At 34.3% G+C, this 144179-nt stretch overlaps 3 protein-coding genes across 4 annotated transcripts in view; 2 read left to right on the forward strand and 1 right to left on the reverse strand.

Moving 5' to 3' along the window:
• Window positions 1-7663: 7663 nt before the first annotated feature.
• On the reverse strand, window positions 7664-113291 carry LOC127854674 (uncharacterized). Its single transcript, XM_052389734.1, has 4 exons — window positions 113068-113291; window positions 30484-30588; window positions 29816-29908; window positions 7664-7822 (listed from the first exon to the last, which is right to left on the reverse strand). The coding sequence occupies exons 1-4, from the start codon at window positions 113287-113289 to the stop codon at window positions 7664-7666; spliced, it is 579 nt and encodes a 192-aa protein (XP_052245694.1). The 5' UTR covers window positions 113290-113291.
• Window positions 46791-56921, forward strand: LOC127855206 (transient receptor potential cation channel subfamily M member-like 2). Its single transcript, XM_052390623.1, has 3 exons — window positions 46791-46943; window positions 52845-55114; window positions 55422-56921. The coding sequence occupies exons 2-3, from the start codon at window positions 52900-52902 to the stop codon at window positions 56009-56011; spliced, it is 2805 nt and encodes a 934-aa protein (XP_052246583.1). The 5' UTR covers window positions 46791-46943; window positions 52845-52899; the 3' UTR covers window positions 56012-56921.
• Window positions 113292-137140: 23849 nt separating the features above from the next.
• LOC127855811 (uncharacterized) overlaps window positions 137141-144179 on the forward strand; it is a 184738-nt gene continuing 177699 nt past the window's right edge. The window contains exons 1-2 of one of the 2 annotated variants that reach the window (XR_008037749.1): window positions 137141-137268; window positions 137884-141039. Coding sequence is in view for 1 of the 2 variants with exons in the window: in XM_052391628.1 (XP_052247588.1) it covers window positions 137887-139026 (1140 nt within the window). In the remaining variant the exon portion in view is untranslated. Of the gene's footprint in view, window positions 137269-137883; window positions 141885-144179 lie in introns of those variants that run through there. The other variant, XM_052391628.1, reaches the window with a different exon arrangement.

Below are 144179 nucleotides of genomic sequence, written 5' to 3' on the forward strand. Positions count from 1 at the left end.
AGCGATGCGTTCGCAGAAGAGGATTTCGTGCGAAAATGATTTATTGTAAACCAAAACGCTCCGAAAAGTTCTACCGACGTATCAGACCGTTTATTAGAGATTTCAAGTGTATATGTTGTATATAATTATAATTACTCTCCTTATTATGTTTCAATAGTTTTTTTATTATTATTGAGAAAACCCATGACATGCATTTCCTTGTCAAAATATAACGCGATACGATATAGGATGTTGTTTTACTTAAAGGGGCCTTTTCACAGATTTTGGCATTTTTTAACTTATTCATTAAATGCTTTATATCGATAAATGTAAACATTGGATCGTAAAAGCTCCAGTAAAAAATCAAGAATAAAATTAAAAAAAGGAAAAGAACATTGCCCGGACCATGTTTCGAACCAGTGACCCCTGGAGTCCTGCCAGAGTCCTGAAGTAAAAACGCTTTAGCCTACTGAGCTATTCCGTCGATTACACATATGAGACGTATTTTATACCTTATATAAGCAATCTTCGTAGTTTCACAAAATTTAACGACAAAAACAGAACTCTCCAAATTATTCAATCGTTTCGCGTTGCAACGCTTTATAATTTTTAGGTTTTAAAATCGTCAAAAGATGCATATAATGGCTATATTAGACCATGGTATATTTCAGTATTACTGTTTCCTCACAAATATCATAACTAAAACGAAAATTTGCGAATCTGAAACAACTTTTTTCAATTTTGTCAATTTACCAAAGCGTGAAAAGATCCCTTTAAGGTCTAGGACTGATACATATTGCTTTAATAGTGCTATTGTATTTACTGTATGTACACTCTTATTCATTCGTGTTTTGGCTTGAGCTAGATTAATTGATGTTTTAAAGGCCAACAATTGTCTTTTTTTCTAAACAATTAGCTTGGAAGTAGAATATGCTGCAATACAAACGTGAATAAAAAAAATCGTTTCGTAAATCGCACAATCTATAGGCACCAAAAATTAACTCTGATAGTCGCATTCAGAAGATTAGAACACATAGCTGACTGATTGTACCTCAATTGATGACCGATAATACTTCGTGCCAAACATTTTAACGTGCAAAAACATGCTTATCGCAATGTATGAACCACTTTGTTATGTTTGATTTCGCGATTTTTTTTTGACGAAACACAATAGGTGACCTAGCAAATACAAATGCCCGTCTGGTGTCTTTTAAACGTACCAAGTTTCATTTGATAAGCAGAGTTTGCCGTCTACATTGACTAGAACATCTGTATTTAATATTGAAACTAATTTGCTATAAAACATTCAATAGACCTCATCGTGTAATCTCAGCACGTATTAAGGCGCCAGTTTTACCAGAGCATTTCAAAGTCACGGTATCAATCGGATCAAGGCACTTTGATCAAGGGGTCACCATGTCGGTTTCTTAAGACAACAGCAAACTGAGCGGCATTGAGTACGATACAGCGTAGACTTAACTCCAGGAATGAGAGCGGAAGCTGCAGAAGTCGGGCGTTCAGATCAACCTCCTAAACAAGCAGCTTGAGAACATCAAGGCGCGGTACCAGAAGGCCACATGCGAAAGGTTTAACCGCTTTCGGTACACCATCCGCCTCATGCTAGCCGTCGTGGAGAGCGTCCGGAACATGTTCTTCGAGTACGCGCATGCGCAAGCCGAACAGGTGGCTCTGCTGCGTCAGCGACTCTGTGGTGAGGTGGTGACTATAGGGACAGAAAATTGAAGGCATGACGTAATCGATTGACCTTAAGACGTGTACGCGTCTCACCAGCACCAATAAGATCCAAACGACCGATCACCGAGGTGTCGTCTGCAGGGCTGACAGAAGGCCGCGCGATCCTTCTAGAGACAATGATGAAGACGAGCCACCGTCTGCGAGCTGCAGAATGGCATTGTTTTGCGCAAGCAAAGCTTTCATTTTTCGAGACATTCTCAAAGCTAACATGTTATTCGACAAATTGTTAATTGTTTCATTTTTTTTTCGTATAAAATGGCTGGCAATAAACATGTTGATATTAAAGATCTGTTTGCTGCTTCATTCTTGTTTCGCATCTTGTTTCGCACTGACATAACTAGACGAATTTCGCACTGACATAACTAGACGAATATGAATATCCACGGCATTTGTATTGTGAAAACAAATTTTAATACTTAGAAAAATGTACTGTACAAAACACACGCAGATTTCTAACGGCAAAAATATACTTTGTATATATTTATTTACAAGTGTATATCCGGCTTAGAACTAGACATAATAACCATATTATGTTTCTTTTGTTTCGTAATTTTATATACACAGATTAAAAAAAACATAAATATATTTCAAAAACTGATTAAAATGTTTGGGAGCGATGACTTGGCCTGCGTATTTGATATCGACTAATTATTTCGAAACGAATTTGGCATCAGGCATAAAACATACCAAGTATTACACGATTTGTGATTGCCTCTAACTGCATTAGTAAGAAATGTAGCTTGGGACTGAGTTAGGCACATTTTTACAAAAAAGGAACAGACTCAGAAAAAGATTGTATGCATTCCAATTAAACAAGCAAAATTACGCTCGAGACTAAGAAATTCTTAAAATACCGTTTCGTTTATGGATAATCATTGGTTTCTTTCCAGCTTAAGTTGTGTTATTACACATACATTAGAGAGCTAATTCAATCTATTCTTATATAATTGTTTGTTCATTTTATTTAAGAACCAGAAACTCTGATATATAAAGACAAAAATTGGATTTCAACATAGATTTCCAATGGTTGTTATTTTGAAACAATGTTGCAGTCGTTTTGAAAATCGACACGATCTACAGGGGCGGATCCAGGAATTCTGGTTAGGGGGGGGGGCGGGATATTGAAAGATTTGCTGGGGGTCCAGGGGGCCGCTAGGGCCCCTGGTGGGTGCAGGGCAAAGCCCTGCTAGGGGGTCCAGGAGGGCGAAGTCCCCCGTAAGCTCCACGATTTTAGTGATTTTGAAGGCTTTGACAACCACTTATAAAGCATGTCACGCCTTATATTCTTTCATCAAAGTACCTTCTTATAATGCTAAAAAAGTGCATAGTTTATCGTTTACGGGGTCCAGGGGGGGGGGCGAAGCCCCCCGGAAGCTTCACGATTTTAATGATTTTGAAGGCTTTGACAACCACCTCTTGAGCATGTCACGCCTTATATAATTTCATCAAAGTACCATTATATAATGCCAAAAAAGTGCACAGTGTATAGTTTTGGGGGTCCAGGGGGGCAAGGCTCCAGGAATCTCCACGATTTTAGTGATTTTAAGATCTAGTTAAGTGTGAAACATCAAATGTATTGACTTTACTTTGGCGATTTTAGGGGGCCGCGTCCGCCCTCCCCCCACCTGGATCCGCCTATGATCTGTGCGTATTTACGTCAAATGTTATATTTCTGTGACACCTGGTCACATGCACCACACACATCCGCAACATATGGAGATCCATTCAAGAATTTTCCAAACATACGTGCGCAGATAGATTTATACTTGCTATTATAATTAAATTCCAATAATGAAAGCTTCTTTTAACAAAACGGTTTATAGACAACATCAAACTCTAAATTACTACATCTTAATACCAAAAACAAATATCAACTTTCATCGACGCAGCTGGGTACCATTCGATATGCTAATACTTTCATATGAGCCTCGTAATGGGAAAACCGGGCTTAATGCATTTGTGTAAAGTGTCGTCCCAATTAGCCTGTGAAGTCTGCACAGACTAATAATTGACGACAATGGGGTTTCGTTAAGATAAGACTTCATATAAACGAAAAATAAAAAAAGTCGACAATGTCGTAACTAATGAGCCTGTGCGAACTGCACAGGCTTACTTAAGACGAGACTTAACGCACATGCAGTTTTCGCAGAATGCGAAACATATTATGACATAAAATTCTTAATCTTTATTGAAAAGACTTGCGGATTGAACGTTAAGATCGAACTCGTCAAATTATGAATAATACATGTACGGAATTACTTTAAAGTCAATTTCGATGTGAGCCGAGACAAAAATACATATCTCTATGGAATCTCTTTATATTTTAATCCGGCTGATTGCTATTTATATTAAAATGCGTTATATTATTTCATTGAAACATGGCATTAAAATACATTGTACAATTTAAGCACCGCTTGACTTTGGTGATGATTGTTGCTCAATTGATGACAGATTAATGTATGATACAAACACGTTAACATGTCGTAAATGGAAATCAATAGAGTGCGAAAAACATGAACAATCTTGCCAAAGTTGTCCTGTCCGAACCTGATAGCCGACAGCCATCACCATCTTAGACGCCTAAAACAAATTTAATCCCTTCGTCTAGTATTTAAACTTATGCTAGAACGGAGCATTATTTAATTGGAAAGTTATTTGATTGCCTGACTAGAAGTAGACGGGACTGCGCTATTTCATTGATTCTCAAATTACCGGGAACAATCGCAACTTCAGTTGCAGTCGAGAAAACTTGTTCATAACAAAAGTACGTTGATTTTAAGACTTCAAGTGTCGACATATCGACATAGAAGAGACGGCTTTATTTAATTGATACCCAATATACCGGGTACCATCGCAACGATAGTCTCATTCGGAAAAAATAAAAATCCATAACAATAGTACGCTGAGGGTTTTGAGCGCTTCTTCCACGCCATCGAAAGACGACCATGGACACCATGACGTCACTAGCACCATCAGACGACATTAAACTGGCGCCCACTTCCTACAAAGAAACGCTGGAGACACTTCAGGAGAGCGAGCGAAAGTTCCGTAAAGCGTGCACACAGATCCAAATCTTAAACAACCAACTAGAGGACATCAAAACGCGCTACAAGAAGGCCAAGACTGACGGCTTCCATCGCTTCCGGTACAACCTCCGTCTCAAGCTCGCAGTCGTGGAGGGCGTCCGGAACATGTACTACGAGTACGCGCATGCGAAAGCCGAACAGGTGGCGCTACTGCGTCACCGCCTCTACGGAGAGATTGTCATAGTCGACTCCGGAAACTGATGTTGGAAACTTCGGCCATAGACGATGGACTATGACGTGTATGTGACATCGCTGGTTTCGGCGGCGTTATCGACAGAATCCGTGCTACATATGTCCAGTGTGACCGATGGTAGGCGTCTTTTTTTCATCAACGCGGTCGACGGAACACTTCCGAATGAATCCTCTTGACGTTCATTCCAATTGTTGCATTTTTTCATGATGTTATTCGGTATACTGAACGATGCACGCAAGTGTTTTAACGTGTTATAGTCATGTTTGTGATTCTTGGTTAACCCGATTAATTATTTTAAGTGCTTTTTCAGTTGGGCACAGTTTTTGATCACGTTCGTGAATTTGCGTTTTACTGTTTATATTTGTTATTTGTCGATTTGGAGGTTTATCATTTATATATGTATATACATGAACGGTTATGCACGGTTATAAAAGGATGTAAATAAAAATACCAAAATGTGATTGTCTTCGTCTGTTATAGTAGTTTTGAACGCTGAGTATGCAATTATGATGTCGTCGTCGTAAACTAGTTCTTATTTCTTGATTCAAATTCCATTAAAATAACTAGCAGTAATTCTAGTAATGATTGACGTACAACTGACCGATTAGAAACGCACTTTCAATGTTTTTTTTAGCAATTTTATTTGTATCACTTCATCAAACAGAGTAGGATAAGGTTGACAGACCATTACCAGTATCAAAATAGAAAATGGTTTTAAACTACAAAATAATTATTTTAGAGCCACGGGCGGTGAAAAGGGGGTTTAATGAATGCGTGTGCAATCGACACTTTCCACCTAAACTTGATTTTTGCTAAGAGTAGACTTTCTGCAAACGAAAAATATCATAAAAGCGGAAAGAGTCGTCCCTGATTAGACTGTGTGGACGGCAAGGCTAATCTGGGGCGACACTTTACGCACATGCATTAAACCCCTCGGCTCATTTAATATGAAATTACAAAATAATAAATACTAACAGCGCTCAATCCTATTGATATAGTTATATACTAGAACACTATACTTTTGTACACTATACTTGTACTTATTTGTACTAACGCCTGAACTATCAATGGAACACGTAAGTAATATAAATGCTTAAACATATACCGACTGGCTTGTGTCACATATTTTCCCAAATATGATTTCGGGTATAAATATTTGGTATCGATTGCAGACTTTAAGAGTATGCCATTATTAAATAATATTATCTACATAGCAAGCATCAGCATGGTAATGTTCAGCGATTGTGTTTAACAAATTTATGCCTAGTGGACTCTCCCATCCTTCTTAATTGGATCAATTTATTTCCAAAATTAGGGACGTCTAGTATATTTATTTCTATATTTAGAATATTTCTTACAGAAATTCCTTTGAGCAAACAGCGCAGACCCTGATGTGACGCCGCATCATGCGGCGTCTCATCTGGGTCTACGCTGTTTGCTAAGGCCGTTTTTCTAGATGTTAGGCATAAATGGTTTAATGTTCATGTAAAATGAAATAATGCAGTTGTTCCAATGTTATTATAATTAAATAGGCGGTTAATGGTAAGGTATGTAAATTAGGGTTTCATGTCAGAGTTGTTTCCCATTAATAACAATGACTGTTTACGCGTACGTTTAGCCGATTGCTTTTATTGTGTATAATCTATAAATAAACAAAGACAAAGATTCAATTGGAATAACATTTTGTCTTTCAACATTATGTTTTGATTTCTGATACGATACGTACATGTATTTGTATTGTAATTACATTTAAATAGATTAACTTGCATACTATTTATTTCTTAAAGGAACAAGAGCTGTCTCCATAGGATTACATATGCCCCCGATGATGGAAGTTATGAGCATTTTTCGATACCTTAACGCAGATTTTGAAGGGGTCAACATTTGTGTGCGTATGGAGGGCCTTGTCCATATGCACATGCATACCAAATATGAAGGTTACATCGTAAGCGACATTGAAGTTATGAGAATTTTTTCGAAACCTAAATACAAAGTGTGACGGACAGACGGACAGACGGACAGTGTGATCACTTTATGCCCTCCTTCGTGGGCATAAAAATTCATACAGAAATGTACTTAAAAGAGTTACCTATATATCTGTTAACAAACTCATGTAAATTGCATAATACCGTGTTACTAAACACATAATATACTTCACACATAAATTCACATTTGTGAATTCGCAAAGATACAGATAAGCTTTTAGCTCAATGACGCTTTGTACAAAGGAAGACATGTTATATGATTGACTAATGAAAATAAGCGTGTTTGTGAAAATTGCGCTTATTTTGTACATAATATTAAATATTTTACTCGTTTTAATAATAATATAAAAATAGCACGAGGGACTTCGCTGCCAATGTAGTGCTTTCCAAGCATTATTGGATTCTTTGTATAGAGACGTCAAAATGGCAATATGACGTCATACTGCACATATTCTTGTTTGACGACGCTCTTAGGCATGTAATATCATCTCATAACACACGCAAAATGTAGTTTTGAACACCACAAAGCGTTTTTTTTGTTCGGTTCTACAAAACTGGAATCTATTATCTACAGACGTGTTGTTCGAATCGCAATAACGTGCATATTACAATTTATCTCCAATATTTTAGCCAAAGTGGATGTGGTTCGTAAGCACAGTGGGTCTTCATTGTGCATACACTTTGGCTTGTTTGGAAAAAAATGTGGCCAGTGAACGCGTTGTTTTTGTTTGCGTTATTTTGACGGTTTGCGACTGTCGTAGTTTAAATATCCGGGTTCTGCAAATGACGCATTTCAAGGGCAAACATCGCTGTGAAACTGCCACCTGAAAATCAGAACAGAAAGTGATAAGATGCCATTAAATATTTTTGTAAGTTGTCGTAATATCAATATCCGGTTGTTGCAGACGTCTGACCCCGACGAGCTAACAATATGCGACAATTCTTCTGCTTTGCTTTTTTGAAAGCCAATATTGCGCAGACGGAACTCATTAAGGCTGACATGTTGGCCCATAAACCATGTTTTGCACCGATCTTTTATGTCATCCGAGGTACAAATAAGTGACAGCCATTTTTATTTCTCTTATTTTTACCACATAGGGTCATTTGTTTGGCTTACAATCCATGACCTTCACCCATTTATGCCTAGTGGACTCTCCCATCCTTCTAAATTGGATCAATTTATTTCCAAAATGAGGGATTTGTAGTATATATTTATTTCTATATTCAAAATATTTCATACATAAATTCCTTTAAGCAAACAGCGAAGGCCCTGATGAGACGCCGCATCATGCGGCGTCTCATCTGGGTCTACGCTGTTTGCCAAGGCCTTTTTTCTAGACGCTAGGCATAAATGGATTAATGCTTTTGAAGGTCATTTTTATTTCAATTATGAATATAAACTACTGATAGAAAATATAGTTTGACATTTTTAACGAGAAAATATGCTGTAAATTAATTCGCCTATGTATGGTTTATGTACATTTTTGAAAAGTTAGTTTATTGACTTTAACAAAAGCAATTACAATATTAAACAGACGACAGACGAATATCAGCCACCTCTCCTCGAGGCTAAGAGGTATGAGAGTAATCAATCAGACAGAAAGGAAAACCAAGGTTGAGAGACGCTTTAAAGGGGAAAACCAAGGTTGAGAGACGCTTTAAAGGGGAAAACCAAGGTTGAGAGACGCTTTAAAGGGACCTTTTCACAGATTTTGGCATGTATTGAAGTTTGTCATAGTTTGTGATTAAATGCTTTATATTGTTAAATGTAAACATTGGATCTAAAAAGCTTCAGTAAAAAAACAAGATTAAAATTAAAGAAAGAAAATAAGTAACCCTTGACTGGACTCGAACCACTGACCCCTGGAGTAAAAGTCTAACGCTTAGACCACTCGGCAATCCGTGCTGATGCATGGAAAAATGTATTTTATACTTTATATAAGCAATCTTTGTAGTGTCACAACATATAACAACAAAAGAACTCACCAAATTATTCAATCGTTTCGCGTTGCAACGCTTTAGAATTGTCAGGTTTTTAAATCGTCAAAAGATGCATATTATGAATATTTTAAAGTATGGTTAATATTCAGTATTACTGCTTCCTAATAAATATCATAACTGCAACGAAAATTTGCGAATCTGAAACATTTTTTTTAATTTGGTCAGTTTAGCAAAACTTGAACAGGCCCCTCTAAAGCCTTGGTCGGGAAGTCTCCTCCGACTAGGAAAGGTAAGAGAAATAAACCACTGCTGAAGCCGTATGCACTGGACCAAAGTTCGCACAACGACAGTGCACCGATTTCCACTGTTATGCTAGTGATGAGCAAGAATAACAACAACAACAACAAGAAACTGAGACATTGCACTTACTTGAACAGTTTTTATGAAACATTTCCTACAGATCACTTTATGGTTGCAAGGAAACGTCTGCACAGTCGCTTTGGTGTTCATGCAAATAACGCACTGAAAAAAAAAACAAAAAATAAATACAGAATCGTGAACAGCTACACGACGTTTTTATGAGGGAAAATCCATTTAGACAAAGAATTTGTCGAAAAATTAAGTGTGTAAACAATGCAGTTAGTCTCGCGAGGATTTCCTATGCTCACGGCATGTCTAGTAATGTTTCTGGAAAGATTGTAATTGCATTATGCACTCAATTGCTACGAAGCAATTAAGCCCCATAATATTTTACCTGTATACGAAACTTACTCACTTTACTTTAATATCTGGTCATTGAGCAAATGTGTGTTTCTGTATAAAACAAACCTATGTTTGAACATAACTTCCGATATTCGATCGTCCTTGTGTTGCACCCATTTCATAATGTGATCTCTTTTGATTTAAGTATATATTACATTTGTAATGTACCATTATCTTTTAAATATAATGTGCATTCGGATATATGATCTTAAAACTATTCCCACCAAAAAAGCTTTTGAAGAAATTGAAGGTTAACTGTTATCCATTACTTGTATATGACAAAATAGTTATTAAAAAATAAAATAAACCACCTCATCGTCTTCCTCCTGGACTGTGGACGGGGAGAGCACTCTTTCGGAAGGAGGCGGTAACCCATAGTCACCATCTTTATCGTCTATCTTCGCTAGTAACCTGTCCTGAAACGTTATAGGAGACATTAATACGGCTGTAAAGAAGCTGCCTGAAAAAAGTGGTGTGTGCTCTAGTTCGCTAAACCCATTTTATTTCTTCTAAGAACTATACCATACATTATTAATTTTTACAAACATCTTGCAACTGATATTTATCATTTTATTTTTTGATTAACGTGAGTTGAACTTTGTAATTTAAGTGAATGGGAACCTTAAAAGAGTCAAATTGATAGCGCTTAAATAACAATTTAGTTTTAAGGATTTACATTATAACTACGGCGGTTTTAACGAATACCATGATGACATAAACGATATATCAGAGCAAGACATCGGACATACTGAATGTGGCTTCATTGTATCAAGTTGGCTAAAACAAGGATTTTCGGAGTATAACAAGGAAAAAACGTAACATTCAGAAAAAAAAACAAGTTGAAATCGTAAATTGCATGCTAAAATGTCCGGATTGAAACGTGTAAGTAACATAAATACTTAAAATCAACGAAAAGTTCTTGCAATATTTCGTCAAATAAAATTAACCCATTCAAAAATAACGATCCTTATGGCAATAGCCAAACTTAAAACGTTCGATGTGATACGGTAACATAGATTTAACGAGTTACAGAAAGTTTTTTTTTGTGGGAAAATGTATTACATTTTAATTTCCCGCAACGATTTCTATTCATATGACAAACGAACACTAACTTGGTACATTAACATGTCTTGAATAAATAATATAAAAATGAGAATTTTGTATCTTGTTTAATCTGTTACATCTAGCGTTTAAATTTTGGCTATTGCTTAAGGAACATAGTTGTTTAATGAGTTAACTTTTTTTTGGAAATATTTTACGAAATACTCGTTGAATTTGAGGTTTTATGGGCTTTCAAACAAAATGAAATTAATGCCAGTCATAAAATGTTAAACGTTCCAGATGCAGAAAGAAGCGTTTCCATTGATTTCTTAATTAAGACGCGTTCTGAGAAAACGCGGCTTCATGTATCTGCATAAAGTGTCGTCCGAGATTAGCCTGTGCAATCCGCACAGGCTAATCAAGGGCGACATTTTCCGCTTTGATGACATTTTTCGTTTGAATGAAGTCTCTTCTTAGCAAAAATCCAATTTAGGCGAAAGTGTCGTCCCTGATTAGCCTGTGCAGACTACACAGGCAAATCTGGGATGACACTTAACGCACATGCATAAAGCCCAGTTTTCTCAGAACGCGACTCAGTTGATCTTAATGAAGCATTGCGGAGACGGAAAAAAAAATGCAGGACCAATAAAACAAATACAGGCGCCATTTTATAGAACGATAATTCAAACGCCTTTTGATGGAAGGACAACATCGGGGCTGATTAATTGCTTGTATGTATTTGCCCAGCAAACAGGCGACGTATACTGCTCGCCAATAATTTGATTAATTCGACGCTTTGGACGTTGTTTAACAGCCAGACAGGCCTGGTTTCGTAGGTCAGTGTTTGGTTAAGGATTTTTTGTGGGCCATCATTAATCAACGTCAGCGTATTCTGGAACAGATCTTCAGATTTTACATTTACAGGCTTGAGGCAATGACAGTCACTTGAGTATCATTTATTGCAGAGTGTCCTTTAATTCCTTAATTGAACTTCACAGTATATTAACTGAATTATATTGCTTTAAATTGTTAACTTTGATTTCAATGTGTATGAGGCTTTAGGTTATAAAATTAATAATACTATCTGGCTAAACTATTTTTTTAACGAAATTATTAGAGACATTTCTTCGCGAACACACTGTTCTCTACATTGCTTTAGAAACATGGTTAAAGCGTCATGCGACGTGAGATCTTCCGACGTCAACAAGGTTACTTCGATTTTTGAAAGATGGTTAATAGTGTAGCAAACAGGCCCAGATTACTAGCTTATTTTAGGGGGTAACTGGTCTACGATTTTCAACAGCAAGTGTTATATGTCAAAATATTCGTATAGGTCTGTAGTTTTTGAAAACGACTTTCGTTTTCTCCAAATAGGTCGGAGATGGTAAAAAAACTAGATGGCGTACAACATGGCCGTCACTAATATTTAAAGGCGAAATTAATCAACCATATTAGTTTAAATAACATTTATTTTGAATAACAACACCATAATGTATTAAAAATACATATTTAATATTGTATATTTATACAATACATTATTAACAACAACTCAGTTCATAAATAAAAAATGTCAAGGTCAAAACGAAGGTCAAAGGTCAAATTAGTGTCTATTATAACACTTTTTTAACACTTAAATGCAAGAAAGTAATCAATAATACAAAAACAGTGTCATTTATTTTACCATAATCATTTATTGAGTATTATCATAGATTTTACATAACATAACAATCATGAAATATATCAGTTATGCAGTTTTGAACAAGCTTACATGTGTTTTGTGACACATATATAAAACATACTGTTAGATACAATATTATATTTAAGATGCACATGTCATGGTTATGGTGAAATGACACACACACACAATTGCTTCAAATAATATAACAAGCATTTAAACCAATAATACACTTTTTATTAACTAGATGTACAATTTAAAACCGGTGACACACTATTACAATGTTAAAGGTTACACACCACTTATATCTTGTACATGTTCTTAGGTCATTATTTTTCTATCAACTTGTAGATAAGTATTAAAGAAAATAACGATTAATACAAAAAAACTGTCATTTAGAATGACAAAACCATTCACTGACTATAATAAAGGGATGTTACATCACAAAACATTCATTTATTTCAGAAATGCCTTTTGGAACCACCTCACATGTGTTTTGTGACACATACATGTATATTAATCATACTGTTTTATACATTATTTTCAAATCAGATGAACATGTCAAAATTATTGTGCAATGACATACAATCACAGTTATGAACAATATAACAATCTTTGAACATACTTCTTAACAATGTTTTACCAACTGGATGTAAATATAAAAACCGAAAGATTGCATTCTACTAAATTGTTAAAAGTTACAAACCACTTGTGTCATTCGATTTTTTTTGTCATTTTTTAAAACTGAAATAAATCAATATTAACATAAATAATATTGATAAGTATGTAATACAGAAATACAAGCAAATCTCAATAGATACTCAATATTGCATCTCTGAAGATAATACATTATATTTCATAATCAAGTAGAGTGAAGTCAACAAGTAACATTTACTAGAGAAGTTCATCGGTTAACTTTAAGTTCAGTCTTTCTATGGAAAAAACAATATCATGTCACAGCAATACAGACAATCAAGGGATGGCATTGAGAAGTGTACATTGTACTTACAATACCGACTTTTCTAACGTGTTGACAATAATAACAAGATTTAGTGAACTGTGTTTGACCTATAAAATGACAAAAAATTGGAAAACACTTGACCATATGTTATTATTTTATTAATTGTTTGGGTTATATCAAGGTAATACATGGAAAATATGTTTTCTGATTTATTTGAAATAAGTTATTCTTATCAATTATGCTATTTTATAATTTATTTTAAATCCTAATGCAACTGTCAAACCGTCTATTTACTGCTGTTTGAACACACATCAAGCTTCAGTATCAGAAATGTCACTATCTTGATCAAACACTAATGTCAAGGTATGCAAATTGGCACAAAGCATATCTTGTGTGTGCATATTTGCAGTACACTTGCAGGCTGCTGTGCATGGCTGTTTGTTTATAAAAACAGCGACATGTAAAGTCCTCACATATTTCACAGTCACACGTCAGATCATTGAGAATCTCTGGAGCAGCAATTGGTTGATTCATCATTGTTGGAACTAAATTGTTGTTGCTATCAAAATGATAACCAAACAATGTTAGTGATGGCAAGTCATGTTTTGCAAAAAGGGAATGGCGCCATATTCAGAGCTGTAGAAGACATCTGAGACAGTGTAGATAAAAACTGTCTCTGGTTGGAGGCAAGGCTTTGGGATGTGCAGATGTTGCAGCTCGAATGCGTATGATTTCATTCAATGTGAGGTTTTCATTTCCATATAGAAGAGCAACAAACTTTTCACAGGCATCCTTTTGTAACTTCTGAAGGTTAAATTGTTCACCTATATCATGCAAATTCTGGAAAGTCTTGGCATATTTTATAAACAAATTGAATACTTCTTTCTTCCCTTTCCCATGAAACCCACTGGTTGTATCACAGCCTGTGATACAATAAACTGTCAACAGGATTTTCATATGATCTTCAGTCAGCTTGTGAACAACATCATGGATTGGAATGAAACGTTTTTTGTCTACGTGAGTAGTGTTTCTTCCTGTGAGTAAATAAATCTCTTTGGCCCCAATTGCTTTGTAATGATGTGTCACTTGCAATAGCAAGACATTTTGCATTTAGTATGTGCTCTGTATCACCAGCTTCTTGAAATGCATTTTCAATTGTCAACCAATACACAGCTTGAAGAAGAAGTGGATCAAGAAAGTCTTTCTGAGCATTTAGTGTCATTTCATCAGGAGAATAATATTGATTTTCAAGCTTTTTAACAGATGATGTTTTCTCAATATTCCTATAGCTCTATGTACAATTGAGCTGTCGGTTTCATCTTCGATATCATATGATACCTTATTGTCAGCCTGGGCTAGTTCTTCAAAGTGGTTTGCGTCCCTAATTGCATCCTGGAGTGTTTTTGTTGAATCACACACAAGATCTGTGTTTCCCCTCTTATGAATAAACGATATTTCGGGCCAAATTTCACTCAGAAGTTTTTAAAGGTAAGATGTTTTGTAATTTTCAGCTTCATGGCATCCCTTATCAATACAGAGCTGTATAAATTGTTGTCGTAATATGGTTAATTTAACAACTTATTTTTCAACAATGACTGTGTGTTCAAATTCTACTTTCAAAGTTTTGGCAGCTTTCTTGTAAGTGATATTGTATTTGTCACCCTTTTCAATGTTAAAATCAGCAGTATTGTAATAACTTGCAAGACAACCCTTTTTTCGGTGGTATTTAGCCTTAACAGCAACAAGATCACCATTTGGAAGACTTAAAGACAATTATTTACACGCTCATCATGACGTTTATATGCAAAATCTAAGACCTTTGAGTATATTGTTTTAGGATCTATTGAATTAGATTGTTCAACAAATGAACAACTTCTAGAATAACTTTTTGAATTACTGTCCCTTTTTGGATCACATTTTTCTCCACATTGCAGTTCTTAGTTGAAATTTTCTGAAGAAGACCTTGTTCTTAAAAGAGTTGTTTGATTATTGGGATCCTCCATTCTGCCATCAGTGATTTACCCGGACTGGTCTGCTGTTGCACCCGTCACAGCTGGAAGATTAAGGTTTAACCCATTTATGCCTAGTGGAGTCTCACATCCTTCAAAATTGGATCAATTTATTTCCAAAATTAGGGATGTCTAGTATATTTATTTCTATATTTAGAATATTTCTTGCGGAAATTCCTTTAAGCAAACAGCGTAGACCCTGATGAGACGCCGCATCATGCGGCGTCTCATCAGGTCATGCGGCGTCTCATCAGGGTCTACGCTGTTTGTCAAGGCCTTTTTTCTTGACACTAGGCATAAATGGGTTAAGAATGTTTTTTCTAGGAAAGTGTGTTGCATTGGTTTCGTTCATGATCATCATGATCATGATCATCACCACCATCATCATCATCATCATCATCATCATCATCATCATCATCATCATCATCATCATCATCATCATCATCATCATCATCATCATCACCACCACCACCACCATCATCATAATCATCACCATCATCATCATCATCATCATCATCATAAAATTGTATCACCATCATATGCATCATCATCATCAATCAACATCCTCCATTGTCACCATCCATCCTCCTCCATCTCTTTTCATTATCATCAATACTTTGTGTAGTGTGATCCCCTAAACATATTGTTATAAATTGTACTTAACAGTGAACTATGTTGAGCTTACTCAGTATTATTTTATTACTGCCAGGATTGGTCCTTCTTCCCATGGTAAGCAGTAATCAAATACAACTTATGTATGCACACAAATATAAGATGTAATTATTTAAGTCTTAATCTTGTTGGTAAAATTGCCCTTAACTGGTATACCTCTACACAAGTTCCACTGCCTGCATACAGTTCTCTAGTTGCATCACTTCGAAGTATGATTAAACGCTTTGTGTTGATATGATCGTTAAACAAATTTTCACACTTAAACATGCAGCAAACAAAATGTTAAATCATAAGGTTAAAATTTAACAAATTATGTTAATTTCATCTTTTACACATCTTATGTTTGTAAAAAGTGTATTATTATGAAAGTCAATTTTGAGAAAATGTGCATGCATTGTAAACAATAATTTGTTATTAACTAATGTCAAACATTTACATTATGTGGAATGATATCTTAGAGACAATAACTTTACTTTTAAATAGCCCAAACATACCTTTTGTCAACATCTAAAAAGCTATAGATTCATCTTTAGATGTGTTTCTCAAAATGTGAACTGAAAAACAGAAAAATTATAATATATCAAAATTAAACTTTAATAACGTTTTGTTTACTAATATTCGGTTATTTGTATCAATCCGGATACTACTCAAGTTTAAAAAAAACAACAGAGATAGGGTGCACTATAAGCTAATTATTAAATAATTTCCCATGCATACACATTGAAAAACACAATAACTTTCATATTTAATTACTTTTATAAACAAAAAGATAACATTAATAGCCTGTTTATGCCTTGAAATAGATTGGGGGCTCTGACCCTAAAACATTAAGCCTTTAACTTAGTTTAAGCCTAGGTTTTTATTCTTAATTCCAAGTAGACTCTAAATTTCTTTCTTTAAAAGTGTTGCATATATATGTATTATGCTAAGCACTATACAAATAAACAAACTATATACATGCCTTTTGTATGTCATGTTTGCCAAAATTTGTTTTTGTTTCATCTTCTGCAGACAGAACATCAAGGTCATGTCTTAATAATAACAAAGGGAAGCAATCACACACTTACAGTCTGAGGTGAAAAACAGCTATGTTTGAACTTAGTCCACGCAAACAAAATAGTTTGCAATTGTGCTTTTTTTAATTTAAAGACTTCTCATCATTTATTAAGATTTCAACATTAATTACATAAAATTTAAACAAAGTAAAGCAAAAAAATGCCTGTGTTAACTAGACTTTTATGACTTATTCAATACATGTTAATCTCTAGACTAACAGAGCTTCCTGGTAAAAGGTACTATTTAAAAGTTAATTTTAGAAACTGAAACCTTATTATATCTACAATTTTAATATTATTACATATATTTCTCAATACCGTTATTATATATCAAAGTAATTTATTCCATTGTCTCGCTTGCGTGACCTTTGTCAATTATTTGACAAATTAGGGGCGGAACATGGAGTTGAACAAGATCCTGATGTTAATTCATACTTTACATTTTTTTAAAGGATTATTTGAAAATTAAGTAAAATAATTGAACCAATCATAATTTAAACTGTGTTTTTCTCAATATTTTTTATTATATATCAAGATATTATTTAAAACAGCATCCGCATGAGTGTTTTTTATTCATTTTATTTCAAATAAATGGTTTACAAATATGAATTACAAGAATTTTACTGCTATTTTCACTGAAAACGTCTATTTTAATGTATAACGTTATGTATTATAGAATGAGATATAGAAATTGTCATGAAAGAATGCTTAATATGGACAACTATTCAACTTAAGGTGTGTTTTTGTTTTTGGCGGCCATCTTTGACGCCATTTTGTTTCCATGGCAACTCCAACACTTACGGAAAAAATAATACCCATTACAATAACATTCAGACTTAGACCTACATTTTGATATATAAAACTTGCTGTTGGCTTTCATAGACTACTCTGGTCCCATATTTAGGGTCTCATTCGCTACACTATAAAGTGTCATGCGACGTGAGATCTTCCGACGTAAACAAGCAAGGTTACTTCAATTTTAGAAAGAATTTAAGATGGTTAAAGCGTCATGCGACGTGAGATCTTCCGACGTCAACAAGGTTACTTCGATTTTAGAAAGATGGTTAAAAGCGTCATGCGACGTGAGATCTTTCGACGTCAACAAGATGACTTCTATTTCCAGAACATATTGTAGTGACGTCAAATTTATTGTTCGTGTTATACTAATTGACTTGCTCATTGATGTTTGTATCAACAACATGTAAAATGTGTCATGTTTGGCGTTCTTAAAAGATGGCGCGGAGTTGCTATCTGAAATAATTAATAAATGCAATTGATCTAATTGTTGTAATAGTCTCACAGTCGTTCAGTTTTTAATAGTTTTTATATTTGTATAAACAACATTTAAATTTGCAATACATACATATCATAGTTAATATAACTAACAATGGAACGATGTAATTTCATCAAAGATCTTATAAATTTTATAAATTAAATGTTTTTTTTTTGCATATATGTTTGCTATATACTTTGTAACACATGTTCATCTGAAACAAACACAGATGCAATTAAAGCATACATACTATGAAAACGTTCAACAGGTCTTTGAATCGCGAAAGGTTTTGTTAATAAAACCGATGGTCTTCACCGGTAACTCTCTTGCTGGTTATAAAACATTCAAAGGTTCTTTAACGAAACAGCTTTTATCACGAAACAAAGTCGTAAATTTATGTAGAGCATCCTCTCTCATGCCATGAACATGTAAATAGTAAATGTAAACATTGCGTCATTAGACCTTTTGTATATTGGACACGCTTTTTCTCTGAAATATAAACAATAATCTGAATTGAACTAATATTTTAGATATATTCGATCGATTATCTTTTTATACACACTGTCTTACGAGTAAAAATTTTGTGGCGTAAAGGATTCCGAAAGAATGCTCCCACTACAAAGACAGGCAATAAAATATTATGCACATTTACAAATTATATTAAGTTCAAGCGTAAGTTTTTCGCCATTTATGTGTTTAGGCCATGTAAATGTAACGACTGAAACGTATACATAGAAGAACATTCAAGACAACAAAAGGTACGATGATGTTTAAAATACAAGAAGCTACAGTATATACAGTTGTATGTATTAGGTATCAAAATATTAAAGAACAATGTTTATAAAAGCAACAAGAACGTGCTACAAATTATTAAAACACATTTGCTTGTCATGATTTCTGCGTTTACTAGAATAATATATTTACTCAGTACGAAACGTAGTTTTAATATTCAACTAACCAATTAGTACTAGATTAACAAGTCACATGGTTTGTATTGTGTATTAACTGCTAAATACAGTTACATAAACCAGAACAATTTTTGTATTTACACTTGTATGCTTGACGTTGTTTTATTAACTTGATTGCTAAAATGCTGTTGTAGTTGTTGTTGATGTTGCTGTTTTTTATTGCGCAAATGAGCCAAATTTTATTTTTCAAAATTAGTTTTTTATATTTAAGAAACAATAACGTAATTTATTAGAGCTAAATTTATTATTAAGAGATAATTTACATATATTTTTGACCAGTTTTTTGCCAGTATATAATGATTAAGTATCTTCATAAATCAAAGAAAAAATATTATGGCCAATTGATTTTGGGCCATCGGTCAATTAATATACGTTTAAGAACCTCATTACAGTATTGTGCCTTGCTGGCGCAACGTTGTCAGCACACTTCTTTTTTTAACAATTTTATGTTTCAATTAAATATTTAAAAAAAACACACTTATCATTAAAGCAAAAATAATTGCTTGACCATTTCCCACAGCGTTACAATCACGACCATCATAAAAGGTTAAAACGGTAGTTTCAAAATTAAACATTAGATTATCACTAGATGTTATATTGATATTTCATCGGCGGTAATTCCCTTTAGCAACCCGCCAGGTTCGTATTTATGGCACCACCTTTTGCGGCATGCATATCTTTAAAGTAATGTATTGTATAACTATTGCTATACTTATGATGCAAACACAAATGTACATATGAGATAATCTTCAGTTTGTATTGGCCAAACATAGTTTCTTCGACTGCAAACGAACATACGAGGGTTTCATATGGTTGCTGAAAACCATACAGTAAATATATTTGCTAATCAAATCTAACAAATACAGTAAAAATCAAATAAAAATAATTTCCAAATCGTTGCTATTACGATCCACATCAAACGGAAAAACAGTAACCACATCAACATATAATTACATATTGGGTTAACTTTATATTAAATGCGGTAAAATTAATCAAATATTGCGTCTAAAACGGCCCTCCTGCGGGTGAAAATCGGATTTTTTTTAGCAATTACACATTTTTATTTATCTGAAACACGATTGCTTTTGTTGCATGACCGAGACGATCGGAGAGATTTCAAATGAATTATATGTCAACAGCGCCCACCATAAAGATATTTATGAAATCATGATCATCTGATGTCCCTGCATTGTATTCCTATACATTTTGATTTCGCAAACGTTTTTTTTTATTGTGTTTGCTTTGAACTATGGCATTGTTTTTAAATAAACAGTTAGGATTTGGTCTTACATCAGGAACACGTATACTAAATAACTTCATAAACGATCGGCACAATAATTTACTGCATGCCTATGATATTCCGTATCAAAACCCACGAAACAACCCATACGGTAATGGAACTTCTATGCTCAATGTATTAAAAGACCGTCCCATGGGGGCGGGGGGATCAATTTGCAAGTCTTGAAATATTGCTTGACGGAACTGGATTAATTTGCTCGCGGTCGTCCCACGGGACACTGTGTCATTTAGGTAAATGGGTAAATGTGTAAAAGGCAAAGATTTATGGTATTACTGGAAACACATAGGCTAAATGTTCTTGCAAAGGCAATTCATGTGGCTGTTGTTGAGGCGGTAAAGGAAGGCGGTAGTTCGGTAGTTGTCATGAAAACGCAGTGGGCTCCATGTCACAACAATTATTACAAAGTTCAGCTAAAATCTAAACAATAGGTTGTCCAAATGAAAACTGTATCGTTTTGTTAATTGCTGTGAAGAATGGAATGTTCTGTAGTTCACATTAATTTTGCCACGTCCTCAAATATAAGCCGTGTTGAATGGCACAATTAATATATCTCTATCCGACAATGGCTCGTGAGTTTCATTATTCCCGGACTTACAGGGATGAATACTTGCCGATACCAACGGTTTATGATACTTGTGGCGTTCATGAAAAAGAAGACATTTTCCCTGTCCCTTATGATGCAATTTTGAGAACATGTGATGATGTGCGGTCAAATAAAAATATTCTAATTGCGACATCAATTTTCAACAGGGACGAAAAGTACACAATTTTCTTTTAACACTTAAAAAGTAGCCTCGCTATGGGAAAACGGGGTTTAATGCATGTGCGTGGGTTGTCGTCCCAGATAATATGCAGTCCGCATAGGCTAAAAAAGTACGACACTTCCCGTTTTTATTGTATTTTTCGCTTAAAGGAAATCTCTTCTCATCAAAAAGCGGAAAGTGTCGCCGATGATAAGACTGTGCGGACTGCACAGGCTTATAAGGGCGACGCTTTACGCACATGCAAGTTGCAACACAGTTTTTTCAGAGCGAGGCTCATGTTTAACCCTTTGCATGCTGGGAAATTTGTCGTCTGCTAAAATGTTGTCTGCTGAATTTCTAAAATAAGCATTTTCTTCGAATTTTTTTCAGTTTTTAATCCCTGAGTGTACTGAGACTTGTTCAGTGTAGCATTGGTTCAATGTCTTGTTATCTTGGTGGCATTTTACGTACATATAAACGAAGCAACAAATAATATAATGCAAATCCCAGTTGTCGATAAGGCGGATGTGCGTGCGTTTCACCAAAGTGTCTTATAATCCCTTCAAGAACGCCGTGGCAATAAGTTGTGACTATGTGAGGATTTGACGCAGAAAAGCAATTAAAAGAGACTCTGCAAGCTAATGGAGACATTGTATTGCCATTAATTTCAATGGACAGTGGCATAATCTCTGCAGCAATTGCAACAGAGAAATGCTTTGTCGAATCGGTTATTTGTCATAAATTAAGTACCGCCTACAAATGCTAGTGCAATTTAATTTGACTTTATTTATACTAAAACTAGTTATGCATGAATGAAATCCTAAACAATATAGTCATAATCTAAACTAGAAATGGCGCTGCAGAGGCCGACGAGTATCCCCACGCCACATGTTTGACCCAGGGGCGCCCCAGGGTTGGTAATGGGGCCATACATAGTTGAGATTGACCGTATTGTAATAAGAGAAGTTCAGTTTCAATTAGAAGTGAATCGGTGTAGAAATGAAGAAGTTAAATAAAAGGCAATTTTGGGTGGGTGTGGCCTATGTGGGCGGGGCGCCCCAAGGTTGGTTATGGGGCTAAGCATAGTTGAGATTGACCGTATTGTCATAAGAATAGTTCAGTATCAATAAGAAGTGAATCGGTGTAGAAATGAAGAAATTATAGTAAAAGACAATTTTGTGTGGGCGTGGCCTATTTGGGAGCGGCGCCCCAGGGTTGGTACTTGGGGGCCATGCATAGTTGAGATTGACCATATTGTCATAAGAGAAGTTCAGTATCAATTAGAAGTGATTCGGTGTAGAAATGAAGAAATTATAGTAAAAGGCAATTTTGGGTGGGTGTGGTCTATGTGTGCGGGGCGCCCCAGGGTTGGTAATGGGGCCATTCAAAGTTAAGATTGACCGTATTGTCATAAGAGAGGTTCAGTATCAATTTGAAGTAAATCGGTGCAGAAATGAAGAAGTTAATGTAAAATAACATAAAAAATGAGTGAAAATCACTGACCCGGCCCCGCCCCAACCCCCATAGCTTTTGACCCAGGGGTCAGATCAAAATTCCAAATAGTGCAGGGTCGCACATATGCTCATAGCTGCCACGTGTGTAAGTTTCAAGGTTCTAGTGCTTAAAGTGTAGGGGGAGATAGTGGCCAGGACGGAGAGACAGACGGACAGACAGACGGACGGACGGCGGAGATAACCATAATAACCCCACGCTTTTCAAAAAGCGTGGGGATAATGATTTCCAACCCTTTCCCAAAACCGTTGCATAACCATCGACATGGTACAACGATAACTGCAACAACGTTAAATAAAAGATGTGTCAGCGTCGTGATAAATGCCATATAATAAATCACACTTTGCATCTAAACACGCCTCCTATGGAAATCTTAGGTTATTAGGTAAATATTTAAATGGCAAGGATTAATGGCGTCCATAGAGCTGCACATATAAAACGTTCTCTCGGAAAGCAATTAGTGGCGTTAAGTAGTTGACGCAGTAAGTATTTCTGATTTGAGTGAGCGGCTCTGAAGCCGATAGTTGCTCTCCTGTTTTATATTTATGTAATGATAGACATTGTGAGTGTATAACCGAAATGATGACAGTCGGTATAAAATCTTATTCACAGACATGTTTGAATGCATTTTTTGGCAATAAAGGACCATATGTTATAATATGGTTTCTCTCATGACTGTGTTAGTGTGTGTATATTTGTAGAAATTTATATTTAAGCACATTGGCGCTCTGCGATCTCTTAAAGGCGTGTAAAGAAAAGAAAGAAAACATTCCATGAGTCTGAAATTATTAAATGTTGTGAAAATGTATTGGTAAGTGAACCAAAAATGTCTATTCGCTGTTGTGCGACGCAGCAAATTCATTGACATCAACAGGGAGCGAAACTACAAGAGCTGTAACAATTCACCAATCATTCGATTCGATTCGATTTCGATACTTATTGGTCCGATTCGATTATTTTCGATTCGATTAAAAAAAACTATTTGCTGCTTATTTTGCAAACTATTTCATGTTTGGTTTGTCTAGAGCATGACTTAATATATTTGGTATTTGTTATTAACTTATTATGTTGTACATTTAAAGTGTTTAATTTTTTTAAATAAAATTTAAAAACGCAACAGTGTTTTATAACTAGCAAATTTATTGAACAAAACGTCCTGTTGAGTTATTCTTAAATAACATCAAGTACACAATGTATCACATGTGTTTAACAGAAAAAACAATAAAAACATGCAAGCATATAAACAACTTCCAGTTTACTTCTTAACAGAATGCACACAGTTTAGTAAACAAACCATATGGGTAACTTACGTCAACAAAACACGTTTTGCAAGTTGCCTTTGCTTCAGAACCGTCGCGAAACCCGAAATGTTCCAATACTTTTGATTATAATTTTGACGGTGCGTCTTTCGGCGTGGTTGGAGAAGCCATTTTACCGGCTGATGTAATGCTCAGCATGTTATTCATTCATTCATCGGATGCCATATTGGCTAGTGACCAATCACAAGACGTATTACAAATGACAAGAACGTTTAGACGACAGATTTGAAAGTAAGGTTTACAAGAGCTTGTCACAGTAATGCCAAATCCCCGCCGAAATGTGTTTGCTTGTATGACAACATTTGTTTTAGAGAGTAGAATAATATTTGTAAACACAAATAAAGGGAGATAATTCATTATGCTCCGGACAAAAATTTACTTTGAAATTAAATAAAGGGAGATAATTCAAATACTAAGGTAAATAGAGTTATGGTTGTTAGTCACTGCACTTCTCCTACTTGCCATCTGCTTATATTTCAAGTTTAAAGTAAATCCCTTCAATAGATTTAGAGTTATGCTCCGGACAAAATTTTACTTTAAAATTATATAAAAGGGGAGATAATTCAAAAACTAAGGTAGATAGAGTTATGGTTCTTGGTCACTGCACTTCTCCTAGTTGCCATCTGTTTATATTTCAAGTAAATCCCTTTAGTATATTTAGAGTTATGCTCCGGACAAAAAATTACTTTAAAGTTATATAAAAGGGGAGATAATTCAAAAACTAAGGTAGATAGAGTTATGGTTCTTGGTCACTGCACTTCTCCTAGTTGCCATCTGTTTATATTCTAAGTTTAAAGTAAATCCATTGAATAGATTTGGAGTTATGCTCCGGACAAAGTTTCGGCCGGACGGACGGACGGACGGACAGATGGACAGACGGACAGGACCAATTACTATATCCCCTCCGAATTTTTTTTCGGCCGGGATAAAAAAATGCGGATCAATCGACATTGCATTGAATCGAATCGAAATTGGCCGTATTGGTATCGGTACCGGGTACCATCGCAACGATAGTCCCATTCGGAAAAAATAAAAATCCATAACAATAGTACGCTGAGGGTTTTGAGCGCTTCTTCCACGCCATCGAGAGACGACCATGGACACCATGGCTTCACTAGCACCATCAGACGACATTAAACTGGCGCCCACTTCCTACAAAGAAACGCTGGAGACACTTCAGGAGAGCGAGCGAGCGAAAGTTTCGTAAAGCGTGCACACAGATCCAAATCTTTAACAACCAACTAGAGGACATCAAAACGCGCTACAAGAAGGCCAAGACTGACGGCTTCCATCGCTTCCGGTACAACCTCCGTCTCAAGCTCGCAGTCGTGGAGGGCGTCCGGAACATGTACTACGAGTACGCGCATGCGAAAGCCGAACAGGTGGCGCTACTGCGTCACCGCCTCTACGGAGTGATTGTCATAGTCGACTCCGGAAACTGATGTTGGAAACTTCGGCCATAGACGATGGACTATGACGTGTATGTGACACCGCTGGTTTCGGCGGCGTTATCGACAGAATCCGTGCTACATATGTCCAGGGTGGCCGATGGTAGGCGTCTTTTTTTCATCAACGCGGTCGACGGAACACTTCCGAATGAATCCTCTTGACGTTCATTCCAATTGTTGCATTTTTCATGATGTAATTCGGTATACTGAACGATGCACACACGTGTTTTAACGTGTTATAGTCATGTTTGTGATTCTTGGTTAACCCGATTAATTATTTTAAGTGCTTTTTCAGTTGGGCACAGTTTTTGATCACGTTCGTGAATTTGTGTTTTACTGTTTATATTTGTTATTTGTCGATTTGGAGGTTTATCATTTATATATGTATATACATGAACGGTTATGCACGGTTATAAAAAGATGTAAATAAAATTCCAAAATGTGATTGTCTTCGTCTGTTGTAGTAGTTTTGAACGCTGAAGTATGCAATTATGATGGAGTCGTCGTAAACTATTTCTTATTTCTTGATTCAAATTCCATTAAAATAACTAGCAGTAATTCTAGTAATGATTGACGTACACCTGACCGATTAGAAACGCACTTTCAATGTTGTTTAGCAATTTTATTTGTATCACTTCATCAAACAGAGTAGGATAAGGTTGACAGACCATTACCAGTATCAAAATAGAAAATGGTTTTAATCTACAAAATAATTATTTTGGAGCCACGGTCTGTGAAAAGGGGGTTTAATGAAAGCGTGTGCAATCCGTACAGGCTAATCAGGGACGACACTTTCCACCTAAACTTGATTCTTGCTAAGAGGAGACTTTCTGCAAACGAAAAATATCATACAAGCGGAAAGTGTCGTCCCTAATTAGCCTGTGTGGACTGCAAGACTAATCTGGGGCGACACCTTACGCACATGCATTTAACCCCTTTTCACAGAGCAAGACTCAATTAATTTGAAACTACAAAATAATTAACCCATTTATGCCTAGCGTCTAGAAAAAAAAGGCCTTGGCAAACAGCCTAGACTCAGATGAAACGCCGCATGATGCGGCGTCTCATCAGGGTCTGCGCTGTTTGCCTACAGGAATTTCTGTAAGGAATTTTCTAAATATAGAAATAAATATACTAGACATCCCTGATTTTGGAAATACATTGATCCAATTTAAAAGGATGTGAGAGTCCACTAGGCATAAATGGGTTAATACTAATAGCGCTCAATCCGATTGATATTGTTATATATTAAAACACTATACTTGTATACACTATACTTGTACCTACTTGTACTAACGCCCGAACTATCAATGGAACACGTAAGTGCATGTAATATAAATGCTTAAAAATATACCGACTGGCTTGTGTCACATATTTTCCCGAAAATGATTTCGGGTGTAAATATTTTTTATTTATTGCAGTCTTAAGAGTATGCCATTATTAATTAAAAATTATCTACAGAGCAAGCATCAGCATGGTCAAGTCCAGCGATTGTGTTTAACCAATTTATGCCTAGTGGTGGACTCTCCCATCCTTCTAAATTGGATCAATTTATTTCCAAAATTAGGGATGTCTAGTATATTAATTTCTATATTTAGAATATTTCTTTCAGAAATTCCTGTAAGCAAAAAGAGCAGACCCTGACGAGACACCGCATCATGCAGCGTCTCATCAGGGTCTACGCTGTTTGCCAAGGTTCTTTTTTCTAGACGCTATGCATAAATGGGTTAATGTAAATGTACAATGAAATAATCCAGTTGTTTCTATGTAATCATAATTAAATAGGCGGTTAATGGTAAGGTATGTAAATTTCAACATGAATTTCGGTTTCATGTCAGAGTTGTTTCCCCATTAATAAAAATGACTGTTTACACGTACGTTTAGCCAATTGCTTTTATTGAGTATAATCTAGATATTAACAAAGACGATGATACAACTGGAATAACATTTTGTCTTTCAACATTACGTTTTGATTTCTGCGACAATGCGTACATGTATTTGTATTGAAATAACATTTAAATAGATTAACTTGCATACCATTAATTTCTTAAAGGAACAATAGCTGTCTCCATAGGATGACATATGCCCCCAAAAAACGCTCTGATAGAGTTATGAGCATTTTTCGAAACCTAAACGCAGATTTCGAAACCTAAACGCGGTCCCTAAGTTCAAGGTCAAGGTCAAATGGGTCAACATTTGTTTGCGTATGGAAAGGCCTTGTCCATATACACATGCATACCAAATATGAAGGTTACATCTGAAGCGATATAGAAGTTATGAGCATTTTTTTCGGAACCTAAATGCAAAGTGTGACGGACAGACGGACGGACGGACAGACGGACAGTGCGATCACTATATGCCCTCCTTCGGGGGCATAAAAATGTATTAAACGGACGTTCATATAGAAATGTACTTAAAAGAGTTACTTATATATCTGTTAACAAACTCATGTAAATTGCATAATACCGTGTTACTAAACACATAATATACTTCACACATAAATTCACATTTGTGAATTCGCAAAGATACAGATAAGCTTTCAGCTCAATGACGCTTTGTACAAAGGAAGACATTTTATATGATTGACTTATGAAAATAAGCGTGTTTGTCAAAATTGCGCTCATTTGTTTAACATAATTGTCCATGAATTACTCGTTTTAATAATAACATAAAAATAGCACGAGGGACTTCGCTGCCAATGTAATACTTTCCAAGCAATATTGGACATTCTGTATAGAGACGTCAAAATGGCAATATGACGTCATACTGCACATAACCTTGTTTGACGACGCTCTAAGGCATGTAATAGCATCTCATAACACACGCAAAATGTAGTTTTGAACACCTTAAAGCCTTTTTATTGTTTTGGTTCTACACAACTGGAATCTATTATCTACAGACGTGTTGTTCAAATCGCAATTACGTGCGTGTTACAATTTATCTCCACTATTTTAGCCAAAGTGTATGTGGTTCCTAAGCACATTGGGTCTTCATTTCGCATACACTTTTGCTTGTTTGGAAAAAAATGAGGCCCGTGAACGCGTTGTTTTTGTTGGCGTTATTTTGACGCTTTGCGACTGTCGTAGTTTCAATATCCGGGTTCTGCAAATGACGCATTTCAAGGGCAAACATCGCTGTGAAACTGCCACCTGAAAATCAGAACAGAAAGTGGTAAGATGCCATTAAATATGTTTGTAAGTTGTCGTAATATTAATATCCGGTTGCTGCAGACGATGTACCCCGACGAGCGAACAGAATGCGACAATTCTTCTGCTTTGCTTTTCTGAAAGCCAATATTGCGCAGACGGAACTCATTAAGGCTGACATGTTTGCCCATAAACCAGGTTTTGCACTGATCTTTTATGTCATCCGAGGTACAAATAAGTGACAGCCATTTTTATTTCTCTTATTTTTACCACATAGGATCATTTGTTTGGCTGACAATCCATGATCTGAACCCATTTATTCCTAGTGGACTATCACATCCTTCTAAATTGGATCAATTTATTTCCAAAATGAGGGATGTCTAGTATATATTTATTTCTATATTTAGAATATTTCTTCAGAAATTCCTTTAAGCAAACAGCGCAGACCCTGATGAGACGCCGCATCATGCGGCGTTTCATCTGGGTCTACGCTGTTTGCCAAGGCCCTTTTTTCTAGACGCTAGGCATAAATGGGTTAACTAACTTGGTACATGAACATGTCTTGAATATATAATATAAAAAAGAATCTTGTATCTTGTTTAATCTCTTAAATCTAGCGTTTAAATGTTGGCTATATTTTAAAGTATGGTTAATGTTCAGTATAACTGCTTCCTCATAAATATCATAACTACAAAAATTTGCAAATCTGAAACAATGTTGTTTAATTTGGTCAATTTACCAAAATGTGAAAAGGCCCCTTTAAAGCCTTGGTCGGGAAGTCTCCTCCGACATCGAAAGGTTAAAGAAATAAACCACTGCTGAAGACGGATGCACCGGGTCAAAGTTCGCATTACGACTGTGAACCGATTTCCACTGTAATGCTAGTGATCAGCAAGAAGAAGAAGAAAAAGATGATGATGAAGAAGAAGAAGAAGAAGACGAAGAAGAAGAAGAAGACGACGAAGAAGAAGATACTGAGACATTGCACTTACTTGAATAGTTTTTATGAAACATTTCCTACATATCACTTTATGGTTGCATGGAAAGGTCTGCACGGTCGCTTTGGTGTTCATGCAAATTACGCACTGAAAAAAAACACAAATAAATACAGAATCGTGAAAAGCTAAACGAAGATTTTATGAGGGAAAATCCATTTAGACAAAGATTTTGTCGGCAAATTAAGTATGTAAACAATGCAGTTAGTCTCACGAGAATTCCCTATGCTCAAGGCATGTCTAGTAATGTTTCTGGAAAAATTGTAATAGCATTACCCACTCGATTGCTACGAAGCAATTAAGTCCCATACTGTTTTTCCTGTATACGAGACTTACTTACTTTACTTAAATATCAGGTCATTGAGCGAATGTGTGTTTCTGTATAAAACAAACCTGTGCATGAACATAACCTCCGATATTCGATCGTCCTGGTGTTGCACCCATTTCATAATGTGATTTTCTTGATTTAAGTATATTTTACATTTTTAATGTGCCATTATCTTTTAAATATCAGTCAGACTATACCTGTACATTTGGATATATGATCTTAAAACTATTTCCACCCCAAAAAGCTTTTGAAGAACTTGAAGGTTAAGTAAACTGATCTCCATTACTAGTATATGACTAAAAAGTTATAAAAACAAAACAAACAAACAATAAACCACCTCATCGTCTTCCTCCTGGACTGTGGACGGGGAGAGCACTCTTTCGGAAGGAGGCGGTAACCCATAGTCACCATCTTTATCGTCTATCTTCGCTAGTAACCTGTCCTGAAATGTTATAGGTAGACATTAATACGGTTGTCAAGAAGCTACCTGAAAAAGTGTTGTGTGCACTAGTTCGCTAAATCCATTTTATTTCTTCTAAGAACTATGCCATACATTGTTAATTTTTACAAACATCTTGCAACTGATATTTATTATTTCATTTTTTGATTTACGTGAGTTGAATATTGTAATTACAGAGAATGGGAACCTAAAAAGAGTCAAATTGATAGCGCTTAAATAACAATAAAGTTTTAAGATTTACATTATAACTACGGCGGTTTTTTTCTGCGAATACCATGACATAAACGATATATCAGAGCAAGACATCGGACATACTGAATATGGCTTCATTGTATCAAGTGGGCTAAAACAAGAATTTTCGGTGAATACCAAGGAACAAAACGTTACATTCAGGAACAAAAAAACAAGTTGAAATCGTAAACTGCATGGAAAAATGTCCGGAGTGCAACGTGTAAGTAACATCAATACTTAAAATAAACGAATAGTTCTTGCAATATTTCGTCAAATAAAGTTTACCCATAAAAAAATAATGTTCCTTATGGCAATAGCTAAAATTTAAACGCTCGATGTGGTATCGTGACATAGATTTAACGACATGCAAAAAGTGTTTTTATTTTTTTTGTGGCAAAATGTATTCCATGTTAATTTCCCGCAACGATGTCTATTTATACGACACACAAACACTAACTCGGTACATGAACAAATCTGAAATATATAATATAAAAAAGAGAATTTTGTATCTTGTTTAATCTGTTACATCTAGCGTTTAAATTTTGGCTATTGCTCTAAGGAACGTTGATTTTTATGTGTTAACTTTTTTTTCGAAATATTGTACGAAATATTCGTTGATTTTGATGATTTATAGGTTTTTAAACAAAGTGAAATTAATGCCAGTCATAAAATGCTAAACGTGACAGATGCAAAAAGAAGCGTTTCTCTTGGTTTTTTAATTGGGCGTTTTCTGAGAAAACTGGGCTTAATGCATGTGCGTAGTGTCATCCCAGATTAACCCTTGCAGTCCGCACAGGCTAATCAGGGACGAAACTTTCCGCTTTTATGGTAATTTTCGTTTAAAGGAAGTCTCTTCTACACGAAAATCCAGTGAAGGCGGAAAGTGTAGTCCCTGATTAGCCTGTGCGGACTACACAGGCTAATCTGGAACGACACTGTACGCACATGCATTAAGCCCAGTTTTCTCAGAACAAGACTCAATTGATCTTAATGACGCATTGCGGAGATGGAAATAAAAAAAATGCAAGACAAATAAAACAAATACAGGCGCCATTTTATAGAACGATAATTCAAACGCCGTTTGATGGAAGGACAACATCGGGGCTGATTAATTACTTGTACGTATTTGCCAAGCAAACAGGCGACGTATACTGCTCGCGAATAATTTGATTAATTCGACGCTTTGGACGTTGTTTAACAGCCAGACAGGCCTGGTTTCGTAGGTCAGTGTTTGGTTAAGGATTTTTTTGTGGGCCATCATTAATCAACGTCAGCGAATTTTGGAACAGATCTTCAGATCTTACATTTACAGGCTTGAGGCAATGACAGTCACTTGAGTATCGTTTATTGCAGAGTGTCCTTTAATTCCTTAATTGAACTTCACAGTATATTAAATGAATTATATTGCTTTAAATTATTTACTTTGATTTCACTGTGTATGAGGCTTTAGGTTATAAAATTAATAATGATATCTGGCTTAACTATTTTTTCAACGAAATTATTAGAGACATTTCTTCTCGAACACTCTGTTCTCTACATTGCTTTAGAAACATGGTTAAAGGGGCCTTTTCACAGATTTTTGGCATATTTTGAAGTTTGTCATTAAATGCTTTATATTGATAAATGTAAACATTGGATCTTAAAAGCTCCAATAAAAAATCAAGAATAAAATTAAAACAAGGGAAAATAAGTAGCCGGTACCAGGGCTCGAACCAGTGACCCCAGGAGTCATGGAGTTAGTCTGAAGTACAAACGCATTAACCCTCTCGGCTATTCCGCCGAGTACACACAGAATTAGTATTTATTACCTTATAAAAGCAATCTTCGTGGTTTCGTTAATTTAAACGAAAACAACAGAACTCTACAAATTATTCAATCGTTTCGCGTTGCAACGCTTTATAATTTTTAGGTTTTTAAATCGATAAAAGATACATATAATGGCTATATTGGACAATGGTAAATGTTCAGTAATACTGTTTCCTCACAAATATCATAACTAAATCGAAAATTTGTGAATCTGAAACAACTTTTTTCAATTTTGTCAATTTACCAAACCGTGAAAAGATCCCTTTAAAGCGTCATACGACGTGAGATCTTCCGACGTCAACAAGGTGACTTCGATTTTAGAAAGATGGTTAAAGTGTCAAGCGACGTGAGCTCTTCCGACGTAAACAAGGTGACTTCGATTTTAGAAAGATGGTTTTAAAAAGCGTCATGCGACGTGAGATCTTCCGACATTAACAAGGTGACTTCGATTTCCAGACCATGTTGTTGTCACGTCAGATTAATTGTTCGTGTTATACAAATGGCCTTGCTCTTTGATGTTTGTATCAACAACACGTGACATTTGTTATATTTCGCGTTCTAAAAATATTGCGCGGAGTTGCTATCTGAAATAATTAATAAATGCAATTGATCTAATTGTTGTCATAGTCTCATAGTCGTTCAGTTTTTAATAGTTTTTATATTTGCATGAACAACATTTAGATGTGTCATACATATCATAGTTAATATAACTAACAATGGAATAATGGAGTTTCAGCAAAGATTTTATAAATTAAATGTGTTTTTTTGCATATGTTTTCTATATAAGTTGTAACACACGTTCTTCTGAAACAAACACAGATAGAATTACAGCATAAATACAATAATTACGTTCAACAGGTCTTTGAATCGCGAAAGGTTTTGTTAATAAAACCGATGGCCTTCACCGATAACTTTCTTGCTGGTTATAAAACATTCAAAGGTTCTTTAACGAAACAGCTTTCATCACGAAACAAAGTCGTAAATTTATGTAGAGCACCCTCCCGCATGCCATGAACATGTAAATAGTAAATGTAAACATTGAGTCATTAGATCTAAGGTATATTGGACACTCTTTTTCTCTGAAATATAAACAATAATCTGAATTGAACTAATAATTTAGTTATCTTCGATCGATTATCAGTTTATACACACCGTCTTACGGTTACTTATGTAATAATTTTGTGGCGTAAAGGATTCCGAAAAAAGCTCCTACTACAAAGACACGCAATAAAATATTATGCACATTTTATAATAATATTAAGTTCAAGCGTAAAATTTCCACCATTTATGTGTTTTATGCCATTTTAATGTTACGACTGAAACAAATACATAGAAAAACATTCAGGAAAACAAAAGGTACGATGATGTTTAAATTACAAGAAGCTACATTATATACAGTTGTATGTATTCGGTATCAAAATAAAGTATAGTGTATATAACAGAATCAAGAACTTGCTATAAATTATAAAAACACATTTGTTTAATATAATTTATGCGGTTACTAGGATTGCATATTTACTAAGTGCTAAATGTAGTTTAAATATTCAACTTTACAATTTGTATAGAGTTAATTAGTCACGCGGTTTTTATTGTGTATTAACTGTTAAGTACAGTTACATGAATCAGAACTATTTTCGCGTTTACACTTGTTATCTATAATTTGTTTTTTATTAGCGTGATTACCGAAATGTATGTTGAAATGCTGCTGTAGTTGTTGTTGATGTTGCTGTTTTGTATTGCGCAAATGAGCCACATTATTTGTGTCTTGTTCTGAGAAAATTGGGCTTAATGCATGTGCGTGAAGTGTCGTCCCAGATTAGCCTGTGCAGTCCGCACAGGCTAATCAGGGACGACACTTTCCGCTTTTATGGTATTTTTAGTTTCAAGGAAGTCCGTCCTTGCCGAAAATGAAGTTTAGGCGGAAAGTGTCGTCCCTGATTAGCCTGTGCGGACTGCAAAGGCTAATCTGGGACGACACTTTACGCACATGCATTAAGCCCAATTTTCTCAGAACAAGACACATTTGTTTGTTAAAATTAACTTTTTTATATTTAAGAAACAAAAAAGTAATTTATAAGAGCTAACATTATTATTTAGAGATAAATTTAATATATTTTTGACTAGTTTTTGCCAGTATATAATGATTAAAGTAACATTACTACTCAAAATCAACGAATATTTCGCACAATATTTCGTAAAATAAACTTAACCAAATAAAATTCAGTGTTCCTAATGGCAATGGCCGAAATTTCAACGCCAGATGTGGTCTGGTAGAATAGATGTATGTAGATACAAAATGCTCGTTGTTTTTGCCATTTTAATTTCCCGTAACGATATATATTCATACGACACATGAACACTAACATGGTGTTCGTGTGTCGTATGAATAGATATATGCGCGGGAAATTAAAATGGAATTAATTGTGGTCACAAATAAATAAAAACGAGCATTTTGTATCTACAAAAATCTATGTCATCATACAACATCTAGCGTTGAAATTGTGGCTATTGCTATAAGGAACACTGATTATTTAGGTGTTAACTTTAATTTACGAAATACTTTACGAAATTTTTGTTGATTTTGAACGTTATAGAGACTTTAAGTATATTTATAAATCAAAGGAAAATATTATTGCCAATTGTTCAGTTGTTGGGCCATCGGTCAATTGATATACGTTTATAAGAACCTCATTACAGTCTTGTGTCCGTTGCTGGTGCAATTGTATGCACATTTTTGTTTTTAACAAATACTTTAAATTTGTATGTACCAATACAATATTAAAAAAACACTTATCATAAAAGCAAAATTGATTGCCAACCATTTCCAAAAGCGATGCAATCACAACCAGTGAAAGTGCTCATTGAAATATGTATTATTATCAAAGTTTACATCCAAATGGTGCGTCTCCAGTGTGGGGATATCAAAATTGTTTCTCAATTAAACATTAGATTATCACTAGATGTTATATTGATATTACAGAGGCGGTAATTCTAGCGTCCCACAAGTTGCGTATTTATGGCACCATCATTATCGGCATGCATACCTTGATAGCAATGTATTGTATAACAATTGTTGTACCAATTGTGCTAACACAAATGTACATATGAGATACTCTTGAGTTTGTATTGGCCAAACATAGTGTCTTCGACTGCAAACGAACATATGAGGGTTTCATTTCGTTGTTGAAAACAATACAGTAAATATATTTGCTAATCAAATCTAACAAATACAGTAAAAATCAAATAAAATATATTTCCAAATCGTCGCTTTTACTTTTTCTACATCAAACGGAGAAACAGTAAACACATCAAAGTATAATAACATAATGGGTTAAAGTTATATTAAATGCGGTATAATCAATCAAATATTGCGTCTAAAACGGCCCTCCTGTGGGTGAAAATATGATTTTTTTTAGCAATTACACATTTTATTTATCTTAAACATAATTGCTTTTGTCGCATGACAGAGATGATCGGAGAGATTACAAATGAATTATATATCTGCAGCGCCCACCATACAGATATATATGAAATCATGATCATCGGCATTTACTGATGTCCCCGCATTTTATTCCTATATCTTTTGATTTCGCAAATGTTGTTTCATTGTGTTTGAATTAAACTATGGCATTTCTTTAAATAAACAGTCAGGATTTGGTCTTATAACATGAACACGTTACAGTAATCGCAATAGTACAATTGAAAAGGACTAACAAAGGCCGTATTTTTCTTTTCAATTATTTGTTGCTTTTAAAATGTATTTTATTATTTGGATTTATTTCAGAAACCTTTATTTGTGCATTTTATTAACTTGAGCTCGGTCACATTGAATCACGTGACTAGGTAACTTTTTTGTGAGCACCCACCTTTAAGGAGGCGCTTAAACATAGGTTGCCGTGGCGTAGAGGATATTGTGTTCGCCAAGCGATCGAAGTTCATGGATTTGATCACCACTGTGAGAGCGTTCTTTCTCCCCAAAAGACACAAAGTACTGGTTCTTCCCAGGAAACATACTCGAGAGCAATTCAATACGCCTAAGGCTTTCGATGCAATCGAGCTAAACTAAAGGCGGTGATAATTTTCAGGCACCGTTTGCTTGTGTTTCATTTCTGGGAATAGTCGCTTTTCTCATTAACTGGATAAGAATGTAATCTTTCTTGTATACTCGCCATATTCCCGAGTGGTTTCTGTGAAGCGAGTGGTTTCAATACTTATTTTGAACTCATGAATTCCTTTCATCTAGGGTGTCACGCATTACGAGTCAGTAATAAATATCATTCTAACTCCAGATATATTTTTTCTATTTTCTTCATATCTTCATACATAGTGTAATGATGGCAATGCGGGCTTGGGGCGTTTAATAATACCTTCGAAGTGGTTTTCCTTTCATCAATCGTTAAACTGGTAAACATTCAATATATACAAACGGCCGTTGTCATCACTCTACCATGGAGAACAGGATCATCGAAATACAGCTCGAGAGACATGAAATTAATTAATTAATTTATATTTATTTATATATCAGAATATATATATATTTTTAAATATCAAATCCTATATAAGGTTACTCAATGCGATACGAACATTTTGAATCTATAGACCACACGATCAATAAGAAAACAGATGGCTTATATTTCAGATCCTTTCACAAAATTAGGAAAGACAAATTCAGTTACTATGTACTCAATACTTACAAACTCACAATTCATACAAAGTTACAAACCAACAAGTATATTACACCACATGTGCTTTATGTGTGGCTATGATATTAATTAATAAATTTAAAAAAACAACAACATTATTTTGAATTAAAAATATTTAAATATATATTTGATAGTGATTTTTTTTCAGAGAAGTTGGATTTTCGTTATAATTTGATTGAACAATTCATTCAAAATGATGTTTTTACTAATTTATATCATCGCCACACGCCAACCACCTGTATATTATACCAAACCATACCACAAATGTGATTACACACGAACAAATGAGAATTTAAATTATATTTTGCCAAAAATAATGGTATTCTGAATAACTTCATAAACGAAACCTTACATCGGCACACTCATTTACGGCATGCCTATGATATTCCGTATCAAAACCCACGAAACAACCTATACGGTAATGGGACTTCTATGCTCAATGTATTTACAGACCGTCCCAATGGGGCGGGGGATCAATTTGCAAGTCTTGAAATATTGCTTGACGGAACTGGATTAATTTGCTCGCGGCCGTCCCACGGGACGCTGTGTCATTTAGGTAAATGGGTAAATGTGTAAAAGGCAAAGATTTATGGTATTACTGGAAACAAATAGGCTAAATGTTCTTGCCAAAGGCAATCTATGTGGCCTAGAGAACAATCTCTTGTTGAGGCGGTTAAGGAAGGCGGTAGTTCGTTAGTGGTCATGTAAACGCATTGGGGTCCATGTCACAACAATTGTAAGTTCAACTAAAATCTAAACAATAGGTTTTCCAAATTAAAAATGTACTATTTTGTTAATTGGTGTGAAACACATGATTTTTGCCACGTCCTCAAATATAAGACGTGTTGATTGACACAGTTAATATTTCTCTCTCCGACAATGTCTCGTGAGTTTCATTATTCCCGGACTTACAGAGATGCATCCTTGACGATACCAATGGTTTATGATACTTGACATAAACGCAATTATGCAATTTTGAGAACATGTGATGATGTGCGGTCAAATAAAAAGAATCTAATTGCGACATCAATTTTCAACAGGGAAGAAAAGTACACGTTTTTTTCAACACTTAAAAAATAGCCAAGCTCTGGGAAAACGTTGTTAAATGCATGTTAAATCTTGAATGCATGTTTAATGTTTAATGCATGTTTAATGTTATATTTTTTTAAATGTTTAATGCATATTTAATGTTTATGGCATGTTTAATGCATGTTTAATGTTTAATAAATGCATGTTAAATGTTTAATGAATGTTTAATGCATGTGCGTGGGGTGTCATTCCAGATAATACTTTGGCTAGGCATAGGCTAAACAGGTACGACACTTCCCATTTTATTGTATTTTTGTTGTATATTTTGTATCAATTGTATATTTTATATTGTACTTAAAGAAATATCTTCTAAGGGACATCAAAAAGCGGAACGTGTCGCCCATGATAAGACGGTGCGGACTGAGCAGGCTAATAAGGGACGACACTTTACGCACATTCATTAACTCTTTCAGTGCGGGAACCGAATTTTGAAGGCCTTTGCAAACAGTTTGGATCCTGATGAGACGCCACAGAACGTGGCGTCTCATCAGGATCCAAACTGTTTGCTATTCTGATAATATTATTTGAAAAAAATCGAAGAAAATGCTAATTTTAGAAATTCAGCAGACAACATTTTAGCAGACGACAAATTTCCCAGCATGCAAAGGGTTAAAACAGTTTTCCCAGAGCGAGGCTATTATTTAATAGAAAATTGCCTAAAGAAACTTTCCATGAAGATGCCACTGCGTTAATTAAAATTGCAAATCAAATGGCATTCCAAGAGCGATTCATGCTACTTATAAATCAAGCACACTCATTCCCGAGAATTCCTGCAAAATTTTCCCAAATAAAAAATATAAAAAGGTACAGAAAAAATAGATGGCAAAGTTAACAAATACAAACACTTGTTCAGTTTTGAATCCCTGAGTGAACTGAGACTTGTTCAGTGTAGCAATGATTCAATGTCTTATTATCCTTGTGGCATGTTACGTACATATAAACGAAGCAACAAATAATATAATGCAAATCCCAGATACTTTGCACGCACATCCGCCTTATCACCCAAGTGTCTCATAATCCCTTCAAGAACGCCGTGGCAATAAGTTGTGACTCTGTGAGGATTTGACGAAGAAAAGCAATTGAAAGAGACTCTGCAAGCTAATGCAGACATTGTATTGCCATTTATATAAATGGACAGTGGCATTATCTCTGCAGCGATTTCAACAGAGGAATGCTTTTTCGAATTGTTTAGCAGTTGGTTATTTGTCATAAATTAAGTACCGCCTACAAATGCTAGTGCACTTTAATTTGACTTTGTTTATACTAAAACTATTAATGCATGAATGAAATCCTAAACAATACAGTCATAATCTAAATGATTCACAAAACCGTTGCATTCATTACCGTCATCGACATGGTAAAGCGATAACTGATGAGTGAAACAACGTTAAATAAAATATTGTGTTAGCGTCGTGGTAAATGCCATACAATAAATCACACTTTGCATCTAAATGCTCCTACTTTGGGAAACTTATGTCATTTAGATCAATATTTAAATGACAAGGATTAATGGCGTCCATAGAGCTGCACACATAAAACATTCTCTCGAAAAGTAATTTGTGGCGATAAGTTGTTGAAGCAGTAAGTATTTCTGATTCGAGTGAGCGGCTGTTAAGCCGATAGTTGCTCTCCTGTTTTATATTTATGTAATGATATACATTGTGAGTGTATAACCGAAATGATGACAGTCGGTTTAAAATCTTATCCTTAAACATATTTGAATGCATTGTTTGGCAATAAAGGACCATATGTTATAATATGGTTTCTCACATAATTGTGCAACTGTGTGTATATTTGTAGAAATTTATATTTAAGGACATTGGCGGTCTGCGATTTCCTCAAGGCGTGTAAAGAAAAGAAATAACACATTCCATGAGTCTGAAATTATCAAAGGTTGTGAAAATGTATTGGTAAGTGAGCCAAAAATGTTTAGTCGCTATTAAGCGACGCAGCAAATTCATTGACATCAACAGGGAGCGAAAATGCATGTGTTTTTCTCCTGTCACATTCGCCATAGACATCCGATCTGTACATGGTAACATTGAAAAAGAGATCAGCTTGAAGAATCGGGCTGGTTATAACGTTTGGATACTGACGCTTTCTCTTGATTGCACTCAACATGGAAATCCCGCTGGGGTCATAAAGGTTAGATAACATTAACAAGCCTAGCAAGTTTGAAATTAGTGTGTTGTTCTTAGAAAAATGGGCTTAGTGAATGTGCGTAAAGTTTCGTCCCAGATTATCATATGCAGTCCGCACAGGCTAATCAGGGACGACACTTTCCGCTTTTATGGTTTTTTTCGTTTAAAGTCCCTTAAATCTTGTTTAGGCGGAAATTGTCGTCCCTGATTAACCTGTGTGGACTGCACAGGCTAATCTGGGACGACACTTTACGCACAAATATTAAGCCAAGTTTTCTCAGAACGCGGCTCAAATTTATGTCACGTCGAGTTTGGTTGTCCCGGGTAATGACGTTGTGCAAAATTTTATTTTCAGCTCGTTGTCATGGACTGACGAACAAATTACTTGGCAAAAATATTATGATGGATGTTTGTTCCCTTGAGGGATATCAATTATTGAAAGAGAAACGTGTTGTTTGTGAATTAAGGGAAGTTGGAAACTCGGTAAACTACTTTTATTCTCAATGTGACCTCACGACAACATTGAGCGAGCTTAACGAACTGCTTTTAGCCTGCGTGTGACCACAATACGAAGTCAGCGAAACAGCAATGCACTTTTAGCCTGTGTGTGATCAAATGGCAAGGTTGAGAAACAAGCAAATTTCTGTAATTTTGATTGAGATCAAACGGCAACAATCAGCACAATATTAACTCATTTATGCCTAGCGTTTAGAAAAAATGCCTTGGTAAACAGCGAAGACCCAGATGAGACGCCGCATGATGCGGCGTCTCATCTGGCTCTGCGCTGTTTGCTTTAAGGAATTTCTGTATGAAATATTCTAAATATAGACATAAATATACTAGACATCCCTAATTTTGGAAATAAATTGATCCAATTTAGAAGGATGGGAGAGTCCACTAGGCATAAATGGGTTAAACTACTTATAGCGTGCGTGTGATCAGACGACTACGACGATCCCCTGCCAGCAAACTACTATTAGCACGTGTGTGACCGTAGGGCAACATTGAGGAAAACATCAAGTTACTTTCACTATACGGCAAAATTGAGCGAAACAGATAAGTTCTTGTAGCTAAGACTTTATGTGACCAAATGACAACGCTGAGAGAACATCAAAGCGCTGAAGGCACTGAAGTTGTTCGCTATTGCATAATCTTAGACGCAATTCAGTTTTCAAAATTAGGTTATAGCTTTTTATATCGCAAGTTTAAAATGAACACAACCCATTCAAATTTATAAAGAAAGTGTCTTAAAGCACAGGTCGAGATGTGTGTGCACTGTTTATCCTCATATTTATGTTATAGGGATAACTTAGACAAAATAACAACAATATGTCTCTTTTTTCGAAATTGGTTGCTGCACTGGCAACCATCTTTAGAATTTTGGTTGCCTTGCTAAAAAATAACAAGCCTAGAATCATGTACATGTTGTGTTATGTGTATCTAATACTTTATTTATTTTCTTTTAATTATTGAGCAACAATTTTGCGACATGACAAACTTTTAATGCATCATGTCTTGTTGTGAGCCGGAATAGAATCATTTCCTATGCCTAATTGATCCACAGTCGCCAATTTGTATTCTATGTTTAATTGGATTGAGTTGCCCAGCTTTTTAACCCAACTGTAACCAACTTTTGAAATTGAGTTTCCTGGGCCTAAATCTACTGGCCCCAGGCTAACAGACAACCACTAAACCTGTAAGTTATTCATGATGTAAGATCTGACAGTGTAGTGTACTCATTCAATTTGCAAGTCTGAAGACATTGAATGGACCTTTTCACGTTTTGGTAAATTAAAAAAAATATAACGATTTATTAATTTAGAGAGTTCTGTTGTTGTCGTTATATTTTTTCATACTACGATGATTGCTTATACATATAAAGTATAAAAATACATCCCTCATTGTATGAGCAAGGATGGCCGAGTGGTCTTAACGATAGACTTTAATTTATTCCAGGGATCAGTGGTTCGAGCCCAGTTGAGGGTAACTTTTGTTTCTTTAATTTTATTCTTGTTTTTTTAATGGAGCTTTTAAGATCCAATGTTTACATTTATCAATATTAAGCATTTAATGACAAACTGTGAAAAGGTCCCTTTTAGATGTTTACTAAAAATGCCACAAGGTAAAAATTTAGAACTCATTGGTTGTTTATTTGATTTTGAAGTGATTTTGTTTATTGGCCTTGTCAGCGAAGTTACTTTGAAGTTATTATCACTTTTATCTTCTTTTTCAAATCATTTATAAAAAAGATAATGTAATCTTCATTTTCGGAAAACAGGGCTTAATGCAGATGCATTTATTGTCATCCCAGTAACAGAGACTCTTTAAACGAAAAACACCATAAAATCAGAAAGTGTCGTCCTTGATTAGATTGTGCGCATTGCACAGGCTAATCAGTGTGCACATGCTAATCTTATTTGACATGCATTAAGCCCCATTTTCCCTGAAAACAGCCAATATGTACAGATTTCAATTATAAACTGGCCAATATCGTCGCACAAGCTGTTAAACACTAGACTGGCCAATGTCGTCGCACAGGCTGTTAAACACTATTGATTACATACACACACACGCTGTCTGCAGTGTACCAGTGGTGAGTGGTGAAGTATAAACAGGCAGATGCGGTGGTTATCGTTCCTAGCGTTGTTAAGAGCCGACTGACTTGCAAAACTCCCTCTACATTAGTTGCCCGCTAGCGCGAACAACTAAAAACCGTACGTTCCAATGTCCCTCAAACGGGCAATCACTAGCTGTAAATCATCTGGTAATTTTAATGAATGAATGATTGAATGAATGAATGAATAGATGGATGGATGGATTGGGTGGGTGTGTTGGACGGATGGACGGACGGAATGAACGGACGGACGGACGGACGGACGGACGGACGGACGGACGGACGGACGGACAGACAGACAGACAGACAGACAGACAGACAGACAGACAGACAGACAGACAGACAGACAGACAGACAGACAGACAGACAGACAGACAGACAGACAGACAGACAGACAGACAGACAGACAGACAGACAGACAGACAGACAGACAGACAGACAGACAGACAGACAGACAGACAGACAGACAGACAGACAGACAGACAGATATATAGATTTACATGTATTCAATGTGAATATACCTGAATAGTATCACACTTTTTGACAAAGAAACGCGTTAAATAGAGCATGTTTTACAATGAGTTATTTATCTTAAATATATTTATTACCATGCATGAACATGCACAATATAATTCGCAAGTATAAGCAAAGATTAGGAGAGCTGTTATGCGTACAACACCACATTCGTAAACTACCTTTGTTTTGTTACGTTTTTTAAACTTAATAAACCATAATTAAAACGATAGCAGAAAATACAGCATAATGATTATAATGTAACGTATACGTTATCTAACTACAAGTTCATGCAGATCAGGCTTTTTGTTTACAAATATAGCATATAAAGTAAAGGGTTAAAGGGGCCTTTTCACAGATTTTGGCATTTTTTAACTTATTCATTAAATGCTTTATATCGATAAATGTAAACATTGGATCGTAAAAGCTCCAGTAAAAAATCAAGAATAAAATTAAAAAAAGGAAAAGAACATTGCCCGGATCAGGTTTCGAACCAGTGACCCCTGGAGTCCTGCCAGAGTCCTGAAGTAAAAACGCTTTAGCCTACTGAGCTATTCCGCCAAGTATACATACTTGACGTATTTTATACCTTATATAAGCAATCTTCGTAGTTTCACAAAATTGAACGACAAAAACAGAACTCTCCAAATTATTCAATCGTTTCGCGTTGCAACGCTTTATAATTTTTAGGTTTTAAAATCGTCAAAAGATGCATATAATGGTTATATTAGACCATGGTAAATGTTCAGTATAACTGTTTCCTCACAAATATCATAACTAAAACGAAAATTTGCGAATCTGAAACAACTTTTTTCAATTTTGTCAATTTACCAAAGCGTGAAAAGATCCCTTTAAAATATTGCTGTAACAAGACAAACGAAAATCCAAATGACGTTGAAATCAACCGGTTTCAAACCTAAGATCCCCGCGTAAGTCGCACTGCTAGTCGTGTTTAAAAAACAACAACGAATACAACAGTAATTACTCTTTGAATTTCTAACCCTTAAAAACGCTTACTTTGTTTATTCGATAATGGTAAATAAATAAAAAAAAACGTCAGTTATATCTTTAAAAATGTATTATACGTGATATTATATACGACAACCCTTTGGCAACAGAGCAGTTTCTCTCAACAGTGTTAAAGATTCAAAACCGCGTACATAACATACGTTTCATTAAAATGTTTGGTTGATCACCTTTAGTTAAGTTAAAGGTTCGAACCAAATGTCGGTATATCAGCACAAAACTAATGATCGTTTGTGTCACATGTGGTTAGCGTGTGGCTATGATATTGATTAGTGAAATTAACATTTTGAACGATAAATAATCATATTATAACGAAAAATCAGCTTTTCTGAAAAAAAATATTTCAGTATCAAATATATATATAACAAGGTATCCATCTCAAAATCACCCGAAAACGGGGTGCATCGCTTTGAACAGCCATAACTTCATCAATTGTGCAGCGATTTTCACGATCTCGGTCTTATTCAACGCAGAACTGAATTTCCTTTCTAGAAATGTACATGTCTTGCAATATTTTTACAAATGCTGGGTCAACTTTTAAGAAATAACACGATACACAACTCGCGTGACCTAATTAACATCGATCAGACAGGATAAATGAATGAAATCTTCACGGAGTAAAGGGCGTTTTCCCTGCAAAGTTCACGGACCTAGATAACATAATTCAATAAAACGTATGAAAAAACATTCTAACCGTGCTTGACGTTGCATTATGCATCAAAACTAACTGTCCAGCACCGTTTGAAACCTTTGTTTACATACATTTCAACTAACCGACATTTTAAACACACGAGTGATTTCATTGGTCCAATGCGAAGGTGTGTCTTTACAACTGAACATTTCATTCATTAATTCTGTCTAATCAATAAAGTAGATTTCGCGAGTTGTGTTTCGTGTTATTTCTTAAAATTTGACCCGGCATTTGTAGTAATATAACAAGATATATACATTTCTAGAAAGGAAATTCATTTCTGCGTTGAATAAGACCAAGATCGTGAAAATCGCTGCACCCTATGATGAAGTTATGGCTGTTCAAAGCGATGCAGCCGTTTTCGGGGGATTTTGAGTTGGATACCTTGTTATATATATATTTGATAGTGATTTTTTTTTTCCAGAAAAGTTGATTGTGCGTTATAATATGATTATTTATCATTCTAAATGATGTTTTCACTAATTAATATCATAGCCACACGCTAATCACATGTGGTTTGTGTCTGAAAACTACACAATGTTTGTCTTTCTTTAATTCGCCCTTGTGAGTAAAATGTTGTTGTTTTCTGAATACGTGTTTACAATTTGCAAGTGATGGATTGTCTATGACACCTTTAATCTGACATGGTACTTCAAAGCAAATATCTATCAAACAATCTTAATCTCGTATTGAATACAATTTTCAAACTGTATGAAGGCTACAAGATACTACATTGCCATTGGTGAAGTACAAAACCTCAATTGCACACGCTTCTATTATGTTCACACTGTATATACACTCCTCATTAAAGGGGCCTTTTCACAGATTTTGTCTTTTTTTGAAGTTTGTCATTAAATGCTTTATATTGATAAATGTAAACATTGGATTTAAAAAGCTCCAGTAAAAAATCAAGAATAAAATTTAAAAAGAAAAGAAAAAAAGGTAACCCTGGGCAGGACTCGAACCACTGACGCCCTGGAATCCTAGAGTAAAATGGTTACGCATTTTACCACTCGCCCATCCTTCCTTGTTCCACGCCAAATATATTTTATACTTCATGTAAGCGATCCTCGTAGTTTCACAAAATATAACGACAACAACAGAACTCTCCAAATTATTCAATCGTTTCGCGTTGCAACGCTTTATAATTCAAAAGATGCATATAAAGGCTATTTAAGAGCATGGTAAATGTTCAGTATTACGGTTTTCTCACAATTATCATAACTACAACGAAAATTTGCGAATATGAAACAACTTTTTTCAATTTTGTCAATTTACCAAAACGTGAAAAGGCCCCTTTAAGTACATAATAAACACCAAAGTTAGCTTGGTCTAGCAAATGATAGCTTTGCCGAGGATTCAGTGTACAGAGTAACAGCTTTAACGATATAAAACACAATGCAATTAATTATGCTGTAAAATAAACGATATCATTTTACCGTCTTCTGTTTGACAGTTTGCGCGTGAACGTGTGATACCAAAAGAATGGAGTCTCTTTTAGATGGAGTTTAAATGATATTCAGGTATGTACAAATAAAACAGGTGTAAAATTAATCATACATCGATTTAAATAATATGGAGGATACGATCGGTTTAACAACACCGTATACTAAGTGTATTTATTATTTTAATACCTAAGACAAAAACATATGTTTGCAAAATCAGTAGTGTCAGTGTACACAAGATTAAATTAACACAAACGCGTCCGCTTACAATACAAATCAATAATTTATACATTGTATTCACGTGTTAATAATTGTTCACTCGACATCTGCAGATATGCCATTTGAAAGACGATCTTAACACATTTATGCCTAGTGGACTCTCCCATCCTTCTAAATTGGATCAATTTATTTCCAAAATGAGGGATGTCTAGTATATATTTGCCAGGGCCTTTTTTCTAGACGCTAGGCATAAATGGGTTAATTGAATAGGTATGTTTTTATCATATGATATCTAAATATAAAACGATTTTTTAATAACAAATCTTTGTTTTTGCGTTGGTAATTAAATCTTAAATGAATTAATAATAATTTAATATACAGCTTAGATTTGAACATAGTTTGTACATCTTTTTCATTTGGTGAAAGTATGAGAAATTCTTATTAAAAAAACAACACTATTTTGTTGTTATCGTTGAACAGATTTTCAGATAAATCAAGATGGTATTTACATACACACATTTTCGTTGGCATCTAAGCGGATTAAAAGTACATTGGAATTTTTGATATTATATACTCGAAAAAACAGTATGTAACAGATTAATTTAAGTACATGTACATGACATTTTGTTGGAAGCGTATTTTTATGAAAAACTTAAGCAAATATGATGTTTGTCTGATATGTAAATATATCGACAAACGTCTTTCAATGAAAGAAAAAAACAACAACATAAATGAATACTTATAAAACTATAATTATATTTTACTAAATCAAAACGTAAATAGATCTTTGATTATTTATTTAGAAACTTACAAAAAGGGTCAATATTCTAGGAAAACATATTAATTATTTCATTCGATAAAGTTAATAAGAAAATAAGTCGAACAATCCTTCATTATGGAAGTTGTCAACTTTTGTTTATAGCACACCATAAAAGATCCTCGTTTGTATATTGAAGTCGTTCATGCACATCCGATTTACAAGTACATAAAAGCTTAACAAAACACTCAGGCGAGAATGTGTATCTATCAAAAACCTCTAAAATCAAAGCGCTGAAGGCACTGAAGTTCTTCGCTATTGCATATATCTTAGACGCAACTCAGTTTTCAAAATTATGTTATAGCTTTTTATATCGCAAGTTTTACATGAACACAACCAATTCAAATTTATGAAGAGTGTATCTTAAAGCACAGGTCGAGATGTGTGTGCACTGATAATCCTCATATTTATGTTATAAAGATAACTTAGACAAAATAACAACAATATGTCTCTTTTTTTCGCAATTGGTTGCTGCAATGGCAACCATCTTTAGAATTTTGGTTGCCTTGCTAAAGAATAACAAGCCTAGAATCATGAACATGTTGAGTTATGTGTATCTAATGCTTTATTTATTTTCTTATTATTTTATTATTGAGCAACAATTTTGCCGACATGACAGACTTTTAATGCATCATGTATTGTTGTGAGCCGGAATTGAATCATTTTCTAGGCCTAATTCATCCACAGTCGCCAATTTGTATTCTATGCTTAATTTGATTGAGTTGTTTCAAACTTTGAAAAAGCTAGTTACCCTGCTTTTTGGCCCAACTGTAACCAACTTTTGAAATTGAGCTTCTTAGGCTGAAATCTCCTGGCACCAGGCTAACAGGCAACCTCTAAACCTGTAAGTTATTCATGATGTAAGATCTTACAGTGTATTGAACTCATTAAATTTGCAAGTCTGAAGACATTAAAGGGACCTTTACGTTTTGGTAAATTGACAAAATTAAACGATTTAATAATTTGGAGCGTTCTGTTGTTGTAATATTTTTTCATACTACGAGGATTGCTTATATAAAGTATAAAATACATCTCTCATTGTATGAGCACGGATGGCCAAGTGGTCTAAACGATAGACTTTTATTCCAGGGGTCAGTGGTTCGAGCCTAGTTGAGGGTACCTTTTTTATTTCTTTAATTTTATTCTTGTTTGTTTTTTCAATGAAGCTTTTAAGAATCATTGTTTACATTTATCAATATTAAGCATTTAATGACGAACTGTGAAAAGGTCCCTTTTAGATGTTTACTAAAAATGCCACAAGGTAAAAATTTAGAACTCATTGGTTGTTTATTTAATTTTAAAGTTATTTTGTTAATTGGCCTTGTCAGCGAAGTTACTTCTAGCCAATGTCGTCACGAAGAATTATTTCCCTTTCTCTTTTTTTTCTTTATAGAATTCATTAATGTTTGTCCACTTTATTTACTGGTTGGCTCTTGCTCAGACTTGTTCAGTTGAATGATCTAAAATTGTGGATGATCGTAAAGAAACTAGTTTTGGTAGAAATATAGCTTTTGTCCGTTTTTTTCCACTATGTAATATATAGTCGCAACATGTTTTGTTCTTTTCAACTTAATTTTAACGGCTATGCGAAACTTTCATAGTATTATGACCATCATGTGTAGATGATCACTAAAAAGGAATTTCGGTATATTTCCCTTTCTGTATATTTTTAAATAAAGGGTGTGTTTTGATAAAATAAATACCACTTGTTCATACATTTTCTGAATAAAATATTAATCGTTAAGAATGTTAATATTTAAACAACATAATGCACATTGCACACGTGCACCGAAGTAATTCTCAGAGTGGGCGAGACTTAACAAAGAAGAGACAAATATGAAGGATTATATCAAATGTGGGAGGCTTGAAAATGTAATAAATAGGCAGAGTTGACAAGTGTTGCCGGATTTGGGGTATGATAAGAGTTAAAACTATCGGGTCAGAGTATCTAATGTGATTGTGCACTAACGGCATAATAAAAGAAGAGTTTTTCCCACGTCATGTTGGAGACCTGTGTACTTTCCCTCAACCGGACTTTGTGCCACACCGTCTAAATTCTATTATCGCACGTGACATGGAAAAAGGGGGCGATACAACGCGTTAAAAGAATTATTTCGGTGGGTTGTTAGGTTCCCATTTCTTGAAAATAACTCTATATGAAACCCAATGAGATATTATGTAACCACCGTATTTGTTGCGTTTCAAAAAATAGCTATGTTGTGTATTCCTAATTTGTTCGTGACATTTTACGTCTGACATTTAAGCTATCTAATTGTCACTAAAACCTTTGTTCTTAGTATGGAATGTTTAACTATACTTCTATGTACTGTGGATAATTTTGTTTTCTACTCTAACTGCAACGGTAGTATTGTTAAATACAATAGTATTAACCGATATCGACTTTAAAACAATTTCAATGGAAGTAAATTGCAGCTTTCAATGCCATATAGAAATAGAACATATGGCTCTGAATCAGAAGACCCTATGATCAGTGATGATTTTTTCTCCTTAAAAACCAATCATAGCTTTCATCAGAATGTTATGAGATTGTTTTAATTAAATGTTACTTTATGCAGCATCTTATATGAACATCAAATTAAACCTACAGGTATGTGTACAATCTTACAATATCGCCATGGGTTGTACGGAAATGTTATATCTTTCAGACTAGGTAAAATTCAGCAATGCTAATTGAATGCTTTTTGTTGCAAAAAATTGAATATTTGTATTTAGGTTTTTATATTCCTTGTGTGTTACTTTATCGTGACTATATCGTGTAAATTGTATTTCCATTTTTATAAGATGTTTATCGAAAGTCGCTTTTAAAAATGTAATGAAAAAAAAATCAAAGTTTGTCTTAACGCCGTAAACGTATCGAGTTGATATTGAAAAGCTTTAAAGTGCATGTTCATAGATAGGATACCGCAAACATTCGCTTTGATTTAAACTACCTCAAATCTTGGTTAGTAAATGTTTGTGGCTTTTTGTTTTGTGTATTATTCATATGACTGAGGGCGTGTGTGCATGTTTATCTATTATATGTATCATGTATGAATGAACTAGAAGGATTTTATTTACGTAGTAGTTGTATATTTTATTAAAGTGACGCATAGTACATAGACAATCATTGGTATTTACAGCAATAATACGATCAAACTTATTATAAACACATATAGTTACTAAACATTTTACTACACAGCCATATAAATGGCTTACGAGTCACTTAGTTTACATGTTATGGTAGTAGTCATAAAATCACATAAATAAAGTGCTGGGGTGGTATTCAAGAAACATTTTAAGTCATTTCTTACTAATTTCCCTTAAGGTCAAAATTACAATTTTTTTGTATTTCTTTACTAGATAAGGAATCACATGTTTGTTTTGGTATTCCCAAAATAATATTGATACAATGATGTTATTTTGATGTAATTCTTGATGCCAAACTATCGCAATAGGAAATGAAACACTTAAGAAAATTTCCCAATTTAAGAATTAGAATAAAATTTAACTTAAAATGCTTCTGGAATACGACCCCAGAAAAGATCGCGATAATAAAAAGCGTGAAATTGTTTAAAGTATGAACATGAATAGTTTAGATCAATAACTTCTGTTAATTATTAACAAGTGGACTTACAAGCATAGTATTGCAAGTTCATTTACAAATAAGTAATTCTATTTACATAGGTAGTATAATTTACAGATATTACTTAGTATTTAATGTAGGTGGCGGATATACGTAGGTGGCGAGGCGTGGGTTGTGATTCACATGATCCTTTTCAGTGTTATATCCACAATTGCAACATGCTAGGTAGTGCAAAATAACTTCCTTAAAGTTTGCACCCATAATGAGGAGACCCAATCCTGTATTAAGTCACACATATTGTTATGGGAAACTGGGTAGGGTTACTGATTCCTGGTGAAGAAGTATGAACTGGATTTCTGTTCTTCGCGGTAAGTCTCGATCATTGTGGAGTCACTGTTCAGGGGGGTTGTCATACTTATAATTTTAAACTGATATGCTTAAGCTATGTAAATATGGTCTTTGTTAATAGTATCTTTTAGTTTTAATGTAAGCGTGGGTAACCATTGCTAATGAGTTAATGTCCGACCTGGTAAGAGATGATAATTGATATCTTCAACAATTTTATACACGTTAGTGCCTCTTTTCGCAGTGTCATTATTTTACGTCAATTTATCTGATGTCAGTGTCTAATAATGGATTAGCAATGGCAACCTAACTTTTAACAACTTTTTAACGTAAATATGTATATAGAGAACAAGTATGTGGAAAATACGCAATATTAACACTTCATAGTCTCTTATAATTCTTATATAGAATGGCCATTTTCATGTTTTTATGTGTGTTTTAATGCCATGTAATAATGATGAACATGCAATGGATGAGACTTAAATAAAACATTGAATTGAATTGAATTATACACGTAATTCTCGTCGATTGGCGGTAGGATATTGTTTCAAAACAGTACTTTCACGTCCGGTTAATTAAATGCTATTTATTATAATGTCGCTTTCGCTAAAACATTCACGCCTACATTCACTTATTGCCATATGTGTTGTCCAAAACTGCAAACCGTTAATAATTCCCTTCGGTAGACACTTTACGTTTTTGAATAGACTTGTCTCAAAAGTTATATGGAGGCATCAATACGTACATTCGGGTTTTTTCATAAATCGTCGAATGCATTATAAGATTAAACCCAATCTATGCTTAAAATATTATATAAAATATATAAATACTTCACAGCAAACAGTGTATTGCTTAGTCATTTTCAATATTATTTCAAGACACATTCATTGGTGGTTTTAAAGTTTCTGAATTTTTATGGAAACTGTATAATTTCCGTACATTCACATTAAGGACGTGGCTTTAAATATACTTTGTATTTTGCTTTCACTATATCCTAACGTATACATTTCTTCAGATGTCATCGGGTCGTTTGCTGATGTAATTTATATGAGACAATTTTCACCTCACCAATGGCAACAGACGACAAAGCAAGTGTGCCATTGCTACAAAGAAAGAATTTCCGAAAGAACGAAGATTCAAGTAAACAACACGAATACGGGTCATTTGAAGACTTTGTTGGTGCAAATAAAGCATGGTGCAAGCTTGGAAAAGTTGGTAGCGTTAAGGACATAATTGAACACTGGGGCTTAGGCGAGACCAGACTTTTAATTTCGTATACAGGAAGTGGTTTCGACGATGTGGATGATTACAATCGTACTGTGAAACCGGCTTTGGTTAAAATCATTAGATCTTCAGCAGCATGGGTTCTCACAAACGCTACTGGATTAGCATCAGACTTATTACACGCTGCGGTCCATGACATTGAAGCAGCTTCGGATTATTTGCCTATTGCAATAGGAATCTTTTCTTTATCACAGAAAGAAGCGATAGAGACGAACTGTAAGCTTAAAAGCTGCTGTGACAATCACCAATCGTATGCATATTTGTCGCACTTCATATTTTACGACGATGAAACAGACTCTGGCAAAATACATGTTGAGATCGCCGAACAAATAAGTAAGAACTTCAAGGCGCCTGTAGTGGCACTCGTCAATGTAACGATTAAAAATCACGTTAAATTCATTCAAATGTCAATTGACAGCAAGCATCCGGTAATGACCATCACTCGGAATAAAGATCCATATGAGGCGAAATTCCATTTTGAAACAAACGCAGACTTAATTGGAAACGAGACCCTCAAAACAACACAAGAACCAGAGCAGCTGTATGATGCAATAATTAAAGCAATTTTAAGAGGAAAAGATGAACATGTTGATTATCTTAAAATTGCCGTTGTACTAAATGCCTCCGAATCAACAGTTTCTTCAATGATTTCAAGCAGCTCAAAATGGAAGTCCGAGGAAGAGATAAGTTATAGACAGAAGATGTTGTCATCCGCATTGGCATTTGATTATGGCGAAACCGCGTTGATTCTTTTGAGATCGCTCAACGAAATTGATTTAAGAGCTTTAGAATTTGGGCAAAAGTCCAACAAATCGATGTCTCGTGTTGAAAAGTACATACAGGCCACAGTCGGTGTCAATATGAAACTACCCAAAGGAAAATCAGATGCTAACGATTGTGCTTTCGTGTGGGTGTTTATTTGGGCGATTTGCAACGAAAAGTTTAATGTGGCGAACGCTCTGTGGACTTTAGTTGATTCGAAAATGGCAGCGGCTTTGTTAGCTTCCCGATGCCTTTCTTCGATGCGAAAGAAAAACGTAGACGGAAATCAACGAGACAAATTGAATCAAAATTGGTCGCTGTACACAGAAAGAACAAACGAAGTCTTGGACAACTGTTACAGCGCAAAGAGAAACCAAACTAAAGTAATGCTCGTCAAATCCAGGGAAACATTTGGGGGTTTGTCTGCATTGATAATCGGAAAAACAAACAAGAAGTTTATTGAACATAGATCATGTCAAGCAAAAATAAATGACATATGGATGGGATCGTTGAAATCCGACCAAAACGCAAACCAGAGTTGGAAGATCGCAATATGCCTTGCACTTCCGATACTATCTTCCATTCTGCTTCAGTTCAAAGAAGACCAAGATCAAAACAAGTGCTGCTTCGTGCTCCCCACTTTCACACTCGGTGGTAAAATGTGTCTATTCATGAACAGTCCGATCGTCAAGTTTATGTATCGCACCGTATCCTATGTGGTTTTTCTTATGTTTCTATCGCACGAAATCATGTTCAAAGTCTACGAATACCCAACCGTAATTGAGTACATACTAATGGCGTGGGTCTTAGCGTTTCTTACTGAAGAAATTAAGCAGTTTATTGAAGAAGACTCCTATTTCCGAGACGCATGGAACTGGTTGGATCTGACTGCAATAGCCTTATTTTTGAGCGGCATATGCCTTCGATTTTTAACATGCTGTCTTGACGTTGGAAGGGTGTTGCTGGCAATGTCATTCATGTTCTTTTCTCTGAGACTTTTGCATGCTTTCTCGTCGCTGAAAGTTATCGGGCCCCTTTTGGTTATGATTGGAAGGATGCTCAAAGACTTGGTGAAGTTCTTACTGATACTGGCCGTGGTTTATATTTCATTTGCCGTCACGATACAAGCGATCCTGTACCCCATGTCTTCATTTGACTTTCAAACTATGCACGGCGTATTAAAGCGGCCATACTGGAATATTTTTGGAGAATTAGAAGACACGCTAAACGAATTCAAAGGTATTCAATGTTTTAACTTCTATTTCATATATTATTTTATTTTGCACTTGTCTTTTTCAAAAACATATTGAATACGTATTTGAATACACATTTAAACTGTACATATGTAGAGAGTTTAATTCAACTAACGTTTCCCTAAAAGAAAGGAATAAGCTAAGCCAGAGGTATGCACGTATTAAATATCTCCCTCGGAAAACGCTATGATTAATTCGTTGGAAAAAGAGGTAAATTTGTAAAAAATATTTTTTTTTCTGAAAATGTATTACTCTTTCGCGTCTTTAGTAGCGCTATATAACTTTTATTTCAGGAGAAAATTGCGACGAAAAATCTACGAACAATAGCAGTGATTCGAAGCTACAAAGGTGTCCTACCACTCTTGGAACCTACATAGCACCCGTAATGTTTGCCATATATATGATGATTGTCCAGATCCTATTGTTGAACCTCCTCATCGCCATGTTCAGCTATTCCTTTACGAAAATCCACAACGACACGGATAGGCACTGGTGCTACCTGAGGTTTAGATTGATACACGCGTATTACCACTTGCCTAGCCTACCACCTCCGTTCTCCGTGTTTTACAACGTCTACGCCATTGTGAAGCTTGTTTTCCGGCGTTGCAAACCCGATGCCTCAATCGGAACGAATGCTTTCTGCGTGAAGCTGAACAAACGCGAAAACGAAAAGTTACAACGATGGGAGACCATTCATTCTTACGAAGAAACACCGTGGAATCCCAAAACTGAGTTACACGAAGAACCAACAGTTCCAAGCACAGGATCGAAAACTAATCAATTTGATACCGGTGGTAGGAAAGTGTTTTCTAAACACTTCAAAAGCAAAATTCTGCGTAATCAAATTGCAAGTCTTTACGCGATTCATGATGATGAAGTGTGAAGATTAATTGGAAAACTGAATATATAAACACTTGGTAATTGGCACACAAAGATATGTTAGTTTAAACATATTTATTTTAGCTTGATTGCATCAAACGCCTTAGGCTTATTTAAAACTCTATCGAATCCGTTTCCTGGGACTTGAACCAGTACTTGATGTCTAAAGAATGCTCCCACATTGGGGATCGAATCATGGACCTCCCGGTCGCCTTGCGGACACCACATCTACTACACCACGCAAAGGATATGTTTATTCAGCTGGGCGTAGAAAGCCTAACAAACGAGCGTTTTTAGAGCACATTAACACATTTGATAGAAGTATTCAGTGAGTAAATGCATGTATAAGGAATTATTTAGTAAACATGAACTCGAGTGGATGCATCATATAAAATACTGACATCATAAATATAGAGTTGCAGACATTAAAATGGTTGTTTCACCCATTTTTATAAACAGACTGCTACATTAATATATAAAATTCATGCCTTCTATTTGTATGAATTAGTGTTTACCGTATAAAAACTCTCCCAATTACCATACAGTACATGGTAAGATACTTACAGTCTTTAAAAATTGAGCTCATGATTTTTTTACTACTAGGGGTAAGGAGCCTGGTACTTTATATCTAAGCGAATTAAGTTGCTTTAAGGGAAATCGAGTTTGTTTGGCCAAAAAGGGAAACTAGAGTTTTATAGGTAAATATGTATGCGAAAGAAGACACGGACAAAGAACAAAACTTGAAACAGGTTTTATTTATTACAATGTTTGAAATTTGTTAATAGGACATATTTCTCTGCTTTGCATCCTTAAAATCAAAGAAAGAGATGATACAAAACACACATTTTCCGAGCACCAAATACACTCTAAACGAGAATTTATCATGTGTTAATTTCATGCCTTTTCATTATAGTCACGGGTCAAAAGTTAATTTAATTTTATTGTTTTTTCAAGTGTTAATTGATAGTGTTCGAATTAGCCACGGAGGTGGGGGGGGGGGGGGGGGGGGGGGTAAGCTTGGTAACTTGGTAAGCCGCCGCGTGTTATATAAAGTTAAACACCCTTGTTTTTAAATTAGCAATCGTTTACATCTGAATTAGTGAGCCTTCAAGAAATAAGGCATTCGTCCTTCAAGAAACCAAATGTCGAAATTTGGTCACACACATGTGCCGCATGGATTTCGAACGAGGCATTATACTCATACTCTTGAACACAAAAACATGAATAAGAGCGTTTATAAGGCAAATTGAGAAATCCAAAACAATCGTTAACACAATAACTTATGTTTTTATACGCATATTTACTTATGAATGGACTCATCGCATGCGATTAAGTTGGAAAAATTTAGGTATTTCAAAATTCAAAGAAAGTACGAAATGCTTTATAGACGGTCTCATAACTACCGTTTTAGCTAAAAAAGTAAAATCTTCATGAAAAGCACTAGTGTACACCACACCACTCATATATGAAACGCCAGGGTTTATAAATAATTTGACTTGGAGGAAAATGCCTTCCTTAAAAATGTGTCTACACAATAAAATAATTTCAACTGACCGAGGATAATTTACTATAAAACGTTAATAATACAATTTAACACGACATTTAAATGTTGATGATAATTGTTTATTTTATTTTTACCTATATTGGGACTTTAAGGTTTTGGTTCTCGGATTATAACGTGTGTATTTGTATTCAAATAAAAGTATGTTATTTATGTTAATATATTAGCGAAAAGTATGTAACAGTATCAGTATACACCAATGATGTATATTATATTCTTTTATTGGCATTTTACCATAGCAATTAAATGTATTACGTTAAGATCTTTATGTATTTATACATTTTGTATCTTAATATATTATCCACTGTCATTTATTTCATTCTAGTTTACATTTTGTCATCAAATCATGTTTTTTTATTATTATTTTAATAACATATTTTGTTTATAATGAAACAAGAGCTTGTCGCAGGGAAAACGCAGCATGTTTTATTACGTAGCAATTTTAAATTCCCCATATACACACATTGTTTAGTTGCCTTGTGTACATATTAGTAGCAAAATTGTTGCTAGTCGTTTTGTGGCATCTGATCAGGATCTAAACTGTTTGCAAATGCCTTTAAAATTCGGTTCCAGCACTGAAAGAGTTAAAACGCTAACTGAGAACATTTTTAATAATAACTTGTTTAGGTGTACATTGCCGTACATATAATTATCAAATTTTGCATCAAAATGATGCGTCTGCAATGGAAGGATATAAAGATCGTTATGCAATTTAACATTACATTATTACAAAATGTAATATTGATATTGCCTTAGCGTTAATTCTCTATAGAGTCCGCCACGTGCGTATTTATGGAACCGCCATTATCATTATTTATATATTGATATCAACGTATTGTATATCTATTGCTTTACTTATTGTTCCAACATAAATGTACATGTGAGCTACTCTTGTGTTTGTATTGGCTAAACGTAGTTTTATCTCTTCAATCGAACACATGCGGGTTTCATATTGTTATTGAAATCCAAACAGTAAATATATTTGCTTACACATGTTAACAAATACAGATATAATCAAATAAAACATGACTGCAGAACATTTTCTCAAAACGCTGCTTTCACAATCTAAATCAAACAGTGACACTTTAACCCATTTATGCCTAGTGGACTCTCCCATCCTTCTAAATTGGATCAATTTATTTTCAAAATTAGGGATGTCTAATATATTTATTTCTATATTTAGAATATTTCTTACAGAATTTTCTTTAAGTAAATAGCGCAGACCCAGATGAGACGCCGCAGCATGCGCATCTGGGTCTTTGCTGTTTGCCAAGGCCTTTTTTATCTAGACGCTAGGCATAAATGGGTTAAACACAGCAGTGTGTAATTACAATTGGTAAACCGTATAATAAATGTGATATTACCAATCAATTATGCATTTCAAATGGGCCTCCTGTGGACGAAAATCGAAATTGTTTCGCAATTATACATTTAATTATCGTTAAAGCGGGTATATACGATCTTGTCAAATATTTATTGATTAATATAAAATGTGTAAAAAACTTATTATACATATATTTCAATATAAACTAAAATAAAAGTTAAGAAGAACATGTGTCGAAAAATGCTAAATAAGCCAGATATTTAATTCTGAAATCGAAAAAGGCTGTACAGCCGAATTCACCAGCATGTATATCATGCATGTACGATGTGAATCTAAATTTAGTTTAACGGTTCATTTGAAATTCCTGCAGCGATATCGATTCATACGACACATGAACACTTACTAAAAAGACGAATGCATCGGTTATTGTAGGAAAATAATTACGAATTACCTTCGTCACAATCGGCTCGGGGCGCTATTTTGTATTTGCTGTATTTTATAAAATTCGTCTTAAATGTATCATTTTTCTTGCATATTGTGTGTTATTATAACATATTTGTATCAATATTTTACAATTCAGCACATATAAAAATCGTATATACCCGCTTTAATGCCATTGTTTTTGTCTCATGAATTATGGACAATACACAAGCGTTCTCTGCAGCTTCAATTCACTTTATGGAATCCCGATCATCGGCATTCACTACAGTACTGCCAATGCAGTGTCTTCCTTTGAATTGTGGTTTCACAAATGATAATGGACTTATGGTATAATTTGTGTATATTTATATACGTATAGGAATAATGCATCTCCAGAAGCGTTATCAGTAGAGAAATTCTCGCTAACATCTGGTGGTCTTTTATGTTAGACCACAAACCATAAAATACAGGGAAATATATACAACATGATGTGGCGTTCAAAACATAAGAAGTGCGTTTAGTTAGAATCAACAGTGTCAATATATTTCACTGAAATGAAATAAAGTTCGTCCACAAGTCACGTTGAAAACGCACCGACGCCGAATGTCGTAGTCTGTGGCAAATTGTGGGTCGTGGCCAATTAAGAACAAAGTGGACTGGTTTTATAACACTTTGTTGAAGACAACTAATGCATTCAGTGGCCCTTTTTTTACCACAGTAGCTTGGATTAATCAAAGTACTGACAGTACTGGTGTGACGATGCTTTTGAAGAGGATTGATATAAAAGCATCTATTTAAGTTTATCTACATCACCACAATTGTGTATGTGAGTACGAACATTTTGGGAAGGAAAAAAATGACGAAAATTGTGGGTACAAAAATTATGCCCCCCCCCAAAAAAAATTGGGTACGAAAAAAGATTTGGTTACGAAAAAAAATTAGGGTTAGGAAAAAAAATTGAGTAGGAAAAAAAAATTTGTACGAGCAAAAATTTGGGTACACAAAAAAATGGGTACGAAAAAAATTGGGTACAAAAAATGTAGGGTACGAAAAAATTAGGGGTACGGGGAAGTAGTACCCGTGGGGAACTTGATCCATTCAGCGAAACTGGGAGGCGGGTTACATTCTCGATCAAATATAACAAGAAATATCTTTAAAAAGATATTCGACGTGTATTTTCTGTACCACTTATCTTAAAAAAAACGTTCTGTTACAGTAAAACGTTTGTGGGTTATAACATTACGTTTCAGCATATAAATTCAAAACTTGACATGCTCTTTAATTACACTATGCTCTTTAATTTCACATGCATATCATACCAAACTTTATATTTCGTTGTTTCCTTTCCTAAGTTAATGATGCTATGTGTATGACGTGATTTCACATGCCCATGTGCTTGAACATATAATTGTTCTCTTTTGATTATTGTTTTTCTCTCTAATTCAATAAGCTTAGGCATGTTTGTTCGTTAAGTACGGCAATAATTTCATGATGATTCCCGAAAGTAGGTATGAGCACATAGTCGTAAGAGCACTTGAATACGTGAGTTCGCCCTTGAACACATGATAGGGGTAACTAAATCACCGCGAAATGACCTAATATGTGTTTAAAACAGCAAACAATATCTAACAAACGAATGAATTATCAAACATAGTATGTGCACTGATGTGGCTCTGTAATTTCTGTTTGAAAAGTTTATTAAATATGCAAAATGAGTAAGCACGCATAAGAGCGAGTTTCACAGATGTCATACGGCTATTATGCTGTTTATATACCATAGTCGCTACAACGTTTACAAATGGCAGGTTCAAAATGATTCGTTTTTTTTACACTCATGATCGCGTTGAACGTTAATTATACACGTTTTAATTCGCAATTTATTTACTGAATCACGACAAATGTCAAATATAATACAGAAAATGCATAGTTGTTTCATTGATCTATAAACATAAAATGGATTGAATATAACTGATTTTAAATTAACGTTTTCAAACTATTATTAAATCTTTTTCCCAGAATATGCTGTCCTATTTATAGCTGAGCTTCCTATACCTTTATCAATGATAATCAGCGAGGTATGCCGATTAGAAAAATCGAGCCATCTCAATCGGACTGGCTCGGTCTTTTACATAGGCCGCCATTGTGAAGAATTTTTTCATGGTATGATAATTTAGACGAGCTGCTTCGCAGCATCGTCAAAAACCCTTTGTCGAAGACACTTATACACTCTAATAAAACAAATATAACGTTGTGGATTGATGCAAAACATTTTTTAAAATTTATTTATAGTATATAAAAATCATGTGACCCGTTGGTCGCGGACAGTTTTGACCTTAAAGGCATTATTTGAAGAAATTGTGGTCAAAACCTTAACGTTATCCATCAAGTATTAAATATCTGGCACCGAAGATTGTTTTAACCCATTTATGCCTAGCGTTTAGAAAAAGGCCTTGGCAAACAGCGCAGATCCAGATGAGACGCCGCATTATGTGGCGTCTTATCAGGGTCTGCGCTGTTGGCTTAAAGGAATTTCTGTAAGAAATATTCTAAATATAGAAATAAATATACTAGACATCCTAATTTAGGAAATAAATTGATCCAATTTAGAAGGATGGGAGAGTCCACTAGGCATAAATGGGTTATTGATGGTACCATAACATTCCTTATTGAACTTATGGTGCCAGAACGTGTTACGATTATACACAAGCGCCATAATTTGAGAAAGTTTTGGAAAGGATTAGTAACAAATTTGTAAATCAAATATAACATCTCCGCACCTCAACAACTATGTTCCTAAATATATAAATATAAAGTTAGAATTGTGATAACATAATTATATGCCTAGGCAAAACTTATATCATTTTAATGAAGGATGTGCACATTCATAATGTCATGTTATAGGGGCAATACCTGTATATTTAAATACGTCGACGTTGAAAGTGTAGTAGAACGATTTTGGACATGTGTATGTCCTCGGACAGACAGACGGACAGACATCTCATGACGATTCCAGTGTATGTCCTCGAACGGGGTTTACTAACAGAGATTACATAATGATCATTAACACCAAAATTAAATACTCTATTCCAATAACTAGGTTAGTATATCACAATAACCAATCAATTACTTATGATTTAAAAGAATATCTTTTATAATAAAGAACATCGTTTTGTAATGCTGCCTCTCCACAAACGTGTCAAGATTTATCAATAATTACTTCTGCGTTTACCAAAAGTACAAATACTGTATTCTTGCGTTTGTAGTGACGTAGTTTCTGCGGTAACATAGCAACCGTCTGAAGTGCGTTCTGATGGAATTCTTAGAATAAATATATTTAAAAAATACATGGCGGAAGTTAAGGTATAATAAATCCCGGTACTAGACATAACGTGGGCAGTATATATATATTACATCTATAGCAATTTCTAGAGATTAGATAAGAGATAAATTAACTGAACAATACTTATGAGTGAAAAACCCGCAAAAAGATATTAAGATTTATTTCTTAGGTCCTAAGAAATAAAGGTCGCAGTACATCAAAGTAGCGAATCATGATAAAAAAAGATTACTGAATGCCCGTTACAGAAACAAGGTCGCGGTTTATCCTGCGATAAGCAGTGTGGGTCTTTTTTTTAAATTCATTCAGGTTTTATGACTTATAACATAAACACGTTCAAGAAAACCCGCATCAGTACGTTTGAGAAATGTTAATTAACACATTTTTTTTTCTTTTTAAAATAATTTGCTGCGTGTGAAAAGTGTTTTATTTATTTTATCTAAAAAAAAAATCTACTTGTTTTTTTTTTCATTTGATTTACTAGAGCTAGGTCACATTTCAGCCCGTGTCTAAGCAACTCGCTTGTGAAGAACCCATCATAATGTGGTGAAAATTTACAGAGCCCTGTCTGAATGAAAAACTTTCACTTTTTCCATTTTTAGGAATATTAACCCATTTATGCCTAGCGTCTAGAAAAAAGGCCTTTGCAAACAGCGAAGACCATCATGCGGCGTCTCATCAGGATCTGCGCTGTTTGCTTAAAGAAATTTCTGTAAAAAATATTCTAAATATAGAAATAAATATACTAGACATCCCTAATTTTGAAAGTAAATTGATCCAATTTAGAAGGTTGGGAGAGTCCACTAGGCATAACTGGGTTAAGGAATATTAATGTTTCTCGTAAAGTGGATAATAAGGTTCCCTTTCTTGTGTACTCACCATATTCCTGAGGGTATTCTTTGAAGCGATAATATACCATTCTAACCGATACCCAATACTAGTTTTGAACTCATAAATTTCTTTCATCTATGGCGTCACGCATTTCGGGTAAGTTAAAAATGTCCTTCTATTTCCATATAATTATTATTTATTATTATTATTTTATTATATTAGTTCCTTTATTTTCTTCATTTCATATCTTCATTCCTAAATTGAAGATGATAAAGACGGCCATAAGCGCATAATATTACCTTCGCTGTCGTTTTCCTTTTATCGGTGGTTGAAAGGGCACACAGTAATGTCAGACTAACAGCCTAGGTTCACATACTGTCAAATGTGCTTTAATTATCGGACGCCCCATCAGATTTTGATGACCTTGAGAAATTGCGACATGCACTTATTAAATAACATAACCTTGGAGAAACGCATGATCGCCATTGCAGCTGATCGACATTGACCTGTGATGATATTTAACGCATCCCAATATATCTATATAATTATTCTGACTTAAAATTTACTCAATGAGATAAGAACATGTTTAATATATAGACCACTTTAACACACGTTCAATCAGTAAACATATGTAATAGAACAATTATGAACCTTTCATGGACAAAGGAAATATAATTGCAGGCATTATTTACGGTTATTTTATAAATATATAAAAGAAAATCACTAAGTTCAAATATGCGAACGCCAGTAAGTAAGTAGTAACTTAGTTCATATAAACCAACAAGTATATGATAAAATATATTCCACAAATTTCATTACCCACGAAAAAATGACGTAATAAAATTTAATGGTTAAAACATGGCATTCTGAATTACTTCACAAAACGATTACCAACAGCGGTCACAGTTCACGTCATATGTCACTAATTGCTTGCCTGTGGCACTCCGGATCAAAACACACGGAACAACCAATAGCTGTTTCGCGGTAATGGAACTTGTATGCTCATGGTATTAAGAGAACCTCCCAAGGGGGCGTGGGATCAATTGGCACGCCTCGAAATGTTGCTTGACGGAACTGGATTAATGTGTTAGCGGCGGTCCCATTACTCGTTGTTTCATTTTGCTAAATGGCAAAACCTCAAAAGATTTATGTTACTCATGGTACTACAAAAAAAATGTTCTATCAAAAGCAATGAATGTGGATAAAAGAACAACCGGTTTTTGAGGCAGAAAAGAATAAGAGATAGCAGCTAAGAGGACGGTTGTTTGTCAACTTTCATGAAAAAGCAGTGTGGTCAATACCACAATAAAAAGTTAAAGTAAAGTCAAAAATAATTTTTGTCCAAATGAAAACTTTATCATTTTATTCATTGATAAGTAGGATAAAGTGTTATGTATTTAACAGGAAAATTGCCACGTAAATCTAAAACGTGTTGAAGACATTTTATTTTTTTCTCCAACAACGTCTCTCGAGTTTCATTATTCCCTCACTTGAACAGATGAAACCTTTACGTTATTAGCGGTTTACGGTCGTTGTGGCGTTCATGGTAAAGCAGACTCTGTGTCCGCAATTATGAATTTTTGAGAATTTGTGATGATATGTGATCAAATAAAATTATTCTTATCGCGACATCAATCCTAAACAGGGAGGGCAATTCATTCTAAAATGAAATGTGCCCGAAGAAACTGGTCATGGCTGTGTTAATTAATTATGTCGATCATATGGCATTCAACATGCGCTTCATGCTACTTTCATGCATTTAAAAAGCACTCATTCCTGAGGTGCAAAATGTTACAATCCTTCCCCACAACAAATAAATAAATGAATAAATAAAAGGTAAAGAAAACATGGTTGTAACGTTAACAAAAAACAAACATTTCTCTAATTTTCAATCCCTTAGTGTCCTGAGATTTTCAGTGTTGCAGTTTTTCAGTGTCTTGCATTATGTGACAGTTTAAGAACAAACAAAAGAAGCAACTACCAATCTTATGGCAATCCAAGTTGCCGATAGGGCAGATGGGCGTGATTGTCACTAGATGTTCTCAAAATTACCACACGAACTCCATGGCACAAAGTTGTGCTAATTTGAGACTGCGGGAAGATTTGATACAGCAAAATGACACGGTATAGACACTGCAAAATATGTGTTTTCGCTAATGGCACGTTTGGCACTAGTATTAAGAGCGGTGGATTGACAGAATTATCACTGAAGCGATTAAAACAAAGCTGTGATGTGTAGAATTGTTGGGAAGTCGGTCGTTTGTCATACATCAAGTACCACCTACAAATGCTGATGCATGAGTTTCACTTTGTTTATCCTCATCTATATTATTCACTTATGAAATCCTAAACCAGTCAGTCATAATAAACGACAAATGATTTCAAACCATTTCTAAAATCCGTTGCAATCATGGCAACCATCGAAATTGAAAAGGATACATGAAACAACGTTAAATAAATAAATCACACTTTACAACTAAATTCGCCTCCCATGGGAAGCTTAAGTCATTTAGGTAAATAGTTAAATGGTAATGATTTATGACTTCAATAGAGCTAATCATTCAAAATCTCAAAAAAAGCAATTTGTGGCGATGAAGGGGCGTGCATTAGTTGACGCAGTAAGTATTTCTGATTGGAGTGAGTGGCAATAAATCCGAAAGTCAATCATTGTGTTCATGTTTATAAAATGATAGAAGGGGTTAGTGGGAGGGGATTTCACATAAATAGAAATTATCACAGTATGTATACAATAATTTTCAATTTATTGTTGTTCAATTGCACCGTTTGGTAATAAAGGACCACATTTACTATAAGGTTTTTATTTCTGCTGTTGGAAGGAGGCGTATAAAAAAGAAAACATTTTATATGTCTGAAATTATTAAATGTTGTGAAAGTACAAAAATGTATAAATTGCTATTCGTTGACATGAACAGGAAGGAAAATAAATGTTTGCCTTTTGTCTATCAACTTCGCCACAGACATCCAATCTTAACAAGATATCATTTAAAACAGAAATCTGCTTAAATAATCAAGTTGCGGTGATTACAATAAGTTAATACTACTTTCCGTTGATTGCATTCAACATTCAATAATGTCAATACAATTGTGTATGAAATGCCAGCATTACACAGTATTTCGTTTTAATTCTATGCGCAAGTTTTTAATGTACGAAAGCAAAACCGAGAACTCCATCACCAGCGAGTAATGGGTTCGAGGTTGTTCCTGAACCAGAACCTATCCGTAACAGTTGGCCCACTGAAACAACAGAAAGCGGAGCCGAATCAGATGTCGATACCTGACCAAAGAAGGCAAAACTAGTGTCCACTCTAACACCAGTAGAGGAACAGACTATGGTTGAGTGGCTGGAGGCACACCCGATACTTTATAATAAGAAGCTGACTTCTTACAAAGAAACTGCTAAGAAAGAGTTAATGTGGAAAGAGAAAGCTACTGAGATGGGTAAGTCCGTTCCCGTTCGTAAGACCTGGTACTCTAGCCTCATAAGTAGATCCAACAGGCTAAAGAAGAACAAATCTGGCACTGAGGATACCGAGCTGACAGAGAGAGAGACGAGTGGGTTGTAAGACACTTCGCTTTCCTGCATTCTTATATCATAGAGGTACAGAAGAGGACAATTGTCAGCGTAAGTTGAAGTTAAAAATACATTAAAACTAAACTATTTTGGCTAAATATTTATAGCAAATTGATGAATTGATAGACCCGATAGTTTATGGCATTCATCAATCCACTTACAATGTACACCTATATCACAATCATTACTTGTTATCACTTTTTTCATCATTTATCTCATCCTTTTCATAGTTATGCGTTACTACGCACAAGTATTACAGATATGAACTTGCAGATCGAACATAAAAGTAAATGCATTTTATTGTGTCGCTATTACCTTTCATATTGTGTTTACAGCTGAAGCAGAAGTTATCAACTACCTGTACCGACTATGACTTTGCTGAAATGGTTGGTGAAAACCAAGAACAGTCTCTCAAACCGCCCGTAACTACCATTCGGGCAGTTCCGCTAGTTGCATCCTCTTCACCAAGGCCCCGAAACAAGAAGCAAAGTTCAGAGCCAGAAGATGCTTGAAGTCTTGAAGAGCGTGGCAATCAAATGTTGAACCTACAGCAGCAAGTATTGGATCGGATAAGGCCAATCGCAGAAAGAGAGAGGGAAGCATTAGTAGACTGGGCTCGGTCTGCAATTCTTGAATTTGATCATAGTCTTTGGAGACGCTGTCAACAAGAAATTAGCACCACAATTTACAGATACATTGGAGAGAACGATCTGCTGAAGCGACAGCAACCGCAAGAACCGTCACAGTATAGACAATCATTCCAGCCTCGTCAGGATTCATGTCATGCGTGTGTCACCACGTGGCAGCCACCGCCTTCCCAATGGCCTTCCCAGCCTACATCTGGTGTCTCAGTATGGCACTCCCAGGATGCCAAATGGTTGGCACAGAAAGTTCCTCGGCAGTATCCGTAGCAGCAACAACGCACATTAAGACAACTACAACCCGCTCAATCCGGATGTACTGTTCCTGGGATTCTTCCAGTACCAATGATGACATGGGATGGCGTTTCGAATAGACAAATGGCAGCACCAGTTTCACCTTTCACACAGGGGGATAATTCCTTGACAAGTCCGTCTTCGCTTCATTTAAGTGACTTAATTAATGACAATGATCCAAGTGCTAATGACTACCAAAAGTGACTTTTGCATTGTACCTGTGTCAATATATATATATATATATATATATATATATATATATATATATATATATATATATATATATATATATATATATATATATATATATATATTTGTTTAACCCTTGATGTACCATATGATTGGTGCTGACGCTTTGTAATGATAAAAAGACGGTTCATATTATTATTCTGATTACTGGCCTTATCCGTCATTCTGTTTACTGAAGAAAGCAAATGATGTTTTAGTTGTAGTTACTTCTGTTAATGTATTTCTTTAGTTTTCATATTTTGTTCGTAAACAACGGCCAGTGGACCGTGAATGCCATTTAGTTTTAATAATGTGCAACTGTTTCACGTGGAATTTTCATTATGATTTGCTTCATGTCATTAAATAAATGATGTTTTGAAAGATATCAAGTTGTTCCGAGTTTGTGTTTAGGTAACAAAGAGCTTCATGAGAAAAAATGTTAAAATTACATCTGCATAAACTTCCGTCCCGGATCATCATGTGCATTCCGGATAGGTTAATCCATGATCCCACTTTCCGTATTTCCTGTTTCAGGAAGGACTATCCTCAACGAAAATCACTGAAAGAGGAAAGATAAGTTCCGGATTAGCCTGTGCGAATTGCACAGGCTGATCCGAGACGGCATTTTACGTAGGTATCACTATAACAGCTTTTCTCATGGAACGACCCAATTTCAGGAATAAACAAAGATATTGTGATCCTAGCAACTATAAAGGCGTAATGCAGGGACAGGTACTTGTCGCCAGATGCCAAGTGTCGTAACGTAATCGCAAGTTGTAGACCTAGATCCAGCGCTTTTCTGCAGGGGGTGTCTGACTTCTGACATCTTGGACCAAATCGGTTGAGAAGCTCATCACACATTTTAGGAGGCATTCTAAGAACATTGAAAAATAACTGCTGATCTTCCTTTCTAAATTCTGCCATAAGTCTGTCATAATGGCCGAAATGCGGCCTTCTTTCTGCTGACAGCAAAGGCCGCACCCAGCAAGACCTGGGCTGTCTTTTATTTCTTCTCCGCCTTCTTCTTCTCACAAGCAATAGTGCGACCTATCCATCGAGAAGAGCCTGTTGTCCAGCCAATACAGCAACATGCTTGTGAAGTTCTTGATTGTCCATTCTATATTGAAATGGAAGGTAAAGGGAAATGAATCCAGTTTTTATACTCGACAGCAGAACGTGGCATGGTCGTGGCTAGAGCCTGCTGCAAACGTACCTTAGATGTGATAAAGCACCGGTAGAAGTACTAAGAACCTAATGTGGTCTTTTGAAACGTAGTAGGGACGTATCATTGTCGCAACACTAGCGTGGAAGGGTCTTAGTGAGAACCCGATGGACGTAGCAAGAACGTAGTAACAATCTAGAGACTACGTGATGCGAACGTCACACAACACACTCGTCCACGTCTGCACTACACCTGTGTTGCGTCAATGAGGTTCTTACAAGGTTTTAGCTACGTCATTACTACGACCTTACCAAGTTCTTACCACGTCCTGATTTGACCACGTCCTCGCAACGTAAGTTTTGAACATGTTCAAAGTTCACCCACGTCCTTCACGTCCATGAAGACCGTACCACGCGCAAAGCCGTGTCTACTGCGTCCTCGCTACGTTGTACACGTTCGCACTGCGTCCTGGCATATTTTTGGGGATGTAGTGGGAACGTGTCCTAGTGTGACGGGGGTATAAGCCTGAGTGGGAACACACGGTAACCAAAAGCAAAACAGAAACCTGCCTTTAACGTGTGTGTGGCGCACTGCAAGATTAAACCAAATAGCAAACCACTTTCAACCTACAGGTTACCATGTGTGTCCATATTGCATGTATAATGAATTCTTTTTATAATATATTTTTACTACCTCAGATATTGCTTCGAATGTTAGCAATGTCTACCAAGGAACCTTTATCAAGTACTGAGAATAATTTCTTATATTGATCAACAACGTATAAAGCTATGACTTATAGCGATATTTTTGGAGAAGACATTTGTAAATCAGGCTCGATTCTGTAGTTCCATCTTCAATGAAAAAATAATCATGACATTTGGTACAAACATTCAAATAAAGTTTTGACAGAAAATTTATAACGGTCATTTACCACATACACATATCAACGTGGTACATATGCAGCCATTGCAAAAATTATTATATATGTAACAGCATACGATTGAAGCAACTTTTTATGTTCAGTTGTTCCCAATTCAATAAGTTTGTGCATGTAATGGAAGGAAAGCAGTCAGTTGCATTTTAATGAACGATACACGTTTAACGAGACTATGCGTTCCAATAAAATAAACAGAAGATCAATTATAAACATGTCAAGCACTTTGCTTTAGGCAAATGGAGAAAAGCTGTTCGGAAGTTAAAGAATTGCAAATGACGATGACTAATCGTTTTACGTGTATATATTTAAAAGAAGCAACAAATAATCTTATGCAAATATCAGTTGCATATATGCGCGATTTTCACTCTTTTTTTCTATAATCCCTTCAGGAACACCAATGGATTATATTTGCATTAAGTTTAGATTATTAGGAGATTTAAAGAACTGAAAAGGGGAGCAATCCGCAAACTTAACTGTCGCTTCTGGCTGTTACTGCATTGTTATTAATCGAGGAATAAAATAGCCACGTAATTAAACTTGTTAAAGTGTTGGTTGTTAGGCCATTTGACATAAATTAAGTACTAACTACAAGTGCTGGTACAACGCAATTTCACTTTGTTCCTAATCAACTATTTTATGCACGAATTAAGTCCTAAACCATACATTCATAATCAAATATTGCCAATCATATCTCTTTGGCGTTTCAACCACTGTCATCAAAATTGTAAAATTGTAACTCAGAAAACATTTAATTACACATTGTGTTAGCGTTCTGATAAATGCGATATCACCAATCAAATCTTTTATCAAAATGTGCCGCCCGTGGGCGAAAATCGGAATTATTTCGCAATAAAACATTACATCATCGCTTACTGTCATTACTTTTGTCGCATAACAGACTTTGATTTGAGAGATCCATCCAATATTTATGGAAAAACGAAAATCCTCGGCAATACCAGCAAAGCATCGCATTCCTTTAAATATCGCTTTTACAAAAATTGAATGTTGCATTCTTGGAAATAAGAAATATATGAAGCGCTTTTTTGTGTTATCCGCACAGTAAATATATTCCAACAAAATGAATGACAGGAATCGGGAAATAATGAATTCTCAAAATCTCGATGCCACAAACCATGAACATAAAATATAACTAATTAATACCTATGATTTCAAGAGGATAAATTTTTATAAAAATAACGATATTTATAATTGCAGACTCCGCACAAAATATCAAGATGTGTCAACAGAATAACAATTTTTAGAATGTATTAACGTCAACAAAGTCGCATAGACCCAATGCATGGAAGTACATAGTCTGATGAAGATTGATTTGAAGAGAATGCAGAACTTAAACTTATGGTTTATCCTACAAAGCACGGCACGCCATATAGGCTTTCATTTTAGCACATTATAGATTAAGGACTTACTACACCGACGCGTTCTAGAAATAGCGCAAGGGAAATGCTGACAAGCCAATCTTAACCCATTAATCCTAGTGGACTCTCCCATCCTTCTAAATGGGTTCAATTCATTCCCAAAATTAGGGATGTCTAGTAGATTTATTTCTATATTTTGAATATTTCTTACAGAAATTTCTTTAAGCAAACAGCGCAGACCCAGATGAGACGCCGCATCATGCGGCATGTGGCGTCTCATCTGGGTCTGCGCTGTTTGCCAAGGCCTTTTTTCTAGACGCTAGGCACAAATGGGTTAAGTATTTTAGTTTTTCTTAAATAAGTAGATGCTTGTTACAATATTTTTTATGGGATTCAGTCAGCAAAATTATCTTTAACTTTTTATCGCAGTTTGGCAACCAAATTTGGGTTAAATTCACGTGACTGGGTACATCCACGTGTTGGCGCCTTATTCATTGAAACTGAACAGGCACTTTTGCTGCTGTGGGAGAGGCTTTTTCGCGCGTTTCCTTGGTTTCCTCTTAGTCTTAAGGAACCACTCAGTTATAATCGCCGTATTGATGCCGAGTTTCCGCGAGGCGAGTCGTTTACATACCAGGTTTGGATCATACATTTCTTCAACCTGCCGTGTCGCTCATTACGAGTCAGTAATAAATGGCCTTCGATTTCCATGTGCATCATCATTTCTATTTTCATTCACACATTGGCTATTAACATATCAAAACAGAATATTTATTAAACTTAAGCATTACCAGCGTATCGTGATAAAACTATAAAATAAAAGATACATGAAATGAGAACTTTAAAATTTCAACAAGCAGACATGACTGCTATGAATATATTTATAAAAAAAAATATATTCATTTTTCATAAGAAATAGAGTGGTTACTGTAAAGCAATATGAAGCGGACTGCACAGGCTAATCTGGACGACACTTTACGCACAAGCATTACCGGTAAGGCTAGTTGTCGCAGAGCGCTGCTCAAATGTGTCTTGTTCTGAGAAAGCTGGTCATAATGCATGTGCGTAAAGTGTCGTCCCAGATTAGCCTGTGCAGTCCGCACAGGCTAATCAGGGACGACACTTTCCGCTTAAACTAGATTTTTGGTAAAAAGGGACTTCCTTTAAACGGAAAATACCATTTAGGCGGAAAGTGTCGTCCCTGATTAGCCTGTGCGGACTGAACAGGCTAATCTGGGACGACACTTTACGCACATGCATTATGACCAGCTTTCACAGAACAAGACTTAAATGTTCTCAGCAAAAGAAAAGTGTGATGATACATGGATAATTGATAAGTAAATCATCGAAGCGAGGAGTCTGACCTGATGGCCGTGTCTATTTTTTCGTATTTATGAAAATGACGGAGGATCATGCTCACAACAATTTTAAATCACATAAAAAGCATGTAATCCAAATTACAAGTATTTAGAGCTTGAAGAAATGAATGAGATAGACGTTAAATAATTAATCCGAACTTACATTTGCTGAATTTTTATCCACATTGACGGTTTGCGCTTATGTGGGTGTCTGAATAATTTTGTTTCAAATTATGAAATGATGCAAATATGCGAAGATATATGATCCAAACAGGGACACTTATATTCGTTGTAGTGCATCTTTTTTAAGTTGAACATAGTGGATCTGAATCACATAGACGGCGACATAAAAGTACTATAATACATTTATTCATCTTTATTCGACTAACATACAAAACGTAATGTTGTATACAAAATAAGTGCCACAATTTTTTTAGGTGCACTATTTCATTTATGAACAGTTCATATCTTTCTACCAAAACAATAAAATAGATTAGCTGTTCGGACTACTGCTTTACGAACGATATATTTTTACTTCTAATCAACCCTTCAGGACATTGTAGTCAACGTTCTAGTGCGGGAAAAACAAGAATTATTTTATAGTGCATATGTGTCCCATTTGCTGCGGTCGAAATGGTTCGAGATGAGTTTAAATTATATCGTGGGGATTGATTTGTTCACTAAGCGTATCTTCTTTGGCTAAACAATTTTCGTATGTGTAGCTTTAATGCTTTTCCTGCTGACTTGTACGCATGAATAGGCAATCCACAAAATGTGGATGTTTATATGGATGTTCGTTCCCAAGAGAGATAAAAACGATTGTCATGATGCTCCGCGTGAAGCAAAATACGGCGGCAGAGAAATGAAGCAAAACACAAATTGGCTTCCTTTAGCCTAATTCAATGTTGAGCGAACTTTAAGAAGCTTACTCAACGCTAAATTTGCGCGAAATGTAAAGCATATAACAAGTGTTTACGATCAACCACCTTTGCAGAAGTTAACTGTCTGTTGAAAATCATCATAAGGGCCAACCATTCAAAATACGATAATTTTAACCATATCCCGCCTCAAAGCTTTCGCAACAATCTATGTAAACGTGTGTTTCCTGTCCGATTGCAAACCTCAACAATTCGAAAATCCGGTTTATCAGAAGCGAAGCATTCTTCTGCCTCTCGAATGCGACATATTTACCAATAGTTCTTACGTAGTAACTACAAAATTGTTGTGCATATGTCAGGCCATATTACATATGTAAAGTTTGTAAACGTCTTGGTTTATTTGCAACACAAAACACAATGAAGTGAATAAGTTAAGACACTCTTAAAATTATTATCTGGAGAGAAAACATTTTTGTCTATACATTTGCGAGTCTTTTTTAAGAGACCAACTGCGCATGAAATAGAACAATATTCCAAACACAGTATTAAGATAGAAATAATTATATGTGGGGTCATGAATCAACTGTGAAATAAACTGAACATTTTTCGTGTTTTGTTTTAGTAAATAACCTTAGTTTAATGTGTGAATACTGTTCTTGCATACATGGTAATTGTAGTTTTATGTCTGTCATTTGTTCTTTATTATGATATATATCATTATACGTGTGCATGCATACATGATTTTTTATGTTTTGTTCTTATTCCTTAAGATGAAATACGATGTATTTGTTGTAAATTGTATTATGTTAGAAGACCTTGTTGAAAATAAGAACTGTATTATATAAATTGCATATCATGCAATTTCATCTGATGTATTTCTTAACAAGTATATCTTCTTTAAATAAAGATTTTATTATTATTATTATTATTATTATTATTATTATTATTATTATTATTATTATTATTATTATTATTATTATTATTATTATTATAATCAAATAGAAACAAAATTTAAACATGCTTTTCGGTAATCCGAGCCTACCTCGCCGAAAATCGAGCAACAATTGTTTATCAAAAATCCGTTTGCATGACATTTGGTGGTGTTATTTATTTTGGCGTGTTTATTTTACAAACCCCTTATTTCCGACCATATCAACTTATCAAGCCTGACGAGGCCGTTACCGTTGCTCAAGCGTTGTTAACTTGGAAGCAAATTAAATAGCATCGAATAAAAAACGAGTGGGGGCTTTGATGGCAAACGAAAACTATCGTGCTGTTTCGCTTTTATACCGTGTTTATTCGGCTTATTACTCGAAGATAAACAACCCTTATCAACCTTAAGATTGGAAACAGTTATTACGCGCTCAAGATGGGGTTGCAATGTCATGAACATAACAGAGAAACATAAACAGGCCACTAGAAGAAGATACTAAAATCATAAACATTTGTAAAGCGGTCATATCGAGTAGGAACAGGTTCATCAACAGTAAACCAATTATTAACAAAAGTCGGCACCAGTATGCTAAGATGGTTAATATTGATAAAATAAAAACTATGAATAAACCAATAGGAGTACACAAGAAGTAAAGCAATTATAAACATATCAAGAAACTATATTTAATTCGTATGAGAACCACCTTTTCAGAATGTAGAAAGCTGCGTAGTATGCTGACACATTTGATTGCAGACTTGCTTATATTGCAAGAACATATACACGAAGGAACATTTAATCTTATGCAACTCTTGTACATATCCCAGTTGCCGACAGGACGTATGTGCGTGATTTTCAGCAGTTTGTCTCAAGATCACTTCAAGATCACCATGTAAACAAATTTTTGCCTACATAAGCATACTCACCAACACAGAATGTTGATTGCACTGTAAAATCGACATTTGTTATTGACCTTTTGCCACTTGTGTCATTGAAAGCAACACAAAGGTGGTATGAATAGGACAGCTTCTGCTGAGTGTTCTCTTGGATTAGTTGGATAAGGTACCAGAGGGTTCGCATCAGTAAATTGATGTATCACACACAGCACTTGTGCAACATTAATTGGAATTTATTTTACTTATAGATAGAAGAGATTTCGATACATCGACTTCTAGTTACGCGTCCTTCTCATACTGTGCTTGGGTACGGCCTACTATGTGGCAAATACAAAGCGTCATTTATGCACGTTCAAAGATAGAGTTCGTTATTTATAACATTACTTCATGGCCTTTATAAGAATCAGAAACCAACTGGGGATAATGATGATGATGATGATGATGATGATAATGATGATGATGATGATGATGATGATGATAAAAATGATGATGATGATGATGATGATGATGATGATGATGATGATGATGATGATGATGATGATGATGATGATGATGATGATGATGATGATGATGATGATGATGATGATGATGATGATGATGATGATGATGATGATGATGATGATGATGATGATGATGATTATTAAATATCTGCGTCCGCGACGGTTGTAAACAGGACACAAACCAAATACATGTATTCAAACAGATGCAGTGAATTTTAGATTGCTTTATTGCATGCGAGCACGTCTCATTTATATCGCAAACTAATTTACCAATTATTGATTGGGCAAAGATGATGAACTTTTGTTTTACAAATTCATTACTGACTTTGGTTCAGCATCGTGAGCACAATACTCAATTGACGTTCGTAGAAGGCATGATTTTGCGGATGCAATACAACGAAGCAATGTTAATGTGAGTGGAAACGCTTGTTCAGAAGACCAATTGTAATTGAGAAAGGTCAAATAACAGACATTGGATATGATATAATTAGTTTTAAGCGAGCTTATACGATTTTTTTTATGGTTTAAATTGTAATATTGATAAAATATGTTACAATGACACAAAATAGGCAAGAAAAAATATACATTAAATACGAATTTCATAATACACTTCAACACCGTTATTTCGAAGTCGTCGGGACCGTTAAAAAAACTTCGGATTAACGATAATTCGAAATAAACATTTTACAGAAGACTTCTTTGATTCTGTAAAAATAAAACATTATGGAATTCGCATGGTTCGGTTACACGATTACTTAAAAGCGTAAACTAGTCAGATAACAATAGATTTCACTTGTAACAAACGGAGGAATAAAACGAATCTTTTTCTTGTTTTAATTTTGTCTAATTACAGAACATATAAAATATAACGAATAGAACAAATTATCAGACATACATATATATGAATACATTTTCGGAAATGAATTAATATTTTTTTTAACTAATACGCGATGTCTCTCTTAACTCCGGCGTTCGCACAGACGACAAAGGTGTAATTATCGGCTTTTGACGCACCACGACAAAGGTGTGAAAATACACTCAGTAGTTTGCAGTTTTGACTTCGGATTAAAGATTGAAAATTTGGTGCGAATTATAGTGTTGGGACCGACTGAATCACTTCGAAATAAAGATTTCTTCGGTTTAACGAAGTTCGGATTAACAATGAAATTTTACATTAAACAAAGAAGACCCAAAATCGGGACCCAAAAAATACTTCGAAATAACGGTGACTTCGGATTATCGGTGTTCGAAATAACGGTGTTGAAGTGTATGCAGCAAAGACAAATAAGCGCCCCGAGCCGATTGTGGCGAACATATTTTCTTACAATAACCGAAGCATTCGTCTTTTTATTTGGACCAGAGTTAGTGTTCGTGTATCGTATGAATATATATCGTTGCAGGAATTTAAAATAACCGGTAAACTAATTTTAGATTCACATCGTATATGCATGATATACATGCTGGCGAAATCGACTGTACAGCCGTTTTCGATTTCAGAATTAAATGTCTGGCTTATTTCGCATTTTTCGACACATGTTCTTCTGAACTTTTATTTTATTTTGTATTGAAGTATATATATTTAATATTTTTACACATGTTATATAAATTCACTAATATTTGACAAAATCGCATATACCCGCTTTAAATCGGCTGCAAAAAAAACATTAAATTACAAAGCAAAACATTTTACCACCCTTCAAGTACATGTACATTAACTACTCTGTATACAACACGCATGCATGTAATATTCTGTGGTGAAAATAAAATTTTCAAAAATAAAATGAAAAAAGAATATACATCAGTGATTTGGAACACCACTTGCCACATCTCCCAATTATAAACCTTTTCAACTTCGTGCTTTGGATCATTGCCAATATATAGGCGTGTGTTTAATTAATTTGCTACGTTTTTGATGCAATATTTTTGCATATGTCATACCGCAAACAAATAAGTGGAAGAACGAATTAAAAAATCTACAATTAGAAATTATCTTATGAAGTTATGAAAAGTATACCGTTTATGTTATATTAATACTTATCAGCATAATTTGAGCACACTAATTGAATATAGAACAGACAAACATTAACAACGTTTTGTGCTTTTTTTCGAAATGTATAATATATCTAACCTCAAGTGCCTGGCAGAATGCATGGCATTAAGAAAACGATATGACCGTATGCAATTTTGTTATGATATGCATGTTTTGGTAACTTATAATATCTTTCAAGTTGAAGAACTTTTGACCACCTTAACATGGTCGATTTGATGAAATGGTTTCTCAAGTTGGTGAATACAGCATTATTTTATCATAGACATGACTTGGCTACAGTGCCCCAATTATTTACCAAGCAAATTCATACATTTGTCTTACACGGACAAATGTTTTAATTCAGTAATATTTTTGCAAAAGTCCTGCCACAAAATCTGAGATCTTTCGGATTATCCAAGCAGAAGTTACATAACGTACCCGTTTAAAATTTCAATTGTTTATTCATTTTGAGGGTATTTGGTCAATCGTGAGTAACTATTACATAGAACTACTAGCATGCTTCGATTTTACGTTTGTAAATAAAAATTGCAATATCAATAACAGTAGTTTGTTATGGCGTTTTAATTTTCAGTTACATTGCATGGTAAAACACATACGCAATTGTCTTTCGTGTCCAAGATTGGTTTTCTTAAATGGTGTTTCAGTTTGTTTGTACTAATACTTTTAGAATTTGCCTTCTTTGTATTTACTTCTTCCCTGTTTATTATATTAAAATAATCGATAACACCATGTTCCTACAATTATACAAAACTTTGTATAATCGATGTTCAATTCAATTTTCAAACTGTAACACACAATTATATGTGTGTAGATTCCTTAGGTATTGTATTGCAAACGAAGGTGAACTGAACTTGAGACCTAAAACAAAAGGAAACATTACAACAGAGATGTGCACCATACTAAATGTCCCTCGGTCTATACTGGGGGACAAATTGTTTTTAACCTGTCTGTTTGTTGGTCTGTTTGTTGGTTTGTTTGCGTCAAACTTTTACAATGGCCATAACTTTATTAAAGAAAGCAACTTGATATTTGGCATGCATGTGTATCTCATGAGCTGCACATTTTGAGTAGCGAAAGGTCAAGGTCATCCTTCAAGGTCAATGGTAAAATATATGGGGGGGGGGGACAAAGTGTTTCACAAACACATATTGTTTAATAATATTTTTACATTTCCATCACTTTGATTTTGTTGTTTTGCAAAATAAAGAAACACATAAATATTGATTTTTTAGTTGATTAGATAAACGCGTTTATGGTTTCTCAAACAACATTCTCAACGTGTGATTTGTGTTTCCAAATTAACAATTTAACAGGAAAGAACAACGATGATCTATTCACATTCGCCGATCTGAAACAATTCGCCAAATTAAGTGCGCCTATATTTCTAAAATGCTGTACTGTTTGACATTAGCTCGCCGTTAAATGAATAAAAATAGCCTATGTTTAGCCATGAGATAACCAACAATTGTTTTCACAGGAAGGTTCATCTTATTTATCGTTCTGTTGATAAATAGGCAACGTGTCGTCTGTGTTTATTTACAAAAACATAATCAACGTATATTTTGAGAGTACTGCAATATTTGGTAGTTTAGTGGTAACTGGCTTTGTTTAACTTGAACGGAGACGATGTTTTGGAATATTATTTTAGTACGATGACAGAAATATACGCTTTTAGTTGCCGATATATCACTCGAAATACATATATAACGACCAATTCTTAAGCAAACACACTGTTCGGTATCTCCAAAGATGTACCAAATGTTAGACCACTATATTCGGGATAATTGTGTTTGGCATTTTGTGAACCAATTTCTCCTTTTTCGGTTTTATATAATTTATCTAACTTTGGTTTGATGCTATCTCTTTCACATTCTTACTCTGCACATAATGTCGAAAATAACTACGATATAGTTGTAGGCCCTTCTTTACGAATCGTCGTTCGACTGTGTGAATTATTAAAACAATTCAACAGTTAATTTATTATAATCGATTGAAAATTATATTCAACTACAGCGCATGTTCTCGTGTTACCTATAACTGTTTTCAATATATGACAACTATAGAAGCAAAAACAATTGTTTCTCGGATGCAAATTGGAAAGCGAACTGCAAAAAATATTATTGAAAGATCTCATGGAATTTAATTGTGCAACATATTTAACGAAAATGTTGGGGGTTCTCGGAAAGAAAATTGCATTAACATTTAGCTGCAGTTACCTTGCATGTGACGAACGTCTCAGGTTACGCGATTGGTTAATGTATGGTGAATGTAAACACGTATGATCCAACGTGTGTATATACTTCGCTCGTCGTAATGAAATATGTAACTAAATCTGAGTTATATATTTATTTTGTATTTATGAACGTATGTCATTCAGAAATTTCTTTAATGACGTAATTTATTTGCGACTTCATGTAATGTATGACTGTTGCAACAGAATGTTAAATATGCGATGTTTAAAAATATACGTTTATGTATTTAAAATTGGAGGTAACTCACACATTTGCTTATGTACATGGTGTTCATGCGATAACATGTAATCTATGACTACACAATTTGTTGACGTTCTGGCTGACAACATTTTCTCCTGAAGCGTAGCTTATACCTTATACATTTAGCTTGGTGGAAATAGAAGAACTATGTCTAAGGCGAATGCTATGGTCACGAATATACGACTTATATGTTATAGCTCTGTGCACCCCCCCCCCCACCAAATATTATTCGTAATGTAAATGTGTCTCATTGAAAACATAACGACATATGGTGTTATGCTTTTCCCATGTTAATAACGAGTACTTGACACATATCATATGCCACAAATCGCATACGTGTTTAGCATAATTATATTTTCAATTGTTCATTATTAAATACATGTGTGCATGTTCAGTGAGCAGGTACATCTTCATACACGATAAACTTGAAACCAGTCCCTTATTGTAGGCGCTCAAAATTAAATAAACATAAAATCAACAATGAACATGTCGAGAATTTTGTTAAAGGTATATCGGGAAAAGCTGTTAAGAAGTTGCAAACTCAGACGTCACAACTGGCAGGTACTGCATCGGAATAATTCGAGGTAGAAAAATGACGACGCGATTTACCTTTTCGAATTATTGGGCAATGTGTCATATGCCATGAATTAAGTACCACTTACAAGTGCTGGTGTAACTGAAATTAATTATGTGTATAATCAACTATTTTATGAAATCCTAAACCATCCAGTCATATCAAAGACAAAATGATTGCCGACCATTTCCCAGTAGAGTTGCAATTACTGCCATCGAAAGGTTAAATCGGTAACTGAAACAACGCGTAATTACAAAGTGTGTTAGCGTTCTGATAAATGCGATATCATTTATTAAATTTTGCAACTAAATGTGCCGCCCTTGGTAGAAAATCGGAATTTTTTCGCAATTAAACATTAGATTATCACTGGCTGTCATTACTTTTGTCGCATAACATAGTTTGATCTAGGAGATTACAGAGGCGTTTATTCTCCGTAGAGTCCTGCAACATGAATATTTATAGAACTAGGACCATCGGTTGGTAATTCTAGCAACACATTGTATAGCTTCAATTATTGCATTTACAAACAATTTCAATATTTTATTATTGGTTTCGTAGTTAGCTGATGTTGTTTCTGCGCTAACATAATATATAAAGTGCTGTTGGGTGCAATCTACACAATACATATATTTCAACAAAACGAATGAAAGGTATTGCGTATAAATAAATTCCCAAAGACTCGATCATAAAACAAGGTACATATACAATAACTCATCAATTATAAGTTATTTCACTGGATAGATTTTGACAAAAATGATTATATTTATTATTGCAATCCGCACACAAAGTCAAGATGTATCAATAAATATGAACTATGTCATAATAAATAACCGACATCGAGGGCCACTATGCCACACTGCATGAAAGTCGGAGGAGGATTAATATGAAAATAATGCAGTACGTAAACTATATCAACGTTTATCCCCGAAAGCACGGCACGTTGTAAGGGCCTTTTTAACGCATTCTAGATTAAGGACTTCCTACAAGACGCTTTCAAGAAAAACCACCATAGAACATTAAAGGCAGCTCCATCTAAATAGTAACTTAGTTTCGTTTAGAATAATGGTTGCTTGTAATACAATATTATTTAGAATTAAATAAGAAATATCTATTTTTTGTAGTTAAGCAAGCAATGGTTGGTCGAATTTCGTCGCGTGCCTTAGTAACTCCACTTGTTGACGCTTTATTCATAGAGATGATAACTAACGGACGCCTTTGCTGTTTAAACAGTCTATTTCGCGTGTTTCCTTGTTTGTGTCGAAGTCCGGAAAATATTACCATTTCTTTATACTCGCCTTATACCTGCGGGGTTTCCGTAAGGAAAGCCGTTTGCATACCAAGTTTAGACGGCATCATACATTTATTTAACCTACTACGTCTCTCATTACGAGTCAGTAATAACTTTCCATCAATTTCCATTGTTTTTCTGATTAATATATAGTTAAAGTATAATTTTTGTTACCGACTGCTTCGTAATTGCTTTAGAAAGTAAACACAGAAATATATCAGGCAACCATTCAAATGAATTTGACATGCCATATTACATATGCAATGTTTATATATGTCTTATTTTATTTGCAATGTATCGTTGTGACCAAGAAATGCCATGGCAGTATTAGCCAGTAATAAAATGAATTATAATGGCGGTTTTAATTTGAATTTAACAGTACAAGTTAATTATTTGAAATCTGTGATGACATTGCGAAAATGTAAAAATATTTTACGTTAAAAACTAATATGTAGTTACGAGCTTTTTACAACATGAACATGTATTACAAAGGCCGCTTCTTCAAAAATTCAAACGACTTATTAAAAGCGTTTTCATGAAGAAGTAATAATTAAACATGCAATGTTCAAATCACCAACTTGAGAGTCATGTAATAATATCGATCATATTTGGATGCTCCAAAGTTCTTCACCATGCAGGCTTTGTAATGGTAATAGAGCATACACATCATAACGAAGTTTCAGATGTCATACTGTTTCTTTCATGCCATGATTACTGCAAGAGGCTTGTGATTGGAGATACAATACAATTAGCAAAAAGCACAACGATTTCAATGCATATTTGATCTGTATTGTAATCAGTTTGTTCTCACCATGCTAATAAGAAGTAATGCAACATAGACGGACTGTTCGTATTTTTCCTAGTGGTTGTAAAATGTGCTTATATGCTGATATGCTTACACCTTGGTGTTTATCCGAAGCATGAAGGTTTACAAAAAGGTTTATCATTGACAGATGTGACAAGTCATGCTTCCGCTAACTGTAATGTAATTTGTTTTTTGAAAATATATTATTTTCACCATCTAAACATACGCCCATGTTTTACTTAGCAGTTAATGAACATGTATTAGAAAGATGTATTTAAATATAGTTGCACACATACAGTGGAATACTTATTTGTTTATCATTGCAAATCCTTTAGCGAAAGCTTCATTGTGTTGATGTTATTTTTACCGCACATTTTAATGGATTATGCCTGTACTAATTAGAGCCCAAATTACTTACACCTTACCAGGCCTTTCTCAATTACATGTTACATTCTGCGCTTTGCGTTTCAATTAACAATTACATTGCTTTGTGTAATTGCATCCGCAAATTCACGCCTACTGCGGACGTCAAATGAATATTGTGCTCGCGTTTCTGTGTCCAGTTAATGGAATTGTAAAACAAATGTACCATCTTTACCGAACCCAATAATTGATTGGTAAGTTAGTTTGCGCTACAAATGAGACGTGTTCGCATGTAATTAGGCAATCTGAAAATTCTTAACAGATGTTTGAATATTTGTTTTGTATCATGTTAAAACCAGTCTCCATCTCTGTCATTGCAGTTTCATCACGAGTTTGTTTACGATGGTTAGCACGGCCAGAAACTATTGTTACATATAACATATATTTGAATGCGTATTAATAATGATTTTGATTGCAACAGATTAGTCTGTATCCTAGCATAGCATGGAAAAACAAGAAGTCAATGAAGTGAATTCTCTCTTTCCTCTTAATGAAATTCAAATTAACGTGGTACACGTGCTGTATGTAACATATCAATTTACTAAGACATAGCCACTGGTGCGTTATCTATCTAATCCAAGAGAATAAACTCCGCATTAACTTTCCGATATATACCACAACAGCGTGGCTTTTAATCACACCAGCGGCAAAGTTCAATAACAGATGTTTATTTTACAGTGCAATCAACGTTCTGTGGCGATGAGCATGTTTATGGAAGATCTATAATTAAGAATCGATTTTCCGTCATGTTCGTGACCTTTATATCGTGTTTTTTGCTTTCGGAGGGTTGGTGAGCTCGCAATTGCCGCACACTTTTAGTTTATCTGATATTGCATGTAAAAGAACGTCATCAGCAGGACACAAACGCTCCAAGTGAACCTTTGTTATGAAAAGATGACCGCAACATCTTACAACATGAAACGGTTATAAAACAAGCGCATGTAAAATCTCTTTTAAACAAAGGTCGCATATCCCAAGTGTTCATAAAAGGCGTCCGAGGTTTAAACCGATTTATTGGCCTGGTTTGTCCATCTCCGTGATCAGCGAATTCACTGCATAAAACGATGAGTTAAAATTAATATTTGCAGAAGATAAGTATTGGAATCAACGTCCGGGAAAATATTTAAATGTTAATTTCAGCCTTTGCAAGTATTTTCGAGTGAAAACTGACAATTACAATCGCCTCATAATTAAGTTGAAGTGAACCAATGATCTATTTGCTAATTTTATTTTCATTCGTGACACGTTTGCCTGAAACATTATGTTAAGCTCGAAATATACTATGATTTTGGTCGACAAGATTTGGTCATGTCAAACTTCTCAAATTACTTATCTCATATATAAAGTGGTTTTTACTACAAATTAAACATTATTCGTTTTACATTTTCAGTTTTCGTAACAACACTAAAATGTGATTGTGTGTATTGTAGCCTTCTGGCAATCGGTAAATGTGACGTTTTCTGAACACAGCTTGAAAGCATTTAATTTTTATTTCATTTTAACTTTGAACAGAGCAAGGTTCTTAACATGTATTTTACGTTTCCGTATTAAACTCATATCAGGGATTTACAATACTCTTACCAATATAAAGAAGTGAAACTCCAGCTGCTGGAGCAAGACAATAAATACCAATTGCAATACCTGTCATTAGCGACAACTGAGTGTGCGGATTCTATTCCGTTTCGGCGTCAAATCACCTCAATGTCTTCTCAAGGCACAACTTGGTAACCATGGTGATATTGCAGTGATTTTGAGACAAAATACGCACATCCGCCATGTCGGCAACTTGGATTTGCATAAGATTATGTGTTGCTTCGTTTATATGAACATGAAATATCAGCAAGACTGCAAACAAATGTGTCACGTAATTAGAGTTAGAACTTTCTAAGTTCTGGACAGCTGATTCTAATCCGCCTAAAATATAGTTGTGCTTTACACAGACAAGTTTTTTTATCCGATCAGAAATTTATAAACCGGATCTGCATAAACATGTTTTCTTCCTTTTTTATGGTTCACAGAACTTGTTCTAGCTCATGAAAATAGTTTTTTCTGGAAGCAAAATATGCATGCATGTTTGTTTTTAATTGTTTGTTTATGAATTGAACACTCATCATGTGTAATATAACACGTTATCCCATGCATCCATAAGTGATTGATGTTTGCCCATTATCAAAGTTGACCACTTCAATAGCGGCCCATGCTATTGGAAACCTCCGTTTCAGTAAGCGCACAAAACAAATATTTGTCAGAAACAAAGCACATTTACTTTTCAAATACCGTCGTATTGTTCCCAATATTGAGGCCGATTATTGTTTCAAACTCGATTGTCTACAGCGCAGCCACTGATGTAAAAAAGCAAACAATTAAAATGATAATACAAATGTTCTGCCGTTAAAGTAACACACATTGTGTAACCTTTCTGAACCAAAACAAAAGCACACCAATAACTTAAAAAAAACGCTAACATGTATCAAACGATTCGGCCGAAATACAAAAATATATTTTTTTCTGATAAATATTTATTTTAAGTGTAATTGTTTTTACCGACTGCATCGTAATTGCTTTAGGAAGTACAAACAGCAATATATCAGACACGTATGTTCATGGCGTTCTCACACTCACCCAATTGTGATCAATTAACAGTGCCAATCTGGTACAATCCGCTTAAGATTTCCTTAGTGCCTTATCAAATATATTCCTGTTTGGCCTGTTTTCAAAGTAAAATAAAATAAGATGTGTCGGTTTTGTCACGAGTTGACCAACAATTATTTTCCCAGAAAGGGTTATCTTATTTATTGTTATGTTGATAAAAAGGCATCGTGTCTGTGCTTATTTACAGAAACATACTTACAGCTCATGACGTATATTTGGAGAATACAACATAATGTGGTAGTTCAGAGGTAACTTGTTCTGTTTTACTTAAACGGAGACAATGTTTTGGAACTTCCTACTTAGTATAATGTCATTCGTGTACAGATGTATTTTGCCAATATATCACTTGAGATATGCAACAACTTATTCGTAAAAAAAACTTGTTCGGTATCTCCAAAATATTCATTTATCTGCGACATAATGTACTTGTATGACTGTTCCTACAGTATGTTAAATATACGATGTTCAAAATATATTTCTTATGTATTTGAAATTGGGCAAAAATCACAAATATGTTTATTTACATGGTATACATGCGATGACATTTAATCTATGACTGCAGAAGTTTTTTGACATAAGGGCCGACAACATATTCTCCTTAAGTGCAGCTTATACATGTAGCATGATGAAAATAGACGAACTAAGTCGAAGGGGAATGCTATGGTTACGAATATAAGACGTATATTGTATAGCTTTGTGCCAAAACATGTGTTTTATACTTACTGTAAATGTGTCTCATTAAAAACATTAAAAAACATACAGTGTTATGCTTTTCATATGTTAATTACGTAATTTACAGGTATCATTTGCAGCAAACCGCATACGTTTTTAGCATAATTGTATTTTGAGTTGTTCATTATTCGATACATGTGCGCATATTAAGTGAGAAGGTACATCTTCATAAACGATTAACTTGAAACCAGCCAATAACAGGAGGCTCTCAAGTAAAATAAACCTAAGATAAATATGTGGAGCATTTCGTTTAAGGTATATGGAGAAAATCTGTTTGGAAGATAGAAAGCCTGTTATGGCGATTACACTTCATCTTGAAATCGTGCAGCATTTAACGTATATATTAAAGAAGTAACAACTAGTCTTATGCAAATCCTTGTTTCCGACAGGGCGGATGTACGCGATGCTTACTCTATGTTATCAAATCTTCAGAAACGTCATGGTAAATAATTGTATTGAGTTTAGATTATAAGACGATTTAACCCTTTCAGTGCGGGAACCGAATTTTGAAGGCCTTTACAAACAGTTTGGATCCAGATGAGACGCCACAGAACGTGGCGTCTCATCAGGATCCAAACTGTTTGCTATTCTGATAGTATTCTTTGAAAAAAAATCCAAGAAAATGCTAATTTTAGAAATTCAGCAGACGACATTTTAGCAGAAGACAAATTACCCAGCATGCAAAGGGTTAAAGAACGGAAACGGAGAACACTCTGCAAACTCAGATGTCACTACTTGAAGGTACTGCACTGGAATAAATCACGGTAGAAAAATGACGACGCGATTTTATTTAGCAGTGTGGCATATGCTATTGATAAAGTACCACCTACAAGTTCTGCTGAAATTGAAATTCACTTTGTTTCTAATCAACTATTGTATGCACGTATGAAATCCTAAAAAAAATAATATCATAATCATAGACCAAATTATTACCAACCTTTTCCCACTATCGTTGCAATTACTGCCATCGAAAGGTTAAAACGGTAACTGAAACAACATTTAATCCCATTTTCTGTTAGCGTTCTGATTGATGAGATATCGTCAATCAAATTTTGCATCTAAATGTGCCGCCTGTCGGCGAAAATCGGAATTATTTCGCAATTAAATATTAGATTATCACTGGTTGTCATTACTTTTGTCGCATAAGTGAGTCTGATCTGAGAGCGTTTATTCTCCGTAGCGTCATGCCACATGAATTTTTGTAGAGCTACGACCATCGGCTGGTAACTTAAGCAATGCTTCTTATATCTTTAATTATTGCATTTACAAACAAGGTTTCAGTGTTGTATTCTTGCGTTCGTAGTTACCTGAAGTAGTATCTGCGCTTACATAAGAAATATTTAAAGTGCTTTTTTGCAATCCACACAATTAATATATTTCAACAAAACGAATGAAAGGTATTGCGTAATAATAAATTCCCAAAGACTTAATGCCAATAACTATGAACCTAAACAAAAACTCGTCAATCATAAGTGATTTCACAGGGTAGATTTTAATAAAAATGATAATATTTATTATTGCAATCCGCACAAAATGTCAAGATGTATCAATAAAGATTACTTTTTCATAATAAATAACCGAAATCAAGGGCCACTATGCCACACTGCATGAAAGTCTGAGGAGGATTAATATGAAAATAGTGCAGTACGTAAACTATATCACCGTTTATCCCCGAAAGCACGGCACGCAATATGGGTCTTTTTAACGCATTCTAGATTAAGGACTTCCTACAAGACGCGTTCAAGAAAAACCACCATAGAACATAGTAGACAGCTCAATCTAAACAGTAACTTAATTTCGTATAGATTAATGGTTGTTTGTAAAACTATATTATATGGAATTTAATAAGAAAGTATCTAATTTGTGTGTAGTTAAAGTGATATGATGCGCATCTAACGGTATATGCTACTAGTATGTTAATAGGTGTCTATCGCAACCGTTGTTTATTTTTGGCGTTTTCACTTCATATACACTTATATTTGTTAAAGAAGCATGAACATGCTAAAACAATATTCCGGAAAGAGAAAAATAATGCATTTGAATATCAACCGTACTTTCGTTTTGACAACTGACGACAATAATAATTCGATGTACGATGTGAATCTAAATTTAGTTTTAGTGCAGATTCGTTCATACAACACACGAACTCTAACTCCGATCCTAATGAAAAGACAGTTCCGCTCGGCCTAGAGGACTTACAGTCATGTAAAATATCGAATATAATATATATTTTGTATAAACAACTGGTAGCAAGATGAGATGCAGATAATTGATCAGTTACCACATTTTAAATAACTCTTTTGACCTGTCAATTCTTTTCAGCTCAATTCAAAAAGTAAAAATGCGCAAAATATCACCTTAAGCAACCAATGGTGGGTCGCATTTCTTCGCGTACATTTGATAACTCCACTTGTTGACGTTTTGTTCATTGAACTGAATGGACGCCTTTGCTGTTCTAGCTGAGGGTATTTCGTGTGTTTCCTTGTTGTTCTCGAAGTCCGGAAAAGATTGCCATATGATTCCTTTATACTGGCCATATTCCTGTGAGGCAAGGCGCTTGCATACCAAGTTTAGACGGCATAATATATTTATTGTCCCCTACCGGTTTCACCGGAGGGGACTTATGGTTTGCGCTCTGTCTGTCTGTCAGTCTCTCAGTCTGTCAGTCCGTCAGTCAGTCACACTTTTCTGGATCCTGCGATAACTTTAAACGTTCTTTATATTTTTTCATGAAACTTGAAACATGGATAGATGGCAATATGGGCATTATGCACGTCATTTCATTTTGTTTCTACGTTAAAAATTCTGGTTGCTATGGCAACAAATAGACTAAAAATACTGCTGAAAAAGGTGGTTTTCTGGATCTTGCGATAACTTTAAAAGTTCTTAATATTTTTTCATGAAACTTGAAACATGGATAGATGGCAATATGAACATTATGTAGACATTACGCACGTCATTTCATTTTGTTCCAACGTCAAAAATTCTGGTTGCTATGGCAACGAAAATAAATAAATTCCGACAATGGTGGAATTTCTGACAATGGTGGAGCCGGAAGGGGACAATATTGCTTTGCAATAGTCTTGTTTAACCTACCACGTTGCTCATTACGAGTCAGTAATAACTGTTAATCGATTTCCATATATCTTCATTTCCACAAACATACATAAATTGACTATACACAGACAGAACAGAACATAATATTTATTAAACTAAAGCATTATAGGCTAATCGTGTGTAACTATAGACGAAAAGATTCACGACATGAGATATGCTAGATTTCAACAAGTATATATTACTACTATGAATATGTTAATACACTTTCATAGTTTCATAGAAGTGAGATTGTTAACTGTAAATGAAAGTATGCAGTTTTTATATTTTAGTCGTTTCAAATATCTTGACATGAATAAGGACAAGATTTGCTTAAGTGTGGATAAAAAACGGCAATACTGTATAAGTGCATAATTGTTTTTGAATGTATGAATGTATAAATGTAACGTTTTAGTAACTGTTATTAAAATATGTTTCTATCAATATATAACATAGATAAACGACATATTAAGAACACGTTTAGTAAGATTACATTATATTTTATATCTAATAAACATTTGCTATTTATTAATAAGAAACCTGGGCGCGCGCGAGCGACGCGAGAGAGGAGGAGAGCGAGGAGAGCGAGCGAGAGAGAGAGCGAGGAGAGCGAGAGAGAGAGAGGAGCTGAGCGCTCTATCCGCTCGTCTAGGCTCTCTCTCGCTAGCTATGCTCGATCTCTGCTTCTCTCTCTCTCTCGTACAGCTCTCTCTCTCTCTCTCTTCTCTCTCTCCGCTCTCTCTCTCTCTCTCTCTCTCTCTCTCTCTCTCTATATATATATATATATATATATATATATATATATATATATACATGTATACATGAAGTTCAAAAAATGGTAACAGTGGACACACACACTTTATTTTTAAACTTTAAAACAGATAACCATACGTAAACTTCAGTTGTTTTTGTTTATAAAAAGACTGCAAATATAATAGAACGAATACCACAACAAAAGAGCATGTTGGGAACTAATAATGTTCCTTACTCGTATGTCAGTAATTAATAAAATGGAGAATAGGTTGTGTGAACTTACAACAAATAATAATCAGAAAAATATCGTTAAAATATTGTCATTAACGCATGAACATTTCATAATCAGCAAACAAAATGCGACTCATTTGTCTATGTTGCCTAATGTAAAAGCATAATAGATTACATTATGAACGGTATCCCACAGCGGTCACATCAAATAGTCGTCAAATATTGTTACTATGTAATGAAACTTCTGTGCTCATTATTTTAGCAGATCCTCCCTCGGGGGGCGGGGGGGGGGGACAAATGTGCACGTCGGGAAATATTGCATGACGGAACTGGATTAATTTCGATCGCTGCGATCCCAAAGGACGCTTCGGCATTTAGGTCATTGGGTAAATGTTTAGGATTTATAGCGTCCATAGAGCTACATAGACATAATGTTCTCAGCAAAATCAATGTGCTACTATAGAGGGACAATCGGTAACTAAATGATCTGATCAAGGAAACTAAGTCGATCGCCGTGTAATTGTTTTCATATTTTTGAAAATGACAGCGAGATCATGTTCATAGCAATTTTAAACCACACTAAATAATATGTTTTCAATTAACAACTATTAAGAGCTTGACAATATGAATGAGATACACATTAAGTATTTACTAGGATCTTGCAATAATTGAATATTTAACAACACTGGCGGTTTTCGCTTAGATGGGAGTTTGAATACGTTTTGTTTGAAATTACGAAATTATGTAAATATGCGAAGATATATGATTCCAACGAGAAAAAGAATATTTTTAATTGTGTATCATTGACATGCTTACGGATTGAAAAACTATTAGTTTTTCATTCAACATCAATATATACGGATAGGGTCTTTCCAAGCCGACATAGTTAATTTAAAATTTAGCCGAACATGACCAAATAGTGAAAAGGGAATATATACAATATATTCAAATACTTGTTTATGAATATTGTGGAAGGTTTACGTCTAAAATAATACATAATATGAATCACCTACACATAGACATGTTTTCCATATATTTTATTTTTACATGTTAACCAAATTAAAATACCAACCATAATGTTGTATTAAATATAAGTGTTCGGACTACTTCTATATATGTACGATATACCCGCAGATTTAATTACTCTTTTAGAAAATTGCACTTATTTTTTTAATTCATAAAATGTAACAAATACTTCCATCGTGTTGTGCATGTGTCCCATTTGCTGCGGTCGAAGAGGTTCGAGAGGAGTCTAAGTCCTATCTTTGTGATTGATATGTTCGGAAAGCGTATCTTCCATGGCAGCACGATGGGTTTTGTGAAACGTTAATGCTTTTTCCACCGTCTTAAAATGACGTATGTCTGACTAGGCAATATACAACATGTAGATGATTATGGATGTTTGTTCCCAAGAGTGATAAAACAATTGCCAATATGTTACGCGTGTATAAAAATAAGGCGGCAGGCAAATGCAAATGCATCAATTTGCTACAAGCTTGTGTGTAATCCCAAGTCAATTTTGAGCGAATGAAGTGTAGCCTAAGTAAAGTCAATGCTACATTTGTGCGAAATATAAAACATATGACAAGTGTTATTTTAATCAACAGAGCGTTTTAAGGTTGACGACCTCTGAAAAAATTAAATATCCGTTGTCATCAATAAACAAGGCAAACCAGTAAAAACACGATAACATTATAAGCAGAAAAAAACTGCATGCAGTCATATTCAAAATAAAATGAATCTTCGAGCATTGAATAAAGTATCAGTGAAGTCGAATCACATCGTTTCGATTTATTTAAGACTGACAGACGATGAGATACCATATGGTTATGCCCTCCCCTTGATAACCATGTTTATTATAAAAAGGTTTCGGAACATGTGTTTCACTTTGTGCTCGTCCTGTCCGATTCGAATCTTTTACAACACTCAATTCTGGTGTCGTTTATCAAAGGCGACTTATTCGACTGTCGCTCAAAGCCTGCATATTTCCCAATCGTTCTAACGAAGTAACTACACAATTTATGTTAATAAGTCAGACAGCTTGAATATGCAATAATTATTTGCGTCTAAGTTTATTTTGCCACATATAAGATATTGTAGAGACTAAGCAATGAATACTCAAGGTACTATTAGACAGAATTTAGAATGAAATATTTACATTCAAAATTTGCATACAACTAAATGGTTTCTAATATGCGATGAAATGGCGCGAATGTAATGATATTATACACTGAATATTAAAATATAGTAACTAGTTTTTATAACATGACACTTTACTAACAAATGCTTTTTATACAGAAATGCAAATAACTGTTTTCATACGTTTGCATGGAATATGTGTTTAATAAAAAGATACAAACACAAATATCAATTTATCGACGTAGATACATAGTACCATATGGAACGCAGAAACACTTTTAGTTGTGAATCCCTGATGGAAGTGAAATTTAGTTACTATATATTTCAAACACAATTCTATATTCTGTTGTTATTACCGGTAGACATGAGTCATAAAAGTGGTTCAAAAATAAAAGACTTAAATATACAAAATATAGTTCACCTCGTAGACAAGCAGACCAGCACACACATGAAATGATGAAGCAGTGATATAGTTCTAATGATTGTAAAGTACCATTTTATAACATTAACAAAAAAATAATCAAACTCTAGACACACTATCAGGAAGGAAAACACTTTTAACTGTACATTCACAAGCATTTAAATCAACGTACCAACTGCCAATACATTACAACAATACATACAACACAATATTCACCAATAATGGTTAAAGCTGGGGTAATTATGTACTTGAACCAAAAGATAAACAAGCTTTTTTGTGCACAGATAAGAGATTGAGATGATTTGAAGCCGCAACTGGAAACAAAATGGACTCCGCAAACTCAGCTGTCGCTAATTACAGGTATTGACATTCGTACTGATTGTCTTGGTAAGAGTAATATTTTTAAATATAACACGGAAATATAAAATACGGAATGAGAATCTTAAAATTTTCAAGGTTACATTGCAACAATTAATAAATGTGTCCAAACTGTTTTTAGAAAACGCAACACTTAACCAGAGGGTTATGGTACAAACAACTGCTTCACAATCCGTGTTATTACGAAAATTGAAAGACAAATAATTATAAATCGGTAGTAAACCAAACGAATAAGTCAGTAAACGTATAAAATTAACCATTAAAAACAGCTTTTCGTCCAAACTGACTGTGTCAGTTACGATTTTACATAACGCGTTACATGTGTGCAAACTTTTCACGAATGTGAAATAACATTGGAACATTATACGTTCACCTGTATAGTCAGAACAACTAAAAGTGTATGACTTGAATGAAGCTCACTTACCGACCTCTTCAAAAACGCGAGTTAACATTACGATTATTTAAAAACATGACGACAAATCGATTCTTAATTATAGATCATTCTACTCCTATGCACTTAACTTGCTCAGCAAAACATAGTGTTGACTGCACTTTTAAATCAACCTCTGTTATTGACCTTTTACCACTGGTGTTATTAAAGGATATAATGTGGTGGTATGAATCGGACAGTTACTGCTGAGGTTTTTCTTGGAATAGTTAGTAAAGGCAGCATAGGCCTCGCCTCAATAAATTGATATGTCACACACAGCGCTCGTTCCACAATAATTGGAATTTATATAATTTAGAAGATCATAATTCACTACATGGACTGCATGTTGCATGTCTTTTGTCCATGCTGTGCTAGGATACGGACTGATCTGCTGCATAGCAAATTGTTATTTATACACGTATGGAGATGATATGTATAACCTTATTTCATGGCCATTATAAGAATCAGAATCAAACAGGCGAAGATGAACCATATAAATCTAAAAATGGTTTAAAGAGTACAAAATCAATTATTCAAACAGATCCTTAGAATTTTAGATTGCCTTATTACATGTGAACCCTCATTAATTTTATACCACAAACAAACTTTCGTATCACTGATGGGGCAAAGATGGTACACTTGTTTTACCATTTCATTCCCGCAATTTTCAGAGCATCATGAACACACTATGTATCACATATGACATTCGCAGTGGGCATGATTTGGTCGGATGCAATTAAACGAAGCCATGTTATGTTAAGTTGAAACGCAATGTGCGCAGGAGGTTAATTGTAATTGAGAAAGGCAAACTAATGTGATCGTAATTTTGGCTCTTATTGGTACTAACAGTATTAATTTACAAACAAATAATGACCAAACTCACTGTTTTATTCAAGTTTATGAAAAATGCGTTTGTGCAAACATTTCGCGAAAGAAAAATAAAATTAGGAAATAAGTGATATGTTTAACATATTAGAGCATTTGATTTATTGAAGTGATTTTCGCAAACTTAACTTTGAGGCAACGCTATTTTTCTGTTTTCGTACATTTCATAATAAGAAACCAATCTTGCGGAATACAAGATGCCTTTGAATCGGTTTACACCACTAAGGCTTTGTATGACCATTTAGTTCGTGCGACTATAGTTTAAATGAGGTTTCAGTGGTGCTTGCTTTTGCAATTTTGTTGTAAGATGTGTGCGGTCATCTGATTATAAGAGAGGCAAACTTTAAGGTGAATAAAGCGTTACCTCCTGCTGATGCTGTTGACGTTCTTTTATGTCATTCATCAGCAAACGTATTTAATAACATTAACACAATTGGTGTCACCGCCTTTGAACGGTCAACCCAAAAGCACGATGGGTTTAAACCGGTTTTAACAGGCTCCAAACTTCACATATGGCCACGCAATATTCATTTACAATGACATCTCACAATCTGCGGAGTTATTCATGATCTTGCTCTTTTATACAATTGCTTCACGAAACACAATACCAGACCGTTAATCAAACGTTGCCGATACAATTAGTCGTGTTCTGCTTAAAGCGGACATTTTGAGTTTAATGAGTATAAGTAAACATAAGTAAATCAGAATTCCACAACTTAAAGCAAGATAATAGGAGTATGATAAGCAGGTTCACACTATAAACTTTAGACAAGCAAATAAGTGTATTTGTTCAATTAGATAAACCGACTATAAGCTATATACCTGTCGAGAACTTTAGACATATGGTGACAATATTTTCGGAAGTTAGAACGCCTTCTAATACGAAGACACTTCTGATTGCATTCTTCGCGACATTGCAAGTACTTAAAAATCAACACATAATCTAGTGCAAATCTCATTTATCAACAGGGCGGATGTGCGTGAATTTCACGCTATTTTATCAAATCCCTTCAGGAACACAATGTCAATCATTAGATATTATGTTGATATTTTGAGAACATTTAAGATCGAAAATGAAAACTCCGCAAAATTGATTGTTTCTATTGGCTCTCGAATTAACAGCGTTGGAAAAAATGACATAATTCCCAAAAGATATTTCATCGACATATGTGTCGATTTGTTGGGCTGTTGGTTATTTGTCATTAATTAACCCATTTATGCCTAGTGGACACGCCCATCCTTCCAAATTGGATCAATGAATTTCAAAAAATTAGGGATTTCTAGTATATGTATTTCTATATTTAGAATATTTCTTACTGAAATTCCTTTAAGCAAACAGCGCAAACCCTGATGAGACTGGGGTCTACGCTGTTTGCAAAAGCCTTTTTTTCTAGACGCAAGGCATAAATGGGTTAAGTACCACCTACACATGCTGGTGCAACTGTAGTGTCTCTTTGGTTACAATCAATTATTTTATGGACGTATGACGTTCTTAAAATACGGTTATAATCGGAGCAAACATGATTGTCAACCAATTCCCTAAAGCGTTGCAATCTCTGCCATTGAAATATTTAATTACGCATTTTGTTAACGTTCTGATAAATGCAATATCATCAATCACATTTTGCATATCAATGCGCCGCCCGTGGGCGAAAATCTTAATTATTTGCAAATAAATATTACATTATCCCTGGCTGTCATTACTTTCATCGCATAACCTAGTTGGATCTGAAAGATTACCCCGGCGTTTTTTTCTCCGTAGCACGAAATTTTATAGAACCACGACCATCAGCCTGTAATTCTAGAAAACGCATTTAATTGCTATAACTACTGCATTTACAACAATGTTGTATTCTTGCGTTTGTAGGTTCATGACGCTGCAAAACAAACAAAAATAGTAAGTGATTTTTAGTTCAATCCGCAAAATAAATATATCTCAACAAAACGAATGACAGAAAGTACGTAATAATAAATTCACAAAGACTCGATGCATCAAACAAGGAACATTGATAATAACCCATCAATCATTTCGGATTTAACAGGATAAATTTAATAAATAATAACAATATTTATTATTTAACCCCCCCCCCCCTACAAAATACATAGAAAGATCAATAAATTATATCAGAATTAATAACCGAAAACACGGGCGCCTATGCCACATTGTAGCGAAAAAACAGAATCTGGATGAGGATTGATTTGAAAAGAATGGAGCGAGTTAACTAGATCACAGGTTACCCCTGCAAGCACGACACGCAATACGGAATCTTGATTTTGGGCTTAATACACACACGCTCTCAAAAAACACCACACAAGTATCAAAACAATAACTTAGTTAATTGTAAATAAGTAGATGCTTGCAATTCAATTTAACACTTGATTCAATACGAACTTACTTACAATTTTAAATTGAAGTTCAGCAACCATAGCTCAGTAAAATTCAATCACGTTACTTGCTTGGTACATCCTCGTGGTGGCGCTTAATTCATTGTGGAGGAAAGTAACATACACTTTCACTGTTGTAAGTTGGGGCTATTTCTTGTTTTTCCTTGTTTGTCTCGATATCCGGATAAGATACCATTATTAACCCATTTATGCCTAGAGTCTAGAAAAAAGGCCTCGGCAAACAGCATAGACCCAGATGAGACGCCGCATGATGCGGCGTCTCACCTGGGTCTGCGCTGTTTGCTTAAAGGAATTTCTGTAAGAAACATTTTAAATATAGAAATAAATATACTAGACAAACCTAATTTTGGAAATAAATTGATCCAATTTAGAAGGATGGGAGAGTCCACTAGGCATAAATGGGTTAAAGGCTAATCTTATTCCTATGGGGTTTCTGTGAGGCGAGTCATTTGCATAACAGGTTTGGACTTCATCATACATTTCTTTAACCAGACGAGTCGCTCACGTCGAGTCAGTAATAAATGCCCATTGATTTCCATACATTTATTGAACATGACAGAATACAAACGAATATTTATTAAAATTAAAGTAACATAATTACTACAAATCAAAGAATATTTCGCAAACTATTTCGTAAAATAAAGTTAAGCCATACAAAATAAGTGTTCCTTATAGCAATAGCCAAAATGTCAACGCAAGATGTGGTATGGTAACATATATTTTATCAAAATATAGTACGAAATATTCGTTGACTTTGAGTGTTTATGGTCTTTTAAGCTTGACATGCTTATCGTTATATCAATATATATGAACAGATACGTGCAACGAAAAATCTTAGATTTCTACAATTATACATTACGACTAAGAATATAATATATTATGTGTCTTGTTCTGATAAAACTGGGCATAATACATGTGCGTAAAGTGTCGTCCCAGATTAGCATGTGCTGTCCGCACAGGCTAATCAGGGACGACACTTTCCGCCTAAACTTGATTTTCGATAAGGAGGGACTTCCTTGAAACTAAAAATACCATAAAAGCGGAAATTTTCGTCCCTGATTAGCCTGTGCGGACTGCACAGGCTAATCTGGGACGACACTTTACGCACATGAATTAAGCCCAGTTTTCTCAGAACAAGACACATTTTAATACAACGTCATAAGGATGAGGATGTCAACTTTACGACAAAATATACAGTTACTCACATTTTATCCGTTTCAAATACTTCAACATAAATGAAGATTGTTTATAGTTTGTGCAATGTTCAATTTTCAGAAAATATCATCACAATATGCTACTTATATGGAAAAATGGAACAATAATTTTTATATATATATAGAACAAGAGATGTGCATTCATATCGTTGGAAATTCAGTGCCGATTATCACTAACGCAACTTTTCTACAAGGATATGTAAAAGGCATCCCAATACGTATTATTGCCTTTATGAGAATTATTTTGAAGAAATAAAGCTTCTGTTTATGTGGTGAAATGCGTACATAACGTTTTAAATGTACAAAACACGTCAATACGACAGGGTTAAAAAGTAAACAGGTGTTATAAAAGTACTTGAGAACCTTTGACGAGATAAAGAAAGAGAATTTCCTTTACTACGTAGACCCTTCTATAATACCAAAAGTATATATTGCACTGATAAAAAATCGAACCAATTAAATTGACGAGTAAACGATACTATGGCGAAGTGTCAATTTTAAAACCAGCGAATGACATGCGAATTATTCGTTTATTTTGCCTAATGTAATGGTTTTATGGATGGCATTATGAAAAACAACCCAAGGCGGTCCCATTTCAAGTTTCATTCATTTACTGTTTACAGATACTTTCGATTAAAGCCCATGAAACAGTCTCCGAATTATGGTACTCGGTAATGAAACTTCTATGCTTGTTGTTTCAGCCGACTCTCCCTTTGGGGCTTAGGGACCAATTTGTGAGTCAGGAAATATTGTATGACGGACCTTGATTAATTTTGTTCGCAGCGATCCCACAGAGAAGGAATGCTTTGGCATTTATGTCATTTGGGTAAATGGTAAGGATTTATAGCGTCCATAGAGCTACATAGACACATTGTTCTCATATAAAGAAATGTCTGTTGATACAGGGACAATCGGTAAGTAAAGATCAATTATCACATTTTTAGGCGCACTTTCTACTTTTTGAACAATATACATGTTTAAGATATTTTAGATATTCCGACCACTGTCATGTGTACACTATATCTACACATATAATCAATCTTTTAGAACATTTCATTCAATTTTCTAGTACAGAAGAAATAAGACATACAAGTCAATCGTGTAGTGCTTATGTTTCCCATTTGGTGCATTCATATAGACTAGTTTAAATTTTATCGTGGTGATTGATGTGTTCAGATAGCGTATATCTCTGGCTGCACAATCGTTTATGAGTAATGTTAATGCTTTTTCCCGCTGTCTTGAAATGACGTACGTATGACATTGCAAATTACAATATGTAGATGTTTATGGATATTTGTTCCCAAGAGAGATCAAATAATTACCAAAGATAGATGTTATGCGTGTTTTAGGATAAGGCGGAAGGAAAAGGCAGCAAGTTACCCCACGGTAAAGTTGAGCGAACCCATAGAAGCCAGTGTTAACTCAACGCTTAACGTATGACCATATACATATGTAACACGTGTTATTTAAGAAGACGTACATGTTTTACATCAACGACCTTTGCAAAATGTTCATTTCAAATCAAACAAATCAAAAGGGCCGATCATTTAAAACAAGATAATTTTATAAGCTAAATAAGATAGCATGCATTTATTATCTGCAAAAAATCATTTCATGTAGCATCAGTTTAATCAGTCCACCATTGCTCGAGTTATGTAAGACGGTCGGATTATGAGATACCATATGGTCACGACTCCATCCCTTTAATAACAACGTCCAGTCTTTAAGTTTTTCGGAATTACTTATTCAAGTTTGTGCTATTTCTCTCCAATTCAAAACTTCAACAAAACAAAAGTTTGGTGTTAATTAGAGGCTTGTTCGTCTGTTTTTCAAAGCCGACATATTTTCCAATAGTGCTAACGTAGTAACTAAAATAATACAATTAAAACAAGATGTGTTTGTGAAACACTATGTCCCCATATATTTGACCTTTGACCTTGAAGGATTAGATTGACCTTGACCTTTCACCAATCAAAATATGCAGCTCCATGAGATACACATGCATGCCAAATATCAAGTTGCTATCTTCAATATTGCAAAAGTTATGGCAACTGTTAAAGTTTGACCAAACAAACAAAGCAACAAAGCATCAAACCAACAGACAGGGCAAAAACAATATGTCCCCCACTATAGTGGTGGGGGACATAAAAAATATGCGCATACGTCACTCAATATTGAACATGTAAGTATTTTGCTACATAAATGCAAATGACTTATTAAATATGTTTCCATGAAATAACTCATATATACAAACATACAAAAATGCATATATCGATTAATCGACGTAGATTCTAATACAAATATCGATTATAGATATAGATAGATTGATAGGAACTTGTGGTTCATTAACTAGAGAAGAATAGTCAACAACAAAAACACACACACTTTTAGCTGTACATCCCTGCATAAAGTTAAACGTTGGAAAGAATATTTCAGACAAAAAACCTCTAATTATGTGGTAATTGGACAGTAGTGCACGTGTTGGTTAAAATTGAGAGACTCAAATATGCAATTATTGCTTCATCGCTTAGAACAAGTAGAGAAGACCAAACTCGACGAGATGAAAAATGACAGACGTGATATATTAATAATGATCACATTGTGCAAATTAATTGAAGATTCATCAGGAAAATGTCAATTTCCAGAAATATAATCGAGACAGAAAAAAACCTTTTAACAATACATTCGCAAGTCTTGTTTAAGGCAAATGACCAACTGTCATTACAATCCAAATATACTTAGAACATAACAAATGATTACACATGGGGTCATAGGAAACATGCAGGTTACCCGATCCTATTTGCCAAACCCAGCGACAATAGTTAATCAAAAATGTATATGCATAAAATAAGTGTAATTTATTTCAGCGTTTTCTTTTACAAATCTATCATTTTCGATCATATCAAAATCTAGAATGTTTTAAAACTGTTTCCGCAACTCAGCCATTGTTGACTTGCAAGTCATTTGAATATGAGAAAACGAACGTGGGCTTTGATTGCAAAATAAACCTATGGTTTTGTGTAACTAAATACAGTGTTTATTTCGGCTTGTCAATTCGGTCTCCGTTCTCTATGTAAAGTTTAAACCAAATTGTAATACCGAAAGCATATCTTGCAAATCTACTAGACGTTGCTAATAATAATGGGCTAAATGAAACTGAATGTGATATTCATATTGCATCACTGTAGAGAAACGATTAACAATCTAAAGACGTAATACAACCATTTACAAGCACAGGATGAGAATGAAAACTCAAGATAATAAAAAATAGAGAAACGTATAAAGCTATTACGATAAGAGGCGTAAACATAAATAAAGCAGTTAAAATAATAAGAACAGGTACACCAACCGGAAAACACAAGTCGATACAAGTAGGTAACCGGGTTATGTTACTAAAATAAAAATAAAACTGTAAATAAGCTAATATAAATGTAGGCTTCAAGACAAAAACTGTGAAGCACCTATTAACACATATAGAAACTATATTTAAGGCGTATGATGAGCAGTTGTCCAGAATTTAGAAAGCTACAAATTACTTGATTTGCTTGCAGTCTTGCAGTCTTGCTGATAGCTCACGTACATATAAACGAGTGAACAACTAATCGTATGCAAATCCTATGCTTATTCCCAGTTGCCGACAGGACGGATTTGGGTGTTTTTCCGTATTTTGTCTCAAAATAACTTCAATATCACCATGGTTACCCAGTTGTGTCAAAAGGAGTCATTGAGTTGACACCGCAAACGGAAATTGAATATATTCCGTAAACTCAGTTGTCGCTAATGACAGGTATTGACATGGGTATAAATTGTTTTGGTAAGAATAATGTCAATCCCTGCAATGATTTTTAACACGGAGAGTTAAAGTAGTAAACGTTTGTTTTCAATTCTAGAACGCTATAAAAAATGTTTTCAAACTGATTTTAGAAAACCCCACACTTAACCAGAGGGTTATAGTACAAAATACTGCTTCACAATCCGTGTTCTTGCGAATAGTTTAATACGAAAACACATATTTCACTTAAATTATAAAATTAGTCATTTGAAAAGTTTGACATTACGAAAGCTTTCCGACCAAAATTATTATTTATCATACAAAACTAGTATGTATTATTCAAGCTTATAATACATATTATGTAACGAAAGTGTGCTTACGATTAACGAATGCAAAATAAAATAAGGAAATAAGTGTTCAGTTTGAAATAGTATGCCCCGTAATGTTTTGTCGTGATGTAGCCAGCTAAACGTTAAGGCAACGCTAATTTTCGGTTTTCGTTCTAATTTTATTTTTATGTGAAACAAATCCGACATAATATAACCAACGGTTAAGGTTAAGATATTTTGTTTAAGTTCCACAGACGTTTATTCAGATATTTAACTTCCAAATTATTTATAAGTAAGTGTCTTCTTATTATTTAATCCCAATTTTATTTAAATTATATATAACAAAGTATTTACATATACTTGATATGATTTTGGTCTTACAATTTGATGTGATGAGCAAAGTGTTTGCCCTAATTTCTCACGAATCATTCCATTTCTTGCGTGAAAAATTATCAATCATGAAATTGCATATTTCCGTAAATGGTCTGAAAAAGCCCTGTTATTTGCAAAACATTCGATATTTAGATAACGCTTGCTTCAAAACATGACGTCAAAACGTTTCCGCATTATAGATCGTTTAACTCAGAGGCCAGCATAAAATGTTGATTGCATTGTAAAATCTACATCTGTTATTGACCTTTGGCTGTGGCTACGTTAGAGTTAATTGACATGTCACACACAGCACTTGTTCTGCATTAATTGTCATTTACCTAATTTGGAGGAAGGGGATAATTCTATACATTGACTTTTTGTTTCACGTTTTTTTCCTAACTTGGCTAAGATAGAGACAAGTCTGTTGCCATAAAAATAGTGTTTAATACTCATTCAAATATGAAGTACGTTTTTATTACAAAACTTCATGGCCGTTCTAGGAATCAGTAATACACTGATAAAGATGCAATATCAGCGTCGGAGACTAGTTTAAAAGATTCCACAAACAATTTATTCAAACAGATGCTTAGAATTTTGTATTGCCTTATTACATGCGAAGTCATCTCATTTCTTCTGCAAACAAACTTATCAATTACTTGTTGGGCATATATGGTACGCTTGTTTTACAATTGCATTACCGTAATTGACTCAGCATCTTGAGCACAATATTCATTTGGCGTCCCCAGTAGGCGTGATTTGGTCGGATGAAATTAAATGAAGCAATGTTATTTTTAGTGGAAACGTATGTCTGAAGAAGGTTAATGGTAATTGAGAGAGGCCAACTAATGTGTACCTAATTTGTGCTATCATAGGTTCTCGCAGTGTCAATTTAAATGCGCAGTAAAATAACAACAAGATAAGTATTGATGCAAAGCATCAAAGGGCGTCGGGAATTTCAGTGTAAAAGGCACGCAATTAAGTTACATGGAACGATTTGTTTTCTACTAGTAAATATAAATATACTGGCCGATTATTTTAAACAAAATAGAAAAAGATACTGGTATAACCATTATCTATGATTTTGTGTTATAACCCCCAAATAACCATTACTTATGATGTTGTGTTATAACTCCCAAATAACCATTATCTATGATTTTGTGTTGTAACCCCCAAATATTTCATAGTTCATTTTATTTACATTGGTTTCCTTTTTTTACAGGTATCCGTGCGCAGTTTTCATTAATGGAACAGAACAGTGAAGGTTTTAAAAAATCTGCTTCATCTTGAAAGCGTAATTTCATATTTTTCTAAACTTCAAGGGGAGATGATTCTGAACTTATTCTTACGTTGCTCATTTACGATAGAGGTTGAGTTCTCATTGATAGGAAAACACTGTAAAAGTTTGAAACAAAATTGAATGAAAACTGTTAATTGTATAAAGAAGCTAAATTTCACAATACTTTGAAATTCAGTTAAAGATCATTATAGATGTATTGCTCCGATATTCATCATTTTCAATAGGGTTCGAGTAATACTGATATAAAAACACTTAACAAGTTTGGAAAGATTCAGACGAAAGTTGTGAAATCTTTTAAACAAGTGGAAATTGTTTATTTTGTCAAATTTAATAGAAAAAATTCTGGACTTATTGTCCCGATGTTTCTCATTTTAAATGAGGTAAAAATGCTCATTGATATGAAGACAATGTTAGTTTGGAAAGAATCTGATGAAAAATGATGACATAATCACCTAACCAAGCAGTGTTTCACTTTTATTTTTAAATTCAAACAAACATAATTCTGGACTTATGGTCCGATGTTGCTCATATAGAGTTTGGGTTGGGTCCTCATTGATAAAAAAAAATGCGAAAGTTTGGGAACAATCGGATGAAAATCTTGGACTTCGAACAAGGATTTTAAAATTTCTCAAATTCTAAGAAAGATAACTATGGACGTAATGGTCGAATAATGCTAAAGGGCCCATACCACCTGGGTAGTAATACGTGTCGCGCTTCGCGCTCTGTATGTGGTTCTTAAAAAAACTCCGAGGAGTGCTTGACTCTAGGGAAACGGGTTGCTGGGACACAGCTCCTCCTTGATAAGCGGCTGCTTCCTTTATCGCAACTCATTGTTACAATCAATAATACGTGTCGAGCTTCACGCTCTGTATGTGGTAGGGATAGGCCTATGATAGACAACCATAAATACACATGGATAATATATGTGTTGTTTGCATTTATTTGTTTATATAAAAACACTTTTTTAAAGGATATTTAAGTGATGTAAGAAATTTTAATTAACGCTGTCACCACGCGACATCCATTAATTTTAATAAAAATGTCCAATTTTAGTAAAATGGATTTTTAAATGTATATATTAAATAAAGCTTTATTATATTTATTAACCTGACTGAAAAAAAGGTCAGCCGCCGAACTGTTCCGTTCGTAAACTTGCTTGCGCGATAGGTCGTCAAATATCGTACTACATTGATTCTCCACTAAATAAGCAAATTAGAAAAAACACAAAATAAATATATTTTGATTATGTTTTGTTTTTAAACAAAACATCATTTGTTTTTATACAAAACCAGAAAGTTTCCGTATTTGCCCAGTCCCTGTGATATTTCCCCTGTGATCAGTTGTGGATCAGTTATTAATTAAAACAATAAGCTTTGCATGATTGGCAATAAATGTTGTAATAAATGCAATAGGCACAAATGCAGTACTTTCTTACACTAATTTACACAAAAAATCAACACTATGCAAGATTTTCTAAAAACAAAAATATATTATATTGATCCGTAAAATAACTTTTCCTCCCATAAGCGAAAAAACAAATGCATTACATACTAGTCGCCGCCCTCCAGGACGACGCAAATAACACAATTACGCCGTTGCAAAGCCAAATATTTTGCCGCATAAAGAAGTTGGAATGATACACAATTAAATACTCCAGTGTATGATTACAAACACAATTAAATACTCCAGTGTATGATTACTCTGTATATAACATGCATGCTTATAATACTCTATGGTGAAAATAAAATTGAAAATTAATAATTACAAAAATAGTCAATTTATTTGAAACACGACTCGCCACATCTCTTAACTCTATTTGTTTTGTCAGTTGGGTGATTCGGATAATTAACAATACATATGCATGTTTTATTTGCACATTTCAACCACTAGATAACAGCTATTTATGTGATGCAATGTGTGTGCATTTGACATCCCGTAAGTAAATAAAGATACAGACGAATCCAATCGTTATAAACTTACGAATGAAGTTATTACAAATATAAACGCTGCTTAAATTTAAATCAAATACACAATTAAAGCGTTGGTGCCTTTTGCTCGCTAAATTGTAATTCAAACCACAAAGAATTTGCGGTATGCATTTCATGAATGAAACAATATGACCGTCTATAATTTAGTAACTATATGCATGTTCTGTAAGCCTTACAATACATTTTACTTTGAAGAACGGTCGACCATTTTTATTAAATCGTTATGATTTCTCAAGTTTGTGATTTGCAATCAGAGAAATGGATGTGATACAATGCCCGAATTATTTACCAAACAAATGTATTCATTCGCCGCACATTGACATTGTTTATGCAATCATATACTGGCCAGTTTACTGCTATACAAGAATACCCAGTATATTCAAGCAAACATTTACAAACCGGACCCATACAGACTAGTGTTTTGTTCTGCATCTACATGTTTACATGGCTGTTTGTAGTTAAACGTTTTATTCCATGCCCTTTGAAATGGAAAAAACCTTTTCTAGCTGCAAAATATGCAAAATGTTGCTATATTTATGATTGTTGCTATTATTTTGAAATGAAATGGAATTAAAAAACATTATGTGTAAGAATACATATTATTATATACATGCATAAAGGATTGATGTTTGCCCATTAACAATAGTTTTTTTGATTTTTTATTCAATATAATACATACAATGTATACATGTATATGGTCATAAAACAAAGTGGATGCACGTAGCAGCAATAATGTTCAAACATGTTATACAAGATATGCTAATATATACTTTTTTGACCTTGTGGTTTCATTTTGATTACAAAAAAGGTTTCTATGTTTTGTTTTCTTTGGTCGTTTGTGATTTTGGAGAAAGAAATAAACAATAGTTGACCACATCAATAGCTCTCCATTCTATTGGAAACCTCCGTTTCGGTTCGCGCACAAACAAATATCTGTAAGAAAAAATGTGCATGCATGATTGTTGCTTTATTATTTCGGAATGACTTGAACACAAAAACTGTGTAATATGAACATATTATTTCATGAATTCATAAAGGAATAGTTGACCACATGAATAGCTTTCCATTCTATTGGAGACTTCCGCTTCGGTAAGCGCACACATATTTGTCAGGACAAAATACTTTTACCTTTTAAACTACTAGATTATTGTTTGAAAATCGACCGTCCAAAATACAGCACAGCCACTGATGCAAAAAGCCAACAATCAAAATGATAATACAACTATTCTGCCGTAAAAGTAACCGAAATAAAAGCAAAACAAATAAATAAAAAAACCGAGAATATTTATCAAAATAAAAAGTATGTACATTTTTACAGGTAAATATTTATTTAAAGTGTTAGTGTTATTAACGATATGTATAATGTTTATTAAGTTTTGGAATATTTAACAAATCGTGAATTACTAGCATTAATTAGAGTAAACTACATGCATGCTTTATTTTATCTTTAGAAAATAAAAACAGCAATATATTAATCAAGTGTAGATTGTTACGGCGCTTTCATACTCAAACAAATTTGATCAAACAACACAAATGCACAGGCATATTGTGTTCAAGATTGGTTTTGTTAAAGGTTGTTGCGCTTGTTTGTGCTTCATACTTTGAATATTTATCTTCTTGGTAGTAATATCTTCCCTGCCTATTTTATTTAAAGTTGATATTACCATTGCTTACAATAAAATAGAACCTTTTTAATCAATGTTCGATGTAATGTTTAAAGTGTAAAACGAAATCATATACCTCTAGATCCTTTAGACATTGCCTTGTAAATGAAGTTTAACTGAAATTGAGACCAAAAACAAACGGAAATGGAGAGTAAGAGATATATTAATGTATTATTCTATTAAATATATATTGTTTACATAAGATGTCCATCATTTGTTGTTTGTTTCAGCAAATCACTGAAACGATTATAGATTGAATTTTTATATGGATAGGTTAACGCCTTTATGGTATCTCAAAAATATTCTCGCGTCTTGATTTGCGTTTCAAAATAAACCATTTAACATGAAAAAACAACATGATATATTTATATTCGCCAATATGAAATAATTCGCCTAAGAAGGCGCGCTTATATTTCTCAAATGCTTAACTGGATGACCTCTGTTTGCCATTGAATTAATACAAACGCGTCTGTTCCGTCACAAGATGACCACTCATTGTTTTACCAGGATTCATCTTTTTATCGTTCTGTTTTTAAGTAGGCAACGTGTCCGTGTTTCTTATAGAAACATAATTAACATGGTTGACATTTATTTGGAGAGTACTGCAATATATGGTTGTTATGAGGTAACTGTTTTTGTTTTACTTAAACGGAGACGATGTTTTGGAACATTCTTCTTGTAGGATATTGACATTAATATCTACAGGTAGTTTTCCTATATATAATTCTACATACATATATATTATAACCCATTCTTAAAACACAACTGTTGGGCATATACAAAGATTTTCTAAATAATTGGTCATTTTTTAGAGTTCGTGTTTGAAATGTGGTTAACCAATTTCTCCATTTTTTTTATACAGTTTTTCAACCTTTTGGGTTATACAATCACATCCACATATGTACGATGCACATAATGTCGGAAAAAAATCCGATGTTGATATGGCCATTTCTACAGGAATCGTCATGTGACTCTGTAAATTATTAAAGCAATTTAAACGTTTTTGTATTCCCGTAATCGATCGAACATTTGACTTAATGACGTTCTCTCGTGTTACTAATCATTGTTTTAAATATATTAATCATATTACCCAGCAACAATTGTTTACCGGACTCAAATTTGCAAAGGCGACTGCAGAACTATCCATTGAAAGATCTTCTCGCTATGAATAGTGTATCATATTTAACGAGCCACATGGGAGTTCGCGAAACAAATCATGCATGAACATTGAATTGGCCTCAGTTACCTTGCTTGTTTCGTGAATCTCAGGTTACGCGTATGGTTGTTGTATAGTGGATGTAAACACGTATGATCCAACATCTTCATATCAAATGCCTGTTATAATCAAATGTGAAATCAAATGTGTAATCATATATACCACAGTCAATCAAAAGTACTAGTTTATCATTACAGTCTGTGAACTTAGTATATTACTTTTTTTCGAAAATCTTATTTTTTCTCTGCCATTACTTTGTTTTGAAATTTCATTTAGTTGAATATTCATATATTTATATTATATTATTGATTTGATTACAATTAATATAGTATTATGACACGTGACATATGATACGATGTTCATATATATAAGTCTCAATAAACTGTATGTTCTGTTCTTCTGTTATGTAATCAAATGTGTAACTAAACTGAAGTTTTAAGATTTAAAATGTTTACTTAAAATGTAAACTATACCAGTCACTCAGTTGTTTATTTACGCGAATTTTATGCGATTAAATGTGATGAATTACTAGTATAGTATGTTCAATATGCGTTGTTAAAAACATAATTCATTTGTATTGAAATTTGAGGTTACTAACAAGTCTGCGACTGAAGTATTTGTTGACATGTGGACGGACAAATTATGCGTCTTACAGCAGTTACATTTAGCTTGATGGAAATAGACGAAGTATTTCTAAGCGGAATCCTATTGTTGCGAATACCAAACGCATATTAAAATGCACTGTACAAACATTTGTGCATTATTCTTAGTTTGAACGTGGCTCATTGAGATATATGCTATACTTAAAGTTATTTCGAGTTTTCTGGTATGTAATTTACAGATGCCATATACCGCAAAAAGGTAAGCTACCACCACTATTAATATAGATGTCTTTAGAAGTAGACGGTTTAATTTGTTTAAAACTGTATGTTCAAAACACGGTTGCAGCCTTAATGAAAGGAAACGTTGACATGTCAGGATTACCACCATACAAAGTGTTAAATTAATAAATCTGGTATGAATCAGAATATAATATCGTACTTAACGCAAAAAAAGCAAAAATAAGCTTTGTCATATAAGTTTATTGAAGATCAACGTACTGAATGGTATTTAAGAGATAATGAAACAGTGTGGTTATTTCAACCGGCTAAACTTTGTTTCTGATAAGCTTTTCATGTACAATATTTTTATTAAACCCACCAACATAATTGCACTCTGTCCAAACATGCCTAAGTAAGTCGCGGTAACACCATGAAATGTTTCAGGCATCGTTTGCATACAGTGCATTAAACTGTCCAATTTACTTGAGACAAAGTCCTGATTAAAGCCAGATTGAAATCCCAAGTGCGCATCAATAATTAAGAGATCCGCACTTTTACGAACATGATCAGTCGTAATCAGGAGGATAAACACGGCTTCAGGTGAACAGAAATATAAACAAAGCATGGGAAAACAGGTCAATACAAGACAATTGCTATATCAAGCTACCTTTCGAACGGCTATTCACACGACAATGCTCAACGTTTGACATGACCGTTTCACAACAATAATAATGCTGTGAACGTTAAATTCTGCCTTATTGCTAGTCGTAACTGTTTGTAAAACGTATAAAAAACAGCAGATCATGTTTAACTGTCATACACATGAAATACGTAATAATTGACCGATGTATGTGTTACTGACAGAATTGTCATCTTCAAAATGCAAGTGTTTGTAACTGGTATTTTGATTAGCTTATCTGGTTTTCTTTAGAGAACAACAATTGAATTGTGTGTGCCTACGCACGAAGCAATGAATATTTAACGAGCGTTTGTGTGAGACATTGAGTTACTTAAGATATTATTATGTAAACAGTTCGTGCTGGTTTTTAAAATATGTGTTATAAATAAATTAATTGTAACATGATTTTATTTTGCAAGCAGGGTAATCTGTGATGTTATGATTGACAGATAACTTGAAACATTGATCCACAATTCAGGATGCTTAATTAAAAACACATTTAATAACTGGTGAAAAAAATTCCAGGTTATATTTGAATTTAATATTTTCAATGACAACATATAAAAAAATAAACCATCAAGCTATTGTTCTTAGATAATAATATAATACGACATTGTTGAATTGAAAAAATCTAGGAAATTCGGCATAAATATTAAATTATATTTTTTAAGGTAAAAGGATGGTAACCACCTTCCATGCAATACAATAATTTTTTTCAGAAACGTGTTTTGTTGGTGTTATCGTTAACTCTTTCAGTGCTGGAACCGAATTTTGAAGGCCTTTGCAAACAGTTTGGATCCAGACGAGATGCCACAGAACGTGGCGTCTCATCAGGATCCAAACTGTTTGCTATTCTGATAGTATTCTTTGAACAAAAATCGAAGAAAATGCTAATTTTATAAATTCAGCAGACGACATTTTACCAGACTACAAATTTCCCAGCATGCAAAGGGTTAACGTTTAGTTGTTCAGTTTACCAGTTTTCTCAAAGAAACGAAAAACAAAGCACCGAATGCATGGAATATAATCGTTCCAAGTTTTTTTGTGTGCCTCAGAAACGCAACGAACGAGATGTCATTCAATGATATCTCTCGAGTGTAAACGTCTTCTCCATGGAAATTCGCAACATGCGCAATAAAGATTTTATGTTGCAGTAACATAATGATCGTCTTCGGAAAGTTTCTTCAAATTCCAGAGAATTGTCGGTGTGTTTTTGGTTGCTTTTCTGATGAAGATTTATGTACTTGGCAATTTCAATGCTTTTATGTTGGACATATTATTTTATAAGAATATTCTGATTTTAATTATAGTTGGGGAATAGTTTTCATAGTTGGATCAATGTAACCATATGTATAATCAAGAATATTTATATGATGCTTGTTGATATATTTTTCATAACAATACAACATTAGTCCATTACAGTTTACCATCGCATTGCAGGTTTCGCAAATATTAAATGAGATGGGAAATCGGTAGTTTATGTCATTATAAAACTATATTCTTTATCCAAGATAAAAATAACCTATAATATTTCAATTAAAAAATGAAACAGTCGAGGAACCTTGTTGTTAATGAATAAATGTTCATTTTGTTTTATGAAAATGTTTATCGAAATAAAATCAGGATGTTATGTTTTAATAGTGTGGACTGAAAACACAAACTTAATTCGAAAATTCAACTTTTTACTCACGATTTTGTGATTTAAATGATCCAATTCCCTCTCTGTAACTTTTTTTCTACTAATTTCTTGCTGATGTCTTTTAAATTCATTGTATTTGCAAAACAAATACATTCCAGGCACAGCTAAAGCACTAAGAGATTTGCTTAGTGGCGAACTCGACTCTTGCCCTTCTGGCATCTTCGCAGATGAACGTCGTTTTAAAAACTGCAGCATTTTATCCATTCGCCGCATATAAGCACATGCTTCGCTAGTAACCGTGGAAAACCCCGTATCCCGCGTTAGCCGTTATTAATCACGCATGACGTCACAAAATCTGCGTCACGTGTTCGCTATCCGCGAATAATACCAGTCAATTACCGCACTAAGAACTATACACTATACTCGTGACAAATTACCGGTTATTACACTATCAATGATTCATTCAAGTGATTTCAAACGTGTTAAAAAGTCCTGGGTTCTTGACTCAAGCATATCCTTATCTAGCAGAGCCTTCGTTTCACAGAGCGCTTGAGAATATCAATAATTGGTCCCCGTCTTACGGCATTCGCCTATTGGTAAATAGTTTTCCCATAAATGCAGGAGATGGGCATGTGCTTGATCAATATGAGTCTGGGATATTGTCAAGAAACGTCGAGGATCTCAGCAAATGATCGCAAATACAACTTTGAAGTTCACGCGATGAGATAACCTTGTACATCAAAGACGTGAACATGGTTACGTTGGATTAAATATTAACGAAGAAAATATCGTATAAAAATTGCATCGAATGAATAAAAAAGCATACGAACCAAGTTTATATTTACTTTGAAGATAACCATACCAGGCCGTTGTTCATCAATGTTTCCTGAAATAGTAAGTTGATGTCTGTTTTAAGAAACATACCACCCATGGGAATTAACTGTATCTTACCAGATAGCCAATATAAAGGTGCCAACTTTATAACGGCCTTAAAGAAAACCATACCAGGAAGATGTACATTCAATGGTTCCTGAAAAAGTAAGTTGATGTCTGTTTTAAGAACAAACCACCCATGCGAATGACCTGTATCTTAACAGTTAATTAATATTAAAAGGCAAAAGGTTACACACATGACTTCCAATTTCAGACAGGAGCATGCGTAGGAGACACACTATAGGGAACAGCCATGTCTTTTTATTAATTTGTTAGTGTTTTATTAGTAATTACCTCGGTATATAGTTATTTGAAGAAACGGTTTCGTTGTCCACACACTCCGAAAACATTCCTGAACACAAATGATTGATTAATTATGGAATGCACGTTCACAATTTAATGCAAAAAACAACAACATGCATTCAACATCAAGAATGTATTACCTACAATTTGCAGCAAATCGGCACCTGCACAATGCAGTTTAAAGCAATTTTCTAACACAACGATGCCTAATGAATGCAATAACTTCTCGTTGAATATCAGAATACATTTATACCGCGCCTTTATGATATTAAAACCATCAATCAGTACTGCGTACACCGCGATAATAATAAGACAAATAAAATATCTTTCTCGATAAAAAAGAAGCTTACCAGTCCATTAACTGTAAGATTGCTGTAACACAAACTTCTCAATTGTGTACATTAAAGGGGCTTGGTCACGCACAGGTTTCCCCATGCAGAATTTTTTTGAAAACAATATATAGATACATCACATTCAATTATAAGTATTTTGCCTTCTATATTACGTATTTAAGGCTGCTAAAAGTTGCGTATTCAAAATAAAAAATAAAAGTTTGTTTATGTTTCTATAATTGTGCCCATTCATAGTCGACACGACCATGAAAAAAGTCATGTTCACATTTAAATTTCCCGGGCACATAGCAAACACTCCCGAGACGAAAAGCGGAGACCCCCAAACCAACCGATGGAATTTCTCGAGCTGCGCGTTTTGTATCGAAAATTCGGAGTTTGTTGCATACATCGAGTGGTATGACTATACAATACTTTTGCCGATATTCAATCCGGCATATTAAATTCATAAGCAACACCGAGCAATATCGTCGACGAAATCATGTAAGAATAGCCGGTGTTCCAGAAGACCAGGACCGTCAATCATCGGTGTCGGTGACAAATAGAATCAACACACTTGTAAATACACATATGGGTATCGCTATTGAGCCCACTGACGTGCATCACATACTTTGACAATTTAAAGCAAATAAAAATCGGACTGTAATCAGGAGATTCGTCTGACGACAAACCATTAAAACATTTTCCGTAAAGCAAAATTATTCAAAGTGTCTGGCATCTTTGCGAACGAGGATCTTAAACAACTAAATGCAGATAATCTAGTTTGTAGCAACTGTGTATAGAGAAACTTTTATTTCGATTTCACTTATGTATTAACTATGCTAATGTATGTAAAATATCCCTGCATGGTGTTGGCTCCCAAATGCCTTAATTGACATCTATGTAAGCAAAATAAAACTAAATTGAACACAAATATAACAAACGAGTACGTGAATGGATAAAAAACACTTTCTCTATCAAGTATCATAAATTACCTGGCTATGCCCATGTGTTTTAGATGTTCTTTGAAAACAGCAACGTCCCTTGTAAACCAAACTGTCACTATTTGTAATGTAATCACGTCTCCAAGTATAATATACATTCTAAGGCAGCTTTTCGGCGGAAGATGTTTTACATACAGAGGTTTGCGCTTTTCATTTTCACTTTATGTTAGATATGACTTTTGCTTATTGGCTCAATGGCATTATAACCCATCGCAATAACTTGCCTTAATTCACCATGTCAAAGCAATAAAACATACAACTTTACTTATTAAACATAAAAAAATTGTATTCAAAATTGTTACAATATATAGAGAACAAAATTAGATTGATTACTCATATTTGTTTCCAGGTTTACCTTAATAATGAGTAAAGTGAGTTGTTATATAAGACAAATATGTTTTTATGAAACTACAAAATTAGTTGATTCTCATTTATTGGTTATATTATGGTCAGAAAAAAACTTACAGACTGTATATATTTTATTCAGTGTTGTTTTAATGGCCTGTTTGTTTATCATTTTATGATTTGTGTTCTTGAATACCCTTTACTATCCTTTATGCATATGAAATATTTTTGCTTTAATTCTGTTTAATGGTTATGCAGTAGACATTGGGTATGAAGTCTCAGTGTGAATATGCACATAAGTTTAATGATCTGATGTTCATGTAAACAGTCTGAAGTTCGAGTTCATAGTCTCTATAATGCTTGTAATACGACATAACTGTTGACGCTCTTTTTTTTCTTAAACACAAATAAATGTTATCTGCTATCCTCCTATTTATGTCTTTGGTTGTGGATATTTGAATTATACTGTTTTACTCGCCATTTAAGCAGATAAAATGTATACAGTCCAACCTGCCCGAGCGACCGCATGTTAATAGCGACCAACAGTCAATAACGACCACACCGATTTCCTCCCGAACGATTTCACTATATATTGAACCTGCGAATAAAGCCCACCTGTGAACAAAGACCAACGACCACCCTTTTACATTCCCAAATCTCCATTTTGATAGCTTACAACGACCACTGCAATCATAAAAATCAACGATTTTGCAACTTTCAAAAAACAAAATGGCTGCCAGGACGCTGCGTAGTCACGTGATACACATCTTACCAGTGGACTCGTCGGTCGCTATGGAGATATTGGCAAGTGACAGTTTATTGCACTCGATAGCAGTTGTTTGTTTATTTAACATACATTGCTAATTGGTAGTCGCCTGCTTCTTTTATGCATTTGACAGTTTGTCAAAAGTGTAAAAATTTGCCTTTGTATTTAAGTGACTCGCGATTAATGTACTAATTGCCGAAAATATCAAAGAAAAATTCGGGGCTTTCATAAACTCATTAAGGAAATTAACGGTTTCATATCATTTACGATGCCTATTAAAGACAAACATTTTGTTAGTCATTCTATTCTTAAATTTCTCCGTAATAAGACGTTCATAGATAATAGAAAAGTAAATTGTCAGTTCAAGTTAACCATAATGGCTTCCAAGCGTAAGTTCTTGCCGTTGGAAGAACGAGTTAAGGTCATTAGTTTGTTAGGTAAAGGACACAGTTGTAGACGAGTGGCTAGTGCTCTTGGTGTAGGAAAAACTCAAATTCAGAGCATTTTAAAGCGTAAACATGAGATTATGGACGAATTCGAGGAGAACGTAAACTGTGAAAGTAATGGAATCTTATTATTTGATGTTTTCAGTCTTTTATAAATATCAGATGTCATTTATTGTCCATTATTGTCAACTTTACTGGTTGTGTAGTAGTGATTCATGTATTTCATGTATAAATGTTTGCTATGTTATGTGTATTTTGTACTTTGTTCTTTGTAGAATTACATGTACATGTACGTATACATGTATGTCAATAGTTATTTATAAAGTATATGATAAATTAAATAAATAATAAAAACATAAGGGAATAGAAATACAACATGTAATTTATATACAAATGTTAAACAAAACTGTGTTTTCAATCCTTTATTTCATTATACATGCATAAGTATTCAAACATTTAAACAATAGAGCACATACATAGATAAGGTACCTGTTAAAAAACTACTAGCATATTTTGCAAAGTTTCGATTGACCCTGCAAATAAAGACCACCTGTGAACAAAGACCACAACGACCAAATCCCTTGAGTGGTCTTTATTGACAGGTTGGACTGTACTTATAAGACAATATTTTTACGATTCAACACAATTTTTGTCTAACATAAAAATGGCCCTTCTTACTTACTTTCTGTTTGTGTCTATGCCTTTGCATGCTGTGTTGTGTACTTTAATATGCACGTACACTAGTTAATCTTGTTTTGCAGTTTAGCACTTATTATTTGCACGTAAACTGTACCTCTTAAGCATGTTTTTTTTTCACATATCAGTCATATTCTTTCTGTGTTTGTTAGTTTCATATTCAGATGCGTTTTTTTTCGTGTGCATGTACTCCAACATGTACTTTCAAGTCCAAATTTTTTAAGCTGAAAAGGTCATTTAACGCCGCCTTCCGGTCATATGCCCACTAAAACAAAGATATTCACGTATTTAATAACTCTAATTTTCTGGAAAAAAAGGAGCAAAACATGGTCACGAAAAAAACGAAACACATGTTCAAAATTCGCTCAAGCTATGATGAGGATCAGCATAAAATTTGAAAAATATAGGACAACTTCTGTATTTGATCGTAAGCGTGATTTAGGTTCATGACCATATTTTTGAGGGTAATAAATAAACATAAGAAATACGTGAACGAATAAACAATCGACAGAAGAACTTCTTTTGAACCCAATTTCTGATCAATTGTTTCTTATATCAACTGCAGTAAAAGAAATGATTATCAACACAGTTCAACATATCAAGGAGAATGTTATTATCGTCTGAAGATGTCAATTCCGATTTCAGTCAATACAAGGATTGCTTTTGCTCCATTTGATTTTGAACCAGCTTTCTTCATAAGTGCCATACAGTATTCCAAGTTATACTCCCGACCCCATCATATAATCAATTTGGTAAATGGCAATCACATTCTGTATATAATGACAATCACATTTTGTACATAATTTAATTCAAAATCTGTTCCTTGTAAGCATAGTACAAAAGGCGAATTCTGTTATTTAAGACACTGTTGTCTTTGCCGTTACTTAGTTCACTTAGTGGGAAATAATCCGATTTATATCATTAATCAAAGCTTCTATCGGCATACCATTGGTTAGAAATAAAGTGGATCATACATGACGAAATTTTCAATATTAACACACGACGTCGTAATGTAAAACTTATATTGTTACGTTTAGATGAATATCTCAGATAACATATTAACCACAAATACTAATTTACTTTTCATTGGACGAAATCATCACCTTTAAATCATGTGTGGCTAAATCCATTTTAAACAAAATCAGAAGCACACATTGTCAATTCACGTCTTATTACATGTTTGAAGAAACACGATGCAAAATATTTCGAAACATTGATATGGGAAATGTTTAAGCTCCGTTTCGATATTTGCACCGTTTTTGTTCGCATATGTTAAGTGGCAATATTATGTCAAACAGTCCGCCTTCATGCTTGCAGCCAGAAAACGAACCAATTTAGATTTATGATTAGGATAAAAACATGACATGCAAAGTCACATTTACATTGATTTCTTTATTTCAGATTCAAGTTTGACTGGAACATTTGCCCATAATATTTTTCTTTTTGTATATGTATTGTGTCCATGATATTCGTTGTTATAAGTATAAAGCTTAACAATAACACATAAACAGGCATCCAAATTTTGGTAGTTTTAATAAAAAGTTTCCTATATTCTCAAATATCAGTCTTAGATAAGCGCTTATTTATTTATTAAGTAAAAAACAAATGATAGATGCATTTAAAGTTTTTTTTTATTAATTAAATACGGAACGTTATGTGGTTCACTGATATTAGTTTCGGTCACGATACATAAATACGAATAAACATCAAATTATTAAATCATGTATAATTTAATCCGCACTCTCTGCCTTTTTTGTTTCAGAGATATGAGTATAAATCAGCTCCTGTTGCTTTCCATTATTTGTTATTTAGTAATTTCTCATACTAATAAAACAATCTCTATAAAAACCTTCCATGTTTGCAATTCAAGCTTTTAAACAATTCGGCCACGTAAAAAACATTTCCATTGTTATATTCACCATTTTATGCGTTCTCTACATTACGTCTGATATGTGGATATGATCATGCGAGAGGCAATTTTTACCACAGATTGGATGATTTTCTTAACTGTAAGCGTATGTTATAAAACAAGAGGGCCAAGGTGACCCTTGTTCGCTAACCTTTTTGAACTCAACCAACATATCATTAAGACAAATATTTTACAAAGTTACAGGAAGATTGGGCATGAAATGTGACTTCTACAGTGTTTACAAGTTGTTTTCTTTACCTGGTGACCTAGTTTTTGATCCAGCATGACCAAGTTTCGAACTCGATCGAGGTTTCATTGGGACAAATCTTCTGACCAAGTTTCATGAAGATCGGACAAGAAATGTTGCCTGTAGAGTGAATACAAGGTTTCTCTATAGCCAAATAAGGAAAACTGCCCCGCCCACAGGCGGCCATGTTTTTCAACGGACCAGAACCACTTTTGAACTCTACCAACATATCATTAAGACAAACATTTTGAAAAAGTGACATGAAGATTGGGCATGAAATGTGACTTCTACAGTGTTTACAAGGATTTTTTTGTGACCTAGTGACTTAGTTTTTGACCCAGCATGAGACAGTTTCAAACTTGATTTAGGTATCATTGAGACCAATCTTCTGACCAAGTTTCGTGAAGATCGGACAAGAAATGTGGCCTCTAGAGTGTTTACAAGGTTTCTCTATAGCCAAATAAGGAAAACTGCCCCGCCCACTGGCGGCTATGTTTTTCAACGGACCGGAACCACTTTTGAACTCAACCAACATATCATTAAGACAAACATTTTGACAAAGTTACACGTAGATTGGGCATGAAATGTGACTTCTACAGTGTTCACAAGGTTTTTCTTTTTTTGACCTTGTGATCAAGTTTTTGATCCAGCATACCCAGTTTCGAACTCGATTGAGATATCATTGGGACAAATCTTCTGACCAAGTTTCATGAAGATCAGACAAGAAATGTGGCCTCTAGAGTGTCAACAAACCAAATGTGGACGACGGACGGACGGACATACTACGGACAAAGACCGATCACAAAAGCTCACCTGAGCAATCAGGTGAGCTAAAAAGAAAAGAAATACCCTTATCTACAATACATGTCAAAACTGTTCAGAATAATAATCAGTTATTAAACTGGTGTCCTACATGTTTGCAGAATCTTGTCAATCGACATTAGACGCACACACATGGAATGAATAAAAAGCCCGTTTTCACACACCAGAAATTTTAAAAATGTATGTTCTCTTATTTACACTAAACATTTTTGTTTGTCAACGTTTGTAAACTTAACAAGCACCCATTGACGTTCAGAAAATTTAACAACGATCATATGATAAACATTCGCAATATTAGCCGGCGATTTTTTTTCATGCATCCAGTAGCTGTGGTTGTACAACGTACAAACACAAATGTAAAATGAATGACCAAAAATCGATTCGGTCGCCAAGGAAACAGAGAACGCTCAGTTCTATTATTACGCTTCAATTACTTTTAAAAGTGGTCTTTTTGATTTCCTGCGATATTAGTATATAATTATTATGATTGTCTAATGTTTACAATAGTATTTTATCATACGAATCAATACATAAGATGATAATATAACATCACCGCATAAGTACTACTATAAACCTAGCTGCGTCAATACGTACGATAATTATTATTAGCACATCAATGTCCATGATGGCATATATATATATATATATCTTTGAAAGAGAAAGACAAACAAACGATCAAGTTAAAGAGCAAATTTCTTCTGCATCCGGTCATGATTTTCATCCTTTTCCGGTAATAATTTCCGAATGTCAGTTCCGTCAAACGACAAACGTCATGTTCCAATAGTTTCATTGGTTTTATATGAACCCCGTTATGTATTATTTATTCAGTTGATTGCGTCACAACTATAACCAAAAAGTACATTATCTATATGTGTACATAACCTGTCGACATTGTCGGTAAGCGTTATTAAAACTTTTTATAGGCAGATTTTTATGCATATTATTTAAAATATCATTTCAAAATTTTAGTTGACGAAGTTAAGTGTTTCCAGTACAGGTAATAAGCACATGCGATTAGAAAGAACTGTTTTAATAAAACCGGTATCGCTTGAATAACGCTTTGAAATAGTAATTTCCAACAATTCCCAGTGTATTGACTAAAATGTGTGAATTTTGGTAAATGATATTAAAGATAGATTTAGAAATGACCTAACACTTTAATACATTACAAATATCTCATAATAAAAAATAAAAAACATTAATGACCTTTTAAAGAAACTTCGCTAAACGACGTAAACAAATTTCGAAATAGTTTTTTTAACAAATTTAATAAATACGATTTAATGTGATTTGGTTATATAAGTTGTTTTTGCTAGTAAAGAAAAACTTTAAAAGTAAAACGTTTTCTCTTGTTTTCATTTAACATTGAGTTTTTTTTAACAACAAATGCTTACCTCTCTGAACAAGAACAAATATTTCTTTGCAACACACTTTTCTTAATGCATATCAGTGATTTGGAAAGGACAAAGCTCTTTATTGCTAGTTCAGTTTGTTTGGTTAAACCAATGCTCTGGCTCTATTTTAAAATATATAGTGTATATACTAAAATATAAATAATGGTAGATCGCAGTGGTACCTATTGATGAATAAATTAAACCATCGTCAGTAACATCAAATGATACTTCGCATGGTTAAAGGGGCCTTTTCACGCTTTGGAAAATTGACACAATTAAAAAAATGTTTCAGATTCGCAAATTCTCGTTGTAGTTAATATATTTCTGAGAAAACGGTAATACTGAACATTTACCATGCTCTAAAATATCGATTATATGCATCTTTTGCCGATTTAAAAACCTTAAAATTATAAAACGTTGCAATCCGAAACGATTGAATAATTTGGAGTGTGATGTCGTTGTATTGTGTTACACTACGATGCGTGCTTATATAAAGTATAAAATACATCATTCATTGTATTAATGGTCTAAAGGCTAGATTTTTACTCCAGGGGTCGGTGGTTAGAGCTCAGTTAAGTTGTTGTTTTTCTCTTTCTTTAGTTTTGTTCTTGTTTTTTTTTATTGGATCTTTGTAGATCAATGTTTACATTTATCAATATAAAGCATTTAATGACAAACTTCAATATCTGCCAAAATCTGTGAGAAGGCCCTTTTATTAACAATCTGGAAAGGGACCAGTGATAGAAGAATTTATAGGACGGTCCGGTGATTAGTTGATAATTAATTATTTATTATTATCTGATGATCGATGAAAGTTTTTCATTTTTGGAATGCATCTGTTTTTGCAACTAGTTACATAAAGATTTCCGATTCTTCCAAAATATGTTTTGCATGAGTATGTGATATGCATACCATTTACTTTATACATTTAAAATAGTTTACTTAATTGACGTTTCTATTTCGGATGGCATAGTCCCTTTAAATAACATTGTTATAAAATCTACAAGTCTATCAAAAGGCAATACAAAAATATATACCTAGAACCTGACTGGCCGGTAAGCGCAGTGCTTCGTACACTCACTTTTCACCTTGGTCACCACGGCTTATTATCTGTTCCCGGAAGCAAATGAGTTTGGTTGATTCTCACCATAAAGAACATGTTGTTATTAAACATATGTATTTTAGTTCGATTGCATCGAAAGCATAATCATTATTTGAAATGCTTTCGAGGCCGTTTTCTGGGACTAGCACCAGTACTAAGTGTCTTTGATGGAGATCTGAAGAACGCTTCCTGTCGGGATTTGAATCCATGACCTTCTGATCGCTGGGCGGACACCATATCCACTACGCCAACGCGAATAAGTGCTTTACTGCGGTCACTCCGGCTTCCCCAACAAAATATTACATAAAATTTGAAAAACATATGTGAGTCTAGAAAGTTAATCGGGGGCAGATGGACCTGATAAACTTCAAAATACACACACGCACACGCACCCCCCCCCCACACACACACACACATACACACGTATGGAGAGCAATTAAATTTGCCATTCAAAAATGTCGTACCATATTAAGTTATCGAGATGTCGTATGTTTGGAAAATAGATACTATTCAGTATCATATGTATTTAGACATTTTACATTATAATATAAATGATTGATGATCTACCCATTAGAAGACACGTCGAAGGCAAGATAATGCCGCTTAAGTAAAATGACTCAATAAACACATACCAAGAAAACATGTTATGTAGTGGAATTGAAGTAAACAAAATAGAGTTAATTATTGCACGTTTAGATAATTTAACAAACGTCGGTTAACCGTGATTGCAAACCTCATTCAAAATGATCAGTTTATCAATGGTTAAACTAAGTTCAGGCTTAAGAAATAACATGCGCTGAAAAGGGAGCACAATGGCCGATTTCCACGTCCTACACATTAATTTAAATTAAAAGGAAATTGAATTTGTCTAGCTTCGGGCTATAATTTCCGCTTCAACCAAAGGTCAACATGAAGTGGCAATGTTATTTATCCCCAAATGACGATCTGCGTTTTCAAAAATAGATTTTGTAGCCAAAGAAACGGAGAACGCTTAGTACTATTTTTTACAATTACAATTACTTTTAAAAGGGGTCTTTTTTCATTTTCTGCGATATTAGTATATGAGTATAATGATTTTAAATTTTTTACAGTAGTTTTATAAAATACGAATTAATATATTAAATGATTTTATAACAACACAGCATAATTACAAATATAAACCCAGCTGCGTCTATACATACGATAACTATTATTAGCACGCAATGTCCATGATGGCATATGCATATTATCAGTAAGTACTTAAGGTAATTAAAACATGGTTTATGTTTTACATAAACTTGGCAAGGCGCTTTATTTCAATACGGTCAGGCATACAACCGCTTGTTTGCATATTGCAAATTCAAACGCTCTTGGCAAGCGCACAAAAAACAATAGATCAATTTAAAAGAACAAATTTCCTCTGCATCCGGACATGATTTTCATCCTTTTCCGGTAATAATTTCCGAAAGTCAGTTCCATCAAACGACAAACGTCATGTTCCAATAGTTTCATTGGTTTCATATGAACCACGTTATGTATTATTTATTCAGTTGATTGCGTCACAAGTATAATCAAACAGTACATTATATATTTGTGTACATAACCTGTCGACATTGTTTTATAGCAAGCTTATTATGCATATTATATAAAATATCATTTCAAAATTTGTTTTACTGAAACCGGTATCGCTTTAGTAACTCTTTAAATTTGTAATAACCAGCAATTCCCAGTGTATTGGCTTAAATGTGTGAATTTAGGTAGAGTTAATTTATGTCAATCTCAATTACCGTTAAATATTATTAGAGTACTGTACTCATGCAATAGTTTTGTTCAATATAAAATAAACACAGCGAAGAAATATGTTTATAAGATAAAAACTGCTTTTTGAAACTAGCTTAAAGTTTTATTTTTTTGCAAGACATTATTCGATTACATGCATCTAACATGCATATTGTATATTCAAGTAAGGTCCGTGTACTTCAAAATGCAGTATCATAAAAGCATAATCTAAAAACGTATTACAGAAAAGGATACAAGGCGATCAATCCATACATAAAATATGATCGCCCAGCGAAATATTATTTCTCTTTAGGAAATAAAAACAAGTCTGCAAAACTGAGTATTTTCCCAATGAAAATCAGCAACCGTTAATAGCAGTTTGACGTTCGCTTGTCATGACGCAAATCCCGGCTGCGACATATGCCTTTGATAAACAAACCCATTAACATTCGTTGAAAACAATCCATTTGCTAGAAACATCAATGCATTAGATCATATAAATACTGCATTTTGTCATAGGGGATAAGTTTCAGCAATGCGAAGTAAGGTATAGTGACTGATTACTTCTGCTATACGGTGATTAGTTTGACATAAGACGGGATCCGGAGGTCATTTTATATAGTCACGGTAGTTTTATTCATGGCTGGTCGTAGTATAGTTGTCGGATGTAAGGTCTCAATATATGGTTAATAATGTATGACGTATTATTAAATTTAAAAATAGTATTGAGGTTTTAAATGGAAACATTTTTTTTAATTAAAATACGACTGGGCAACGTTGTTATCTTGTTTTAAACATGACCTTTGTGCTTATGAAACTATATCTGCGTTCTCAGTTAATTTGGAACTGACCAACATGTGATAATTGGAATAAAAGCGTTTCTTAATAGAATGCTAGTTTTGATTAGTAAACTAAAATATGTTTTTGTTTTCAAGTTTTTCAGCGGTTACAATAGTTGTGCCGCCGCCTTTCGGTCATCGGCCTATGCTACCAATGATAGGCGCTAATTTAATAGCCCTTTTTTCAAATTTGCCCAAGCTTTATAAATAATCAGCTTTCAATCTGGGACGTAATGGATGACTTATGTATTTGTACGTAGCCTTGACTTGGTAAATGACTGTAGTTTAATATGAAATAAATAAACACGAGCAATAAATAAATAAATGGACACTCGACATATGCACTTCTGTTGAAAACACTTTCTGATAACGTGTATCGCATTTCAAATGCCGCGAAAGTACTTTTAATCAACATAGTTTAATATATCAAGGAGCATGTTATTATCATCTGTTTAGGTAAATTCCGATTTAAATCAATACAGGTTTTGCTATTGATCCACTGGCGTTGGAATTAGCTATATCATCAAGAGTGATATACTAGTGTTGTCCCAGTTATAATACCGTCCACTTCAAGTCAGCAATTTGTTTAATGAGAATCACATTTTGTAAATAATCTAAGCTTCAAATCCATTCTGGTAATCACAGTTCAAAAGTTGACACGCCATACGTTCTAAACCACTGGGCAGTTTCGTACGATGAATATCCTTGCTATAACCCACTATCTATCTCGTCATAGGTAAGTGGATCATACATCATAATATGGTTATTATTAATTTATACACGATATCGTTACATTTAACGCGTTTTAATTATGAATGGTAACGATTATCCGGATATCCGAATACTGGTCAAGTATCCGAATTAAACGATATTACCCCTATTGTTATGCACACTATGCTCCTTTACGTATATTTCGACGTTAATCTGTATACCAGACATCGTTGACAGACTGACATAAATCAGTTAATTGGTTGTTGCTTAGCGAGTGCCCCTGCCAGTTCTCGATCACCTTGATGATACTGGCCGAGTTGCATAATTGTACTCCAACCCAGAAGGTTTATGTATTATTGGTCCAATTGTCTTTTCAATGAGTTTCTTCATCCAGTTTTATTTATATTTTCTATGTTACACATAACTTTATCATGTGTTTATCTATAAAAATTACATCTCGTTATGTTACGAATCGCAACAGAAAAAGGTCATTAGGTTAAAATAACAATTTGGCGAAATTTCCTGTGAATTTAAGGTGCGTCCGGAAATAATTCCCTAAATAGAGTCCCGTCATGCGACAAATTCCTGTTCTCGCGGCTTGCTGATAATTCGTTATTGACTTACATTTTTCATGATAACAGTAAGTTATTGTTTATTCAATCAACAACCAATTAGGTAAGTCAGAAATAAAAATAAGCTGAATTCAAGCATCAAAGAAGGCGATGGTGAGATAATGAATCTATTTACGCACATTTTATGGGTGTTTTTTTTAACATAGCAGCATATTAATTGGAACTGCAAAACTGTTCTTTCATATGTTTGATCAATGGGCAATGAGCAATGTGTTCACTTCCGTAAATAACTTGACAACACATTGATTTAATATTGCACTGAAATAGGTAACGCTAATTTAGTTGTCTATGGTAAAACTATGTCTATGACCTATGTTTGTGTGCGTGTCGCGGGACAGGGGTGTTACGTCTTATTTTCTAATTAGTATTATACCATTGACGGACTTAATAGATCAAATAGATCATACACGCGTGATATGGCATTATTAACAGCAATAAACATAACAATTAAAAGGTTGGTTAATTCAATCCGCCATGCGTTGTTGATAAGACATCAGAAGGTATTTTGTTTGAACGAGACAACTTGAAAATGCTTGGTCATCACATCGGATAAAACTGATGGCACTTATGAAAGAAATTTACATAGTTTGTAAATTCATTTTGTAATCACCAAAAAGTGCATTTGATACTTAAGACATGCTAGTATCAGATTGGAATAAATAACTATACGATTTGTTCAATCATATAATAAACCATTGATAAAATGTGCTGGGATTGAACGTTTTTCGACAATCCCTTTTCATTATAATTCTTTGATTTTCAAGTAGCATTCAAGAAAAACAAACACTTAATTTTCAGATGTATGACCTTTGGTTACAGCTCGAAATTCCACCATTAATCATCCTGTCACTAAGTGGTTTGGGGTAGTTAGCCTCCATTTTTATACCGTAAGAATATAAAAGTATAATACAGAAAGGTCATGTAATGAGCACGCAGAAGACAAACGTTACCCCTTATATAGAATTGGTATTAGAATCAAATACATTTGCAAATACAATTAAAAACATTAAAAAAAAATAATTGGAAGGCGAATACAGTCATTAAATAATTATAAGCAATAGCACTTTAATGTACAATCATCTTTTTCAAATCCAGATGATGAATGCTTGAATAAAAAAGCCGTGTATCTTACTTACAAATTTACATCAAATGCTCACCTCAATATACTTAAGATTTAAACTCTTTTAAAATATTTAAATTTCCTAAGTATTCCTGTAGGCATTATTAACAAAGTGTTGTCTTAAGAACTAATTAAGAGATGGGGACAACAAACTTGCTTGTATCATGTATACATGTTGAATTGATTTATGGCTGTCATCAGAGAAAACATCAGCAATATAAATGGATAGTGATTAACCATGAAATGTTCGGGGAAAACAGTTAAGCTCTTATGTGTGCATTTTCAAGAGGAATTATTTAATATGCAAACATTTTTATTAACATTTGTTTCCATACTCAAAATATTCGATAACGCATAATGATTACCGACTTAGCACTATGGACACGAATTAAAAAAAAAATCAGCCAAGAAATAAATTTTGTTCTGTTTATATTTATTGTCAACGTCTAAGACTTTGTTCCAGACGTTAATTTACGTAAATGTTGGTTGTTCATTGCGTGGAAACCATTGCCTCAGACGACTCAAACACTTTAATTAAACCTAAATACGTAGCAATAAAAAACAAGATAAGTATTGATGCAAAGCATCAAAGGGCGTCGGGAAATTCAGTGTAAAAGGCACTCAATGAAGTTACATGGAACGATATTTTTTCTGCTGTAAATATTAATATATTAACCGATTATTTTAAACAAAATAGAAAAAGATACTGATATAACCATTATCTATGATTTTGTGTTATAACCCCCAAATAACCATTATTTATGATGTTGTGTTATAACCCCCTAATAACCATTATCTATGATTTTGTGTTGAAACCCCCCAAATATTTCATAGTTCATTTTATTTACGTTGGTTCCTTTTTTTACTGGTATCCGTGTGCAGTTTTCATTAATGGAACAGAACTGTGTACGTTTTAACAAATCTGCTTCATTTTGTAAGCGTAACTTCATATTTTTCTCAACTTCAAGGGGAGATGATTCTGAACTTATTCTTACGTTGCTCATTTACGAAAGGGGTTGAGTACTCATTGATATAAAAACACTGTTAAAGTTTGAAAAAAATGAATGAAAACTGTAAATTGCATAAAGAAGCTACATTTCACAATACTTTGAAATTCAGTAAAAGATCAAAATAGATTTATTGCTCCGATATTCATCATTTTCAATAGGGTTCGAGTAATACTGATATAAAAACACTTAACAAGTTTGGAAAGATTCAGACGAAAGTTGTGAAATCTTTTAAACAAGTGGAAATTGTTTATTTTGTCAAATTTAATAGAAAAAAATCTGGACTTATTGTCCCGATGTTTCTCATTTTAAATGAGGTAAAAATGCTCATTGATATGAAGACACTGTAAGTTTGGAAAGAATCTGATGAAAAATGTTGACATAATCACCTAACCAAGCAGTTTTTCACTTTTATTTTTTAAATTCAAAGAGACATAATTCTGGACTTATGGTCCGATATTGCTCATAAAGAGTTTGGGTCGGGTCCTCATTGATACAAAAAAAACCTGTGCAAGTTTGGGAACAATCGGATGAAAATTTTGGACTTCGAACAAGGATTTCAAAATTTCTCAAATTCTAAGGAAGATAACTATGGACCTAATGGTCGGATAATGCTAAAGGGCCCATACCACCTGGATAGAATTTCGTGTCGCGCTTCGCGCTCTTTATCTGGTTCTTAAAAAAACAACTCCGAGGAGTGCTTGACTCTAGGGAAACGGGTTGCTGGGACACAACTCCTCCTTGATAAGCGGCTGCTTCCTTTATCGCAACTCATTGTTAAAATCAATAATACGTGTCGCGCTTCGCGCTCTATATGTGGTAGGGATAGTACTTAGGGCCTATGATAGACAACCATAAAAATACATGGATAATAGATGTGTTGTTTGCATTAATTTGTTAATATAAAAACACGTGTATTTTTATAAGATATTTAAGTGATGTAAGAAATTTTAATTGACGTTGTAACCACGTTGCATCCATTAATTTTAATAAAAATGTCCAATTGTAGTAAAATGGATTGTAAAATGTCTTTATAAAATAAAGCTTTATTATATTTATTAACCTGACTAAAATAATTGTCAGCCGCCGAACTGTTCCGTTCGTGCCGGAACCCGGGATTGAACCGGGGGCCTTTAGATGACTGTTGCGTAAACAATTTCAGTCTAACGCATTCCCAACCGAGCTATTCCGGCTGACATTCACTTAGGTACTGCTTTTTGGTTCAGATGTGTATAGCGATCGTTATTATATGTCTATTAATAAACTAATACATTGTACGTTTTCGTACCACTACGCCTTCCAATAAACTTTCTTGCGCGATAGGTCGTCAAATATCGTACTACATTGATTATCCACTAAATAAGCAAATTAGAAAAACCACAAAATAAATATATTTTGATTATGTTTTGTTTTTATACAAAACATCATTTGTTTTAATACAAAACCAGAAAGTTTCGCGTATTTGCCCAGTCCCTGTGACCTTTCCCCTGTGATCAGTTGTGGTTAAGTTATTAATCAAAACAATTAGCTTTGCATTATTGGCAATAAATGTTGTAATATATGTTATAGGCACAAATGCAGTGCTTATTTACACTAATTTACACAAAAATCACCACTATGCAAGATTTCCTTAAAACAAAAATATATACATTGATCCGTAAAATAACTTTTCCTCCTATAAGCGAAAAAATGCATTACATATATAGTCGCCGCACTCCAGTGCGACGCCAATAATAACAATGTGGCAGTAATAAATATGCTAGTTTTCAAAAGCCAACCCATATCAGATAAGGATCAACAATAATGTAAAAGAATTCCATAACAGTGACCGAATATTCTATGGAATATTTAGTTTTAGTAAACAGCCACAAACAATAGAGGCGTATTGTTAAAATATTTACATTATAGTATCAATATTTATGAGATATATTATGAGTGCTGTGACACATGTGTACCAAATTGTAATAGTACTTCAATCATAATATAAACCAGAAAACTGTTAGCGAACCTAAATAGTGGTCACCTTATGAATTTAAAGTTTTCAATATTTGTCAGAATAAAATTGAGTTTCTTAACAAGAAATGCTTACCTTTTAGAACATATATTTATGTACAGCAAAAATATCCTATTATTTCAATAAATTTCTTATTTTCATCGGTTATTTGGAAATCAACATTTACTTTAAAGCTAGTTTACGTTGATTGGTAAATTTCATGCTCTGGCTCCATACTGAAATATAGTGTGTATAGTGAAATGGACACAATGATAGATCGGGGAGTTACCTAGAACGACGAAATAAATTAAGTATTTGTCAGTTACAACAAATTATACTTAAGGTTAATTACAATCTAGGAAGGGACCGTTGATCGTACAATTGATAGGACAGTCCGGTAATTGGTTCTATTTTAGTCTCTGATACTCAAAAATATTTTTTTTCAATGTTGACGTTGAGCTATTTGTGCAACTATTTTAATATTGTTTTGTACGGGTATGCTTTTTTTTAATCGGGTTTACTTTATACTATTATACTAGGTTTCCCGATGGGCGTTTATATTTTAGTTGAAAAAGTCGATTGAGCTAACATTGTAACAATATCTACAAGTGTATTGTAAGGCAACACAAGATATGTACGTGAATGTGACTGTCCGGTTAGAGCAGTGGTTCTTGCACGCGCTTCTCATCTAGACGACCACGGTTCTATTCCCGTTCACGGAAGCAAAGTAGTTGATTGGTGGTCACCATACCGAACAGCAATCGGGAACCCTCGGACAATGCCGCCATAACTGTGTGGTGTATCCCACTGTCCGAAGCGTTCAGATTGACCGAACAGATGCGGTTACTTCTGGGTACTCCGTCTTTCCCCTACAACACAAGACCACACCAACATTGAAAATGTTTCAGTAACATTTAGAAATAGCTTGACATCGTAGTTTAAATTCAAAATTCGTCCCACATTTCTAAAGTCTAGTTATTAAATTGGGTAGGTGTATTGGGGCAAACTCCGGGTCCACAGTTACATCCTCAGGCGCAGAGGGACCTCATTAACTTTGAATTGCATACACAAACACACATAGACATGTTTGATGAGCAATCAAATTCGACATTCACGGAATGTCGTGCGATAAGATGAGATGCAGACGATTGTTTTGAAAATTTATATCTTACTCATCGTCATCATGCGTATAAAGACTGTTTAGATTACAATAAAAAAGCAAAGAAACTAATAGGGATCAATAAACACATACCATAAAAAATGTGTAAAATTAAAATTCTTTTCAAAAAAGTGTGAATCATATTAGTTAATTATTTTACATAAACAGTCTTGAGCAAATTGCGCTCGACCGTGATAGCAGCAGCCAATTGTTAAAAGATCAGTTAATAACTTGTTGAACGAAGTGCAGCCCTTAAGACTTTTCGCTGGAAAAATCAAAGCGCTGAAGTTGTTCGCACTTTGAATGTAGTAAACATTACTTTCAGTCACATGACATGACGTTCGACTTGTTAACGTAGGCCAATCGAACGGCCACGAAAATGACATTAATTTACAATATCTCATAATTGTGTACAGGATTCACACAAACTCCACTTATGATAACAAACATGAAACACTATTTTGCTACTGTTTCAATGCGTCAATACCTTTTCATCGTGTGCATTTATTATGATTTAAATGTTTCATCATTAAATGCACGCACTGAGTTGCATATCTATATTTAGTTACAGGTCAATTTCCCGTCCTACGTGTTTGCTTAAATTAAACGGAAATTGAATTTGAACTGCCTGTTATAATTTCCGCATCATAAAGTGACGATATTATTAACACAAAATGGCGATTTACGTATTGAAAATCGAAACTGAAAGGAGGCTATTTGATTCCCTTTAATATTCCTTTACGATTATTAAGATTTAATTCCTTTTGCTTTAGTATTATACCATACCGAATAAAACAAGATGTGATTATAGAACTTAAGAGCATGATCATAAATATAAAAACATATGCAGCACGTTCCCAGCATGAGACCCCATCGTGTGATTGTACATCACAAATGCCAACACTATAGCTAAGGTCGACCGAAAAGTCGATCAGGTTAAAAGCACAAATGGGCGAAATTTCCTATGCATCCGGATATGGCGCTTATCCTTTTCCGGAAATAATTTCCGACAATAAGTTCCATCAAACGACAAACTTCCTGTTCCAATAGTTTGCTTGTTTTTTTTATGACAAGCGTAATGGATTGTTTATTCAGTGTTCATGCAGCTGGCTACTTCAGAATTATAACCAAAAGAAAAAATTATCCGTATGTGTACAAAATACATGTCGACAAAGTAAGTAAGCGACAATACAATTTTTGTTTGGAGCACCTTCTACAATTTTTTTTTAAATATCTTTTCGAACCGGCAATAAGAGACAAACAACTAAAAAAACACGATAACGATAAATGCACAATTGTGTTAACAAAATAGTGGGAAATTTTACAGGATTTTTTATGTAAATCTTGCTCGCTGTTTTAAATTCGTAAAGCACTTAAATTATGCGATAATGCGATAATTTTGTTTCAATATAAAATATACGCAACGAAGAATACATAGTTATAAATATATACTGTTTATTGAACCTGGATTAAAGTTTCATATTGTTTCCCTTCAATGTGCGAGTATATGCATGTAACGTGCATGTTGTATTTTCTATTAAATTCCACACATGAAAAACTCAGTACTTTCCTAATGCAAATCAGCAACCGTTAATAGCAGTTTGACGTTAAGTTGTCATCAAGTATATCCCAGCTGTTACGTATGCCTTAGAAAAACAAACCCATTAACATTCGTTTGACTGGGGTAAAAAACCCAGTCATGATGCCTTATCGGATGGCAATATCATATGAGTCGCGTTCTGAGAAAACTGGGCATAATGCATGTGCGTAAAGTGTCGTCCCAGATTAGCCTGTGAAGTCCGACGATGCCATTCTAGAATTGTTATTTGACGGATGAAGGTGTGTAGCGCCGTTTAATGTCGAATCGCCGTTATATGTCGTAGGCTACGAGATTTGTCGCAACGTTGACGATAAATGTCGCAAGGAACGATAAATGTTGCAAATCCTACTCACGATATTGATCTTAACTTTAACAATAAATGTCGCAAAAATTTCAACTGCCGAAAAGTCATGTTAAACATTACAAGTTGAAGTAAAATGACTAAATCTTTAAGGTCAGATCTAGATTACCCGACGCGGTTCTTTGGGTCGCCAGAATGGTCAGGTTTTAGTTAGTATTGTCCGAAATGGTCAGTTGTGGTCAGTATTGTCCATTATTATCAAATTGCGGTTACAAAAAGTTACATTTTCATTTGTTACATGACTTACAAACACATGTCACTTGTAATAAGCATTTCAAAATACGCCGTATTCGTTTTAAATGGAGAAATAATGCAAAACTCATAATTGTTAAGTGTTCGAAGTGCATCGGAACTTCTGAAAATGTTTATAACTCAATTTCGTTCAATGACATTAACCCCATTTGACCAAAAATCTTATAACAGGTAAATCTTAAATGGAAACTGACTTGTCAATGATTTATTTTGCTATTTCTTACTCGGTTATGTATTTATTACTCCATGTTACGGCCACTACAATGTGACCACAACAGGGTGCCAATAAACAGGGGAGTAATCAACGGAATTATGGAGCGGTCACAGAAAGAAGGCTTCAATAAGGCCTTTTACTTGAACAATCATATATAAGGTTAAACATGCAACGAAAAATGTATATTTATACCTGCGCGTGGCGTTATGTATTTAGGCAAACAAACTTAAGTAATGAATTTACAACACATGAGGAAATTAAGGAGTGTAGGCTTCAAAAATTTAGATATGTAAGGTTCAGCAAACGAGTGTGTATTGTCTGTTTGATTTTCGAAAGAAACAAATGATGTAGGCTTTATTATTATGTTTCATTAAATCTCGAATGATTTGAACTAAATTGATTTAATTCCAGATGGCTAATACCTATTTTTTAATATGTTTAAAAAAAATTTTTTTAGTATTTTATTTGAAAAAGTCGTCAATTGAACGCCTTTCATGTATTTGTGTTTTAGACATTATAAAATAAACAAAATTAATCAGGTCGGCGTCTGTAATGGAATATTTAAAATATACGAATACTTTTCAATTATAATAATTTGTATTGTTTTGAATAGTAAGCGGCGATTATAAATACAAAAGTATTAAAAGAAAATGAAAAGAATTAAAAGCATATAACACTCGCAATCAACGAAATGTTCGTACAATATTTTGAAAAATGAAGTAAACACATACAAAATCAATGTTCCTTATAGCGCTAGCCAAAATTTGAACGCTAGATGTGGTCTGGTAGATTAAAGAAGATACAAAGTGCTCTTTTTTGGCACTATATATTCAACACATGTTCATTTACCAAGTTAGTGCTCGTTTGTCGTATTAATAGATATCTTTTCAGAAAATTGAAATGGAATATGTTGTGCCACAAAAAACATAGCATTTTGTATCTTGTTAAATCTATGTTACAACACCACATCTAGCGTTGAAATTTTGGTTATTACTATAAAGAACACTGCTTGTTTATGGGTTTTAATTTATTTTTCGAAATATTTTGCGAAATATTCGTTGATTTTGAGTATGTATGTTACTTGAAGATAAAACTTCAATTGCTTGGTATATATCTTCAACAATATTAACCCATTTATGCCTAGTGGACTTTCCCATCCTTCTAAATTGGATCAATTTATTTTCAAAATAAGGGATGTCTAGTATATTTATTTCTATATTTATAATATTTCTGACAGAAATTCCTTTAAGCAAACAGCGCAGACCCTGATGAGACACCGCATCATGCGGCGTCTCATCTGGGTCTACGCTGTTTGCCAAGGCCTTTTTTCTAGACGCTAGGCATACATGGGTTAAGCTTAACACTAAGGACTTACAATTAATTGACACACATACCGATTTTGCACAAAAATATTACCGTCCTTGTAGACCTGTGATAAATTGTCCAAAACCAAAACGCCCATTCCAACGGGAAGAAATACTTAATGTAACATGTTAAATGATAGATAAAGAAAACAAGCACTGATAAAAACAATGACTCCTGTTTATGTTTTAACGCATTTAATATCCCATTATCGAAAATGTTAACTTCCTCAAAAAACTACATCAGCACATTTGTTTTTGTTAATCAAACACACTTGCAAATCACACACATGTGCAATTTCGATGGTTTTGTAAAGAAAGATATGTAAGATATATAAATAATTTAAAAGATTAAATTATAAACGTGTGTTGAATCGTATAACCTTACATGCATTAGGTTATTGTCTAAAATTATCGCTATTAATTTCAGAATCAAATAATTGATTTTTTACGTCATTATTGCTTTTAGTGCATATTGTCATGAATGGCTGAACTCTTTTGAAGAAAATTTACTTTAAAATGAATAAAAATATATAATAAATGTGTTTGAAAAAAAAGAAACATGCATTATATCGTGTTTTACTCGATATACTTTATCGCATTAAGGTATTCATAATACACAACTAACAACCGTTTACAGAAACTGAATTTGTCCGGTATTTCAGTCAATAAAAAAGCGCCACTTTCCATAGACATTTCAATTCATTGCAAAGTCGGCAGACATTAAAATCCAAAACAATAAGCACTTGAAATTTATGATAAGAGGAGTTATTGATGGATAACAGTCTGATATAGTTTTATGACAAGTACATACTCGAACCTATTAATGTCCTGATCATAGTTTCACTGATAGCTTAGCACGCATATGCCGTAACATCATCTAATACTTGTAACAAAATGGAATGAATATTATGAATCTGATTTAGTTTGTAAACAATATAGCTGAACGGTAAGTTTTCATTAATGCTTTTTAACATTCGTTGCATGTCAAAACATATATGGGTATATAACATAAAGTACAATCTGTTTATATATTGTTAAGTAAAAATATTATAAAAAATGAACTAAAATAAAACGTAAGATCACTTACTTGTTTGATCATCAAATGTAAATGTATGATTTTTATGATAATATGTTATAATTCTCAATCGTTGTTGTATCGATTTAATTCGTTTGTTTGCATTTTGGTCGTTATGATGACCAAACGAAACGATGCCTGCAAATGATTGATCATTTGTTGAGACTTCGGCATTAAAATGAATATGACAAGTTGTAATAGGTTTGATATGCGAAACTCAAACACTGAAACTAGTTTTAAAAAATGAGACGGATTTTTATGCAAAGATATTTTAATACTTTTACATGCATATGTTTGTATACATTCGTTAACTTTATTCAGAGACAACAGTTTAATCATTTTTAGCTCCATCCATTTGATTTCCCTTGGTTTATGTGCAAGTTATTCTTTGACACAAATAAGCTTACCGACCCGTTCACTTGATTTAAAAAGCAAATCTTTCGTATATAATGTATTATAATATGTTTTTTTTATATTATTATACAGATTATGGCGTGTTTATCCTCACCAACGTTTTTCTTCCTGTTGATCTGTTTGCTCGGCAAGTTGAATGGAGCACAAGAGAGTGATTGTTTTCCATGTGCATGTGTTTCCAAAGAAGACAATGATCTGTACAGAGTTGACTGTAGATCCAATCATAATCTGAAAGGGAGACTACCGGACTTCAAGCACATAAACGAAAGTCAGATTCTGTCACTGGACATGTCGCATTGCAACCTCGTAAATCTTTCAGACAGAACTGAGACACCTTTTCGAAATTACAGTAGCTTGAAGGAGTTGTATTTGATCAACACTTCGATAAATTCGATGAAAAATGACAGTGCGACATTGCAAAGCAAAACATTTATTGGGTTGCAAAAGCTAGAATATCTTAATATCGCACATAATGAAGAATATCCAGTTACCAATGAAACCGACAGTAACATCTTCGAAAGATTAATATCTCTGAAGAAACTCATTATGTATCTAACAAATTTAATAGCAACGACTCCACGTTCTGGTTATCCCGGAAAAAGCTTGAAAAAACTTCCTGCATTAGAAGAAATATGGATCGATGGATTCTCAATTGTTCCATTTGGGGAAGAGTTCCAACATATGCCCAACCTGAAAATTATTGGGATATCAGGCGATTTAATTGAACCGATATGGGATTACGTTGATTACTGCTCCGTGAAAAATATTACCGATGGTCTATTATTCAATTTGCCTTATGTAACCAATTTATCAATTATCCACTGTAACGTTTTGCATATCTGTGCAAACGCGTTTAAAAATATGATAAACCTCCGCATGCTTGATTTGTCTATGAATTATGAATTGGGCTTGGACAATCCGTTCAACAGTTTTAAAAGTTTGAATTCGGACGTTGAAGTACTAATCTTAGATAGCCTTAAGGACGACAGGACAATAGAATGTTGTGTCACTATTTCGAGGAATATGATTGAATCAATTCAACAAACCTCACTGAAAATGATTTCCTTAGATGATAATAAGATAAGTTCAATTGATAGAGATGTGTTTTCGTTATTACCTAAAACTTTGGAACATATCAGAATTAGACGAAACAAATTTGAATTTGGTATATATATGTTTTTTTGCATATCAACTAACAAACGTCAGAAGACTTGAAGCATCGTATTCCCACATGGGACTTCAGTTCGCCATCTCGCACGATTTTGATATATCAGATTATTCTACTGATTTTGTGTCTGAAAAAATCAATTACACATCAACTAATGCTTTCAATAACAATAAACGCCATAACCGTTTAGCCGCTAGAGATGATCACCATTTTAACATTGGACATTTAAAAGCTAAAGAGTGTCCAAAACCGCTGTGGTATATTCCAACAGTTACTATAACTGCGTTTCTACCACCGAAATTGGAATATTTAGATATAAGTCATAGTAAAATTGGGTTACCAATCTACGACCTTTATGTCGATCCAAATAATTCCGTTAAAATAATCAATGCTTCAAATAATTTGCTATATTGCTGGGCGGGACCTATTCACGGTGGCAAAAATGTCGAAATACTCGATCTAAGTAACAATTTTTGTTCGGTTGCTAATGAAAAAATCTTTATTAATTTTCCAAAACTGAAGCGTGTGTATCTTCAAGTTAATTACCTAACTTATGTTGTAAAACATGTGAGCATTTTTTATTCAAATTTGCAACTTGAATACGTAGATTTGTCCACAAATAAAATAAATAACATACATCCCAACTTTTTTAAGAATCAAACAAAAATGCGATGGATTAATTTGTCTAGAAATAATTTAATTGACTTTTACCACAGACTAGCTCACATGTCATTTTTGAACGTTTTAAATCTATCCGAAAATCGCATATATACTTTAAGCAGAAACTTGCGATCGGATCTTGATGACATCGTTTCATCCAGGAACAACGACACTTTGACAGTTGATTTGTCTAAAAATGTTATTGCTTGTTCATGTGTCAACCTAGAGGTATTAGAGTGGATTCTTGAACACACAGCGCCAACCTCCAATCACCTATCTGTCAAGATATCAACTTGTTATTACGTTCACAATATTTCGGCTCTTCCATCACCAACAGTCATATTGACTAAGAACGATTTAGCATACCAAATTGACTTCCTTCAAAAGTTCTGCACCTCTTACACATCGTTGATGATAACAATGGTCGTTATATTATGTGTTGTCGTAAATATCATCGTCGCTTCTTTGATACACCGATTTAGATGGAAAATTCGCTATTGGTACTACGTTGGGCATAGTAATGATACAACATTTAACGACTATACAGCCCTTGACAATTCGTTGCGATGTTCACGATTTAAGTATGACATCTATCTTGCCTACGAGGAAGACGCCCGTGAATTCGTCTTAGAAACACTGAAACCAAAACTTATTGAATTTGAATATGTTGTGTTTGTGCATGACGACATTTTGGACGGACTACCGCTTTGCAACGTGCTAACAAAATCTATTCACGCGAGTCGAGTTGTTGTGTTTGTTCTCTCAAACGGTTCCAGACAAAGTTTGGAATGGAAGATAGCTGCACATATTACAAACGAAGAATCGAATCACAGAGGAAAACCGATATCTTTGGCGATGTTTTACAATTCCGACTCAACTCAAGGACTTCCGGAGAATTTGCAGCTATTGCGACTTGATGCGTTTATCGATTACCCAATCAACGGTAGCGATTGGGAAATAACAGCCTTTTGGGAGGATTTAAAAACTAAAGTGAATGCAATTGACAAAACGGCATTGTAATGTATTTCCAATGTTTACTTTTTGGTAAATGTATATCAACACTTAGTTTTTTTCGTGTGATTTTTAGTGTAATATGTCGCTTCTTTAATGCGTTTATCTATCAGAGGACCATATTAAACAAATGAGCGCGAATGAAAGAGCTTTGTACATAATTTACCGTCACAACATAGTTTTTATGCCCCCGGATCGAATGATCGGGGGTATATTGTTTTTGGCCTGTCTGTCTGTCATTGTATGTGTCTGTCTGTCATTGTATGTGTGTGTCTGTCCCAAAACTTTAAAATTGGTCATTACTTTTGCAATATTGATGATAGCAACTTGATATTTGGCATGCATGTGTATCTCATAGGGCTGCACATTTTGAGTGGTAAAAGGTCAAGGTCAAGGTCATCCTTCAAGGTCAAAGGTCAAATATATGGCTTGAAAGCGGCGCAGTAGGGAGCATTGTGTTTCACAAACATAGCTCTTGTTATGTTATGTATTGTCCGTTAGAACAACGGACAATACATAAAAAACTATGTCAAATTTATATGATGATGATACAGAGTGCAGGATCACTTTTCTTTGGAGTTCCCAATTAAACGTTTCTCGGTGTAAACACACCGGTAAGTGGTGCTTCCTTTTTCAAATAACTTTTAAAAACAGTTGTTCTTAAGAATTTAAACTAATGCATAAAAGACAGATTGTTATGCTGTTTACTGCAATTTGAAATACATCAGAATTACTTAATTTAATAAGCATGTGTTCTTGTTCAAAAATTCATTGTGTACTGCACATTTATGTTTCACGCAACGTGACATTTTGTCACCGATTTCAGACGTATTCAAGGATTTATTCTTATACGTTTATATATCGACACAAACTGCATGCATGAAAAAACTGTTTTTTATGCACTTAAAATGTTTACAAATGTATTTCAATAACTTGCGATATTTGAAAAAAAAAAAAAAAATTAACGGTGTGTTTACATTCTGTTCTGCCCTTAAAACCTCGTAGATTCTGCACCCTGGATAGTTCGATTGTATAAACATGAAAGTAATTGTGGTGCATTCTACGCGTTTCTCCTTTATTGCGACCTTACTAAACAATTTTGAATTTATGCCTTATCTTGCTACGTTTCGGAATATTGTTAGTGTTTTTTTTTTTATAGAAATACACCATTATTGTCAATAGACGCAGCAAGCCGTAGAGTGCATTATGTAAGGTGTAAATAAAACGTAAAATGTATTGACATCATATAACTTGTCACAAATACTGATTCTTGGTTGCACACTATTTTATCTTTGTCCAATAACTGGATAGAAGCGTATAGTGAACATTACTAGATGGGCATCTAACTCTGTCGGTTGACATCCCATTTAAAAGAAATTGATACATTTAAGAAGAAATATGTTGATACCATGTTACTCTCTGAGAACTTAAATTGATTTAATTATTTGGTTGAATGCATTTCATTCCTTATTTTGTACAATTGTTAAACAACTTGAAAACTGCGATATGAAATTATAACTATTACCTTCCTAATGAATGATAATTTTGCGTATACACCATTTCGATTTGAAGGGGGTATTGTTAGTCTTGCGAACACTTTAAACAATAAGAGTTGTTGTGGTAAATATTGTATAGCTGGATGACCAAGTAGGTAAAGGACGCCAAGACTTAATTGTTATATGTGAGCATCGTGTAAGTTTTTTTTCTGAGTAGGATAATTTTAGTCCTAGATATTGTTAACGCGGTTGAAAAAAGAACAAAAAACTTATGCGTTGAGCATTGTCGTAACATTCATATGATAATTTACGGTGCCTATACCACGTGACTTTTTCGGATCTGTGTTGGGAGAATAAAGCGCGACCCAGTTAACATTCTTAAGGATCTCTTTTTGAATATTTCACCAATTTTAATGGGATAAAGTTGAGAGCCCGTTCATTCGTAAAAGTGTTCTATAGGTATCATGATCTTTTCTATCTAAAGAGAAATCTTGTTACTGCTGGAACTGACGGGGTTTTATTCAAATCTAAAAACACGCCCATAAAAAGTTGGTGCATGCGTTTGTTGTATGCGTGTTTTTATGTGATAACAACTAACAACATCGATAACGATATCCCGTCGCTAAATTATAAAAATCCAGCTTTTTTAAGTATATAATCTAAACAATCGATAATGGTGACAAATGGTCAACCGCATGAGTCGTGTATTAACTTCCAGCAGTTGCGCGTCATGCTTTCACTTTTATATAGTCTTTGTAACAACTTGTTTACTTCTATGAAACAATCCCCTTATTTATGCAATAAACTACTGGTTTTCCAAAGAACAATAGTGACATGACTGTGATGAATGTATTATTCTTGTCCATGTGCGTGCGTTAATGTTTGTGGTTAAAAGGTTTTGGTTCATTTTTTAATATGTAAGTTTTTGTGTGGAATTGCACCTGCATGTTACGTTTTTAAGGAGGGCTATGGTTCAGCTTTCAACTTCCATCATCAGATGACCTCTGTTAAAGGTTCTGTCTAATTGTCAAGAAAACATATTGTTTGCAAATTGTATCTGTTTCGTGGATTTAAAATTCATACTTTCAATATTAACCACCGTTATCAACAATACTCGTTATTCGTTATTCGTTAAACATATGAGACGTTTGCAAAACAATCGTGCCGTGTGCGTATTTCAAAGTTTGTTTACGTACCTTCCGACCAGAGGGTGCATTATGTGAGGACCCGAAAGGTTTTGTTGGGCCGTTAAATGTCGCATCGCCGTTAAATGTCGCAGGCTACGAGATTTGTCGCAACGTTGACGATAAATGACGTTGACGTTGACATGCGTACGGGCACCTCGCTTTTCCGATTTCCGACCAATTTAAAACAAGGATTTTTGTCATTTTTGACTACAACTTTACGTTTTTGGTCGAAAATGAATAAATATGACCGCTTCGGTCGATCTTCAACGCAGCTGACAATTATGAACAATACGTACTGACCACAACTGACCATTTCCGGCAGTACTAACTAAAAACTGACCATTCTGGTGGAAGTCGGCCCAAAGATTCTCGTCGGGTAATCTAGATCTAACCTTAAAGTTTTAGTAATTTCACTTAAACTTTTTATTTTAAACATGACTTGCAAAGGTGCGCGACATGCATCGTTAATTTTGCGACATATATCGGCAGTTGAAATTTTTGCGACATTTATCGTTAAAGTTGCGACATATATCGTCATTAAGATTTGTGACATTTGTCGTTCCTTGCGTCAGTTTTATCGTCAACGTTGTGACAAATCTCGTAGCGTGCGACATATAACGGCGATGCGACATTTAACGGCGCAACAACGTGCGATTCACCGTGGTATTTCGTCCGATCTAGAATCTCATTGCATTCATCAAGGACTTGTCGTATGATTTATAATGAAGGCGAGGGTGAGGGTCTATCTGCAACAGAGATATATAACTATCATTAGATAAACATTTTTTTCTGTAAAATATTGAACAATGCATGTGCGTAAAGTATCGACCCAGATTAACCTGTGCA

Source organism: Dreissena polymorpha, chromosome 13 (assembly GCF_020536995.1).
Source record: "Dreissena polymorpha isolate Duluth1 chromosome 13, UMN_Dpol_1.0, whole genome shotgun sequence".
NCBI lineage: Eukaryota > Metazoa > Mollusca > Bivalvia > Myida > Dreissenidae > Dreissena > Dreissena polymorpha.

What these genes read in the sequence shown, in the direction of transcription:
- LOC127855206 (XM_052390623.1), top strand. Translation starts at nt 52,900, where the DNA reads ATGGCAACAGACGACAAAGCAAGTGTGCCATTGCTACAAAGAAAGAAT. An exon ending in CACGCTAAACGAATTCAAAG is followed by an intron (nt 55,115 to 55,421) that starts GTATTCAATGTT and finishes CTTTTATTTCAG; the next exon opens with GAGAAAATTGCGACGAAAAA.
- LOC127854674 (XM_052389734.1), bottom strand. Translation starts at nt 113,289, where the DNA reads ATGCGGCGAATGGATAAAATGCTGCAGTTTTTAAAACGACGTTCATCT. An exon ending in ATCATTTAAATCACAAAATC is followed by an intron (nt 30,589 to 113,067) that starts GTGAGTAAAAAG and finishes ATAACATTTCAG; the next exon opens with GACAGGTTACTAGCGAAGAT. An exon ending in GTTTCATAAAAACTATTCAA is followed by an intron (nt 7,823 to 29,815) that starts GTAAGTGCAATG and finishes TCTGATTTTCAG; the next exon opens with GTGGCAGTTTCACAGCGATG.